This window comes from Zonotrichia leucophrys, chromosome 4A (genome assembly GCF_028769735.1).
Source record: "Zonotrichia leucophrys gambelii isolate GWCS_2022_RI chromosome 4A, RI_Zleu_2.0, whole genome shotgun sequence".
Classification (NCBI taxonomy): Eukaryota; Metazoa; Chordata; class Aves; order Passeriformes; family Passerellidae; genus Zonotrichia; species Zonotrichia leucophrys.
In genome coordinates this window covers 14,873,910-15,016,056 of record NC_088174.1, presented here as the reverse complement: position 1 = coordinate 15,016,056, position 142,147 = coordinate 14,873,910, and the positions used below count along the sequence as shown (strand labels likewise).

General features: G+C 46.4%; 5 protein-coding genes and 1 long non-coding RNA gene across 7 annotated transcripts in view; 2 read left to right on the top strand and 4 right to left on the bottom strand.

Moving 5' to 3' along the window:
• The window catches only part of LOC135447785 (uncharacterized), an 18,525-nt gene extending 187 nt beyond the window's left edge, over positions 1-18,338 (top strand). The window contains exons 1-2 of one of the 2 annotated variants that reach the window (XR_010440320.1): positions 14,799-14,913; positions 18,037-18,338. This is a non-coding gene — a long non-coding RNA (uncharacterized LOC135447785). Of the gene's footprint in view, positions 1-14,798; positions 14,914-18,036 lie in introns of those variants that run through there. The other variant, XR_010440319.1, reaches the window with a different exon arrangement.
• Positions 18,339-24,127: 5,789 nt separating this feature from the next.
• Positions 24,128-47,078, bottom strand: LOC135447764 (transmembrane protein 182-like). The gene is made up of 5 exons (XM_064712848.1): positions 46,680-47,078; positions 37,408-37,525; positions 35,438-35,536; positions 32,215-32,352; positions 24,128-25,338 (listed from the first exon to the last, which is right to left on the bottom strand). The coding sequence occupies exons 3-5, from the start codon at positions 35,508-35,510 to the stop codon at positions 25,109-25,111; spliced, it is 441 nt and encodes a 146-aa protein (XP_064568918.1). The 5' UTR covers positions 35,511-35,536; positions 37,408-37,525; positions 46,680-47,078; the 3' UTR covers positions 24,128-25,108.
• An 11-nt stretch (positions 47,079-47,089) lies between these two features.
• LOC135447765 (sodium/hydrogen exchanger 2-like) lies at positions 47,090-75,297 on the bottom strand. Its single transcript, XM_064712849.1, has 13 exons — positions 75,059-75,297; positions 73,265-74,079; positions 71,445-71,908; positions 70,431-70,681; positions 67,005-67,222; positions 63,278-63,474; positions 59,980-60,069; positions 57,732-57,802; positions 56,525-56,689; positions 55,988-56,102; positions 53,703-53,840; positions 48,658-48,730; positions 47,090-47,778 (listed from the first exon to the last, which is right to left on the bottom strand). The coding sequence occupies exons 2-13, from the start codon at positions 73,488-73,490 to the stop codon at positions 47,636-47,638; spliced, it is 2,151 nt and encodes a 716-aa protein (XP_064568919.1). The 5' UTR covers positions 73,491-74,079; positions 75,059-75,297; the 3' UTR covers positions 47,090-47,635.
• Positions 75,298-80,533: 5,236 nt separating this feature from the next.
• Positions 80,534-83,640, bottom strand: LOC135447763 (TLR adapter interacting with SLC15A4 on the lysosome-like). Its single transcript, XM_064712847.1, has 3 exons — positions 83,520-83,640; positions 82,200-82,325; positions 80,534-82,001 (listed from the first exon to the last, which is right to left on the bottom strand). Exon 3 carries the CDS (start codon positions 81,951-81,953, stop codon positions 81,030-81,032), a length of 924 nt encoding a protein of 307 aa, XP_064568917.1. The 5' UTR covers positions 81,954-82,001; positions 82,200-82,325; positions 83,520-83,640; the 3' UTR covers positions 80,534-81,029.
• Positions 83,641-87,554: 3,914 nt separating this feature from the next.
• On the bottom strand, positions 87,555-118,905 carry SH3BGRL (SH3 domain binding glutamate rich protein like). Its single transcript, XM_064712695.1, has 4 exons — positions 118,743-118,905; positions 95,926-96,111; positions 92,560-92,640; positions 87,555-89,640 (listed from the first exon to the last, which is right to left on the bottom strand). Exons 1-4 carry the CDS (start codon positions 118,785-118,787, stop codon positions 89,608-89,610), a joined length of 345 nt encoding a protein of 114 aa, XP_064568765.1. The 5' UTR covers positions 118,788-118,905; the 3' UTR covers positions 87,555-89,607.
• An 8,808-nt stretch (positions 118,906-127,713) lies between these two features.
• Positions 127,714-135,476, top strand: HMGN5 (high mobility group nucleosome binding domain 5). Its single transcript, XM_064712694.1, has 7 exons — positions 127,714-127,767; positions 127,987-128,030; positions 129,161-129,190; positions 129,873-129,902; positions 130,356-130,406; positions 133,522-133,665; positions 134,770-135,476. The coding sequence occupies exons 2-7, from the start codon at positions 128,016-128,018 to the stop codon at positions 134,815-134,817; spliced, it is 318 nt and encodes a 105-aa protein (XP_064568764.1). The 5' UTR covers positions 127,714-127,767; positions 127,987-128,015; the 3' UTR covers positions 134,818-135,476.
• Positions 135,477-142,147: the final 6,671 nt, after the last annotated feature.

Here is a 142,147-nt window from a genome sequence, read left to right as displayed (position 1 = left end):
GACAGCAGTGATGAATTTGGGCGCACAGATTCTAAAAAAGCGTGCGCATAATGCCTTCAAAAATTGACTTTACTCAGTTGGGAAACATCAGCGCCCAGCCCTGTCCTGTTTTCAGTAACTGTTGTTATGTCCCAGAAATTTCATTTTACATCTGGAAACTTCTGTGGTTTTATTGATACAAACAGTTCTTGATTTTCCATTTTGTCTGGAAGGAATGGAGAAATTTTTAAACTTTGTGTTCCCACGATTGCAGGTGTGTATTATGGCACTGGAAAGGAAATTACTGCCATGTATTTATGGCTGATGGAGACCATTCAGGGGTTGTGATGTGCAATGAGAAACTCCCAAAAACTTTTTCAGGGCATGAATTTAGTAACAAACATAAACCTGAGCTTGAAAATGAGCAGCTGGGTTGCTCCATTTGGTGAGATCACACAGTCAGCAGGAGTTGGGCTGAATTGGAGTGACTTTGGGTCATGTTTTTAGCAAAGCCTAAGACCCTGTACCAATATAAACTAATAGCTTAGAGTCAGTGGTTTCACTATTATTAGGTCATTGGGTAGAAGAAAATGCTAAATGGAAATAATTTGGAATATACTAGCAAGTCCCAGGAAAGTGGGAGAGCAGAAAGGTCCAGTGCAACTTCCCCAGGATTCCTGTAAATGAGGGGTTTCCAGCTCCCATTGATCATTCCTCTTTGCACCATGTGTATAAAATAGCAATTTGAGGTTTCAGGAGTGTCATGTCTGCATGATGAGTCCATCAATTTTCTTTGGCTGCAGGTTTCCCTTCAGTGGCTGGGAAGTAAATTATGAGAAGCTGAAGGAGAAAGCCGTAAATTATTGGGCTCTGCCAACTTCAATATCCGCAGCCTGACGGAGCCTTGATTTGACAACAATCTGCTTGTCAGTCTCTCTTGCAAAATATTAACACGCTCAATTATCAAATGTGTTATCCAACTGTTAAATCTCACGGATGGAGCAGTCCAAAGTCCAGGGTCAGGCTCCGTTTCTGCTCCTGCGGCAAAGCATCTGCTCAGGCTTGGGGGCTGCTCCTTCTTGGCCCCTGACAGCAGCTTTCTTTAGGGTTAGTTGTGTTTTTTTAGGGAGTTCAGGCTCTTTCTGTGAGAAAATTGGAAAGAAAGGCACAAGTGTTGTTGCTTGGTTGCCCCGGGTGCAGTTGGAGTTTCTGGGAACAGTGCTCCCCAAATCAGCCTCTTTGAAGAGGCAGAAAACAAATTATGTGCTTTTCAAAAGCCCCACGTTTTGAAGGAAGCACCAGCTTACCTTCATGTAAGAGCATTTTACTAAATCAAGTGTATTCTAATCACCAGCAAAAAAAATCTCTTCTTTCTCTGAAAGACCCTTTGGGAAAACCCTCTCACTTTAGTAGGATTTTATCCATCCTCCTGTACTTTTCCCAGGCAATGGGAATGAACATTAGTCTGTCTCCTCATGCTGTAAATTATGATGGGCCACTGTAGATAAGGGGTTTGTGCTAAACATTAAAAACAGTCACCTGGAAACAAATGAAAGCATGAGTAATAACCACATGCAAATTTCTCCCCCATTTATAACTTGCTAGTAAATGCTGACATTTGGAGAGAGGGAATGCAGTACAGGAGGAGGATGTTGGGTTTTGCAATTACAGTCCCAATCCATTCTCAAAAGATTAAAGTTTTACACAGTGGTTGTTCTCGGGAAATTTGCTGAATCCTAATATTTAAGATGAAAGCATAATGAAGGATGGCTTTTTTTTTTTAAATTGTCTGATAGGCTTGATTTGCCAGTTCCCACTGAAGCAAAACTTTCCTCTGACTTCAATTATCAGTAAATTGTGTTGACCTCAATAAGGGTTTTTGCAGAACTGGACCCGTAGCATGAATAGGCTGTTCTGTGCAGAAAAGTGACTGCATGAAAATGGCATCTTCTTACTCATCAGTTCTGCCTCCCGAGGGCACACGAGCTGCTGTGTCTGGCTTTAATGACAGAAATGAGGTTTTGCTGCTCTTTCCTCCTGTGAGACCTCCAGAGCTGGTGGAACAGGCTGGGAGTTGGTGCAAGAATGGCAGAATTTGGGTGGGAACAGCTGTGTCCCCTTGGTCCCCCACACCCAGAGGGGTCTGAGCCCCCAGGCTGCACCCCAAAAAGGTGTGAGCCCCAAGGCTGTCCCCCAAAAGGGTGACAAAACCCAAATCCCTGTCTGTACACGACAATGAATCAACCATCCTTTTCCCACTGGGCTACTCCAGACCGGGAGCTTTAAACGCTCCCTGTTGGACATCCTCCTGATTTATTGCATTTGTAAAGGTGACCTTAAATATTTTAATGGTAATAATTCTTTCAAGGGTTTAAATCAGTAAATGTGCTGTGTTCATATTTTGGCATTATATACTGTAGGCAATTTAATCCATATAAGCAGTTTCAGTGATATTAACACTGTAGGCAAACTGATACTAAAGTTTAAATGTCAGAGAGAGTTTCCATATTACATCTAGTGCAAACAAAGCATTTTTTCTCCAAGTACTGAGGCATAAAATACCAGGAGATAGTAAAGACAGAGAGTGCCAATGAGTCTGAAATAAATAGGAGGTGAAATTTATAGCATTTTCAAATATGTGCCCTATCCAAGGACTGCTGCAGCTGCACAGATCTATAAAATTAGAGATAAGAGAAAAACCTTGTAGCACTTCACAATAAATGCACCTCCACCAGGGTATCTATCAGGATTTCTGTAACTCCTTGGAGATTTACTATTTCACCTTGGATTTATTTCCCACTGTGCATGGCATGGTTGGTATTTCCTATTTCCTCCATTGCCCCACTCGTTATGCAGTGCCAGGTCCCAGCTGTAATCACTGGGCAGTGGCACCATGAGCCCACCCCGTGCAGGAGGGTGCAAACAGATCTGGGCTGGGATGACCCCACCAATATTTACCCAGTGGTGCTACAGGAGCTTGGGATCAGGCAGGTTTCCATCCCATGGCCCCCGAGATCTGGGTTTCTTCTCACACTCAATGGGTAGTGAAGACTTTAACTTTTTGGGGCAAAAAAAGCAAGGATTGGGTGAAAAGAGGTGCCTTCCATGATCTCCAGCTTGTGGTGAGGTGCTGAGTGCTGCCCATGTTGGGATAAATGATGCTGTGGCTCTCCAGGCCCTGGGAAGGTGCATCTGAGCCAGCCAAGCACGGCTCATAAAACCTGTGACAAATGGTCAAAAGGTTTATTGGCCATGTTCTGCTGTGCATGACCCCATAAACCAGCAAGGATGTGTGGAAACACGGGCTGTTTGTTAGGCTGTTTGCTTGTTAAATAACCTGACCTGCTCTGAAATCTCCTCTGGCATCACTGGGCTGAAAAGGGGGGCAACTCAGTAAAAATAAGTAAAGAAACCTGTGAATGATGTGTAGGAAGTCACAGGAGGAGGAAGCACAAGTGCTGTCAGGGAGGATGAGAGTGGAAGGGAATAACCACTGAGAAATAACATTTATGAGCTATTTATGCTCTTTTTTCCTAAGGATCCTTATCCTTGATTTAATCCCTCTGGAGGTCTGGCACAGCTTTGGTGACCATGACTCCTGGGAATGTTCATCACTATCACTTAGGTGGCAGGACTGTGGTACCAGGCCTGGCAGTGCATCTTTATCTCAAGGAATTTTGAAGGTGCTTCTGGCAAATTTAGGAAATTGGATATAAGAGAGAAAATCCTGCTCCTGTTGGGGTGGTGGAAATCTCCTCAGCCTCCATCCTCCCCTGTCAAGCTAAGCCCTGCCAGGCCTTGATGAGATGTCCCAGATCACAGACAAAAAGATCTCCAGACCCTATAGGAGGAAGGGACAGCCTCTGCCATGAGGAGTTTCTTTCACTATTCAGAAAACTCAAACACAAATAACACCTTCCCAGCTGTGTCATTGCAGCAAGGTGAACTTTTAGTGCTCCAGGCTGAAGGATTCCTCTGGAACAGCACTTCTTCCATCAGGAGCCCCTGGCAGCGTGATGTGACCATCACCTTCTCTGGCCACAGCTCCTGGGTGAACAAGTGACGCAATGCACGATTTGCAAACTCCAGAACCTGTCAAAGTGAGGAAAAAATGAATGTGCTCAAGATCTCATTGCAAATCTGCTGAAACAGAGCCAAGATCTTTAATTCATATTCACATCCCTAATCAATATTTCAAGAAAATCAAAGTGTAAAGCTCAACCTGTATAATCGTGGCTCTGCCTTCATCCTGATTGCACTTAATTTCATCAGGGTCACACTGAAGAGCTCAGGCTTGTTTAATTCTAAACTCCAATGACAGTCAGAGGAATCCAATTTTAGTTGTGGCTCTGTAAGATTTTTTTATTCAAAAGCAATTAAATGGCTTTCTCTGGCCTCCTTAAATTGACAAACTGTAAATAAGGGTTGTTTGTCCATAGGAAATGATACCACCATATTTAAAACATATATAGAATGACTTGTAATAACTGCTACTACCACAATAGATGATAAGCAAATAAATTAAAGTAACAGCACATAAAATGATGAATTTGGGTAGACTTAAGGTGATATAAAATAATTGGAGACTCCGCTGCTATTTCCATTTTTAATGGGGTTCTGTGGCAGCACGTTCTGGCAGAGGGGCTGGAAAGGTAAATTAATCTTTATGCATCATCATCAAGCAGTGTAAACACGGCCAAACTTAATTAGGACATAATAGATTGTTAAGAGTCTGCCCCTCAGAGGTGAGATTGCTCTGGCAAGTGAATACAGACTCTCAGGCAAGGTCTTCTTTAAAAGACTGGTGGTAGCTCTTCCATGCCTCTGACAACAAAGGCAAAGCCCTGCCAGAGAGGCAGCTTTCCACAGTGCCAGGGCAAAGCACGAATCTGCAGTGAAATATCAATGCAATGTGGCCTGAGGTTGTACTGCTTTGGCTGGAAAAATCCTTTACTGCAAAAATACCAACAGAAGTCACTGAAATCTCCACCAGGATGGATGTGCTGGGCATTCCCAGCTCTGATTCCCCCAGCCATGGGAACCCCATCCTGCTGGGCTGGACAAGCATGGAGAGGGAACTGGGCTTAAGTGGGTGCATAAAAATAGCAAAAATCTTACTTGGCATTCTGTCTTTTAGACATTATCGCACATTAAGTAGAGAAATGCAATGTAGTCTATTTTTCACTTCTGATAGTGGATTTTGTCATTAATCCATTCCTGTGTGATTTTCTGAGACTGTTGTACTGTGACCTCTCTTTCCATGGCAGCAGTTGAACTTACAGTTTTATATATCAGTATTTATTTATACTTTATACACATGCTCTTGCTTCTTAAATGGACTGAGTTCACTAATTGAACACAAGGTGATAATTTCTGGTTTAAAAGTAGCTGCAAAATGTAGTTGAGAAATCTCAAAGCTTTCTGTGAGAAATACTGGCAAACAAAATCTGAAAAGAAAGTACATTTTATTGAACAGTTTCAGTCTGGATTCAATGTCTGTACAGTGTGGACAGCAGAAAATTCAGGCAAGAAAACATATCGTAGACTCAGGGGAATTTTAGTTGTGTCTGCTTTAAAAGTCATTTTGTAGGATGGGTTTGGTGTGTCAAGGTCACGCTGCACAGTGGCATGAACTGGCCAGATGTGGAGATCTTTTTCACACTGCCAAATACCAAAAGGTGTCTTAATAGCTGGGAATCAAACTGCAGCATCATCTTGAATGCCTTGATTACTCCAAGGCTGCTTTTGGAGTTCAGCATTCTTGATTTTATTTCCTGATAATTGTGTTAAGAGTTTTCTGCTGCTCAATTGCCTCAGGAATTAGGAGATGGTTTTGAGAGCAGGGGAAGGACTCCCCTGCTATCACAACTCTCCAGGGCAGAAAACATTTCTCATTATGGAAATTATCATGGATATTGTATGAAAAGGGGAAAAAAACAATTTCAGAGCTGTAGGAAAGGTCTACTGCAGACCACCACACTGGACTCTTGTTAATCAGGATAAAAACAGCAGAGAAGACAAAAACTTTCAGTTCTCAGCTTTATTTGATCACTACCATCCTTGCAGAGGGGTTTTATGTACTTTAATTTCTATTTTAAGTCTTTAATTCACTTTTTAATTCCCTCTCTGCTAATTTAATATGTTTTGCTCTTTGTTTGCACCACCTAAAACTAAACCAACTTAATCCATGTATATCTCAGAGTCAGACTCCACCCCTGCATTTGCTTTTGCATTTCCACTCTTTGGTAATAGCTTTTACAAGCAGACCAGTTTAAATTCTTAATTTTGTCTAATTCCTCTAAATGCACAATGATTCTTCAACTGGAAAGGAAAGAGAGCAGCTCAGAATGATCCATATGTTGAAGTACTGTATTTTCATCATTTAAATGATAAACTTCCCATCAAATATCCACAAATGTACATTCATGACTCCCATCCAATGATCCATTGGCCAGAGGCACATACATTGTTTTAATTTATTTTGGAGTAAAGGTGCTTTCCTGCCGAGTTCGGATAAGCTTGCTATGCACCAAACAGATGTTCAATAAAAGAGACTTTACTGAATATGACAGAGAAACTCAGGGAAAGAGGATGAAGGAGGGAAAATTACAGGATGTATGGATTCCTGGTTCATCAAACAAGAGGCCACGCTTTTAATCGGGTCTCTTTTATGGATGGAGCAGAAATGGAAGAGCAGGAACGGGGATGTCTTGGAAGAAGGTGACACCAATGTGTTGCTCGTGGTGGATTAACTTTGGCAAACCCACTGCAAGACCACACCAAGTCTCCCCATCCTCTGATGGGTCCAGTTCCTCCCATCATGGGAAAAACACCTGCAAAAATTCAATTGCAGGATCTGGGAGAATTACAAGGTCTGGAGGTGGGCATGTGAGGGTTCCTTCCCACTGTGTGGAACAGTCAGTTTTGCTCTCGGAAGGAAAAAGTGATTCTTAAACCAACCAAGCCTTGCATCTATTCAGGCTTTTCCTGTCTGGAGAAAGGTGCTATGTGAGGAGGAGCTGAGGAGCACAAAGCCAGCCTGATTCATCCTGAGATCAAAGAGGGAATGCTGCCTTTGAGATAAAGATGGCTCTGCTTTGAAGGGTTTCTCCTTTGTTCAGGGATGTCCACCCACCACTGGCACAGCTCCTCCTCAGAGACACCCACCAGGAGAAAAGCACCTCCCCTGCCTGCTCCAGGGAGCTTCACCTCCAATTTTTGGATGTCTCCATCAAAGGGAAGGTTCATCCCGGACCTTCTCCCTGCCTTGGAGCCCAGTGGGGATGGGTCTCCATCTGGGACAGAGAATTGACTCCGCAATGCAATTTTTTAACCTGGAAAATTTTAACACCACACTGGAAACTTTCTTATTCACAAGATGTGAATCCCAATCTTGATTTGTCAGGGAAGGGGAATTGATATTTTCCACCCAGCAATCTGCTATGCTTGTCCAGGGGCAGTTCATAACCAGCTTTCCTCATTCTACCTTCCATTATGGATGCGTCAATGTGGTGAAAACTGGAAGTATTTAAATATTTTTGTGGGCCTTTTGGTAAAATCTGATGGTATAGAAGGGGGAACAGCTTCTGCAGGTGCAGCTCTTCCATCAGTGCTCTCCATCCAGATTATTTGATGTTTTCAAACTCAGTCTTAATAGTAGTGGAAATGCCTTGGAATGTGGTGTAGGGCAATCAACAAGTGACCTGATTTGGCTGCTGAGGCTTTCTCTTGGTGTAATGGAATGGAGAGAAAAGGTAACAAGGGGTTCCTGGAGAAGGGACCTTTATAATCGAATTTCATAAACTTTCATTCAGGAGATTCTCAGCTTGGCTTAACTCTCCTACATTCACTTCTTTAGAAGGAACTTCTTTTCTACAACCTACAAAATGTGTATTTTCCTGTAGACATGAGATAATAAAAGAAAAGTGAGTAGGATACATGGGAAAAGACAGCAAAAAATGGATGGCAAAAGAGGATCTGAGGGAAATAAAAGGTCTAAGTGGTAACTGGCATCAGACCTAGCTACTTATTTTTTCTAAGAAGCTGCTGAGATGCTGATCTGGATATTTACCAAGGTCTTCCTGGGCAGAACTTGCTGGTGTCATGGTTTGAGCCTGGCACAGAGCCAGTGCTCCCTATGAAAATGCCTCACTCTGGCGTCTGCTGTGAGATGTGGCTAGGAATAAGCAAAACAGGCTCTAACTTAAACATAAAGAACACTTTATTACTTAAAATTACAGGAAAAATAGGGAAAGACTATAAGGAAAAGAAAAAAAATTGAAAACTTTACAAAAACTACTTTTCTTCTTCTTCACTCTCTGACTTTCTCAATCTAATACATTCTCTCAAAAAAAAAAAAAATACTAACTGCTCAGCTCGGCACGACACTTTAGTATACTCAAACTGCAGTTCATGAAGAGGAAAGGAGTTTTTCTCGTTCTATAGGCTTCTCGTGGAGACACACTGAGAACTTCGTGTGCTTCTCTGTTACTTCGGCACTGCCCGGGGAAAAAAAGTCCTTTTGCCGCTTGTGACATGTTCCTTCCATGCTCAGTGCTTTCACCACTGAGACATGGCTAGAGCTGCTTTTAGGGTGGTCTTTCAAGGATGCTTTGTCTCACTCTAAAAAGGCACAGTCTCTGCTTTTGGGACAACTGTCCCCCCCATATTTTTCCAACCCCCTGGGGCCGGGGGGTCTTCACGAATGAACTTTCTTGGTTTTGAGGTACTGCCTCTCTTTAAATGCAGTCTGTGTCACAGGAACAACTGAGTCTATGGCTACAAGAAAAAGTTTAGCCAAAAGGCTACTCTAAATCATCTCTCCCCATCTAATTATTTCTACAATTTCTGGGCTAAGTCATCTCATCTCTCATCTCTTTTCTTATTCAGCTTCGAGGAGGATTAGCATTTTTGTAAGGCCCCAGTCATGCAAGAAAGGGTTAAAAGTTTTCAGTCTCTTTGCTGTCGGTCTCGGAGCGACTCCCACGCACGCTGCCTACACGCTGCTGCTCCGGCCGGACAGTCTTCTTCTTTCTCTTCTTAGCTAGCTGCTCTCCTGGGGGGGGGGGGAAGCTGGCTGCCCGATGTCTCGATGTCTCTTGGGGCTCCCCCACCCTTCTATCTTTGAGAGCCCCCTCAACTCTCACTTCTGTCCAGGCCCCAGGCCTACTGCATGGCTGGCCCCTCCCCGCCCAGCAGCAGCGGGCCGGGCGGGGGAGAGAGATCTGAACTCCTCGCCCGACGATGTCTAAAAGAGGAAGTGCCAGGGCAGTGCTTTGCTTTTAACCCCTGTGTATTCTCAGAGGTGTGTCCAAACTCTACTGGCTACACCAGGTGTCAGTATGAAACCCAAAACTTTCATTGGTTTGACCACAGCTTCCCAGAATTCCTACTTCTTCTTGGTCAAACCATGACAGCTGGTTACCAGCAAATTGAGATGAGAAATTACCTCAGCTGTGGGACTGTGATGGGCTTCTCCAAAATTGAGATTTGTGAATTTGCAACAGGGAAGCAACACTGTCCCTTTAATAATAAATTTTTGTATAATTTATTATTAAAACCACCAGCCATTCAGAACCAAGGATCAATAAACAGGAGTTTGCAACATGAAGTAGGACCCTGTGTAGACTTTCTGAGCCATTACTACGTGTGAGTACCTACAAGCGTTCAGGAGCACCAAGTCTCCACTGCTGCTGATGAATTCACACATGATGCTGAAGTTTCAAAACACTGAAGCCTGGACAATATTTTTCACAAGATGGATTGGCATTTTTAATAATTCCCAGATCCCAAACACATATGAAATGAGCCCTTGATGAGAAAGGTCTGATTACAAATAACCTGCAGAGAGATGAAAGTTTGTTTTTAATATCTGCCTTTGACTTTCAAGAGGCTTCAAAAGAAGGCAAAGACTAGAAAACAGTTTGATTTAATACTGTTAGATGTGTGAAATAAAATGCTGGACAATAAGAGATGTAAAACAAGCAACAAGTGCAAATGACTTAAATCAAATTAAAGAGCTAATTGAAAATAATGGAATTAAACCCTTTTTTTAGTTGTTTTTATTCATCTGGTTTTCAGCACTGTTTGCAACAGCATTTTTTTTTTTATCTTCTATGCTTTGAAGAACAAACTTTCTCTGCCATGAAAGACAATGATTTTAATCAGGCTGTGAAATGTCATTCTCTGGGGATGTGGCTGTTAAATGCCAGCGAGGAAGAGAAGCTCCATCAACACAAACCAGCAGGGCAGCCACGGAGTGAAGCAGCCTCGGTGTGTGGAGCTCTGATACAACATCCTGATACTGGGATCCTTCAGCTCCCATCTCAGTGATCCTCACCAACACAACCTTGCTTTCATTCTCTCTGTATCTCAAGGAATTATTTTGTAACACAGACACAGCTTCAACTGAGCAAACCTTTGGCTCCACGAGGAACCACGAGGTATCTGCTGGTAAATCTCTGTTTTCAGAACAGATCACCCAATGTGGAGTGAGCTTTTGTTGGTTTTGTTTAAGCAACTGAAGGGAAATGGTGTTTGCATGAGGGTATTTGGGTGTTTTTGTACACATTAAAGCAGAGGAGTGACCCCTCTGCAGTGGGGTTGGTGCAAACCTGCCTGTGCTGCTCCTGGTTCTCCTGGGAGAGGAGGAGTCCCAGCAGGAGCATGACTGTCCTCGTGATTCCTCACTGTCCCTGTGGTCCTTGCTGTCCTTGGGTCTCCTCAATGTCCTTGGGCTCCTCACTGTCCCTGTTGCCGCCGGCACTTATATACAATCACGAACAGGATTGTACTATTGTTATTTATCACGTCTACTGCTTAAAAAACTTTTTTGCTGTATATGCAATGCTAACAGAACTTCTACTTAAAGCCTACTTTTTTTAAACTCTCTCTTAAATTTTCTCAAAACTCTCTAACTTTATAAATCCCAGCACCTGTGACTCTTCACTATCCTTGGGGCTCCTCACTGTCCTTGGTGCTCCTGTCTGTCCTTGTGGTTCCTCACGGTCCTTGGGTCTCCTCAGTGTCCTTGAAGCTCCTCTCTGTCCTTGGGGCTCCTCAATGTCCCTGTGGCTCCTGTCTGTCCTTGTGGTTCCTGTCTGTCCCTGTGGCTCCTCTCTGTCCTTGTGGCTCCTCAATGTCCCTGTGGCTCCTGTCTGTCCTTGTGGTTCCTGTCTGTCCCTGTGGCTCCTCTCTGTCCCTGTGGCTCCTCACTGTCCCTGTGGCCCCTCGCTGTCCCCTTCTCTCACCCTGCCTTGCAGTGCCAGTTTGACTTCTCCTTCCTCTCCTCTGCCCCCTCCCAAGGCTCCTCCTCATCCTCCAGCTGGGTTGGAGCTCCAGGGCAGGGATGGCTCAGGTGCATTTGCCCAAAGGGCCCGGAGCTTTCAGTGCTTAGAAAAATCCTGCTGAGCAGAATCGAGGATTTTAAGGGTTTTATCAAACTTAAATGATGATTCTGTGATTGCAGAGCACATCTGCAGGGGGATGTTACCCACAGACCTCGAATGAGGCTTGGCTTTGCAGAGCAAAATTAAACCTGTTATAAGCATTTTGTACAGAAAATTCCCCCATAAAACCCTGTCATCAGCGTTCAGAAAGCTTCTCTCTTTTTTTGACTGCAGGCTCACAGAAATAACTTCCCTGTGGAGTTCAGAGCTGGGCAGCACAGCAGGCTCAGCTGCTCCTTGGCTTTAGAGGTTATTTTTGCTTCACCCCATCCTGCACAGCAGCAAACCACGCTTGGAGCAACCTGCTCTAGTGGAAGGTGTCCCCTGGAATGAGATGATATTTTAATTCCTTCCAACCCAACCCACTCTAAGATTCTGTGATTAACTTTTCTGCCTTTCTCATGGGCAGCTTAATTTTAAGACTTGCAGAAGAACAAGGGGAAAACCAACTGAGACAACACGAGGACAATTCCCCTGCATGTGGAAATGTGGGGTTTTTTAAATGAAATTATTTCCCCTGTGTACTGCTACACTGCCTCTTCATTAGAGGGACAGGAGAAGTGTGTGCTTGCTCAGTGCTGAGCTCTTATGGTGTGCAGGAATTGCATAGAAAAAATCATTCCTGGTGCTAAAAACCAACCTGACACTGCTCCTTGAGTTTGGTGAAATATCTAATCAGTCTCAGTGGGTTTTTCAGGAAAAGGAATAAATAAAATAACAGGAAGAAAAAAATAAAAAAAAGAAGGGGGGGAAATAGAGAAGAGAGAAAACCCACCAACCCTGGTGTGTTCCCATAATAAAGGGTCTAAAAATGCCCCACTCATTGATGCAAAATTACACTTATTGTTTATCCTCCTTCTACTTCACACAGCTTTATACAATACACACCACGAAAAATACAAGCAAACAACCGACACATTAGTTAAGAGACCTTCCATTTTACTTTGGCAGTTCACGATAATGGAATTTAATTGTGGAAAAAGCTGAATAATTTTAGCTGAATGTCATTTGGTTCATTCAAACTGGGAATCAGGGACATTTTTAACAAAGGTTTTCAAACTTCTTTTGAAATCAGGAAGCTGCTGTGCACAGATAAGGGGAGAGGTTTGAGGATTCTCTATCAGAAATTTCAAGGTTTTTTCCATCTGCTTTTTCACATTAACTGGTAATTATCCAGAAAGGCACATAATAGTGCAGAAATGACAGAAGCTGACAAAGGTTTTCCTAAGATATGTAAATTGTCAGTGATAGGCAAGGTGCAACAGAAAGGCTTTCTACAGCACAATTATTTATGCCAGTTTCATTTGCTTTTAGGTAGCACTGATGGTTCTACCCCACTGCCGCCTTTATCACAGGCACTGCACATTCCCTCACCACCAGCACACAGGGAAGGTGGCAAACACTGAGCTTGGAGCTTGGTGGTCTCCTCCAATGCCTCTATTTTCTATTAAATACGAGCACAAGGGGCTGTGTGTGGAGATATTTCTGAGGTGGTTATAACCTTCCCCTTCATTCCTCAGGCTGCTGAAATAAATTAAGGATGTGATCCTTCCCAGTGAAGCAGCTCCCTCATGGTGGTGGTCTCAGAGCCCACCTTCCTCACAGCAGCTGTTTGAGGCAGGAGGTGTTAGAAGGGACACTCAGCTGTTTGTCTCCGAGGTTCATTAGCCCTCTCTGCTAATTGCCTAATTGCAGCAGACAGATGAACCCCTCAGAGCCGCCCAGACAAAGCCCTTTCCTCCAGCTCTCTCTGTGCAGGGGTTCTCCTGATGCGGTTGGAAAGGTGGGTGGTCGGACCATCACTCCTTTTGCCTTTGGAAGATCATTCTGGGAATGTAGAACTGTGGAATAGTGTGAGCTGGAGGGGACCTTTTGAAGGTCATCCAGTTCAACCCCCTCAATGAGCAGGGAGGGCTGATTTGGGTACCCTTAGGTTATACTCCTCAAGGGAGGAAAAATCCCCTCTCCATTTTCCACTGAGGCTCAGGAATTATTACCCATGGCATTTCCAACATGCCATCCCCTTGCCCTGCCCCAGCAGGTCACCAAGCTGGGCTCCAGCTCCTGAGCAGGGTTTTACAAGGATATTTTAAGTCTCTGTTGTACATGCAGAGGGTTTTGAGAAATGCCCCTTTGCCAAAGGAAAAGTTGGGCTGGACTTCTCAGCCCTTTTTGGAACTTGATTCTTATTTAAGTAGAGAGTAAGGGGCTGTGCTGGGAGAGATTCCTGCCTGACCTCCCCCTCATCCAGCTCATATCAGAATTATAGGTTTTAATTAACTTTTCCTGGGAATAGGACTTCCCATGTAACTTCACATGTACCAAGAGTTTGTAGGATCTTTAATGGATGGAAAGACTTCACCTGCTGTAGAGGCACCAGAGGAGTTATGGTGGGATAATCACCTCCCATCAGCACCAAAATGATGTTAAAGTGCCCTGATGGGAGGAGTTTCCATGTGTTTGTGGGGGTGGAATTAATTTCCTTTATGGTAATAGTCCCTGAAGTTAATGGGTGCTGAGAGAAAGGAAACAAGATGCAACACAACAAATTTGTCTTTAAAAAAAAAACCAACAAGATTGCATTTGAAAGTCAATGGGCTTTGTTATTAACTCTAAGGACCTTTTCTCCTATCTGGTGCTTTGTTTTCCCAAATCAGGGAGGTCAAACTCGAGAGGAAGGATTTCACCACCAGAGCCTTTGGGCTGCAGCTGCTGCCCAAGCCTGGGTTCCTTCCCAGCCTGCAGGAACCAGCCTGGGGTTGCTTGTTCTCCTTATTTTATTTGATTTCTTTCAAGACAGATTTTATTCCAAGGGCTTTTATGCCATAAAGATTCAACAAAAACTTCCAAGAGCTTCTTGGTCAGTGCTGAACTCCACCAGGGTGTGCCAGCTCTGGGGGTTTGGATGAAACATTCAGGCAGCCGATTTTTGGGGGCTGCAGCCCCAAAATATCTCCTGTGCTTATGTTGTCCCCATTCCTGTTAATTTTCAGGACTCCTTCCTTTCCCTGTGCAGCCCCTGGTAGTGCTCCAGCTGCTGACACTGGGCTGTAGCTCCTCTGAATGCTGTGAAAGCAAAAAAAGCATCAAACGTGCCTGGGTTTAAGCAGAAGTTGATCAATTATTAATTGCAAAGGAAACCCCAGCTCGTGCTCAGGGGAGACCCCAGGACAAGATGAGGTGGGGAACCAGATCCCAAGCCCAGCTGGAAATGGATTTTGGGAATATGCAGGTGAATTAAAGGAGGTGTGTGGGCCAGCAGCATCCTGCTGATGCTCACACAGAACATTTAGCATATTAAAAAATTGCCTGAGTGGTAATTACATCCTTAAACTTTCTGGATTTCCTTTGGTTTTACTTTTTTTAGGTTTCTTTTTTAAAATAAAGTTTAAATTAGATCAAAAACCACCAGGCCTGTGAAGATGGTCCCGGGTGGTTTGTGCACAGCAGAGCTGAGGACTTTGGAGTTGTCATGCACAGACATCAGGTGAGAGCTGGCAAAAAGCACTTTGAAAAGGCACAAAGGCACTTAAGGACAGAAACCCCGAGGATGCTCAATAAACAATCACAGGAATGGTGCCTGTGCCGTGAATGTGACTTTGCCATTGTTGCACATTTCTGCTCCTGTTTGTAATGACAATTTGGCCACTGTCTAAATACACAGAAATGGCCTGAATGAATCATCTGGATTATCTGATGTTAGTTTGTGTTTTTGGAGGTTTTTTCTACAGCCTCTTGGTAGACTTTGAAAGAAGAAAAGGGGAAAAAAAATTAAACATATTTCAGAGTAATTGAACTGTGTTCACATTAACTTACACTAAAATTATTTTTAATTAAATGAACTTCCCCTGTTTGTAGCTGGAAGGTACTTGTGTGAGATAAAAACTCCATTCTAATAACGCTGAGACTCACCAGCACTTAATTAGCATCACAACTCAAGGCAGAGGGAGCAGGGAGGTGGATCTGGGTGGGATTTTGGGAAGGGATGTTCAGCCCCCATCCCAGAGCCCACCCAGCGCCTCGAGGAGCACCGGGAGGGGAAATCACACCTAGGATTTGACACAGTTTGTGGCAAAAGCAATTATAATTAACATTATATTAAATATTAAGTCAAGATCATAAAATGTTGATTGGTACTGATTAGCTGCATAATCCATAATTAGAAATCACTGCACCCTTCAGCAGGTACTGTAGTGCCTTGCCTGTGATTTCACTGCTAAATTAAGCGAGAGTGATTCAGCTTTTGCCCTGAGTTTGCTCCTGCATTTCATTTAGGGCAGAAGCACATCCAGGTAAAGAAAGGCACAGGATCTGTTTCCACTCTGTCTGCTCCCAAATCACCCATCCATCTGCTCCCCACCCTTCCCATGCCCATGGAGAAGCCATGGCCAAATTGCCCTTGACCACTCTCAGCTCTGCTTTGGATATCTCTAAAAGATCTAGGGAGAAGCTTTGGAACTGCCTGGGATTTGTTGGAGTCCCCATCCCTGGAGGAGTTCAAAATCCACGAGGATGTGGCTTTTGGGCACATGGGGTAGTGGTGGCCTTGGCAGTGCTGGGGGATGGTTGGTCACAGCGATCTTAGAGGGTTTTCCCAGCCTAAATGGTTCCATGACTGGATGGAATTCTGTATCCTCTGAAAATTCCTTGGGCATTTCCTCACCCCAAACAGGGACTGCAGAGGGCTGAGCTGAGGCTGTGCCCTCCTGGCTCAAGCCAAAGTGAAGCAGCATTAGGCAGCTCCAAGATAATGATTTCTTTTTGGCCCAAACTCAAAATACACCTCAGGACACCTCAGCAAGGAGGGAGCAAAAAGAGATTCTTTATTCTGATTTGATTTTAGAAGACCAAACCCATCTGTGCCTCACTCTTTAATGGGGTGGAAACAGGGACCCTGTGGGGAGGTTGGTGGCTCTGGGCTGAGGAGCTGCTGCAAGAATGTGAATTATTCGGGGTGTTTTCAAGGCTTGCTGCAGCAGCCCTGCTTTCCCCTAATTTTATGGGTCCATTTATCCTGGATATCCATTTGCAATGGATAATGTCATCATCACACACTGGGAAACGCTCGAGTTTTGTTGAAGTAAAGAACAAAGTCCCCTAAACCATGAGGTTTTATGTCTTTCCTGCTAATTTCAGTCACTGCCTTGGCTGGAGACCCAGCTGTGATTTTCCACAGTAGAGCTGGATAAAAATAATAAAATTTGGTGGATAAAATCCCAAGCCCATGGAGCTCCAGCAGCCTCCTTGCAGCCGAGCTGATCCAGAGGGACCCTCGGAGGCTGCGCCGGGCAAACCCAGGGCAGCAGAGAGAAAACACATTGTGGCAATTTCCTCTTTTCCAAAGGCACTTTGGAGTCGTAGGGATGAAATCTTTTCATTCCTTCTGCTGTTATCTTTGGCTCTGATTAGCAGCGCCTGGGAGTGGAGCTGAGGTTCTGGGCAGAGCCTCAATCAATTCAATCAATGCGGCCGTGACGCTCCAGCGATTCTCCCTGACCAGGGCTGGGTCTAAAGGAGGGCACAGGGAATCACAGGGAATGTGGGGCAGGAAAGCTGGGCTGAAATCCCTGTTCCCTGGGCTGGGTATCATGGAATGCAGCCCTGGACTGGCTCAGGGAGGCACTTGCACTCATACAATCATTCCCACAACATTTCAATTATTCTCCTTATTGTATTAATGACCATATTTTTATTTAAATATATTTTTAAATATATACAGTATATTTCGATATTATATATTTTAATATGCATTAATCTATTATATATGTGTGTGTATATATGTACATATATACATTTTTATTTTAAATTAATGAGATGGCACAGACCATATATATATAAAACATGTATTTCTATATAATAGGTATTAATATATACATTGATTTAATAACATAATATGATATGATACAATACGATAAAATATAATATAATATAATATAATATAATATAATGTGATATAATGTAATGTAATATAATATAATGTAATATAATTTATTTATTTATTTTGATATATTTTTATATATATATATATACACACGCATACATTTTTATTTTAAATTAATGAGATAGCACAGACCATCTCCATTTTGAGATCTATTTTTGGCTAGTCCAGGGAATCCTCACCCTGCCTGAGATCCTCGAGCAGCCATGTATCCTAAGAAGATCTTTGTCCCACTACAAAGCATCCAAACCCCACTGATATTCTTGCAACAACCTGGAGTCACCAGCAAGCACCAGAAAATGCTCCCAAACCTGGTGTGTTCTTTGCTGAAGCATTGAGAGTGTAGGGGTGACCTCTGAGTGAGCAGCTAAATAAATAAATTTAAAAATTTAAGAAGATTCCCATGCCATGACTATCAAAACCAAGGTATTTCCACTCTTTTGGCATTTTCATTTTAAAAAGTAAATATTGTAAAAAAAATAAAAGCAGAATGTCCTCTCTCTGTCACCCTGCCCTGGGCAGGAGTGCAGGAGGTGCTGGGCACAGGGTGCTGCATTCCCAGTATAAAACTGGATTTGCATCTCCTGCCTGGGATGTACAGCAAATCCCCCCATCCAGCAGACAGCATTTTGGCTTCTGGAATACTGAAAATGTCTCTTTTTCTGCCTGCAGAACCAATGCATTAACTCTGAGAAGGGGCAGCAGAAGGAAAGCCTGGAGCTGGAACATCCTTTGAGCAACAGCAAAGGAAGAGAAAGCAAAACCACCCCTCTAAGATGGCTGCAAACAGAAGGTCTCTGCAGCCCCTCCTTAAACACTGAAGATATTTTCATTTAAAATATCTACTTAAAGGCAGGTTTAATCTCAAAACGGCATTTTCCACTTAAAAAAAAAAAAATCACATGCACACAAAAAACCCCCACCTTCAAAAATGTCTTCAGTTATTTCTCCTTCAATTTTTTTTTCCAATTAAATTAATTTAAACAGAGTGAAAAATGCTTTATGCCCTGAGAGCCTGAAACCTCTGGTGTCAGCTGAAACGGGCACTTGTGCTCTCAGCTTCAGCCCTCGCTGCAGGCACCTCTGCTTTGAAGCCTTTGAAGTGTTTGTGGCACAGGAAGAGGCTCTCCTCAGAGAACACCAGTTATTTTACAGATATTTAATGTGTGAAGTGTGTGTGCCTGTGTTTGGGTTCGGATAACGGGGCTTTCACAAGGCAGGTGGGAAAACAGGGATGGGATCCTGACTTGCAGAGCAAAACCGAAGGAAAAACCACTTTGGAGCATCTCTTAAGCTGCTTCCAGCCTTCACCAGCACCGCCCTGAAGATGCGGGTGAAATTATGAAATTATCTGACCTTCAGAGGGACCAAAATATTTTTTTAGTATCTTTAGAACTCACTCAGTCTCCCAGCACCAGGATTTCCCTTAGAGGAAAAGATGCCACCAAAAAAAGCCTGGGGACACCAGGAGCAAGGCGCTGGGGTGCCCATGCCCACAGGGCAGCTGGAACCACTCCTGAGCTTATTCTGGGGCTGTGATGCAAAAGTCTTGCAAAAAATTTGATTAATGGCTGTATTTTTTAGTTAATTAATTAACTCACGTAATGACCTTGCTTGTGATTTGAGAGGTAAAACCTCTGCCTGAATTTCAGGGGGGCTGATGCAAAACCTCCACCTCAACACCCAGCAGGAACAATTTTGAGGCTGATTTGTTTAAATTGTTACATTTCCCTTCTTTTTGGGGGGGCAGGGTGCCCAAAGTGTCCCAGAACAAGCCACATTTATTCACTGTGCACTACAATTATTCCAGCTTGCAACCAATGAGGTTTCATTAATATTAAAATTTTAAATCAGCCAGCTCAGCCAATGTTATTTGAGCACTGATGGTCTGTTGAATATCTTCTCTCATGGACTGGTATTTAAATAGAAGAAAATAAAAAAAAAATTCTTATACCTGAAATGGAAAAATAATTATGTTCTGTGACTTTGCAGAGTTATTTTTGAAGACATGTAATATATTTTTGCAGAGTCCCTGTTCTAGGAGAGGCTCTTTCTTTTTGGTGTTTGTTACTTCTCTTAATGTAAACACAAGGAAATATTGGGCAATGGATAGGGAGATAATAGATAAGGAATATAGAATAAACCCTCTCTTTTTCAAACGATTTCCCTTCATGCTACTTTATTTTTAATGTTTCCAGCTTTGCTGCAGCTGTCCTTGACTCACCAAGGCCAGGTGAGATATTTTTCCTTCTTTGCAGATTCTGAGGTTTAGAAAGCTTCAATCTACTTTTCCATAACCAAATGTTTAGTACCTACCTATTGTTTTCCTTTGTATTTCTTTTTACCAGTAGTCCCACTCTTTAACCCACTGGTTCCTTTGAGTTGAACCAAGGGTTCATCTGATCCACCTGGAAATATCAATTTCCAGGAGATAAGAGTTTCAACTGCCCTCCTGACAATTTTCAAACTAAATACAACGCAGAATCTTGGCTATATCTAGAAAATAGTTGATTTTTATTTTTTTAATTTAAAGAGGAGGAGAGAATACTTGTAGGAAAAAAAAAACAAGATGAGAAGGAAGAGAGAAGATCAGTGAATGTCCAGCATTGATTTAGAAACAGGCTCTGCCAGGCAGGGGGAAAAGGAGCCTTTCCCAATCCATTCCATTTATGGTTATTAGTATTGATATTGTATTTCTCTTGGCTCCCAAAAGGAAAAGTGGGGAATGAATTAGGAAAAAAACCCCACTTTTCTGTAAATAATTTTTCCCAATTCAGATGTTTTTTGGGAAACAAGGGGGGGAAAAAATCTGCTTCTCAAATGTCAAGGACTTGAAAGACTAAAAATACATCACCGGAATAAATAAATTAACCCAGAAGACAGGACTGATGCTCTGCAGGCATCAGGGATTAAATAAATTCACTAAATTCAAAGTGGTACTGCAGATAAGAGCTCTTTGTGCTGCAGCATGTACAGCTTATTGATTCTGGGATTGAGGTGCTGTGCTCTCTTGTAAAGGGGGCTCTGCCTGATCTGGTGAGTCCTGCCCCAGTGCAGAGCGTGGAGCCCAAGCCCCTCTCCCCATTTGTTTTAATTTGGTCTCTGCCTTCATTTGCTGCTCCACATCTGTGCCTCCCCCCCAGCACTGCCTGCAGGTGCTGAGCCAGCAGGATGGGGCTGCTGCAGGAAAGGGGCCGTGGGCATCTTCCATAGGGATGGAACACCCAGCATGTCCTCTCTCCAGAGGGTTTTGGGGGCACTGAGAGGACAAAGAGTCCTTAAGGGAGCAGCTCCAGTGGGGATCCAGGTTCTGCACACTCACCTTTTGTTACGGGAGCCACCAAGGAATGTGCCTGACCAAGGTAAAAATATGACCTCCACAGATAAGATGAGCTTTTCTGGACAAAAATAGTGGGAAGGCTTGTAATAAATCCCAGAGAGGTTGTTGCACACCCAGCTGGAATGAAGCTGGGCAAGTTCCAATTTACCTGTTTTCCATGGCAGAGGGTGTTTTCACCTCCTTGGTCAGATGCTGAACTGTCAAAGTCTCTTCACACTAACACAGAAGGACATTTAATTCCTCCTTTGGAAGCTCACCTGGTGCTCAGCTCAGGTTTCCTCGACAGGTTGCTCTGAAGGGCCATCAGATCTCTCCAAACACAGAATTTCATCATCTCCCAAGGAAGAGAAAGACCTCCAGGCCTCTGGAGGGGTGAGGAAGCAGCTGGGCAGGGCAGTGATGCTCTCGGGGTGTGCTGGTCCCCTGTTCCATCTCTCCTTGGGTGAGGTGGAGCCAGCACCAGCCCCTTCCCAGCCCTGGGACATCCTTGGGTGCTGGCCTCCAGAATTATGGCAAAAACAGCTGATCTGACCAAGGGGAAAGACCTTAGCCTCAGGGCATCCCTGGGTGCTGGCCTCCAGAATCACAGCAAAAAGACCTGACCTGACCAAGGGGAAACACCTTCATTATTAATTGTTGTCTCTTAGGTACGAGGGAAATGCTCCATGGCATGAAAGAAGTTGCCACAGGGACTTTTGGGTGACCTCCCCAAATCCCTGCATCTCCCTCAGGTTTGGCAAATCTCCCAATATCTTTCACCAAAATCAAGCTCTTAATCTCAAGACACCTCTCCTACGTCAGGCTGCCTCCTGAGCACGATCCACAGGGCCCGTGTTTCAACACCCAGGATTCATTAATATTTCCTGCAGAGTGCTCAGTAAGTAGCAAATAAAGCAGGAAGTGTCCCAGATGTTGGAAAGAAAAAATGGAATTATTCATTGCTTACTAACATCAAATGCTAATGTGAGAAAAGCATCCTTGAAGAAATCCTTGACTAAAATTCATCAGAGTGATGTGAAATCACTGTTTTAATTATGCATTTTGAATGTATTTATTAGTCCCGGTTCTGATCTGACTTACAGATGTTTAGCAGTGATAAGGGTCTGCTGCAGCCTTCGGAATTACTCATGATTTATAATGACAAAACTTGGATCAGAATTAGGTCCTTGTCACTACTCTATAATATCCTTTCATCAAACTTCACATTCAACAGATGAAAGCGAACGTGGTTTCTGCAATTTCCAACTCTACCACTGAGCCCATGAGTTCCTTTTTTTAAAATTTCTCCTACAGAAGTGATGACTCTCACAGCAAATTTTGTCTGCTTGAGTTACACTAGCCATGAGAAACTTGAGAGCAAAGGAATTGGAATCTTTAATCCACCAAAATTATGTATCTGGCCTTGTGCTGGCCGTAAACATGGAGTTTTAATGAAAGAGTTAATTGCTTTAATTATGCAGCTCTACAATCTCACTCTTTCTTAGCGCTGTGACTATTAGATATATACCAAATATTGAGAGATTTTCCAAATCTTTGGGAAATCCAGGGATTTGATGAGGTTACCCAAAAGCTCAATACCAGACAACAATTGGATGTGCTCAATACCAGATATTTAAAATAAAACACCCTCTGTTCAAGAATGATTCAAAGGCATGTGGTTTATTTCCAAAGAATGATGGAATTTTAAACTATTGCTTGTTCTAGAGCTGATCCAGAAAGAGCAGGTCTCCAGGGATGCTTTACTCCCCAAGGCATGAATGCATGATTAAGCTAAATGTATTCCATAAATGCCTTGATGACATTAAACTAAATTTTTTAAAGAACAGATGGAGAAAGTTAATAAATATTTCATTCTATAATATAAAACTCACTTCTATATTCACAACTTCAGGGATCCTCAGCTTCACAGATATCAATAAGTCTGATGGATTTCTTGCTGCATTCTCATTCTTCTGCCCTGGTGTCTCTTATGGGATCATCATTTCTGCATGCTTGGATTGTTTTATGGGATCAGTGAAAGGCAAGTGACTGTAAATCTTGACCTCTTCTGCTCCTGGATTGTATACTTTTATTCTCTGTGACCATAAGTGTTCATCTCCACATTGAATAGATAATTAAATGACAAAAATTATTCAAAGGGAATTTGTAGTGAGAAATTATACCTTGAAGAACTGATGGGGAACAGAGTTAACCCAAGGAGAATCAGGAAAAAAGAAAACAGTTTAGAATGGCCAAATAAAAGACTAAAATCTCTGTGTTTTTGGGAATGTCATGAAACATCCATTCACTGGGAAAAAAAAAACATTATTTTTTTACCTGCACATCCCAATTCTATTCAAACAAAATTTCTATTAAGGGAAAACAGTGTGGATATTGCTAAAGAACTGTAGCCCAAGCCTGTTATTCATATGAAAGAACTAATCTTTACATGGGGGAATTACAATTCCTCACTCGGTGTATGCCATGAATCTTGTAAAAGAATAATTAGAACTTGCTCCGAAAGGAAAGAAACGCCAGACTTGAATAATATTTTAGGAAGAGCATTAACAAACATTTTTACACTGCCAACAATCTTCAGCGCTTCCTAGCAGAGATTTACATTCCATTATTAATTAACTGCACTGAGTCAATAGTGTGACATAAAGCTCAGGAGATGTGAGCTGAGCACAAACTCTGACATCCACGAGAACGGCGCGGTTTGAGAAGTTTGATTTAAAATTTATGCAAATGAGCTCAGCAAACAAGGACCCAACAAACTACTTCAAAGCACCACGCTCCAGCCCGAAAAAACACGACGAGATCAAATCTTTGTCATTTCTCAAGTGTCTTTACAAACCTCTGCCTATTCAGGACAAATTATTTCACCCCCAGTACCTGGATAGTTTGGTGGAGAATTAGGAGGTGATTGCTCTTCACAGGGTCACTGCCACATCAGCCTGGATGACTGCAAGAATTTAAATGTGCTTAAATGTTATATAATTTGTCATTTTAGATCTGACTCTTGTAGGTGTCCATAGAATACAACAAGGTCCCAGCTGAGCTGCCTGATAGGGCTGACAAAACAAAGGCAAAAAAATAGCAATTCTATTGTCCCCTCTCCCATTCCTCCAGCTCCCACCATCATTCAGTTTTTGGGTTGAGAAACCTCCCTAAACTTTGTCCAGGGAAAATATTAAATTCAGAGTAATGACAAAAACTATTCAAAACAAATTTATAGTGAGAAATTGGCATGTGAAGAACTGATGGGGCACTGGCACAGCCCAAGGTGATACCACAATATCATGCTATTGTCCCTCCTTTTCCCTCAACCAGGATCACCTCTCAGTTTTTGGGTTGGGAATCCCTACAAAACTGCATCCAGGGAAAATATTAAATGCAGAGTAAAGCATTGCTGTAAAGAAATACTAATTAATTCATGTTATATTTCAAGCCACAAAAGTTAGTTTATTCCCTTATTGAAGGTTAGGTTAGGTCCAGGTACATTTGTATCTTCAGGATCAGGGCTTTTAAGAAAGAAAAAAGTTTCTCATGTTTCCCGACATCCCATTAAAATGGTTGTCCTTTGACGTCAATTAGAGCTGGCCAAGGAAAAAAAATCATCCTTAATTGCTTTTTAGAAATAGACATTATTGCTTGCACCATCACAGCCAGATTCGATTTCCTTTTACAAGAAACCAGGATGCTGGGAATGCTGTAAAACTCCAGCTCTGCTGAATATGGATGTGGAGCTCTGCTGACAGAGAGCTGCTTTCCCTTGGGCTGTGGAAAAAACTGGTGCAAACCCCACCAACGTGCTGAAATATCTCCAAAGTGGAAAAAGGCTGGAGCTGGATCTCAGCTGGGGCTGGTTTGGGATGGGCAGTGGTCGGAGCCAGGCTGGGAGGGCTGGGGGTGCTCACCTGGAGAAGAGAAAGCTCCAGGGAAACCTTCCAGGGCCTAAAGGGGCTCCAGGAGAGCTGGAGAGGCACTTGGGACAAGGGATGAAGGGACAGGACACAGGGAATGGCTCCCACTGCCAGAGGGCAGGGATGGATGGATATTGGGAAGGAATTCCTGGCTGTTAGGGTGGGGAGGCCCTGGCAGAGGGTATCCAGAGAAGCTGTGGCTGTCCCATCTCTGAAAGCGTCCAAGGCCAGGTTGGTGGGGCTTGGAGCAACCTGGTCTAGTGGAAAGTGTCCCTGTCCATGGCAGGGGGTGGAACAGGATGGGTTTTAAGGTCCCTTCCAACCCAAACCACTGTGGGATTCTGTGGATGCTCAGTGCTCCATCCCTGCCTCCCCATGAGAGTGAGCGCAACCTATCCCCACAATCAGAGCTACAAAAACGATCAAACCCTCAAAACTTGGGTGTGTTTCTTTACCAGGAGCATCACCAAATTTTCTCAAAGCCTTTTCCACACTTGTCTTACTGCAGGGAATCCATAATGTCTCTGCCCACCAGGAAGAAGAGGAGTCCAGAGAGGAGCGCCAGGGGCACCCCCGCGGCGGCGAACATGAAGGACCAGCCGTAGTAGACGTGCACGGGGACACCATCCAGGCACCTCTCGCTCCTCTCCAGGAGGATGTACCTCTGGAAGTCCGCTGCAAACTCCTTCCACATCACAAAGAGAAACACGAGCAGGAGAAACAAACCTCCTGGGGAGAGAGAAAACTGAGTTATTGTGTGTGCAGGGAATACAGGAATAAAGGTGAGAAAAGATTGCTGCAGGTTCTCATCCGTGCTCGGCATCAAAGCTTTGTGTGGCAGAATTTCTGCTCCTGATGTTGCTCTGCAGGTTCCTGTGGGAGCTGAGGCCACTGGCCATGGACAGCCCCACACCAGAGTGATCAGTTCCTGCCTCTGACACCTCCTGCTTTGACCACCAGCTCTTCTGAAGGCTCTGCTTTAGCAGGATAAGGCTATGGAGAAATGACACAAGCAGGGCTGATGTTCCCAGCAGGGAGCTGCCTTCCTCTCTCCAAGGTGGGATGTTTCACCTTTTTCCTTTTTAATTTCTCAGAGATTAATGAGGAGACACCAAAACTTACTTCTTCCTTTTCTGTATCTACCTTTGCAAGCAGTGTCATAGCCAATCCCTACCAGGAACACAAAGATGCCACACTAAATCCTGCTGGTGGAAAAATTCTGGCACTGACACCCCCAGAGCCAGAAGAGCCAGCACATTATGGGGTGGGAAAGGCACACAGCCATGAGATATTAATCTTAGGTGGGCTACTAAATACCAGAATAATAACAAGAATTATTACAGGAGCTTATGCCACGAAGCTGGAAGCAGATGACAAAAATTAGAGTGGCCCAAATCTCACTTACTGTGTATCTTGAAAAAATATATATTTCTATGGTGCGTTTTAAACTCAACATCTATTAAAGCTAAATAGTGATGGTGTGTTGACAGGTCTGAAAGCAGTTCAGAAATATCTGATCTTGCTACTTCACAGGTAGAAGCTGCTATTTTTAAATGGTGCTGTATAACATATAGATATACACACACACACATATGAAAGAAATACATCACAGCTTATATTATTTTTATGGTTGAAGTGAACTGCTCGAAATTAATTTAGTTGACAAGTTACCACACAGTTCTGTGGATGTGTTGTGGCTTCTGCAAGATTTAATTTCTCCCCTTGCCATTTTTAAATCAAAGGTAGTTGTGGTGTATTTAATTATTCTTTCTGGCAGCTTATGCACTCCAAAATCCAGCTCTTGTGCTAAGGAAAGGAAAGGGGTAAAGATTGATGTTGATTTATCTGCTTAGGGAGGTTACTGAATCTTCAGTCAGAGAAAACACGTCTGTGTTTTACTGTGATTCTGTTTATAATGGTTATAAAAACATCTCAGAGACAAAAATAAGACTCACATGAAGGTAAGAGGCTTCAAAGTCCTCACTAGGAGGGAGATAGAAGTTGCAGTTCCTCACTCTAAGCTGTCACATTTACTAAACTGCCTCCCATGCCCTAAAAAGATGCAATCTTACCAATCAAAAATTGGTGCAGCCATAAAAATATTCTTTACATCACCCCACACTGAAATTCCAGCCATTCTCCCTGACGTGGAGGAGTCCTTGTTTTTCCTGGAGAGGCAGGCAAGGAGTTAAACAGCAGCTGCTGGAACATTTGCATGTTCATTGAGGTTTTGATACCACTTGAAATTAAGTGCACAAATAAATATTTTACACTTACCATGATAGTTGTATGCTTAAAATACCAATTATTCTACTATAAGAAAGCGATGGTGTGTTCAAATAGTCGCATGTCCTTTACAAAATACAATGTATTGATAAGAAGGCAATTAAGTCTTTATTACTGATGTAATTTAAAATTAAATTAATTAGATAGCAACTGAACCTTGAAAAGTGCTCCTTTAAAGATCAATTTCTATTTCATTAACTTATAATACCTACCGTAAGAGACGCAAATGAAAGCGCAGCCCCGGTGGGATGGAGGACGTGGGTATGGAAATGTACTTTGGAATTCTGCTTTAAATAACCAGGAATTCTGTGCTGATTTCTCCCAGGACAATTTATATGGCCTAAGTCTCGTTTTTTGAAGTAATCAGATCAAAACCTTTCAGTTCACACTGAGGAGGGTGTGGCAAGTCCCATGTGTGGGTGGCGCCATCCCCAACCTCTTCGGGAGATAAGGAATGGGAATTGGTCCCTCCTCTGGCCTCAGGAGAAGCTCCAGGTCTTGGCTTTATTATGGAAGGATTTATTATTAAACAGGTACTGGAGGTGATGGCATGGCCATGGCATCTAAATTAAGAATGTTTTCACACTCTGGGCAAATGACAAGATTATGTAGAGCAAGCAGCCTTCTTCCCTGGAATAATTACAGCTGAGTGATGAAGAATCCCTGGGATTTACACAATGTCCTCAGCGGGAAGAGAAAATCAGAAGGGCAGGTGCAGGAAAATGATGGTGGGAGCTCAGGAAAGCCAGCTCACCAAAATTTCCTCAGCCAGAAATGCTTGTTTGGAGCAATCACAAATATACCTGAACCTGTCTAAAATTTGTCACACTTACACTGATCAGCAGCCTCTTCATCATGAGAAAATCATAATGTTTCACTCCTATGTTACCAAAGTGTTTGGCATTTTTGTTTTAAAATGCTGTTGTATTTGGGATTTTTCACCTGTTGAAGAGGTTTCACTTTACTCCCTCCCTTATGGGGCTTTTGGACACAGCAGAAATCATCTTTGTTTCCTGACAGCTTTGGATGTAGAGACAGATTCCTTCCTGCTTTGGGCAGCAAAAGGAAAAACTGAAAAAATGTAATTTTCTGTCTGAAACAGGACACTGGCATTGGCACCCACACCCGAGACACAGGATAAGTATTGGATTTGGGTAAGTGAAGACCTCACCAAACCTCATCCCCTGTGCTTTCTCCACCAGAAAATTACCCGAGTGATTCCTCTCCTTGCCTCCTTCTCCTTCTTTTCCTCTGTTCATCAGGGTGGTACTGGGAAAAATTAACTGCGAAACTCCATCTCCAGACTGATGAGGTCAATGGCATCTTCTGGGGAGGGGCTAATTGCCAGAAAATTGCAGTGGGGCATTAAATCTGTCTCCTTTGTGCACTGCAGATCTGGGAGCCTGGAGCTCCATCCCCCTCTCCCAACGGAGCTGCTGTGTCTTCTGTGTGGGCAAATTGAAGTGGAGCTTTTCCTTTCTCTCACTTTATTTCCTTGTGACACCTTTATAGCTGCTAATTGTGGGGACAGGTGAGTGAACTCAATCTTTAACTCTTATTCTGGGGAAGCTACTGAATTTTTGTGTAATCTGCTAATTAGGAGAATAATGAACTTTGACTCGTTCTCTCTCCCGCTCGTTGCCTCTTAGGGATGTTAATAACAGCGAAATGGAGGGGTGACCTTCAGCTGCCCTTCCATAACTGTCAGCCTTCCCTGCACGTGGGGAGCCTGAGACTGCCAAAGTGGAGCTGCTCCATTTGGGAAGCAGAATCTGAGCAAAAAAATCCAGCCCTTTAACTCACAGGAGTGGGAAATCTGCCTTTTTTTCCATGCTGTTGGGTCATGCTGAAGAACAGGTTGGTCCCACCATGGGCAGGGATGTGTCCCATCATCCCAGGGTGCTCCAAACTCCATCCAACCTGGCCTGGAACACTTCCAGGGATGGGGCCTTCACAGCCTCTCTGGGCAACCTGTGCCAGTGCTGCACTTTTAAGTTTGGTCTCTAAAACACCCAAAGGAAAAGAAAACTGAGGAGCACAAGGCAGGAAAAAATGAAGGACCAAAAAGTAGGAAAGTTGTCTCAGCAACTCAAAGAGCTTCCAGAAGCTGCAGCACAGAGCTCACCCAGCCCTCCTGGTGACATTGTAGTGACAATTAACCAACCTCAGGCTACTGAAACAAAGGGACAATCAGGCACCAGGCAGGATCTGCACCCCTTGGAAGCACTGAAGCTCATTCCAAGATGGCAAAAGCTGGGAGGAAAGCACACACAGGCTACACTGACACTTGCCTCGTGTATTCCAGGTGCTTTTGGGAGAAGGCTGGCAGGGAAAACTGCTCAGAAAATGGCCTCAGCTGCAAAGGCAGCACCAGCAAATGTCAGATTGGTATTAGGTCTTTCCAGAGCCACCCAGGGGAGGAATTCCAGAGAAATGGCTCCAGTGCTTTGGAAGGGCTCTCAGAAACACCTCCAAGAGCAATCCATTGTTTATTGGAGCTGGCACAGTCAGGTTTGCCCTCTGGAATGTACAGTAAATAAAAGGCATCCCAGGGGGAAATCCAAAGGGATCCAGTTGAGCCATAACAATCCTCACCCTTAGGCGCTGGATTCCCCCAGGGACACATGGACACACCACCCTCCTCAGGCTGGTCATCCATAAATGTCTGGGAATGCATGTGTACCAGTGGTGTCTTTAGAGCCTTTTGGTGAGAAAAGTGACGTCATTTTGCAAAGAATAACCACGACTTCTCCCAAAAGCAGGGAGCTGGTGGGCAGAACAAAGCTGCTGGTGAAGGGTTCCCTGCCAGGCTGGGACATCCCGCAGTCCTGGTGCTCCATCTCCCATTCCTGCTGCCAGACCACATTCCCACTCTGCAGATTGCCAGCTTTTTCACACTTCCTCAAGGAGAGATCCTTTCTGCAGGGGAGGTTAATTAACACTGACCCGCAGGCCATGATGAGAAGACAAGAGGAGCTTTCTCCTGCATCATCCCTGCACATCCCAAAGGAAAGGGATGGGTTGGGGACTCGAGCCTCTGTTAAATCCATTGTTCCTACTGCTCAGTGCAATTATGCTAAATATTTTTAGAAGGGATAACGAGAAAATAACCATGGAGGGATGCAACACAAATCCATCCAGAAGCCAGGGCCAAGCAGGATCCAGAGGTCTGAGATCAGGATAAGCCCCCCGAATAAAAGGATCAGTTGAAACACTAAGGAAACTTTGCTGAAAAACACATTGAATCCTTCTGCTATCATTTGAGTGGAAAATATAGCAGGAAGTGTCTTCCAGCTGAACTCATTCTCCTGAACGACTGTTAATAACAATGATTGCTGTTCAGATTGAAGCTGCATTAATACAAACTTCAATTTTAACACCAGCATCTTTGTGTAATGCCAAGAGGTTTATGTGATGCATAATCAGCTCTTCCAAAAAGTGTCACATTCAAAGCCCCAGCCTTTTAATCAAGGAGTAGTCAAATAAAGTGGAAAAGCAATGAAGAAAAAGGAAAAGGAAAAAAAAAAAAAAAAAGGAAGACAGTTGAGTATTACTCGGCATCCTTTTCTGTGATATTTCTGCCCAATGTGCAGGCTGGACATACTCCTCAGGGACATCTGCTGCTCCTGGGAGCCTGGACTGCAGATGGGAAGGGAAAGCTTCCTGCCCTGGTACAGCCCTTGGATTATTATCCAATATGGGATCACAACTACCCCATGGAAAACTACAGCCTTGGGAATCTGTTTGTGGAAAAGGCCCAGGGGGTGCCAACAGCTGGACATGAGCCCAGGGTTCCCAGGTGGGCAGGAGGCCAGTGGCACCTGGCTTGGGTCAGGAATGGTGTCCAGGGGATCAGGGCACTGCTGTCCCCTGTGCTGGCACTGCTGGGGCACCTCCAGTGCTGGGGCAGCTCGGGGACATTGAGGGGCTGGAGAGAGTCCAGGGCAGGGAACGGAGCTGGGAAGGGAATGGAGCCCCAGGAGGGGCTGAGGGGGCTGGGAAGGGAATGGAGCCCCAGGAGGGGCTGAGGGGGCTGGGAAGGGAATGGAGCCCCAGGAGGGGCTGAGGGGGCTGGGGAGGGAATGGAGCCCCAGGAGGGGCTGAGAGAGCTGGGGGGGCTCAGCCTGGAGCAAAGGAGGCTCAGGAGGGACCTTGTGGCTCTGCACAGCCCCTGACAGGAGGGGACAGCCAGGGTCGGGCTGTGCTCCCAAGGAACAGGGGCAGGAGGAGAGGGAACAGCCTCAGGCTGGGCCAGGGGAGGCTCAAGTTGGACATCAGCAGGAATTTCTCCAAGGAAAGCATTGTCCACCTCTCTCACAGGTTGCCCAGGGCAGGGATAGAATGACCATCCTTGGAGGAATTTAAAAGTTGTGTAGATGTGGCAGCTGGAGACATGGATCAATATCAGAACCTTTCTTAAATATTTTCACTAATGTTTATTGTGGGGCAGCAGGAGCTGGTGAAGGATCTGCAATTAAGCAGTGGTTTTTCACAGAAAGATCTGATTCTATTACAAAGTTCTTCACTTGGCTCAGCTCAACTGAGCTCCAGCCTGTGGCTGCTTGAGTCATAAAAGAGCTTTTTTCTGAGTTTGAGTCACTGGTATAAATCAAGTATTTCTAATATTGAAGCCAGTTATAACTCTCAAATACAGAAAAGGAAAAAGCCCAAGTGATAATTCAGTGGAATCATTGGTAACAGCAGTGGGAAAATTGAATAAATGCCTATTTTTAATTCATTTTCCTGCAGTGCCATCGTTTCATCTTTTCAGGTTTCCTTAAGCCAGCCCTCCCATTTTGGATCATGGGGTTTGCCTTTCATCCCTCCATGGGTTTCCAGCTCTATCAAAGCTAACAGCAGAGGAGCAGCCCAAATGCAAAGCCTGACTTTGGGAAACTGAGTGGGGCTGATGCTGCCCTGACTTAACACATCTGCAGGCTTTGCTGAAATGAAAGGGTTGCATACAGGAGTAGTAAAAACAAAGTGATTTTCAAAAATCTCAGCCCTGCTAGAACTAAGGACTATCCTGCTAAAGCCTGGCTGAGCACAGAATGATGGGATCACAGAATGGTGTGGGTTGGAAGAGGACCATAAAGGAGGTCATAAGGACCATAAAGGCCACAGACAGGGACACATAAAGGCCCATAAAGGGACACCTTCCCCTGGACCAGGTTTCTCAGAGCTCCCAGGGGTTTAAATCCAGAGGGGAAGAGGGAAATAATCATTTGCTGCTCCCATCAGAGCCCCATCTCCCACGGCAGCGCTCCATCCCCACCTGCCCCCATTCCACAGCCACCCTGCCCCTGCCCTGTCCCTCACCTGAGAGCAGCAGGAATCCTCCTCCAACTTTGTAGGAGTGGGGGCTGGAGAAGGGAACCCCACAGACCAGCAGGAGCCCCCCCACGAGCCCAGCAGCCACGGCCAGCAGGATGAACGCCGTCCAAAATCCTCTGTACACTGCAACAGGAGCAAGGTCGGTCAGAAAGGAGAGGGAAAGAAGGAAATTACAACCTCAGAAATATTTTTTACTTAATGATGCCATGTTTAACTCCTGCTTTGGCAACAGTAAAAACAACAACAACAAAAAAACCAACGTTGCTGTGTCAGGCAAAGCTGAGGCTCCAGCCTTGCCAGGGCACCTGGAACAGCCACGGGTTCAGGGGGAATGTAATGCCCCACAGAATGGGACTGGAATGAGGCCAAAGGGTTGGGAGGGTTTGCCAGGGAGGCACACAAATAAAAAGGGTGGGAGGAAAGGACATTGCTCTTAGCTGTGCTGGGGAAGGTTGGAAAAGCTTGGCAAGAAAGGAAAGAAAATAGCAAAATTTGGAGAGGTGGATTCAGACCACAGCTTTGTTCCACTTTTAATTAACACTTCGGGAAGGTGCCAGGCTCCTGGTTTAAAATAAAAGCAGTGTTTGCTAGCAGGAGTGCAGGGAAAACAGGAGCTCATGAGTTCCCCCATTAATGGCCTTGTTAGGCTCTGGGAAAGAGAAGGGGCAGGAGAGCAGTTGCCTGTCCATCCCAGGAATTTGGGGCTATAACTTCATACAACACCCCAGGCAGAGCTGAGCAAGCTTGGTCCATCACATCCCACCAGCTGGAACAGGATGGGATGTAGCTCACTCATTCAAGTCTCCAGTAGCCAAGTGTCTTGCAGACACTGCCATAAACCTTATCCAAAGGGAGTGGTCCTCCAGCAGAGACCCCCTGATACCCTGCTCCCCATCCCCTGATCTATCTGATCCCTTGGAACACCCCATCTCACCCTGCCAGTTGTTTTCCAGAAGCTCCAGCTCGATTTAAGCCGAGCACAGGCAAGTGGGTAGTGCTGAAACGATTCACACTTGAAAGAAAAATGATACAGAGGAGATGCGTTTTCCTCATTTGAAACCATTTTGTCAGGAGAGCCACTTAGGGAGAGATAAGTATCTTGAACTCTCCAAAACCACAGAATTCATTTTCATGTTTAACCTCCCGTCACCCGTTTCTCTCAGGGAGCCTAAGAGGATGCAGATAAGGCAGAATTATCTCTGGAGCAGGTAATAGCTGCAGGACCCCTCTCCTTGGGCAGCCTCCTGCTTTGTCAGCCCTGGCAAATGAGGAAGGGCTGGTAGGAAAGAAAAGGTGTCAGCGGCAGGGTGTTATCCCAGGGAATTGCAGAGGATTGGGGCAGGAAGGAGCCCAGTGCTCTGTCAGAACTCAGCACATCCCTCCGGGTGTCCAGAGTTGCCAGGACCCCACAAGGGGGCTCAGAGACCCTGGCATGCAGCCCAGAGCACCTGGGGATTTGATTTTGACCCCTGGAGCAAAGTACCAGCTTTGTATGAGGACCTGAAAGTCACACAGGTTTGAATGGTGTAGTAATAAAATTATCACAGGGTGAAAATGTAGATTTTAGGATTTTTGGTATGGGGGTTATGGGGGCAAGATGGAGGAATTTGGGCGTGTCTAGCCTTTCTTCTTGTTGTTCTCCATTTTCTGCAGTGATACTGGCACTTTGGGATTGGTTTAGAGTAGAGGTGCACTGTCTAACATAGGTGATAGGTATTGGGAATTAAGAGTAAATATGATATACGTAGTTTGTCGTATAAAAGGACAACACAGGGAGTGCCTGTGGCTGCCCTGCTGAGCAGATCTCGGCTGGGCAGAAAGAAAATTTTATAGATAAGAATTAATAAACAACCTCAAGACCGAAGAGTGAAGAGTCCAGACTCGTTCTTCAGTTGTGCGGGTGAAAGCAGAAACACCCTATGGATCTTGGGGCTGCAATTAACAACCAAAACCCGAGAGTGCTCCAGCCCCCTGAGCCACCCCAGGCCCCCGAGGTGATGGGGACAGGCAGAGCCCCGGCTGCAGCCCCCACATCCCGGCACAGCCACGGAACCATTGGGGTGGGAAAAGAGCCCTGAGAATGCCGAGATGGTCCCGGGACTGTCCCAGGGGACACATCTGGGAGGGTTCCACAGCCGGGGCTGACAGGCAGGGACAGGTGCCCCCAGCGCCCCTTATTAGGATGGAAAAAGCAGTGTGTGTGTGTACGTGTGTGTTTATCAGCAGGATCATTCAGAACTGGGACGCTGTGCCCGTCTCTCCCCAGCAGAAACAATCCCACTGCTCATCCCGCACCAGCTCCTCCTCCTCCTCCCTCCACATCTCCTCCATCTCCATTCCACACCCCGGGGCAGGAATTCTGCACAGCCAAAGAAATGAGCTGCCCTTCCTCACATGCTCCTACTGACAATATTTTTTTTTTAATTAATTTCTCATAGAGAAGAAAAAAAATAAAATAAAACTAAAAAAAGGTACTACTAAAGGCTAAGGAAAAGGTCAAGATGTTTGTTTGTGCAGAATGCCTGCCCTGCATCCCCGGAGGCAAGGCAGACTGATGCACACTATTTAAAGAAATCAATTCATTTCAAAAAAGATCATTGAATTAATTCTAACTGCTGCCACCAATTTAGCAAATTAAAATTCCTAACAGCAACTGATTCATTAAAGAACTTGGAAAATATAGAGAAACATAAATAAAAAGGGACCCGGTTGAAAGGAAGCTCTCCAACTGTGTAGTGTTCATTGCTTTAAAAATAAGCCAGTCACTTATGTGGATTTTCTAACAATTTGGTTTTTAACCAATTTTCCTGTGCTTGTTTATTTTGTCTTGCAAAAATCAACACCTGAGCTACCCCAGAAAACCAATTCTGGGATGGAGTCAGCACTCAGGCTGGGTTTGGGTGGTTAGGCTCCATCTCTTCCCAATGAGAGAGGAGATGGGAGAGAATGGATTTATCCTCCTGGAGGAGCTGAGACCATTGGGAGGGAGCTCAGCCCATCCCAGCCCTCCAGGCTGGAGGAGAAAACGTGGGGGAACCTCTCAAGGTGGGCTGGGGCAGCCAAGCCAACAGGACTGGTGGTGAAGGAGCTTTCCAGAGGTCTTGGCCGTGTGAATTTACAACAGGAAAACCACAGCACTGACACACATCCCAAATGTCTGCCTGATCCCTTGGAAAAGGAGCTGCTGGGGAGAAGGAAAGAAACTCACCTGCAGTTGTGTCATAGGAGGGATGGGGGAAAGGTCCCACAGCAATGGGCATGGGGAAGAGGTAGCCATGCATGCAGAACTTGGGGTGGGCTTGGCTGGCTGGAAAAGATAAAGAAAAAGAAGAATTAAATCCCAGTTTGCTTTTATTTCCTGCAGAATCAGTTACAGTACTGACATGGTGATGTGCTGTCGTGCAAAACCCTCAGTGAAATCAGAAGGTTGGGGAGGAAAAAAATATAATAAGTCTTGGTTAGAGAGAAAAAATAAAAATAGAAATAATAATTATGAAAGAGGGGAGATATCAGAGAATCTGAGACTGCTTCTTGCACATCTTCTCATCTTCATAACCTGACTCTGAGGTGGACAAAATCATGAAAGATGGAACAACTGAAGTCCGTGTCAATATCCTTGCTGCTGTTTTCCTCTAGAGAATGTGCCTGACCACCTGGAAGGGTCAAAATGTTTGGGTACCAGAACAAGGCACTTCCAAGACCTCCAGCTGGTGAGAAGGAAAAGCACAATTAGAATGGAAGTGCCCCATCAATATTAATACCACTGAGGCTTATCATGATTAACAGTAATAGAATGAATGTTAAATGAATTAATTAATGGTTGGCCACTTATTTAAATATGTTCCCCAGCTCAAAGGAGCACTTTATAATAGGTGGACATTAGTTCATGCTAAATTGACTATGGAATACCTATTGAATTAATTATTACATCCACAAGACCAGCAAATTAATTTGCCATGATCAATCCTATTATAATAAATACCTAAAGAAGTAGCAAAAAATTTGCCAGTTATCAGAGTGACTCATTTTACTTCAGGTAAAATTATATTATGTATTTCCATATAATGTAATTCAGTAGCAAACTCCCTGTCCCAAGTCTGTCCTTTTTTACCACAAATTTCCTGTGTGAAAAACCTCCCATTGTTGAGTGGTGGCGGGAAGTATTCCTGCAAGATTTTACAGGAAACAGGTCAGGGGCTGGGGGACAGCGAAGTCATTTGAAATTTTAATCACTGCAGAGTAAATTTAGTGTAGGAACCTGCACTGTTTGCAGGGAAGTGCCCTCTGAGGGGATTGTGCTGCTCCACAAGCTCAGGAACATCTTCCGTCAAGGCCTTGGTGGGCACAGGGCCAAGGTTTGTGTGGTGTTTGAAGCCTTTGCAGAATTTATTTAAAATCTGGGGTGGTTTTATCACAAATCCTACGTTAGAGTTGTGGTCCCCAGCAGGGCTGGTGCCAGGTGTGTCCTGGTGTGGTCTCACTCCTTTCCTATTCCTGGTGGGAGCACCTGGTTCACTGGGCCAGCCCTTCACTGCATGAGGGACACCAGGGTGGCACCAACCAGGGTCCCTTCCTTCAATTTGTTTTTTAAGAGTGAATGTATTTCCAAAAAAATAAAGGATTTTGCATCCCTCTCTGTTTATTCTCGAGTGTAATTTCAATGATCTTAAACAGTAAAAGAGGTGAGAACTTAAAATAAAATGGCTTTCCACCACTGGTCCTGGCACCCAGTGCTGAAACCAGTGGGAGCTGGGAATGCTGAGCACCTGGAAGGCAGAAAACAGGGACAGAAGAGCAATGCCAGGAAGGGCATGGGCTCACATTTACAGAACTTTGCTGAACACAAACATCAAGAGGTATTGGGAGGAAGGGGGAGGAAGGATCTGCGTCTCCTTGCTGGTGGAAGCCACCATTTCATATAACCTTGTAGGTGATCAATTAAATGGCCTCATGAGGTTGCAACACTTCAGTGAACAACCCTCTGAGAGCAAAATCCAAGTCAAAAAATGAGCATAGAAAGGGCACAAAAAGAGTGAGCCAGCTTTGCTTTCGACAGAATATGAGAATGACAAAAATGAAATAAAAACTGTCTCCTCATCCCTCGGAGCTCTTCCTGCATTTGTTTCCCATTAAGCTGTGATGGAATGCTGTGGATAGGGAGTATGGCATTGTACTCACTGTACCAGAAGGTCCAGATGCTCTCGGGGTGGCCCTCACCAAAGAACCAGCACCGCCAGAAGAAACCCTCGTGGTGGAAAGTGAGGATCTCATTCCCAGCCTCTGTTGGAGTTTCAGCCTGGGGAGGAATGAAAGTCCAGGCTGAATCAGGGAACATCATGGTACAAGGGGTGTCAACTTGGCTTAGACAGACATTGATTTAATTTTTTATGGGGTTTTCTTTTGGTTTTTTGAGTCAGTTTTGGAGGGATTGGGGAACACAGAGGAGCTGCTGTCTTTGACTTTCTGCTGTGTCACAGCTACAAAATGTTCTGAAAACAAATCATCCTGCAGCCCTGCACAAACCATTTGCCTCCTTTTCTCCTGTTATTAAACCCCTGCTGGATGGGAATTTCAGGGAGCTGGGCCTCCTGAGTGTGTTCTACTCCACAAACACCTTCCTCCAACCTCCAGACCAGACCTGCCAGCACAAGATTTTGGTCTTTCTTGAAGGGACAATATTGCAAAGTCCAGCCATAGAAGATTTATCAAAGAACTTATTAAAATTATCCTCAAAACCAGCTTTATCTTCCCCACAGACAGTTTGGTAAAGGAGACAGGACTGTGACAAAATTAAGTTTTATGACAGATGGGGAATGTCCATAGAGGAATGGTGACAGAAAGGAGAAGGGAATCAGCAGGGAGTGCTAGAGGTACTTATTCTGTCACAGGTTAATAGGTTTGGGTGGGAGGGACCTTAAAGCCCATCCAGAGCCACCCCCTGCCATGGCAAGGACACCTTTCACTATCCCACACTGCTCCAGCCCTGTCCAGCCTGGCCTTGGTCACATCCAGGGGCAGCCACAGCTGCTCTGGGCGCCCTGTGCCAGGGCCTCACAGGGAAGAATTCCTCCCCAGTATCCCTCTGGCAGTGGGAAGCCATTCCCTGTGTCCTGTTCCCTCCATCCCTTGTCCCCAGTCCCTCTCCAGCTCTCCTGGAGCCCCTTTAGGCCCTGGAAGGGGCTCTGGGGTCTCCCTAGAGATCTGCTTCCCTCTCCTCGATGTTTTATGTACCACATTATAGCAGCTCCTGACCTGATTCTCCTTTTACTTTCAGGATAAAACCCTGACTATGACAAGGGGAACATTCAGCCCTGAAACCTCCTCAGCTGGTGGCTCTGACTTGGTGCATCCACATTTCACTGAGCGTGCCAGATACTCAGCCCATCCTTATCTGTAAGGGACAGGATTTGACAGTTTAAGAAAGGGCAGAGAAGGTAAAAACAGAGCCTGTTATTCACAACCAGTAACAGAAATAATAGAAACAGTCTCTGAAATAGAAATAAAATAGCTCAGAGGGAAGAGTAAGAGCAGTTCCTATTTGTGCCTGGTGCTTTTGAAGTCACTGCCTCAGCGTCAGGCTCCCCAACACTTGGCCAAGAGCATCTCTGAAATGTTTGAGATGCTTATTTGTGTTGTGCAGTGCATCACCTCTGCTCTCTCCACTTTTAAAAACAACTAAAATGTGAAACAATTAACACTGTCACTTCCCAAGTACACAAAAAACAAGCAGCACTTCTCTGTCTCTGCCATCCCCAGGCTTTACTGAGCTGCTTGAAACTAAAGACCTTGTTTTCTGTTTCACTTCTCCAGGCATTTTTCCATCATAATTTTTTTTTATTTTTTTTAGTTAGGAAAGTCATTTGGAACCATGACTCAAGCAAACAGTGCCCTACATTTGATTATGGGATTCTGAAATGAAAGAAAAAATATTTCTTGCTGGCATCATGATGCCTACCCAGGGTGACTCACTGCACCAGGAAAAAAAATCAAACCTAATTGGATTGAACTTTGAAGTAACAAAAAGTCTGCACACAACGAGGATCTTCCTGTCATTCTGTAATGGAAACCACACATTGATTGGCACAAAAACATTTCGGGGGAGTGGGTGGCTCGAGGAACTGATCTGGTTGTTATTTCATTGAAGAGTTAGACAACAGCAAGTGCAGCAAGAATCCAACTTGAGGGATCTATAAACGAGTGACACCAGCCCTTAGCACTAAAATATCAAGCTGTCCCTTGAAAATTACATTTCCTGCTAACTAAAATCCTATATAAACCTTACTTTGAGGATATCCAGGCCGCTGGTCGGATGGGCAGGAACCCGTCTGCTCTGCTCTGTGTCTGATGTTCTCTTTAGTTTGGTGTCTGTGCTGCAGCTGTGCCACTTCAGATGGAAGTGACTGCCAAGGCCCACACTTTTAAACGTGAACTAGTTTTAAATGAAAAAACTACAGAGGGAGAAATCTTCTAATGGCAAATATCAGGAGATATCTTTTGTCTTTATAGGGAAATGCTGTCAACAGCTAAAGCTCTTACATTTTTGCCTTTCATTCTCTAATGTTCGTACCTGCCAGATTACAGAGATCTCTTAATGCTTCCTAGACACAATTTACTCCAGTCAAAACGCTCAATATTATGGAAAAGCCGTGTTGGATTTTAAAGAATTTAAAGTTTTACCTCAGGCTGATGTTTTACATTAACAGGTCACTTTCATCGAGCATAAGCATTATCAGAGATTTCAAAATTTTAAGATCTGCAATCATTTAGGCAAGTTCTTTCAAAGCACAAGGATTCAGAGCTCACCCCGCCGGTGCTCAGAGTGCTGTTCCCATGCTCGAGGAGCCCGCAGGTGTCGGTGGCCAGCAGCCAATAATCCGTGCCAAAGGCGATGAGGAAGAGCAGCACCCCGGTGCCCCCGAGGATCCCGGCTGCCAGGGCAGCTGCTCCGGCCTTCATGGGGCAGCAGGGGGGAAACCAGCCCAGGGGAACTCAGAAAAGGAGGAAAAGCCCCGAGTTTCCCGGGGATCTGGGAGAGCAGGGCCAGGGAAATGCTATTTTTGGGTGTGGGTAATGATCTCCTGGCTGGTGTGGGTTTCAGTGGGTGGTGGGGCAGGGCTAATAAAAGCAGATGACCTGGTGTGAGCGAGCAGCTGTGGCATTAAGGATCATGACAAGCAGCTACAGAGCCATCCAAGGGGACGCACGGCTGCTGCTGCAGGAGGAGCAGAGCCAGGAGCCTCAGGACACAGCTCTGGGTCACAAGTGCAGAATTCCTGGGGCACCAGGGAGTTACTCCCATCCCTCCCTGCACACACGAGCAGAGGTGGGCTCAAAGGTCTCCCCCACACCCTGGAGCCCGTGGTGTCCTCAGCCACTGTGGTGACACCCCACAAACGGCAGTTCTGGGATTTGCATCTCCTCCGTCCTCTGAGCAAAACTCTGCTGTGGCTTTTACAGAAAGGAACTCCAGGGATGCAAGAAAAACATGAAAACACTGGGAGATCTCAAATATCCCAGTGCTCCTGGGAGGGGTGCAATCACCACCTTTGCACCAGGCAGGTCCACACAGAGCTGGACAAGGAGCATCCGGCCAGGTGCACACACGGACACACCAGGGATGTCCTGTAAGTTATGTTCTCCCTCCTGCCATGAAAAAGTGAATTATGTGGGTCCATACCCCTCCCACCCACCCAGTGTCTCCTGGGAGCAAGGACATTCCTGCATGGAATTTCACTGCCATTTGCTTCCCAAAGTTTTTGGCTTTTGCTGGAGCATCTGCTGTAGATCACTGCCAGGAATGGGATGCCAGACTAGGAAAATTATAATTTCTGTAGGGCAATAACAATATTCCTGTGGCATGCCAGGAGTTTGGGAGAAGAAATTTAAATTACAGTCAAAAATCAAGTTCTGATTTTCTGACCTTAGCCTTAGTCATGACCTGTTCTAAACATGGGGGTGATGATGTTGACTTCCCTATCCTATGGGAATTTGTGCTACCAAATTAATTTCCAAATCAATTTAGTATTTAAAATTACCTGTGAACATATGGGTATCTCAAAGCAACTGCACACTGGTTGGGGAACCTGGAGAGGGTTGGGAAAAATTTTGACTACACTTCTTATTGAGGCATACAGAGTGATGAATGTTCTCAGTCTTCTGTTGTGCTTCTATAAGCAGAACAGAATTTGAATTATAATAATTTATTTTATCCTCTGCATTGTCTTTCTTAAACATTGCAGGGGTAGCTGTTAAATAACACATCAGACCTCTCTCCCTCACTGTCCTGGGGCAGAGCTGCACCTGGTTTAACCTGACCATGTGAGGAATTCCACAGGATCCAGAGCAATCCCTTCACTGACACAGGGAAAAGGAGAGCAGGGACAGGGTGCAGATTTACCATCATGCAGGGTCAAACTCAGCCACAGAGCTGGGATTCTGCAGGAATAAACACACCCTGTCCATCCCATTGCCCTGCCATGCCACTGGAAACACTCCCAGCTCTGCCAGGGATTTCCATGTAGGTTCTTGTGATCAACCCTCCCTAAACCTCCATTCATCCCATTCCTACACAAATTACCCCTTCCCACCTCATCCCAGCATATTCACTCTTTTCCCATAGTTTTGAACACACCCATCTCCCAGTCACTGGTGCTTCACTGCTCTCTTTGTAGTGAACATAAAATGGCTGATTAAATACAAAATACAACTTATCTATCACCTAAATAATCAATTAGTGCAATTCCAATCAGCCATTTAATCACCTGTCTGAAGTAACAATGACAATTGGTTGCCATCTCTTCTTGTGATCTCCTCCTCAAAGCTGGGCACGACTGACAGGAGCTTTGGCAATGCCCAGAGCTGGATGAAAACAAGGATTTGCACACCAGGAGTGAGGAATTTTTTTGTAGCTCACGCTGCAATTACATAAAATTAAAATGCAAAGTGGGCACTTGTGTATTTTTGGTTTAAAAAAGGGATCAATGCACACTTCCACATTTCTGGGTGTGTTTTGAGCCAGCTGTATTTGGCACTGCTGTTTTTGTGCCACTGCACATCCCGAGTTAGTGCTGTTTGCCATTTGGAAGTGTCCTCTGGAATTCTGGGTCCCACTGGCAGCCAAACCTGCGTGGCTGAGGCAGAACATTGCTGGTGCCCAGCCTTGGCTCTCCACAGGATGCCCTGTGCCCAGCCAAACATCCTCCAGGTTCTGAGGCTGTGAACAGGAATTGAGTTCCCAAGGTTGAAATGTCTCTCCACGCACCGAAATCCCACTCCTGGCAGGTGTTTCTTCTCAAAGACAGGCTGGACAGGGATTGCAGCAACCTGGTCCAGTGCAAGGTGTCCTTGCCCATGGCAGGGTTTGGAACTGGATCATCTTTAAGGTCCCTTCCAACCCAAACCATCCTGTGACTCCAGGATGAATCTGTGACTCCTTGTCACAGCCCCAAGCACATCCTCATCACCTTCAGGATCCAAAATATTCCTGGGCAATGAGACCATGTGGTGTCTCCACAGCCTATAGAAAGTGGGAATGATGATGTTTGTCCTTTGGAACCCATGCTGGGATTTTGGGAAAGCCACACCAAAGCCAGGCAGGTGAATTCACCACCCAGCACCACATTCCATGCAAAGGCAGGCACAAACACCATTTAACTCCCAAGGAAAACAGCCCTTCCTTTCTTCCCTTCCCTCTCCTGGTGCCAGAAGGGACCTTGCCTTCAGCATCCTTTTATCCACAGGTCAAATAATGGTGCCAACCATGGGCAGCTCCAGGACTTCAGTGGTTGAAAAGGAAACTTGTATCCTGAGCATTTTATTAATTCCTAATTGACCCCAAAGATTTTTTTTTTGTTTTCCATTAAGCTTTTAAACCAAAATTGTGACTCTCCAAATATATATATATTCCAGCAAGAAGCTGGGGCAAGTCAGCTCAGATTTTTCACAGAATTGGGTGTTTTACCTTTGAATTGATCAAAGACACCATCAGCACAGTCTGTGTTGTTATTTCCTGTAGTTTGATCCGTGCTCACAGAAAAATTTACATTTTATGTAGATAGATCAAGATATTTTCAGTCTCTCATGCAGAAAGCAGAGGATTTCTTGGAATTTGAAAAAGAGATGAGTTTCCAGGGCTGCCTTTGGAGATTTCACGGAGTCCCTTTGGAGATCTTCAGACCTTTCCTCATTGGAGCTTGGCTTGATGATCCTGGGTGGTGAAATCCTGGAATAGATGGTTCAGGGCAGGGGGGAGTCCCCATTCCTGGGGGGATTTAAAAGCTCTGTGAATGTGGCACTTGGAAACACAGGTCAGCAGTGGGGGAATGGTCAGGCTCCATGGTTTTAAAGGGCTTTTCCAAAATAAATGATTCCATGGTTCTATGATCTGCCCTGCTCCAAAAGCATCCCATGTAGTGTTTCCTTAGGTAGGTCAGTGAATCTCTCTCAAGTCTCTTCTTTTACTCTTTTCTCCCCAAACCTCTGAACAACAAGACACCAAGCACAGCAAAGCCAACCAAACCACAACAAGAGCACCCCAGCACTGCCAACTTTACCTTGGAACAGCCACCAACATCCCCAATGGTTTCACAAAGAGCATTCCCCCAGGCTGAGCTGTGCTGGAAGCGAGAGCAATGATACCCATGCTGACATTTGCCCCTTTAATTCTGCATTAAAATGATAATCTCCAGTTCATCTCCATCACATGCTCCTTTTTCATCTCTCCCGTCTCCACGTCTCTTGGAAGAAGCACATAAGCCTGGATGTTGAAAGATCCTTAATGGTGCTTCTGAGGCTGAATCCCCTCCAGGACTTGATGTCAGTAGAGAAAAAAGCTCAAATTTGCCTCACCTGCTTCTCAAGAGCTGCCAGCCCTTTCCAGGATTAAGTCATTATAATCTCCTTAAGCAGTCATGAAATAAAATAAACACAAGTGTGGTTTTCTGCTCAAAATAAAAATACTAAAGTTCACATGAGGAAATGCTTTTGGAGTTGTGAGTACAGGGGAGATTTTGCCTGATTTTCAAATGCAGCTGACTGATGTCTCTGCAAAGAGTTTTCTGATGTGGTTCTTGGGCTCTTGCTTTACCATCGAGCTACTCCCCCTCATTAACAACTTTTGCCCATTTTAACCTGAACTTTCCACAGACTCCTGTAAACTTCCAGAGTAGGCACAGAGCAAAAACTCTCTGAACTCCTAAAGGAATCAAACTGATGCAATTTATTTCCACAGAACCATGCAATATTCAATGATACACTGAATCCGTGTTTTTAACACTTTTTAAAGGACTAAAACCCTGGAAAGAATTAATTAGGCATGCTCTGAAGCCTGAGCACTTAACAGTTTTCCACTCGGTTGTAGAATTTTAAGACCACCAACACTGGATACTGGTAAAGATTATGAAAGGTATTCTGGGCTGAAATACAAACTAGTCAGAGGGCTTGGCCACTGAGTGACTGGAAAATACTTCATGAAAGCTTTAGCCAGGCTATTATATTTTGTAAAGAAATTTTAAGAAAAAATCCGCAGTATCCAGAAGGTTAAATTTAGGGCAGAGTGACTCACTGGGAAAAAATGTCCTGCTGGGAATATTGTCTTTGCAGATCAAGCAAATTGTTCATGCAGCAGAGAGGTACTGAAGGACCCAGCACTCCAAGTGGGGCTGGAAGGGAATGATGGGCTGGGATCCATGAAGGATCTCGTGCCTGAGCATGGGAATGTGGAGCTGGAAGGGAATGATGGGCTGGGATCCATGAAGGATCCCATGCCTGAGCATGGGAATGCTGGGCTGGGGTGGAGCAGCCTCTGCACACCTGGAGCCAGAAACCTCTGGAAGTGCCAGGAGCTGGGAGATGTTGGCATGAAAATGTCCCTCGTGCTGATTTGAGATGAAAATGTACCATTTAAAAAAAATGCAAAGAATATATTTTTTTTACCTTTTTTTTTTCCACATCAGAAAAAATTTCCTTTCAATTTTCTGGCATTTTTCCAACCACTTCTGTTGCCTACAGCAGTATTGCAAAGAAATCTACCCCTGCCAAAACAACCACCATTAAATAAGGTCCTTGATAACCCACAATGATATTGCAAAGAACTGATGGGAGTCTCAGCTGGAAAAAGTTCCTTATTTAAGTGCCTGATACCCAGAAAAATGATGCATGCTGCACAAAGATGACAAGGATGGATGCAAGACAAAGATGGTACAGACACCCAGGTATTTCAAAAATAACACAGGTCAGATGCAAAAGCATAAAACCAAAATAAAAGAGCCAAAAAAACCCAAGCAAGAATTAGTCACTCACAGTTTCTATCCTTGAGTAAAAATTCCTAGACAAGCAAACTGATTTAATTTCCTTTTTGGTCGCCCTTTACAGAATAAAAACAACTCACCTTAGTAAACCCTCCTATGACTATTTACCATGCAGAATTTAAGGAGAAATTTAAAACACTGAGGACAAAACTGGAGGTGAACAGGGACATTCCAGCCCCAGAGAGCTGAGGACCTTCAGGTTCAGTATTTTTTTCTCTCTCCCTTGCATGCAATGGCTTTCACCAATGAACAACACCACCAATTTTATTTCCTTGTTACAATTGCTTTCCTCACTCGTGATCTTGGGATCACTGGCCAAGGGTCGAAGGAGCTGCTGGTCCAAGAGGATTGGCCTGGAGTGACACCCAGAGACACCCCTGAGTGTCCCCAGCAGCACGTTGAAGATGCAAGGAGAGAATAACTCAGAAATTATCCCATAACACAGCGAGTTTAATTGAAAGAGAAATGTAGAACACTGCAGCATATTCATAAATGTCTGAGATTGTATCATATATTACAACATATTCAGAGATGGGCTGTTTTCTAAACCAAGTGCAGCCAAACCCACATGGCTCCCATGCACATGGATTAAACTAGGAAACAAACCAAAACTGTAATCAATGGAAGATGACAATGAGCCTATATTAAAATCCATGCATATGTACATTTTGTATATACACATGTAAACCACACATCTATTGGCAAAAGCTCAAATTTTCCTTTGCAATGAAGTGAATTTCCAGTGATGGAATGACCTTCAAGTCAACAGGAACCACCTCAGCTTATGCCAGGACACCATAAAGGGGTTTTTTTCAGAAAAAATAAGATATTGGATTATTGCAAAGCAAATTTGCACAAATTTGTGCCTTGAATTTAAAAGGAAAGCCCCAATGTACCATGCAGGGGTCTCCTAAGGGAGTATTTCTGCACACAAGGAGTCTGGTTCTGCAAGGCCAAAAATATCATGGTGGGGAGTCTGTGAATTCCTACAGTTTCTTTCAATGCTGTTTCAAAAAGAGCCACTTGTTCAGATTAAACACTCTTGGATCAGAGGAAGGAGAAGAAAAAGAAAAATGTCAATGCAAAACTAAAACTTGTCCTGTCAGGTTCAGGAAGGACAAGAATTCAAAGGCTTGAACTTACCTGGAGTTTCAAAGAAAATTACCCAAATCTGGGGCTGCCTGTCTTCCTCAGGTCCTATCCCCAGAGTTTTCCTGCATCTGCTGTGCAAAGGGCTCACACCTTTCCTGGGAGAAGCCGCCAGGGTTTGGGTCACCCTCTTGGCACTCTCAAACCCCTCTAAACCCACAGCTCCCAGCTATGGCAGCATAGATCATCCCAAAATATCTTTACAGGATTAATGCCACCAACCAACCACGTCAGAAACCTTTTCCCATCTATTTAAGGGCTGTCCCCCTCATCTCCTGCTATCACCACTGGGTTTGGAGCCTCCTCATTTTAACTTTGAGGTGAATCATTCCTTACATAAATTTTCAAAAACCAGAAAGAACACATTTCTCCCTTTTAATTCAGCTGCAAAAATTTTTCATGAGCAGAATTGTGGCTGGGTGTGGGACAATCCCTCAGGTAAGACACAGCCCCTTACTGAACCATGTCATTTGACTTTGGACTTCATGAGATTAATGTTTACACTCAGGGTCCATCAATTCCTGAGGAGAAGTAGAAATCTGTTGCTGTTTCTGTTCTTTCCTCCACCCCTAATAAAACCTTTGAGATTATCAAGTTTTTCCCAGCCTATAATCCAAATGCTCCCTGCTGTTTAGCCTACCCCTGAAAACTAATGAGAAGATCCCATATCTCACCTTATTAAAACATCCTTCTTGCAGTAGTAGGCAGTTTCAGAAATTTTTCTGGACTGAACAGGCTAATTTTTCCTAGAAATTCCTTAGAAATGTCCCCTGGCATTGCTGGGCATCTTTTTCCTCAGTTCCCACAGAAAACCCAACACTGGGCAATAAGAGTGACTTTCCATGCAAACCACTCTGGATATTCCACCCTGTCCACGCTGTCCTTTCCAATGTGCATCTTATTTACATTATCTACACATCCAGCAGCCCTCCCTGAAGGAGTCAGAGCCCTCATGGGGAGCCAGAGCATCCCTTGTGTTTGTACATCTCCAGAGTCAGCTCCTTCAGCCCCGTGCCGGGCTGGCGCGGTGGGATGGCACACACGGACTTGGACCGGCTCTCCTTCCCCTCCCGGACCTTCTCCGTGTTCCCCACTGTGGGAAGAGAAACAGCACAAGAAACACCACGAGAAACACCCCAAGAAACACCCTTCTTTGTGGTTCAGCAGGAATGAAGGACACCGAGCTGGCCACGTGCTCTTTGGGGATGAGCTGTTCCACTCACTTCCCAGTTATAAAACAGGAGAAAAGAACAGTGTTTCCATGGAAGGAAAAGCCAAAGAAAGGTGATTTAAAACCAGGTTTACACTTCAAAATACATAAAGTATTTGGATCAGTATCATCATTCTTTTGTCAGTCCGCAACTGCAGCTTTGCAGAGCAAAAATTCACCTGGCTGAGTTCCTTAAAGCAGCTCTGGACAACACAGGTGTCCTGCTGGAGCACCTGGAATGTCCTGTTGTCACATTATGGGATTGCTTGACAGGGATGAACATGCAACCATGACAGAAGGGTTACAATCTCCTTCTGTTCTGACACCACTGTATGTCAGGGGCCATGGTGCTCATGTTTTCCTTGGGGCGTAAAAAAAAAAAAAACTACCCAGAAATAATGGGTTTTATCACTTTTCTCCGCTTACAGTCATGGTTTTCTTCAGGAAGAACATTACTGAAGTATTCCCAGTAAACTGTGGATTAAAACAGCCACATCCCAAGTTGGATGAGGCAATGACCTAGTTGGAGAAGTCCCTGTTTGTGGCAGAGGGGTTGGATTAGATGGCTTTGAAAGAGCCCAAACCATTCACACCAACCTCAGGTGGGCTGAGAGGCAGCACCAGGGCTCTTTCAGCTCTTCTTGCTCACCCATGAGGCTCATTTCAGGAGCCCAAATTTGTCCCACAGCCTCCCTGTCACCTGCTGGGCCATTCCACAGGGATGAGGGAGGGCAGGGAATGAGCCCCAGCTCCCCAACTTACCGGTGAGGGAGCGGCAGAGCTTGGGCTGCGGGCTGGGCTCGCCCTGCGCCGAGCACGAGTCCTCCTTCTGCGACTGAGGGAGAGAAAGACTTCAGTGCCCTGTGAAACCTGCCCACAACACTCCTGCCTCATAAACCTGCAATCCCTAAGGATTCCACTCCCTTTCGGTTCACTTTTGCCACATAAAAATCAACAACAACAACAAAAAAAAGGGTTGCTAAAAATAGGCTGAAGAGATGGCAGGAAGTATTTGCAGATGGTGATTTGCCACAACATAGAATCATGGAATGGCCTGGATTGGAAGGGCCTTAAAGATCATCCCATTCCAATCTCTCTGCTGTGGGTGGGGACACCTCTCACAGGACCAAGCTGCTCCATCCAAACTGGCCTAAAACCCTTCCAGAGATGGGGCATTCACAGCTCCTCTGAACAACACTGCAAGCTCTTTATGGAGCATCAAGAATTTAGAAATAAAACCGAGCCAGTGTCAAAGGCTTAAAGAATTAAAATGGCACAATACAGCAATTATGTTTTGAGTTCTGGAAGAGGTCTGAGCTCCCCAGGAATAGTTCAGCTGAGGATGGGAAGCCCTGGAGCTGAGAGAATGGGGCAGGGAGTGCAGAAGGCAAAGCTGTCCCCAGGATATGGATGTTTCTCACCTTGGCTGTTCCCCACGCTGGCTGCAGGCCAAGGAGGCAGGTAACGAGCTGGCACTAACGAGCTCCCTGTCCTTTCACTCCAGTGCTAATCTCCACCCTCCAGGACAAAAAAATCGGAATGAAAAAAAAATAAAAATCAGGTAGCACAATGCCGCCTGGATTGTTCGGCGCCTCTGCAAACTGGGAATAAGTCTCTCACACAGCTGCGATTTGGCACCTCGGTCCAGAAACCCAGACTGCCAAAATAACTCTGGACACCTCCCAGCCTGGTTTTCTGTTTTGTTTCGGTTCGTTCTCCTCCCTCCCCTAACGAGGACCGCTGCCCTGCATCCCTTGTTCTCCCTTTTATTGACCATTTTAATAACAATGCCTTCGCGGCTCCGGCAGCTCCCTGGAAAGCCATTCCCAGGGGCATTGAGCTGTTCTCAGAGCATGCTCCATGAAAGGGCTCTGACATAATTACCAAAGGCACTCTGTCATTTACGCACATGGCTCACAGGCAGCTCCAAATAAGCTCCTTCTGGGGGAGTGCACTCCTGTTTTGGCAGCAGAAAAGAGGACCAAGTTGCCTGGCTACAGGTGCAAGGATTTTCTGGGTGCTCCGTGGTAAATAAAAGCTGTCCTGGGTCTCAGAATCTGCCCTGCCAGCTCAGGCTGGGCTGGATCCCTGCCTAAAATAAGGCCAGCCCCAAAAGCAGCCGGTGCTGGAAGCCAGCAATGATGCACAGCTCCAGGAAGCAGCAGCCTTCGGCAGGAATTTTGTCCTTAGGCAGAGGAAGGAGAACTTTCTGCTGGAAATAGATAGTCTTGGAGTTAATCCTCTGGGCTGTGGTTCAGAGCTGAAGTCACCTCGTTCTCCTGCCAAGGTCCTTCTGCCTGGTGTAAATCATTTAACCTGCTCTGGAGGAAGGAAGATTGTTCTTTTCTTGCTGCTTCTCCCTGTTTGCTCTCCAAACTCTCCTTGGAGGAGGCTCCAAGAGCCCCCTCTCCATGCTGTAAAAGCCCCTGAAGTGAAGCCACCAACCCAAACAGGGATGTTCTCCCACACACCCCTGATTTTGTTTGGGGGAGAAAAAAACCAACCAGCCCCTAATAAAATATGATAAATAAAATATTTAACTGAGCTACAAGAGCTTCATATTTAACAGCAAAGCTCTCAGCACCTTCACTAAACAAGAAAAACAGGGTTTTCAAACACCCAACAGAAAAAAACAGGGTTTCTACTGAAGCAAATTTTTAAAATTATTCCCTCATCTCCTAACGCTCAAGGTCCCACCAAAGCTTTTTTTCCAGGACTGGCAGTGGAATTGCAGGAGTTTCACCAGCACCACAGGGGTTCCAGCGGCCCTTTGCTGGAAGTTTATTCCCCGTCCCTGGATTTCCAGCTGGGGTTACAAACACAGTTGTAATGCTTCCATCTCGTGGTGAGATGTAGAACAGAAAAACCTGGGGAGCAACAGCATCCAAGTTTTTCTTGCTGACTCAAAACCTGGAAGGCCAAACCCTTCCCTGTGGGACTACAAAAGATGGAATATCTGACAATCAGAAAAATCTCTAACACTATGGATATTTTTCATTAATAGCTTTTTTTGATCAGGAAAATATAATTTTCTTTTCAATTTGGCATGGAAGAAACATGAGTAGCTGCTTTTTTTCCCAAAAACTGGTAAGTACTGAGCTGCTTATAATAGGCTAAAATCTACTTTTTAGCACAGTGTTCCTTCTTTCTGGTGACAAATTCTGCAATCTGTCCTCCTACAGCACAAAGTAACAGCATTCACCCACCCTCCTTAATATTATGTAATATTATATATATAAAATTAATATGGTGTTAATATTTCAGGGCTCTATTAGAGCATTGTCCCATCACTTTTGGGCATCATTTTATTTCTTTTCACAGTAAATGAGGCAGCTATTCTTAAAAATTAGCTGGAAAGCTGCTGGTGACACAAAACAGGCCTGGCTTGTCCTTTTGGGCACTGAGGGATGGTTCTTGGGTTAGAACCACCCTTACTGGTGTCACTGGGATCAGCTCCTGGCATTTGCTACCATCTCCAGGTTGGACAGGACATCCTCATCTAGTGGAAGGTGTCTCTGCCCATGGCAGGGGGTGGAACTGGATGGTCTTTAAGGTTTCTCCCAGCCCAAACCATTCTGGGATTTACATCTGCTTCCCTTGGCCAGGCACAAAGCCAAGGTGGCTGCAGTGAAGAGCTGTGAGCAGCACCAACAAGCGGCTCCAGTGACACAACAGTCAGTATTCAGCATCAAATTGGCATTTCCCATAATCCACAGGGCATTTCCTACCCTCAGAGGGCATTTTCCATCATCCACGAGTCAGCACAGACACAGAGTGAATCCTACTGCTTTTGCAATTCCCCAAAAACCATTCTGTTCCCCCAAAGCCCAGCTGCAAGCACTCAAAGGAACAGGAGGAACAGCTTTCCCAAAGCTCCTGGATTTCCCATCAAATGCAGCAGAGAAGGGGAAAGCAGGAGCACAAGGGTTAACAATCAAATATCCTTAAAGGAGGGAACGTCGTGCTCAAAATCAGCCGGAGTTTGATGTTGCTCTTTTGAAGTTTAATTATACCAAATGTTCTACAGGAACATGCCATGTTCTTGCCTATCTATTCTGAATTGTAAGTACCAATCAGCATGTAAATGATCAAATTAAATCTTTTAAGTTGTTTGCAAGAGCCAGAACACCTTTCTGGGGAGGAAGGGCTGAGCACCAGCAGCGTTTGGTGCAGTGCTGCTGCTCTCGGTGGGCTCCTCCATGATTGGCATTTCCACAAAGAAACTGGAGTGGAAAAAAGTCCACAGCACTCCTGAGTTCTTGTGCTGTCATGGAAAATTACTATCTAAATAGGGAAGGGTGATTTGTTTCTTTCTAAAAGGTCATTTTGTTCTCATCAGTGATGGAGCTTGGCTGCTCAGATTAGCGATCACAGCTCACACTTGGACAGTGCTCCAGCTCAAGCCATCAAAACCTAAAATTCGGAGAAGTGAGTGAAATTCAGGGATGGCTCAGCAATTACTGCAAGCACCAGCCCTGCCAGAGCTCAAAGAGTGTTTGGACAACACTTTCAGGCACAGGGTAGGATTTCTTGGGGCTGTCCTGTGCAGGGCCAGGAGCTGGCTCAGTGATCCTCATGGATCCCTTCCAATTCTCAATGTTCTGTGGTTCTGCACTGCTGCTGACCTGGGCATTTGGGAGCAAAAGATGATAAGGGTTAAATGTTTTTCCTCTAAAGAGTTACAGAGGATGGGAGGAACTGAAAAAACCAAGCCTGCTCCTCATGCATCATTCCTGCAAACCTTTCTTTTCCATAGCTAAATGCTGGCCCAGCTTCTCTCACCAATCTCCAAAAAGCAGAAGTCTTCACCAGGCACAGACATTGTGTTAACCCTGTTTCTCCTCTGATTCAGAACATAAACCAACACAGAGCTATGCAAGCAGAATATTGGAAAAAATTTCATTTCTCGCAGGAATCTGGTAAGCAAAACTTCCTTCTATTTTACTTCTTTCAAGCCTGCTCAGAACTGTAGATGTGTTTAAAAACAAAGAACTCACCCCCAGAATGCACAAGAAAGATCACAAAATGCTTCTGTCCCTTCAAAAGAGTTGAGCTGGGGGGAGGGGGGGAACATTGAGCAGTTTCAAATATTTACACTCTGGACCACTGACAATGGGGGAGACAAATTCCTGTGTTCGATGAAATCTCCCAGAAAAGAAAACACGGGAAAACCAGACCTCAGGATCGACAGAATGAAGCCCAGTCAGTGACATTTGTTAATAGTAAAAGTAAAGAGCTTTCCTAGCACGGGTGGAAGTCACAAAGCACTGAACAGGGCTGTGCTTGGGATGGCTCCTTGCTTTGCCAGGAGCTGGGTTTGGGGCAGTTTTTCCCTTGGTATTTTTCCTATTCAATGGAATACGATTTGGGATTGAGAACCTTTTTTAAGTTAAAATAGCAAGATTTTTCTTCCAAAGGAAATAGCATCAGCAGTGAGCAGGCTGTGGGGAAAGCAGCCTGTGCTGTTGAGAGTGTAGCTAGGAACTGGAAAAGTACAAGGCCATGGCTAATTCCAAGTCCTGCACCTGCAAGATAGTGTGTCCTTGGGCCTAGCTGTAGTATGATAACAAATAGTGAAAGAGACATGAGAAAAGAGAGATGCAACCCCTAAAGAATAGAGAAGAGCTGATGTTGTGGTGTGGCCAATAGACAGTGTAAATTACACAATATTCATGAGCTTATTACTTGCTGTATAAGTGTCTGATGCTCTCTTCAATAAACGAAGCTTGCTGATCTCATATTGAGCATCTCAAGTTTTCCCTGCACCCTACAAATGACTCATTCTGCAACACTGGGCTCCCTCTCACCTCCTTCCTGGAGCTGCTGCAGGTGTCGCTCCCGCCCAGCTCCACCAGCAGGTTCTTGTGCCGCAGGATCAGGAGCTCCTTGGCGCGCTCCGCGGGCTCGCTGTCCCCGGGCAGGGTGTGCCTGTTGTACGCCGGGCCCTGCGGGTGACACAGGGGCTGCTGGACACGGGGACATCGCTGCCATCCTGCAGGAGCCTCCTGCTGCCCTGCAGCCATCCCACCCAGCTGTGCATGCACTGGTGTGGGAGAGGTGGGGATGGATCAGACACGGAAGGGAGATGGGACTCTGTAGGAGCATCGTGGGGTAGGACGGTCAGGACGGACAGAGACGAGAGATCTCTGGAGCCAGGTCGTGGAACTTGGGTTGATTGCAAAGGGCCTGGGTGCAGGGCCCTGCTGGGATTTGGGGTCTATTGCAAAGGGCCTGGGTGCAGGGCCCTGCTGGGATTTGGGGTTTATTGCAGAGGGCCTGGGTGCAGGGCCCTGCTAAGATTTGGGGTTGATTGCAAAGGGCCTGGGTGCAGGGCCCTGCTGGGATTTGGGGTCTATTGCAGAGGGCCTGGGTGCAGATCCCTGCTGGCATTTGGGGTTGATTGCAAAGGGCCTGGGTGCAGGGCCCTGCTGGGATTTGGGGTTCATTGCAAAGGGCCTGGGTGCAGGGCCCTGCTGGGATTTGGGGTTGATTGCAAAGGGCCTGGGTGCAGGGCCCTGCTGGGAGCTGCCAGGCACAGCTCAGAGCAGGCCCGAGAGAAGAGAGGGGCAGAGAGGATGAGAGGGTGAGAGAGTGAAAGGGAAAGAGAGTAAAACGGGGTAAGAGAGCCAGGTTCCCATTACAATACAATAAATCTTCTTCTGTGTTGAATATTCTGATTCTCACTAACCAATCTAGTACAAGCTACAAATCCTATAGCATTTACATACAGCCTATAAGAATCATTACATTACCATACTGTGTTACATTTTAAACCCTAAAAACTCCTCTTTGGGCCCCTTCTGCCAAGTGTAGGGTCTGCTCGGACCCTTGCACCTGCCTGCAAGAAGAGGGTCTTGTTCCATCAAAAGGGGATTACCTTCAGCCAGCCACACCATTGTTTTCCAGTTGTTTAGTAACTGAGGTATCTCAAAGCTTGCTTTCATTTCAATCTTGCTTATAGTTTCTATATTCTCAAAATCTTTTGCCAGACAATCATATTTATAAGGCCTTCCTGTTTCATCTTCTCCAACAGGACTCCAAACTTCTTTTTTTTTTTAGTTGAAATCACCCAAGAAATCCCTGAATGACAAGACTGAGTTACACCTGGCATCTAGGTGTCCACAGTGACTCAGCCCGAGGTGCCTTCACAGCTTCAGCCCCCAATGTTTTGTATTAACCTCACCTTCCATATAAATCATTGGGAATCATAAATCCTCCTTCAAAAGCCACCACCCAGCTAAATTGAAATATCCCACTAGCACCAGTGGGAGCTGGGATAATGCTGTCTCTACAAGGGGTTAGGCTGGATTAATGCAGGACTAAGCTCAAACTGGAGCTTTGCCTTCATCTTCATCCCTCCACCATGTCCATAGGTTTCTTCCCAGCCTTATCCCATTGTTTCCCTCAGCTCAGCAAAGGGACAGGAGGGGGATCAGGACAGGCTGATCCCTCTGTGCTGAGCTGCCCATACCAGCCCCACCCTTGAGAACTCTGCATTTTGTATGCAATCCATAAAACAAAGGCTTAGGTGGATTTTAAGGCTAAGTCTCCCTAGGAACAGCAATTCCAGGTGCTGTGTGAAATTCCAGACATGATCCATGACTCTGTAAAAGCAAGTGGGGTTTATGCCCTTTAACCATTGCCACCAGTTCCATGGCAAAACTGCTGGGTGGACTTAAAAGCTCTGCAGATTAATTCCTACTCACAGCTTTCTTCCATGGGGAAAAATGTACCATGAGGATCACCCCATCCCTGCTCTGCCCTAGAGCTGCTGCTGGATGTGCTAACCCAGTGCCTGAAGTTCCACATGCTCCTCCTTTCTCCTTTTCCCTGCCGGGTACCGATGCCGAAAATATTCCATGAAATTATAGGCTGACTGGGTGAACCTTTCAAAAGCTGTCAGGCAGCAAACAGAAATGTGCCACTGACTTGGAAACTGGATCTGGCTCCACACAGCCAACTATTCTCTCCTCACAAAGAGACATCCTGGGTAATTATGGAAATATTCATAACATCTGCTCAGGCTGTTCAGATAACCGAGGAAATTTGTGTCATTGGACACTTAAAATATGGATGGAGGGAGAAGTTGTACCGTCCTCCTGATCCGATACAGGTTCCTGGCCAATATTTCCTGCATGTTGTCCAGGACATCAGGATTTGGAGTGTCCTCCAGTTTTTGGTCTGTTATGACAGTCCTGTCGCTGCTGCTGCAAAGGAAAGCAGAACATCTTATTTTTGAAGTGTATCCCCAAATCTCAGTGCCCCTTTGGGATCCCACCACAGCCAATGTGGCCAGCAGCTCATCTCTGCAGATGGAGCTCATGGCAAAGCAGGAATTTGGCACTTGCATCAGAGCTGGGCTGTCCATATGCTCCCTGGTGGATAAAAGAGCCACGGGGAGCTGTGGCAGAGCAGAACCATCTGTGAGGTCTGAAGTGGCCATTCAGAACATTTAACAGTGCAAACCCATCCAAAACTGGGCAGAAGCCTGTTCCTCAGAGCGCCATTTATCCCTGTAACTCGTGGGGATACAGGCGGCCCTCCACGTGCCACCACCAGCGTCGGGTGCTGCTCACCCACCCCATCATTTTTAGCCCCAGCTGCTGGGTTGGAGGTGGTGTTTGCTCACAGGAAGGAGGGGTGGGCCAGGCCGTGGCCCAGCTGCCCAGCCTGGGCCAGCTCCATGGCGTGCTTGCGCTCCAGCTTCTCGTAGAGCAGCACGATGCTGGACTTGGGCTGGTCGTACTCCCTGAGCAGGATCTTCTGCAGGTATTTGCTGTTGAAATACTCCAGCCTGTTGGAGAACAAAATGAGATGGGTTTGGCCTCTCCCCTGGCTCCCCAGCACCAACAGACCTGAGCAAGGCAGCAGGGTCACAGCCCACGAGTGCCCCATATTCCATTAAATTCCATTATATCCCATTAACAACTCCTCAGAAATCGATGGTCCAAGAGGTCAGTCCCTAATTATTTCTGCATTACAGTACATGAGTCAAAATATTAAAACTTCACTAATTAAAATGAAAACTCCCCAAAAGTACCAGATATATCATGAACTCTTCTAGAAGTGCTACATCTGCAGTAGCCACAGATGTCAACACTTCCAGATTCCCTCTTGAGCCATTTCCTCTTCTTTTCTGCTCAAATTGTTGAATAATTTAGGTTGGAAAAGACCTCTGAGATCATCAATCTCTCTAAGATCTGCTCACAAGGAGTTAGGATGCTTCTCAGCAGCAGTGTCTCCCATACCCTCTAGTGGCACTTCCAAGCATGGGCATTCCTTAAAAATCTCTTCCAGCTGCATCTGTGTCAGGACCACCAAGGAATTAAACCTGGTAGATAGTCTTTTTTGTATATTTTATGGTATTTTTGTATTTTTCTTGTAAATTCTGATGCCTTTTATTTTTAATTTTAAAACGTGTAAACTCCCAGAATTTAATGAAAATTGAACACTTTGCTACAGAAATCTGTAGAGATCCTCTGTAATTTCAGTCCACAACAAGCAGTGCTGCAAACTCAGCTCTTTAATGTTAACTAGGCATAGGCTGCATGTCATGGCCATGGGCTTCCAGCAGATTTCTTTGGGCAAGAAGGGACAAACACAACAGGAAAGGAGAAAGAATCTTTTTAGGGTGATGCAAAAGAGGTGTCTGCAAGCAGGGAAGTGCCTGAAAACCTGGTGTCCTCTTGGACAAGGAAAAGCTGCCCCTCTGTCCCCTCCCTCATACCACGAGGATGAACAAGGCCCAGCTGCCCACAGCGGAAACTTTGGGAATAAAAACCAACCTCCTTTTTTTTCCTACACGTGTACACAGTTGTATTTTGGCAAATCCTTACTTGTCTTTCCAGTAATACTGTCCCCAGTGTCCAGATATATCTTCAATGCCAGCCAGCAAGTGATCCAGGAACTAAAGAGGAGAGAGAGAGGATTTCACTCTACGCCGGCTGCATACGCGATGAACGCGGCCAGCAAACAGCAAAAGCCACACACACAACAGGGCATGGGCTGCTTCCAGCTCGGGACATGGAGCTGGGAAACAAGGAGAGAAGGCACTGGGATAACTCTCCATCCCCTCATCCATTGGTGCTGGAGTATGAGTGGTTTGCTTTCAGGCATGGGCAAGCAGAGGATAAATGCAGAGGGCCGTGAATCTGCTCTCTGTGATGGGTACAGCAGGGCTGATGGCTCCCATCTTCTGGGCCTTGGCCAGCAGGAAAGGCTCATTTTTGGGGTTTTGAGGACAATTTGTCTCAGGAAATCAGTGTCTTCACGATATAAATGTAGGTAACACATAAATGTTAATCCTGAATAATAAATACTGCCCTCCCCCAGATACTTCCCACTAAATAAAATCATCATATCATACTGTATAATAATACATTACTATTTTTTTAAATTATTTTTGAAATCCCAGCCTGGTTGGGTTTTCCACCTCAAAGTTAAATCCCTGTAATTTCCCAAACTGCTTTCCCTCCTAATGGAATCTCTAAACTGGGAGAGGGCTCTGCTCTGCTGCCCTCCACACTCAGGTACTGATGATCCTGGAACTTTCTACAGCTCTGAATTTTTTAAAAACTATCTCTTTGGGGGGTCAGAGACAGAGAAGTTTCCGAGCAGCTGGCTCAGCCCTGCAGCCTGGTGTGGGTTTAGTGCCCTCACATGGCTGCTGGCAGCTGTGAGCTCCACAAACACAGCACTGGAGGGAAGCACTGAAGTGTCCCATCCCTGGGAATGTCCCATCCCTGGGAATGTCCCAGGCCAAGCTGGACAGGGCTTGGAGCAACCTGGGATAAGGGAAGGTGTCCCTGCCATGGCAAGGGGTGGAATGAGATGAGTTTTAAGATCCAACCCAAAATAATCTGATTCTTTGGAATTACACTCACGCACTCTGATCATCACTCCTACGAGCAAGAATATCCCAACTATCCAGATGGCAAAATAAATTTGAGGAAGAAAACTGCTTCTGGCTTCTGCATCCCTGATTTCCAACTATCTGCATTTTTACCTTCTCAACTTAATTGGTGCATGGCCATTTTCAGCTCACACCTCCTAATAAACACATTTCTGAGATGATTTACCATTCATATCCTAACAAAAGAACAAAATCTTCTCTGTTCATGACTGGAAAAGTCTGTGTTAACCTCAGACAAAGCCCCGCAGTCCAACCCCATTGTGAGGATGCCAAACAGGTTTTACAAATGTCCTCAGCCCCAATGGCTTTATTGCTAAAGAAACAATGACAATAATATTGCTGAAGGAGCCATACCCACAGAAACGTGGCTGGGATTGAACAATTAGATTCAGAAATATATTAATTTTCCATTGAATGCAGATGAAAATGCAAATGCTCAGGTGAGTGGGAGAGCAGCTGACCTCATGGAGCTGAGCCTCTCCTTGAAGTCCTCCGTGACTACAAATACCAACATTTGGGTGGTGAGAACAAGGGGAATGAAATCCCACCTTTGAGTTATGGATGTAGAATCACAGGTTGGATGGGAACTTACATCTCATCTCATTCCAGCTCCTGCCATGGGCAGGGACACCTCCCACTATCCCAGATAGCTCCAATCTCCACCCAACCTGGCATGAATAATTCCAGGGATGGTGCACTTCAGATGTTCCCTCCAATATAGCACCAAACTTATCTTCCCTTTCCTTATTTTTTGCAAAAATATCCAACCCAGTGGTGGTGATGAGACTGGAAATTCCTAATCCTAAAAGCAACATGGAAATTCCTAATCCTAAAAGCAATCAAACCTCATTTTCTTTCTCTTGTTCCAGAGACCAGAGAAATTGGAGTTAGGTCAGAGCTTAAAGTTTTGGATAAGAAATCATCTTTTTCTCTCATGTTTGTGCACTACCCGATGTTACCTCACCCTGACTGGTGGCTGCTCTTCCAATGCAAAAAAATAAAAACCCCATGGTTAGGAAGCTGAACAGGACTTCCAACATGGAAAGGGGCTGGTACAACTGCAGATTTTGCAAATTTGGGTAAAACTGCAGATCTGCAGGGTCCCTGGAGACACACACATTGCAGGAGGTACCAGAAAGCTCTGGTCATGTTTTGATGGATGCTCCACTTACCCTGATGTGGATCTGCTCGCCCACAGTGGGAGCACTCTCCCTTTTCCTCTTGACAGCCAACAGGTCAACGAGGGGGCGAATGGTCATTCCCTGCAGAGTAACCACAGACAGAAATCAGCCTTTCCTCACACCCAATTTTCCTGCACTGGAACAAAAGCCATCAGCGTGGGGCTGAGCCACAGTGACCCTGTTCTGGTGTTTGAGCAGCCTCCCTCACCTGCCCTGCTTTCCTGGCAGGATAAAACCTGCAAAGCTTCAACAGGACTAGAAATTGTTCTCCCAGATGTACCCCAAACACTTTGTTTGCTCCTGGTAGGAACCTATCAATGGAGAGGAACTCACAGGGAGGCTTCAGGATGGAGGGAAGAAACTTTCACTCGCCTCCTTCGGCCTCTCTGAGACCACAAAAAGCCAACCAAGAATTCCAAGGTCAAGCCTGTGGTTTGCTGTTGCTGTGTTTGTGGTTTGCTGCTGCTGCTCGTGGCCTCCCAGATGGAAAGGGGCTCGAAACAATCCAAGTTCAAATGCCTGAAATGGGGATAATCCCTGAGATTTCTCAGCATGGAGCCTCCACCAGCAATTGTCTGCTCACCCCTTCAGCACTGTGTGTCACACACCACTACTCCAGAGATCTCTGATGGCCAGACAGTGGCTGAGCTTCCTCATCAAAGCATCCACCTGGTGGGAAGGGTCAAGGAAAAATTTTAATATCCTTTAAGCCTCGTGAGAGAGCTAAAATGCTGCTGTGGTGTGTTTCTTAGTCCGGCTTCCGCATGAAATGACTTTTCTAGGACATGTTTACAGCAAAAATGATGGAGTAGTTGATGTTTATGACTTCTGAATGTCACAAATGCTGGCACGGAGAAGAGTTGAACACATTTTTAATTGCAGAAACAATTAATGTGTCATTTTAATAGCTAATAGCAATAAAAAATGTGTCGCTATTGAGTCAATAACACAGAACGCACAAATTCCAGAATAACAGATATTACAAAAATTAAGCAGAGACTCTGCAATTTGGCCTCTTGCCTTCCTGGATAATCAGCTGCAGTTGTTTCCATTTTAAAGCAGTATTTGGGACTGTTATGGGAATCCCACGTGTCATTCCAGCCACACATCATTTCCCTGCACACCTGCAGGTCCCCTGTGCTGCTCCTCCATCCACCAGGGAAAACTCATCCCAGGGAGTGTCTGACAGCTCCATCACAGCTCACACATTTTCCACCTCCAGAAATCCAGTGGGACAGTGCAGGCATCAAACAACCTGCCCCTTTCACAATTATTCATGCACAGAATTTCATGGCAGAGGTCAGGGGCCAGTAAGGTGAGGGAGTGAACTTCCAGCAGTATTTGATTTTAAAACCACACCAAGAGGCAGAACAATGAGGGGAGGTTTGTGACATTCCAGACAAGCCCAGAGAGCTCCCTGGAGAAGTTCCTGGTCTGCGTGGCACACAGCCAGCCTGCTTGGAAGCACTGAGGAGCTGACAATGGCTCAGGCAACCTCCTCAAAATGATTAAGCAGGCTTGTTGTGGGAAGAGCCTCATGCAACTGGGTTAGGAGGACCAAAAGAGAGAAGTTTCCTGGCTTGTGGAATGCTCTGATAGAGCCACGGGTGGCCAAGCCCAGCAGCTCACAGTGTGGTCATTCCTCTGTGGCAGGAGGGTTTCCAGCCAGCAGGGCCAGGATTTCCAAAGGAATCATAGATGTGGAGGGTTTGAGCGCTGACAAGATGGCCCAAGCCAGCCCAGAAGGGCCCAAATCACCTCTGCCTTGGTTTCTGTCCTATTTTAACACAGACACTCCCCAACAAGTCTATATTGAGATAATTGTGAATATAAAGAAAACATTCCACATAAAACAAGAACAGAAATGTCCTCTATGCACACAAGTTGTTTCACAGCCAATATTTATCTTGCCCTTTTCACACAGAGTGACGACAAAATACTCTGGGATGGTAAAATTACTTCCTCCCCAATAATCCATCGATGTGTCTGGCAGCAGCACCACAAACTTGATTTGCAAACCCAGGTTTTTGAAGGGTCTGTTACACTTACCCACCTTTTCCTGTGCTGAGCTCATTCTGCCTCAGGTTTTATATAATTTTCCTCTTTTTCCCTGCCCTGTTGTGGTGGTGCCCTGGCAGTGCAGGTCCCTGCAGCCCAGCTCAGCCCTCTGCAGACACAGAGCTCCTGAAAGGCTGAGGGTCAGGGGGGCTCCCCAGCGACACAGGGACCCTGTTTAACTCTCACCCTTTTGCACGGGGCTGACTTCACCAGCTGAGCTTCGAGGTTACACAAAAGCCCTTGGATTTCCCGAAGCCTGGAGATGCAGCCTTGGAACAACCTTTGTGTGAGGCTCGGGAGCGGCCTGCACAAGCGGGCATGCCTGGGGACCCGGGCTTTTCAATGTCTCACCCACATTTGCATCTTAAAACTTGTCAAGCTCCACCTAAGCACATCCCCCATGCTGGTGGCCCCTGCTCTCTCCTTTCAGGCTGAGGCTGTGCCCTGTCCCACTGCCCTGCAGCGCCCAGCTCTGATCCCATTGGCACAACACGCTCTGATCCATCCTCCAGCTCAGGATGAGGATTTGGGTGGATGTGGGGAAGCAAAGCCAACCCCAACACTCCACATTGTCCCAGTGCTTGACACCCACCAGAGGGGTTCAGTCAGTAAAAGCAGAAGGAGTTTGCTCTGAGGGTGATGCTCGGCCATGGGGCCCCTCTGCAGCTGCCACCACGAGCCACCATCTCCCAAAGGCACAGAAACTCCTCTGTTCCTGGGCAGCAGCTCCTCTTGGATCTCATCTCCTTGACCAGGAGCTCACAGGGAGTTTTTCTAAATGAGATCTTTCCCAAACATCAACATCCCACTCACTTCAGTCCTGTGGAGAACCACTCTTTACTTGTTGGGATAAACAGCAGGTGGACATCGGCCTAGCTCACTCCAGCACCAGACAACCCCAACTTTTCCACCACAGCCTCCTTCAAATGTGGCTGTGTTTGCCAGAGGAACCAAGAGCTGTACTTTAGAGAAGCCCTTAGAGACCTGCTGCTGGTCAGAGAAGAGCAGGGACACATCCGAGATCCCACAGAAAGCTGCAGGAAAGGTTTTACCACTAGATGTCACAGCAATGCTGAGAGCTGCTGCTCCTCCGAGTCCTGGAACACCACAATTCCTTAAAACTCAGTGTTGGAGCACCAGAAGTTACAGCCCCAGCGAGAGGGAGAGGAACCTTCTCCACCAGACCCTGGAGGGGACCCAATCCCGAATCTGAGCCCAACAGTGGCTTTACCTGCACGAACACGGTGAAGAGGATGACAACAGTTGTTGCTGCAATGAAGAGCTTTTTCCTGTGGAAGTCGGGCAGCAGGAAAACCAGCGAGAAGCAAATGGCCCCTCGGAGCCCCCCGTAGGCAATGATGAACTGGTCCTTACTGGTGATGGTGTTCACGTGAAATCTGTTCACAAAGAAAGTCAGCACAAGAACCCCTGGAAAGCAGGAAGGTAGATTAAGGCACATCAGTTAAACAGAACAATTAGAGAAAACTCATGATCTTACATCTTCCAGTAAAACATCACAAAATTGGGAAACACCAACTACAAGGGACAAGCCAGGGCACAAGGGGGTATATTCCCAATACACCACTGGGGAACTTTTCTCCCAGTCTGATTCAACAGGTTGAACTTTGCTTTGTGCTGATAAAACTTAATCCTCAACATATTTCTAATTGGAGAGATTACAAATATTGACTGGCTACAGTCCTGAAATATTAATTGATTTATTCTAATTGGTGCTAACAAATGACTGAATTGCTGAGGTTACAAATGCTTTTGAGGCAAATCATCAGCAACAACTTAACCACAAATTGCCCTCCTATTTGCCAAGCAGTAGCTTGGATAAGTAGCTATATTCGACCTGTGTTAATGTTATTTCTTTCCCTCAGATTTATACTACACAAATTGAAGGCCAGGTGAGGTGGCACAGCAATTGCTGTGATTTACAGCCATTTGCAAATGCACAAACAGATGCAGAAAGGTACAAAAAGTCAGGCCTTAAATCAGTAGGCCGTGATTTTAATCCCAATGGATGTGATAAACATCCCATTTCCCAAAGATTAACAGCCATTTTGAGAACTGATGGCACCTCCTGTCACTGACTTTTGTTAGGAATTCGCTGGAGCCACAGCACTGTTGCTTTTCTAGAGGGTGTTTGCAAAAGAAATAAAACCAGTGCATTTATTATGTACATATCAAACATCTTCCCACACACCTCCAGCTAAAAATAGCTGAACTTTCACTGTACATTGGAGGAGTGTGAGGAAAACAAAAAGCTGGGCATGTTTGGGAATAGGGAACTCAGTAAACTGAACCCTGTGGCACCTTCCCCATCTCTGGAGCTCTGCAGAACTGGTGCCCAGACCAGCAGACAGGAAGCACTTGGGTGTCAAGGTTCTTTGCAACTTAAAAAATAAATAAAACAAAGCCTCCTTCAGATCACATCCACCCCTACTCTACAGCTCAGGCAGCGCCGATGATTTAAAGGAACAAAATTTACTTGAGCTGATATCCTGGCCTTTGTCTTAATTTAATCCTTCCTCATAAATTATTATTAGCATTCCCTAAACTAATTCAAGGCCAGTTTGCTCCAAGAGATGACATACAATTAATCACTCTGAGCAGAATGTATTTTCTCCTGCAGATACCTTGGGAAAGAGCAGGAGGAAATCTCCCCAGGGCTTGGATATCAGCAGAGCCCCAGTGCTGCCATGCAAGGCTCTACTTTCCTTTTTAGATGATCTTCCTCATACCAAAGGAATTCCCCAGTTTCAGCAGAATCATTTCTCAAACATTTAAAGCACTGAGAGTGTTCCATGAAGGACTGGGGTACAGTTTACACACCAATCCCAGCACTGCTCACCCAAAAATCCCCAATTCCTGCAGGGAAATGTGGGGACACCTCCATTTTCTGGATCAGTGCCTTAAGCACCTCCAGAATCCTGGAATTAAGATTGGAAAAACCCTTGGAGATTATCAGGTTCAACCATTCCTCCAGCACTGCCAAGGCCACCACTAACCCATGTCCCCAAGTGTCACAACCACACGTTTTTTGAACATGTCCAGGGCTGTTGTCTCCATCACTGCCTTGGGCAGCCCATTCCAATGTTGGGCACCCCTTCCCACAAAGAAATCTTCCCAACTATCCAATTATTAATGAATTAATATTAATTAATTAATCCAGAGCTGCTGGATGGCTCAGAGCAGGCCAAGGTCTAATCTCAACCACTCCAAGGAGGAGTTTCCCAGTCTGGCTTGGTGCAGCCCCTTCCCAGTTCTCACCCTCCCAGCTTCCCAGGAAGGTGCTGCAGGACAGAACACCCTGCTCAGGAACACCCAGACAATCTCTAACCCTGGTTTGTGTGTTCTTATTTAATTCCAGGAAGATTTTCACTGGAGAAGCGTGGCTGCAGCCTGAGCCCTTCCCTAATAATGTGCTGCATAATTGAAGCTGCTCTCAGAAGGGCTGTGCTTAGGGGGGATTTTTGGGGTACTTTTGTAGCATTGCTATATTCTTGTATCTTGCAATGAAGAATTTTTTAACTAAAAATAAAAAATTCACTGAGAACTCCTTTTATCTGAGCAAATAATTTAAGAGAAATCACTTAATGGAAATAAAACACATGAATGTATAAAAAACTGACTAATGAGCACATTTCCAAGTATGGTGCACAGTTATTAAAACAAACTTTGGCATGTCCTAACAGCCAATAAACCCCATTCTGCTCTGCCTTGCTAATCATGCCCTAACCTATTTAAACAATTTCTTGAAGTGTCTGTCAAATTTGAGTTCACTGCTTGACTTACTGGTTTGTAAACATAAATCCTGTCGAACGTTTTTAAGCGCTCGAATTCTTTGCCAAAAATGTGTGCTGTTATTTTCACAAATATTGTTAAGATATAAAAATACCCATAACTGAGGCACTCGTTAGGTGCCAAGCACCATAAGAGGAATGGAGGTCCAGCCTTTCCCAGCATGGAACCAGCACAAGATGCAACTGAGGAGAATGGAAACAAAGCACATCTATTTTTTTCTGGTCATTTTCAATGCGTGAAAATGGGATCCCAGGGAATCCTGGAACCAGGATTTGGGTTTGCATTGTAATTGTGGCCAAAGAAACTGCAGAGATGAGTTACCAGGAGAGTATTTTCTTGCCTTGCCCCTCGTAATCACCAAGCCTTTGTCTCTTTATTGTTGTGAGATTGGTCACACTCCCTGATGGGTTTTCCAGGGATGCTGTAGATTCTCCATCCATGGAGATAACCAAAAGCCACCTGGAACATTCTTGCCTGTCTGACCCTGCTCGAGCAGGGGGTTGGAGCAGATGATCTCCACAGGCCCCTGCCAACCTCAGCAATTCCCCAATTCTGCCACTCTCAACCCTGACCTGAAATTCTCGAGCAGGAGCATCCTCACAGTTTAGGTCCCAAATCTCATCTGGAGTGAGAGCTACTGGAATGTTCCTCCAGCTTCCCAGTGAAGGATGCTGCTGTACACCAGCTTGTTATGAATTAAATCCCTTAAATTCAGAGGATTTTCATGGATCTCTCACCCCAAGGTAGGTACCTACAAATTCCCTCCTGCTGGGAGAATACCAAGGGATTAAAAAACACTGAAATGGAAAAGGAGATGGTGGCAATGAAGGAGGGTAAAGGAACACCATGGCAAAAAAGGGACATTGATAAAACAGATCTCATGAGAGCTTCTATCCAGCACCAATGAGTGCAAGAGCAGGGAACTGCAGCAAAATGCAAGATTTGGAACTGAGTGAGATGGAGGAGCAGGAAGCATTGGCTGGATGTCCCAGTCCAGTCTGAGCATTCCCATCTGGAATAATCACACTGCAGAGTGAGCAGGAAAGGAGGATGGAGGGGCAGAGCACCCTCTCAGCTAATGGAACCTCATTCCTCACTCCCATAAAAAACAACACACATGAAAACCCAAGATCCACAATTTCCCCTACCGAGAGCCCTCCAAACGAGGCAGAAAATGACCGTGAAGCAAATGTAGGGCCAGTTCCACTCGTGGTTTTCTCCAATGGTGGAAACTCCGAGGAAGATGAAGATGAGGGTGTCGCTCACACTGCTCCACATCTTCATGAAGTACTTGACTGTGGTGTGGGACTTGAGGGAGATGTTGGCCTCCACGTAACGCTTCATGCCCATGGCACAGGAAATGATGCTGAGGAAGTGAAAAATAAACAACAGAAAATAAATATGTTTGAAATATGAGAAGAAAAATATGTTTTTCTACTTTAACACAGAAAATCAACACATCAATTATAAAAAAATGGAGTTTCATCAAGTCTTGGATGTTTGCAGACATTTCACTGAGCGCTGATTCACTTCCTGCATCAGGCCAAGAGTATCAGGACCACTAGGACAATAAAATACTTCATAGGTTGCCCAAACTGTCCAAATCTGGATTTTAACAGGTGAACAATTCATCACCTGTTGCATTTCATCAGAGCACAAAGCAACACCTCCAACTAACACCCAACTCTTCCCATCCCCACACGCAGTTTCCAGTTCTTTAACTTTGCCAAACTCTGACCTTGCAATTGCCTGGCAATTTTTCATGGATAATTGGTTCTTCAACTTCCAGGGAACATGGCATTAGCCTAATTCATCAGCTTTTCAAATCAATGTATTTTCAGGCCAGCAATCCTAGGAGGTCAAAAATCAATACATTTGCAAGCCAGCAATCCTAGGAGGTCAAAACAATTGAGCGCTCAAAGTGCTGAAACTCCATTTTTTTATATTTTAATCCGGACCAAACATTTTTGTTCTAAATATTGCAGCAGGAATAGAAAAAGGGGTTTAAATTTCCAAGATCTGGCTTGTAGTGCCGTTTGGTAAAGCCATCCATATTTTTATTGCACTGAAAACTGATTCCACAGGGAACATCACAATGTTGGATCACAGAAAAGCCAACAGAGAAGCAGATCCTTGGCTTCTGGCTGTGACCAGGACAGGTAAGTGACCCAAACAAAGGTGTTGAGAGAGGTGGTGGCTCATCCAGAACTATCAATTAAGAGATGCTCAGAGAACTGCCAGGCAATTATTGCTTTGCACTGAAAATGCCCTGTTTAACCCCAGAATTTCACTAACATTTTGCATTATTTTGAAGAGAAACATTTGGGTCTGTTTGAATTTAAAATTGGGCTTTAGGGAGAGGATTTGTGGCAAAAGCAGAGGATAGGAAAGGCCAGAATTGGGAAAGTCACAATGCTTTTGCTGAGGAATGGGATCCTCTGTTTTCCAGCAGCAGGAAACCAAGATTCAAGTCCCTTTTTCACCAAATTTTGAATTCACATCTTTTCTCTCCTAAGAAAATGTACCAGTACATAAAAATACTCTAACACAGGTCTGGTTTGATTTATCCTTTTTAGGTCTGGCTTGCTTTGCCAGAAAGAGCAACAGGGACTGAACCACTGAACCACAGACTGGAAAAAAAAATAAATTCTTCTGTTACTGTGTCTGCCTCAATAAATAGTGGGGAATATAGTCCAGTTAAAAACTAAGAAATCCAAGTACTTATGGGCAAGTGACTTCCAGAGCTGTGGTTTTGGGGAATGCTTATTGGAGAATGGACAGGGGATCACAGCACAGTCACAGAAAGAGAATAAACTTGTCTAAAGATGAACACTGACACCAAGGCAAGGGGCAGGGAAAAAGAGAATAAGAAAGGAAAAAATCCAACTAAAACCCATTTGCAGAACAGTTTCACAGACTGAGCTGTATTCAGATTTTTTTATATTTTTCTGGAGTAAAATATAAAAATGTAGAATTGATTTTTTTGGCAATCAAATTATTTTTCAAAGACACAAACTGCCAAAAGCTGCTTCTTATAATACAGTATTCCCTGGCCACAACAGAATGAATTGTTTGAACTCCAGATCTATAAGACAGGCATTTATAATTTGGCAATTAGAAGGGCACAGTGCAGGAATCAGCTGCCTTTGCCATTGTTTTGCTTTAGAAAAAAATGCATTATTCAAAAGAACAGCAAATGGGTTCCATAATGGGTACAGCAGATTGTGATTGATAGAAGGAGACACCATTAGGATTGAATGTTTTCTGCTCCATGACGATTATGCAGCATATTTATTTCACTGTTCTGTCTTGCACTCCTATAAATAGGCTTTTCCTACCTATTCCCAGAGCTGGAATTGTTTTCAGTAACACTCAAATATTGCTCCTATTAACCAGCCGAGGAAACAAAATCTGCAAGACACAGGGATGGTTGCTTTATATCCAAAGCAACATCATTAGTTTTAAAATAGAAAATAGATCTCCCAGATACCTCTGTGCTGAGTTGGGAGCCCACTTCACTTTTTATTTTCTTTTTATCTTCCTTCTCATCAGCTGCACAGTTGTTTACACTGCAGCCACTGATGCAGGGTAGGTGCATTTTGGTGTCTTTGGGGGAATATTAAATGGTTGTGATCCTCAGCACCAGCTGACTCAGTTTGGGCAGGAGAACCACACTCAATACAACACAGGGCTGGATCCCTCTGGTTTTCCTCTCTCTCTGCTTTCCAAGGTGAGATTTTGGTGAACATTGGGGTCTTTCTGGCTATTTTTGTCTCAGCATCTGCTCTGACAGTGAGATGTCCAACGAGGTAAGCACAAAGCTTAATTAGTCCCTTAAATCTGAATGATCTGGCTCAAAATTATTCATTTTATTAAAAGATCTACCCAGGTAAAAGAAAATTAAATGAGCTGAATGAATTTCTGACAGCTTTGGCTGAAATTGGCCAGCAGATTCCCAATGTTGCTGGAGACAGAGGTGTTGGTTGACACCTGAGGCCAGACATGAGCTGTGTCTGAGCTTCTGGAGCCAAGTCACAATCTCCAAAGCAGAGGTTTCCATTAGAATCCTCTGCTCCCAAAAAGCAGGAATATTTCAGGCTTCAGTTCCTGTCCCATCACTCACTGCTGTCACACCAAGGCTGCCAGGCAGGACATGCAGATGGGGAAGGGGATGTGAGAACAGAAGTGCTGCAAACCAAGATCAGACCTTTCCAAGGAGCTGACTAAATTCTCCTTGTAACTCTTCCCATGTTGGTTTTGACTGGGCCATGTGGAAAATAACAAAATAAACTAAGAAACTTCTTCTGGCTCTGCCAAACCTGCCAGACCTCTCACTGTTGGAACATCCAGCCTTTCCAAACAAAAACCATGGAGCTCAAACAAACATTCCTCAATAACCTACATAAATCCACCATCAGCCATCATTGTGCAATTTGGGAAACAGAATGACACTTGGAGAGGGGCCTGCTCTTCGTTATACACAGATTTCCAAATTTTCAAGTGTTTTTGGGTATTTTTCAGTGAATATAGGCAGGGAGTTTTCCTGGAGAGAGGAGCTGCAGGGCCTCACTTACGCCACGATGCCGGAGAGGTGGAACATCTCTGCAGTGAGGTAGGACAGGTAGCTGTACAGGAACACAAAGAGGGGCTCGATGACACGGATGTCCTTGGTGAAACGCGTGGTGAAGGCAGCAGTGAACCCAAAACTCAGCCCCACTAAAACTCCTCCCAGCCCAACCACGAAGAATTTTCCAATTCCAGCAAAAACATCCACGCTTTTGATGGTGGGCATTTCACAGAAAGAGCGAAAGAGTTTGTAGAGCACCTGGGGGGAAGGAAAGAGGGAAACAGCTGTTAACTGGATGTTCACCAGATATGCTCATGACACCAAATACACATTACACCAAATGCACCAAATGCACTGCCGGGATTTCTGCCAGTGCAGCGTCACCTCCTGCCCAGGAGCTCTGGCTCCCACCAGGGGACTGCTGTGGCCCTCATGGACATTTCTGTCCCCAGACACAGAGTCAAAGAGAAACCTGAAAACTTCTAAATTCACCCAAATGCTGCCCAGGACCTCATTGCCAGAGAATTGGACCAGGAGTCCTCTGCTAGAAGGGGGTGTTGATGACTTTTCCCTCAACAAATCACAGAATCATTGAGATTGAAAAAACCCTCCAAAATCATCCAGTCCAACCAATAACCCAGCACTGCCATGTTCACCACTAAACCATGTCCCCAGGTGCCACATCCACACAGTTTTTAAACACTTTCAGGTGTGGTGACTCCACCACTTCCTTGGGCAGCCTGTGCCAATGCTTGACTGCCTTTTCCACGAAGAAATTTTTCCCAATGGCCAATCTAAGCCTCTCCTGGTGACACTTGAGACCATTTCATCTCATCCTGCCATTTGTTCCCTGGGAGAAAAGATCAACCCCCACCTGGCTACAGCCTCAGCTCAAGGAGCTGCAAACGGAAATTAAAGGGAAATTAAGTCTTCCCTGAACCTCCTTTTCTGCAGCTCTTGCATCCCCTCACTCAGCACCATCCTCTGCAGGTTAAACACCCCAGCTCAGGCTGGTCCTTACCACGGTCACGGCATCATTGAGGAGCGATTCCCCAAAAACCAGGATGTGCAGCTTCTCGTTGACGTGGATCTCCTCAAAGACAGCCAGCACGGCCACGGGGTCCACGGCGGCGATGAGGCTGCCGAACAGGAGGTTGTGCAGCAGGGACACGTCCTGCAGCCGGAAGGATTTCACCTGGCAGATGCCATACAGGGAAAAGCCGATCCCAAACACGTTCCAGATGGTGCCCACCACGGCGTAGAGCAGGATGGTGCCGATGTTCTCGAAAAAGGGGCGGCTGGGCATGAAGTAGCCGGCGTCCAGCACGATGGGGGGCAGGAGGTAGAGGAAAAAGATGTCGCTGTCCATCACTGGTGGGGATCTGTCGTTTAACCCATAGATGATTCCCCCCATGATGAGCCCCACAAAGATCAGCAAACAGCTCTCGGGAACGACGGAGGGCAGCTTGTTGTAGAGATGGAACCCTGCAGGGCAGGGAAGGGTAAAAGCGGTGTTATCTCACCAAGGTCCCCACACTCCCACTGTCAGCAGGTTACACCTCGGAGCAGCACAAATAAATTCACACAGTGAGGGTGAAGTTGCTCAGAAATTGGTTAGAAAATCTGAAAGTTACTGAGAATACCAAACTTTCTCAAATTACTGTCTGTTCAGACCTCATTTCATCATAGCATAAGGTTAGAGATATATATTGAGGTAATAAACAAAAAGTAATAAACTGCATAAATAAAACAGTATTTGGAATTATTAATTATGTAATCTAGTCAGCAGCCCATCTTCAGCACTAACAGAAATAGCAATTTCTAATTTTAAAGACAATACAGTTTCTATACATTTAAAAAAAATCACAAAAACCCTTCCCATTAATTATAAACAGGTCCACTTTTAATAGCATTTAATCATTAGCATTTAAAGCTAAAAAATGTCCAATCAAGCCTCTCTTGTGCAATGCCCAACATTAGAAAAACCACCACAAGTACAAGGTGAGTTATTAAAAGAAAAAGTCATTGAAACAAACCTAATTAGAACAAAAATAACAATTTTTAAAAATCTCTGATCATTATTATGCCTTCATGCATGTGACTAGAATTAGGGTCTCATTATGCAGCATGAAATTAGACAGACAAAAAGACTCTTTCCATCTGAAAAATTCTAATCAAACCCAATCTTAGAAACTTCTCCATTCTGAGGAAAAGAAATACAAGGCAAAAAAATGCCTTAAGATAACTTTTATAGCAGTAATTTAACAGAATTTAAGACAATTCCTGGAGAAAAATATTTTTATATAATTTTCACTTGCCTGTGCCCAGTTTTTCAGAGGAAAATAAATCTTTCTTAGATGACCTTGCATGGACAACCAACGCACTGAGATTTTATTTTAGGCAGCCTGGACACGGATGGAATTATTCCTTGACCAGACACATGGCACTTTTCTAAGAATAAGGAATCTTCATTTTAAGATGAAAATGTCAGTGGACCACCTGCACAGAGCGTGGCTGGCAAGGAAATCAAGGGGAACACACACCGTGGTGCGTCCTGCAGTTAAATCAAATTCCTCCTCCTGGAAACCCAGTATTTTCCCTCCTAACAGGAACAGCACTCCCAGGTGTGAATTTCTAGATGGAAAATCACCATTTCCAGATGGAAAACCACATTTCCCTAAAATGCAACTTGTTTTCCACCTGTGCAGTGTCTCTGGCACACAGCATGCGAATTCCGAGTTTTGGCACATTACCTCAGGTTCTAAAGCAGAGCAGAAATGGAGCAAGGCCACACCACCACAGAGACTCCCCATCCCTCCTCATCCTCTCAGGAGGCCTCACCTATTTTGGCCAGGGATGCCAGCATGATCCAGAGGGTGATTTCAAAGGGCACCTGGACGTGCTGATAATCCAGAGAGAAGAAGGCGTGCTCCGAGGATTCGTTGCCCGGCGCGTCCTCGGCAGCCCAGCTGACGTTCTCCAGCCCCACGTCCTCCAGGGCTCCCACCATGCAGGAGAGCCAGGAGCCAGCCAGGACAGCTGCAGCTCTGCACCCCTGGCTCTCCATGGCCCTGGAAGCCGCAGCTGCTCCTGCTCTGGTGGGTCAGCGGTTGGAAGCGCTGTTTGAAGCACCAGAGCTCGTGGGGGAGGATGCAAAGGGAGGAGCAAATGTTCCACCTCAGGCTGGTTTCCCTCCCTGGTCCATCAGCTTCCAGCTGGGAGATCCCACTGCAGAGTGGTGCTTTTTGGTGCCACGAGCCCAAATAGGGGCTCCTCCTGTGGATGCTTCGTTGAGGAAATGCCTCGTGTGCCCTCAGACCAATGGCACAACTCACGTTTTACTCCCAGCTCTTGATGTGTTTTGGCTCCCAGTCCCTCATAAACCACTCTTGGAGGGGAAAAAAAATAATCTTCACTGCTGTTAGAACAGACCCACATACCATAAAAATCCCCATCCTGAAACAGCTCCATCACACAGGGGGCTTCCCTGGATGTCTGCAGTGCCCACACAAAGAACACAACACAAACATCACTGGAAATCAGTTTTCATTTGGTGAAACAAGCAAATCACCCAGTTTGTTGGGCTAAATACAGAGCTGCAGGAACAGAGGGCACCTGTGTGGGACAAATAAGGCTCCACAATTGCTTAAAGCTTCCTGTAAAAAAGATGAACAGGAAAAGTTATCTTCATCTCTCTTGAAAACATCAAAAACTGAGTTGCTCAGAATCATTGGAAAAATATAGGTAGTTGCAACAGTGTTTAACAAAACAGTGGAGAAAGAATGTATTGGGTCAAATTCCTCCATTGTGAAGCTTCATGTAGGCTGGTGATGCTTCAAGAGGCACAGATTTAGCCCAGAGAACACTGGTAATTAAAATCTGGGGCTGCTGCCAGACGGATCGATGGCCTATTTGCTCCCTAAGTGACACCACAAGGGAGTGCCAGTGACAGGCTGGTGACTGACCCACTTCTGAGCTGTGGGGCCCAGGACACAGGCCCTCAGCACCACCCCCTGCTCCTCATCCCTTTGCAAAGCAAGAGGAGGATGCATTCTGGAAGGCAGGAGGGATGCAGTGACACCCTCAAGGAGCAACTTCTTTCTGCTTTACCAGGGTTCACTTGGATTTCATTGAATCTGACAATGGTTTGGGTTGGAAGGAACCCTAAAGCTCATCTCATTCCAATCCCCCATCTTTGGGACATCTCCCACTACCCCAGGTTGCTCTGAGCTCCATCCCTTGGCACTTCCAGGGCAGCCACAGTTTCTCTGGAAAACCTGTGCCAGGGCCACACCACCCTCACAGGGAGGGAATTCTTCCTAATATCGAACAAGAAATCACTCATTACTCTGAAGAAGGGAGGACAATGCTCTTGACAGCAATTAAGAAGTAATTAAGGAATTATTTAGCCAGAGGAAGAGCCATGGAAGCATTTCTGAGCCTGGGCTCACGTCCCAAGCCATCATATTTTCCTCTTTCTGTTGAAATATTGGGTGTTAAAGTTAAGGGTTTGAGGACTTGTTCCATTTGGCAGCATGGGAAAGGAGTTCTGCCAAGCTCCCATTCCCCTCCATCCCCAAATGAACCATTTTGTCTTTTGCTATTCTTACTAAAAAACAAACAGTTAATGCTCACCTACACTTTCCTTAAGCCAAGTTTGCATCTTGGAGGGGGGAAAAGCCTTGCAGTCCAACAGCATCCTGGAAACTGCTTTTGTGTGTAGAATCTATATTTATTTAATGATGGAATCAGAAAAAAACCCAGCAGAGCTGGGACAGAATTTCAGGAAGGTCAGCAGGGAGGATAATTTTAAAATATGCTCCATTTTTCAAAGAAAGCTGCCTTATAAAATCATTAAGGCTGGAAAAGACCTATAAGACCACCAAATTCATTATATATTACCTACAAAACAAGCCAAAAGCCAAAGACAAAATGTTTTTCCAAAGTTCTATGATAACAGAATTCGTGCTGTTCCTCTGGTAATGGCTATTGATATTATTGATCCACTTTTTCATGTGAGCACCATTTGATCCAATGTTTATGGACAGGCTTTCATTTTTCCCCTAATGTAATGCTCTTCCCTGCATTTTTCAGTCTCCAGGCTGGATTTTGATCCTCACAACTGTGCTGATGGGCACCTTGCTCCTGGTGGAATGAGAGAAGAACAGAGTTATTGTGGGATGTGATATCAGTGACCAAAATTGGGGCTCCAGATCCTCTGGGACAGATATTTGGGAGCACCCAGGAGATGTTTAAGTATTACCACCTTTTTTTTTTCCCCCTTTTTTAGAAATAAACCTTTTTTTTATTTTTTTTTTTTTTTCTGCTTACCCTATAAAGCTCCAAGCCACCCATCCCACTTCCCCTTCTGGGAAGGATCCCACGCACAGCTTTGGGGGCAGCAGGAAGAGGAAACCCTGGAAACCCCCGAGCCACCACGTGGGGCCCGCCAGCACATCACAAGCCATGGGGACACTGAGCAGTGACCTGGGGCTGCAGACAGTGGGGAGCCCTGCGGGCACCCAGGCAGGCTGAGGTTCAACAGAGCATCAGCGATCCCAGCCAAAAATCTGGGTTTAAGGAGGATTCAAACAGAGGGACATCGAGCAGCTGGAATATTGATAAGGAACAAGTTAAAAGAATGCATCTCAGCAGAGCTGTGAGCACATTCTGCCTCCTTAATAATGAGATCTGGAATATTTAATTAAAGGATTTCACCTCAGGGTAGAGATCAGTTCCCATTTATTGGCTGCCCCCAGGACACCACACCCTGGTCCCACACATGGTCAGGAGAAATCCAAACGTTCCCTGTTTCTCTTACTGGAACAAACATAAGCAGGTGATTATTTCCAAGGATGCTTTTGTTATATAAAAATATTCAATAAAACTGTCCCCAAGCCATTTGCCTGTGATCAGTGACCTGTCCTTGCTGTTTTATGGCTGAGCTGGAGCAGAGCTGTGCAAACACCAGCACCAATATCCACACAGAGCATTTCACACTCTTGATTTGTATAAATTTAACGTGGGCAACATGGATGTTTTGCTTTCTATTCTAGGAAAGAGTTTTTTATAATTCAATTACCAAGAAAGAGGAACAAAATTTGGTAGTTTAAAACTTCAAGGCAAGATTTTTAAGAAATTAATTTGCAGTTCTGTTCCCTATTCTATTACACTCATAAATCTCACCCATTTGAAACAAAGAACCAACACAGTTTAATAATAAAAAAAAGTGACAGCAGGTCTGGGTGTTCTCTCACTCATCTTTGTTAACTTTTGTTACCTCTCAGATTAGTAATTAATTATTGAAATATTAAGTTTGTACAGTTGAGCTACAAAGAGAAAGGGAATAAATGGTCCATGGGTCTTGGAAATTTGGCAATGGAAAGCAGAAGTGTGTAATCCCTGCAGTTGGGGAATGAGAACAAGAAACAGCAACACAGCAGATTAGGAAATTGTATTATTGCACAAAATTAGAAACTTTTTTGAGGAGGATGAAGGATCCCAAAATAGCAAACCAGAGCCCAGGAAAGCAAAGCCCCAACACAGGAGTGAGAGACAGGAAAACCCTTCCTGTACCAGTGTGGGGAGAAAGAGAGGAAAGATAAAAAAATCCTGGGATGGCATACTGGTTTGGGTTGGAAGGGACCTCAAAAATCATCCAGCTCCGCAGAGCCCATATTTCAGCTTTACCCAGCCAGAACCACATTTAGGAAAGATGCTGCTCCCACTTACCCTCAAGGAGGAGCAGCAGTGGTGGGACACAGAAAACCCCGGCAAGCCCCAGCTCTTCTTCTGGGGCTGGGTTTAGCCCCAGCTCATCACTCACCTTTCTTTCAGAAACACCAACAAAAAAAGCCCCAGGAAAAGTGCTGGGATGCCACATTGTTCCCAAGGCATTGCAGTTTAAAGGGCTGTAAAAAATAGCAACAAATTTCCTGCTCCAAAGAGAGCCCCAAACAAACAAAGGAGGAAAACAAAGGAAAACAAAGGAGGAAAACAAAGTCTTGATGGACACAGATCACACAGAACTCCCCACAAGTTTCAATAACTCAGCTCCACACACAAATCTCCTTCCACTTTGCTCCAGTACATCAAATATTCCTCCAGATTTTTTGCCTTCCCAAGAGCACAGCCCGCAAGTGAAGCGGAATATCCACAACCCCTACATGGAACAGGATAGAAAAGGGAAGGTCTTCAACCTCCTGGGATTCACAGCTCCACACTAAATCCTTTTATTTCCCCCTCATAATGGTGAATATGGGAGTGAAAGGTTCATTAGCACCTGGGCACTCATTTACCAAACCACCACTGACCCTCACAAGTGATTTATATTCCCAACAGATTTATGGGATTGTCACAAATAAATGAACTCAAAGGAAAAGCAGGCAAGGATTAAGTGGTGAGGATATTCTGGTAAAGAAAAGAAAATGAGGGTAATAACAATCAAATATCTGGATTTTTGAAATCTGTATTTAAAACAGGAAAAAAACAGAGAGGAAAAAAATCAGTTTTGCCATGCCATGTATAAACTAGTGGAGAGCAAGAAAGAACACTGCTAAAAAGCAGATTTCAGCCCACTAAAAGTAGTGAAAAGAAAAGCCACTCAGATTTAGTTTCATTTGTTTAACAAGCAAATGGATTTTTCCTGAATAAAAGAGAGATGAATGAAAAATACAAATATTTGGTGTTTGAGATTTTTCTGACAGTCAGCATTTTTAGTCCCAAAGTGAAGGGTTTGGCCTTGCAGGTTTTAAATCCTTCTTGATTTTTCCTGGAATAGAACATTAATTGATGGGAGTTGTTGTTCTGCACACCTGGGCATCCTTTTTATGGGAAATAATCCTCCCTCCAGAGAAAGACACACTTTGAGATTTCATTGCAAAATGGTCGTAAAGCCCTGGAAATCCTGACCTGGAAGGTACTAAAGGAAACCACCACTAGATATCACCATTTGACTATTTAATAACTCTCAGAAAAATTGGTAATGTATAAAAATCCTAATTATCCTCCAGGTTGACGAAGTCACTTTCTAGAGGGGTTTAATTCCCGCAGTTGAGGCAGGCTGGGGAACATCCTGTCTGCAGGATTAATTGGGGAAATGTAAATAAAGAGTCCAGCTTTCTACAGGGGCTGGCTCCCAGGACCTGGTGAATAATCTTCTGTGGGAACACAGAATGAGAGCTGGATAGGAAGGTAAAAATTCCCTGCCAGTATTTCTCCTCCAACATCAGATTTTCTGGCATGGGGATAAAAATCAACTCCAGGCAGAATCTGGCCGTGGATGTCTGCCCTGTAAAATATGGCACTGCTTTCCTTGGTAATGGATTCCAGCTGCTGCCCTTCAGCAGGCTGGAAAAGCACCTTTCCAGGGATTTTCCCCATGGAATTGGAGTTCACTGAGGCATTTTTCCTCCTAGTGAAAATGGGCACAGCTCCAGTGCAGCTGATGGAGTTTTACTCAAAGTCATAATGGGACTTAGCGTCTTCCAAATATAAATAAATCCAAAGCAGGTCATGGATTGCAACATGTCAATTAAAATAATATTAAATAATATTGAATTAAAGTAGTGTTTAAGTTAGTAATAACTGTACTTGTCTCATCTTTTTAGAAATTAACAGATTTTGCTCCTAAAATGTATTCTGCAGCAACACCTTTCTTCCTACAGAGAGAAATTAATTTTGAGAAATTACTTAAATTGTGGGTTAAACCAGTTTAACAAATGCTGGGGGGAAAGCACATGGACAATATTTTTCCATGGGCAAAACAACATAAAAATGAGTAACAAAATACAATGTGTTTTACATTAACCATGTGCATTTACCTGCACCTCAATTTGCGCTGTAAAAACAGAGGTCATTGAGGTGGTCTAAATTACCTGTTTTTCTCAAAACATTGCTGTCATGTGGTTTTATTTTCATTCCAGCTAAAATTACCCACGTATTTAATAAAATTAATTTAAAAACAAGCTCTGAAACCAGTCCTAAGAAGGGATGGGATGAACACAACTTCCCAGTGACCTCAGGTTTTGGTGAACTGTCATTATTTATGTGTTTTCTCCTGTGCCACTCCATTCCTGTCCCGGGGATGGAGCAGCAGATCCATCGGGGATTGTCCCAGAGCAGCGGCTGCTGCTGATCCATGGGTTTGGATCCCTGGGCTGGGGAGAGCAGCAGAGCAGAGAGGGCTCCTCCAACGCATTCCTCAGCGCTGGCAAGGGCAGAAAACCACCCCAGCCTGGAGCTCAGGTTTAACCTCCGACTTCCTCATTTCCTGAGGAAGAACCTCGCGCAATTAACTCCTTTCCAGACTTGGGCTTGCACTATAAACAGATCCCAGGGGGAAGCAAGGGCTGGGGCACGGCAGCACAAATGGCACCGAGCACTTCTTGCCGTGGTAATTGCAAAGCCTTTGGCTGCTGCTGCCCTCTGGAACATTTCCCATCTCAGCCTCAGGGAAATTGTTCTCTGCGCCTCCACCAAGGAAATCTGGAGAGCTCTGCCCACCCTGCGCCCCTCTGAAATTTAATGAAGTCATTTGGCCCCTTCCAAAGGACTCCTGGCCTGATTTTGAACGCTGAGGAGGAGATTAATGAGACACACATGGAATTGGGGCAATGCATAGGGAAGCAAATCATCCTTTTCCTGCCATGCTCCTAGAAAGCAAGGATGAGATTCAGTTCTGCTCACACTCCTTGCACCAAGGTCAGTGGGAATTTTGGATCAGGCAATGACCAGTCATGTCTTGGATGTGTATGAGTCTGATTTTATTAATTTGTTTCCTTATCAGGAATTATCTTCCCCTGTCATTTTAATAAAGAGAGAGAAGTCCTTTAACTGCCCACTCAGATCACTTTTCCCTCAGGAGCAGTTTTTTCTCAATCCTGCTGATATTTTCTTTGAGTTCACAGATGATTTTAAGAAATGCCCAAGAAATAAAGATTAAAACAAGCAAACAAAAAAACCCCAACCACAAGCAAAAAAACCAACAAGAAACTTTATTAGGAAAAAAAAAAATTCTGCAGAGCAGGTAATAGTCCAATTCATCTATCATTTTACAGTGGTGACATAATGAATAATTTCCAGCTGAAATATTTGCTGAGAAGCCAGAGCAAAGGGAGAAAATGTGTTTCAGTGCTAAACAGCAGTATTTCCATATGAAAATCTGCATTTAAATTTCCAAATGAAGATGCAGGAATCTTGCACTATTTTTTCAGGAATGCTGCAGTCATCTTTGCTTGCTGATTTTGCAGAAAATGAATGCTTTTATGTGTGGATGTGGCACTTGAGGACATGATTTAGTGGTGCTGGGTTGATGGTTGGACTTGATCTTAGCGGTCATTTCCAACTTCAACAGTTCTATGATTCTATATATATCATAAAAACAATTATTATGATTAACCAGCATTTTGGAGAGAAATTAATTTCAAATTCTCCATTAAAAAACAGAAAACAATGACCTTTACTTGTCCTGCTACCAAAGGGGTTTAAAACCTAAAATATTAACTAGAACAAGTGTAGTGTGCAAATGTTTCCATTTCCCAACCTAATCCTTGCAGTGAATCACTCATACCTGAATCCCATCCCTCTCCTGAGCTGAGCAGCTCAGTCAGGATGTGAATTCCATCCTGCAGCTCCATTTTGCAGCCCCTGTGTTGGAGATTTGGAGGTTTGGGGTGCTGAACTCGGAGCTGTTCCTGTTGGGAGCGTTGCGGGAGCTGAACAAAGCCAACGAGTGCAGGAGGGCTCCCCTGGCTCTGGAGGTTTCTATGTTCTGCTCCTGGGAGATCTGAACACTTATCTGGTCCAGGCTGTTCCTTATCCAGCTGCAGGTCAGCAGGTTTGTTATGGAACCACACCTGGCCAGGCTTTCTTCAAAAAACTGTTTGTAGAGCTCTGCCACTTTGGCCTCCATGTACTTGTTGAGCGTGGAGTTGGACAGGGGCTCCTCGCTGAGCAGGAGGCTCCTTTCTCCAGCTTCATCTGCAGGCAGGGACATCCCAGTGGGCTTTTTGGGATGCTCGCACAGAGGGGACTGACCCAGGGGAATGTCTATGGAGAGCAGCACAGGCCCATCGGGGAGCTCATCACACCCGCGGTCCAGGACACAGCCCGAGTCACACGTGGGGCCCCCCACGCGGTCCCCCCCGATCTGCAGGTCAGGGTAGTTCTGGTAAATGCTGTTGCAAGGCCAGGATCTGTACAAATCCACCTGGTCCAGGCTCCCTCCTCTCCTGGGGATGTGTACAGCTGGGGATGCAGTGCCTTTAAGCAGCATTCCCTGATCCTTTGCAGGCTCCTTCCCTATGGATCCCCATCGGGGGCTGCTCCCGGCTTCCCCTTGGCTGCTTCTGGCAGAGAGCTCCTCCCGCTTCTCACATCCATCAGCAAAGCCTTTAATTCTTGGGATGTCTACAAGTTTCTGTCTCCAGATTCCCTCTTTGGCCTTTTGGGATGCAGGGGATTTGCGAGGCTTATCTTGATGACAGCTTTCTCTGTAGATGAGCCTCGTTAGGATGCCTTCTGCCAGCATGGTGACAAGAAGTGTGAGCAGCAGGGATCACCAGAGTTCCATGGAGCCCTGGGATGGAGAGACAGGCACAACACAACAGCAACAACTATTATTCAACAACTATTACATAATAATTATATTCTTATTCTTATTATTATTCTTATTATTACTAGTGAACAGTGCACTTCTCACAAAGACAGTGACTTTTCTTTCCCTCTCAAGCATTTATTTTTAGCAAACATTAAGCTGCATGCTTTTCCTCTTTACCATGTCCACAAAAATCATTCTGAAGGTACAGGACGGGCTTTAATCAGCTGCTTCATCTGTAACATCCCTTCTGCTGCCAGGTCTCTTCCTCATCGTGGCTACTTCAGACAGATTGTACTTCATAAGCTGTAAAAATCAGCAGAATCATTTTACTTGTCTGTATCAATACCATCAGTAATTCATCAATGTTTTCCATTACAAGACAACCATTTCCAAGAGCTAAAGAGGTGACATAAAAGGAAGTAAAGATTATATTCATATTTAGAGGCATTTCTGACTTGAGCACTTCTGTGAGGTGCCAAGGAGCTTCAAAAAAACTGGAGAGTTCTGCAAATAGAACAAAACTGTATTCAAAATGCAGATCAAATGTGTTTGGAGTTCCTCTTAATGATGAACTTAAAAGATATAAATAGTTAATTGCCTTCCTCAATAGTGATAATAGTGAAAAGATAAGTATCTAAAAATAATTTACTATAGTTAATGGTTCCTTATCATCCTTTTCCAATTCACCTACTGTTAAAATCAATGGGAATCTTCATATAAAGAGTCTGACCTGAACCACTGCTCTTATACAGGAATGGGAAACATGAACATAAGAAAATCATTCCGTTCTTCAAATATCCTTTAAATCTCTGCATAATTGAAGTATCCACAGACCCAAAGTGTGCTTGTGGCTCAACACTTTTCACCATGCCCCTACACCCTGGTATATTTGAAACTCCTCACTACACTGGGTCACTTTTCAATCCCAGTGCTCCTTCCAGGAGCTATTCTAAAACTTCAGTTATTTGAGAGATGGAAATTTTCACCTTTCCCCCAAAATTTACACACTGGCACAGCACAACTGTTTGTTTTTTTTATTTTTGTGGGATTCTTTATTTTTGTGACACAGAAGCTGAAAGGAACACTGGAATTTCAGGCCAAAGCAGGCAGGAAAGGCAGCAGACCTGGTGATCAACTGAGTCATTTACGTATGCATAAAGCAGGGCAGCATTTTCTTAAGCACTTATGGGAACTTGATAAACCAATTTCCAAAGAAAGAAGAATTGGCAGTCTAAATCTTGCTAAAGATCCATGGAATTTGGAATGCTCTGTGCCTTGTAGGACATGGGTAACCAGGTCCTTACCCTAGTCTGTAGGACCTCAGGGTACCCAGCTCCTTACCTGCTGATAATTTTGGTTTATTGCTTTGAAAGTGCTCATGAAGAGCTAAAACTTGGTAATCTTGGAAAAACCAGTCTCCTCCAAATGAAATAAGTGGTTCCTGTGTTCTGGAACGAAGCATAAGGGAAAGAAAAAGGCACAAAAAGCCCAACTCACCAAGCCCAGCCAGGTCCAAGATGGATTTCCCCGAGCCCAGAGCCGTCCTGCAGAGCTGCTGGGAGGGGGCAGACGGTTCCCCAGCCTTTCCTCACTGCTGCCTGTGCACAAGAAGCCTGACGTGCTCATGATGCAACTCCCCAGCATTTTGAACTCATAAAACAGAAGTGATCCCGCTGGGAGAGGGCGCGGTTTTTGAACACAAAGAGAGGGCTACAGCTAAAAGAGGATGTTTGAAAATGAATTGAGATGTTCCTGACCACGGTGTGATGCTGAGGAGCTGCCGACAGCCAGAACGGGGCACGAGGAAGGAGCAGAGAGTCGGGGCTGAAATCGGAACCGAATTCCACCAACACTTCCACTGGCAGGAGCTCGGTGCTGCTCAGCTGACTCGTGGACTTGCACCACTTCCCCTTTGGAAACAGGCAGCCAAATTTAGAGTCTGGTGATGTGCCACTCATGGGGAGGAAGTTGGCAACTTCCTTTCCCCCGGATTTTGATGAAATACCCTGTGTCTGTGACTGGCAAACAGGACAACGTGCCAACCTGAAGGCAGCAGCCAAGGGACAGCTCTGCACAGTCGTGATGCTCCTTGACCAAACCTGCTCTTTAGGGGTTAAAAAATTCCCTCTGGCTCTTCCCATGGTGGTTTTAGGTGTCCTCTTCAAGCTGAAGCCAAGCTCAGGCACTGGGCCCTCCCCTCTGCACAGGATCCAGCCCACAGACGCTCTGAAGAGTTTTCTGCTGGTGACTTTTCTAAATTTCCTTTTTCTCAGAATTTAAAAAAAACCCAACCAAGCAGAAGCTGAATCTCGTCTAAGTACAAGACAAAAGATTCTAAAAATACACTGTTTAATGACAGGAGCAGGACACAAATTATCATCAATGCCATGGGCAGGGCCACCTTCCACCATCCCAGGTTGCTTCAAGCCCAGTCCAACCTGGCCTTGGACACATCCAGGCATGGAGCAGCCACAGCTTCCCTGGGCAATCTGTGCCAGGGCCTGCCCATCCTCACAGGGATGAATTTCTTCCTAATATCCAATCTAACCCTGCCCCCCGTCAGTAGGAAATCATGTTGTGCCTTGGAAATTAGGTTTGGAGTAATTCCGGCCACACAGGTTCAATGAAGTCTGTAAAGTTATCTCTCTTCCTTCATTTTCTCCTGTATTTCATTAAAAATTTCAAGTTTTTATGGAGGCAAAATGAAAGCTATTTTTACTCCCACCAAATTGCTATAAAACTCATTTAATATTTAAAAGCTGTTCAAAATTAGCTGATTTTTAATCATGTTACATGAGCAATTTCTGCACAGAAGGTGTGGCTGGGACTCCAGCAGAGTCACTGCCCGCAGCCCTTGGGGGCAGGAACCAGGGTGGATCAAATTCCAACCAGTTTTAAAGCTCACCAAGCTTGCAATTAGTGCCAGCTGCAGCTGGAATTTTTGTGCAGCTGTTTCAACAAGACACAAAAGTAACAGAGAGGAAGAAATCAAGTCAGGTAATTTGTGTGGGGTGATTAAAAGCAAATCAACTTCCATTTCATAGCCAGCAACCTGATCTATGGAATGTGTCCCTGCCCATGGTGGGGGTGGAATGAGATGAGCTTTACCATCCCTTCCAACCCAAACCAGTCTGGGATTCAGGTGGTAAATGCATCAAAATCCAAGGAAATCAATGTATTCTCTCAATTAGATCTCACCAAAAAGAAATTCCCTTTTATTTACAAAAATAAAGTCAGAATGAGGTAGAACCAAAGTCAGTTCAGAAGCTGAGCACAGATTGCAGTTAGGATAAACAGCAAGGCAAGGATGTTAGAATTTAGAGCTGACTATACATTGAAAAAGAATAAAAAATTACTCTTATATCATTCATATATGGAGAAAACAAATACCTCACTGTATGATACTATATGAACTATGGCTGCATGTAAACCCAGAAGTCCCTTCTTTCAGCACAGGCTGTGCACTTTGCATGCGCATAAACATGACACAGATATTGACTGGTTAGAAAGGTTTTATGTCAGAAATCGTGTTCTGTGTTGTGGGTTTTCTCCTAAGCACAGCGGCTGCGGCCCTTTATTTCCCATTCCAAAGGAATTTCACTCTAACACCGCCCCACCCCACTCAGAGAAACCTCGCACACACACGCCCACGGCGGCTTAAGTAGAAGAGGGGCGGGGTTTAGTGCTGACTGACAGCTGTAATACCCAATAGGAAGGCTGGACGGGTCCGCCTCGGCCGCTGAGTGGCCGCTGGTTGCCGCAGCAACGGCGCGCGCGGTGGCGCTGCGGGCCCGGGCGCCATTGCGGCCCCTCAGAGCGGGGCGGGCGGGACTCGGGCAGCTCCTGGCTGGGAAATGTGTGTGAGATCCACTTCGCTCCGTGTAACCAAAATAACCTTCTCTGCCTGCTGGGAAAGGGTTTCGGAAAGAACTGAGGCCATGTGGGAATTACAGTGATGCTGACATTGGATTAATGATGTGCTGGTTTCCTTTTATTAAGGATTTTGAAATAGTGAGCAAATTAAAATGAAGAAATGGACAAGTTCCTGATGATATTTACAATAAACTTACCTTTAAGAGAAGGAATCACAGCATAAGAATTATATATTACTTACTATATTCTGTATGTGTATAAATATTTATAAATATATATATAATAATATACATAATGAATTACTGTCTGTTCATGTTATGAGATATACTGGGCCAAGTCTGATACTTCATGAATACAACACTTATATTTTGTACTAAATATGTGTGTTTTCCACTAAATATATATATTTTGCATACTCAGTACTCACTATTGTGCTTACCTGTATTAATCCAGCAATTTCTACTTCATCACCTAAACTTTAAAAATTCTTTTTAATTTCTGCAAGTTTACCAATACAGTCGAAAATTTTTAATAATAAACTTCAAAACTGTCATAACGAACCCTTCAATCTAAAACATTCTACCAAGATCCCAGAATATGGATAAATCACAGAATATTTCTGCAGGAAACTCAGTAAATGGTAACGATTGGGAATGATTTATTTGTGCCATGGGATCAGGATCTGAGCAGTCTGGTGTAGGGAAAGTTGTCACACATTGCATGCACATGTGTAGCTTGGTTTTTAAAGATTTTGGGAAACTATTTTCATTGAACTTTACATTAATGAATAACAACTGGGTTTTTAGGATTTTTTTAATTAAAAAAAAAGCAAAGCAGCGATTTTTCTGAGTTGCATGAGTGGAGTGGATACGCGGGGGGTAAATGGGATTCATTACAACTTAGAAATGGCATTGCTGGCCCTTTTCCCCTGTGCCTGATGGTGCTTGGCTGTGCTTCAGCTGCTCACACAGAAGCTGATCCTGCACAAATTACCAACCACTCTGGAAAAAATCAGGTTACTAGTTTTCACCAGACAATGCAAACTGAAGTCTGGAGTTTGGGCAAACCCCAGGGCAGGTCAGAGGCAGCGAATGTCGTTTCTGTAACTCTGCAGATCTTGCAGGTGGTGCAGAACTTCAGTGAAGGAAGAAGGAGGTACCTGCTGATCTACCTGGCAAACAGGAAAGGTGTAAGTGAAGTTTTAGTTTAAAATTTATCCTGCACTGCCCTATGGCAACACAAATAGAAAACAGCACAGCTCCCTGCTGGGAGCAGCACAAAGCTAATGAATTACAGTTTGTGAATGAGCAGGGGAGGGCTGGGTGAGCCCTGAGTGTGGGAGCAGCTGCTGTGTCCCAGCCACTTCCGACTGGCCCTGCCCTGGGGAAGGAGTGGGAAAGCAGGAGAATGAGGAATAACCCAAACTTGACACAGTTTGGACAGGTGCATCCTAAATTCAATCCCATTTAGTAATTAAATCCCATTAGCTGCAACAGGTGAGAGATCCAAGCCAGCAGACTTCATCTGCAGCAGCAGATCCCTGATGTTCACCTTGTATAAATCCTGAGCTTTTAAAAGGCAGTATTTCCATCTGAAAAATTCACTTCTTTCAGCTTCAAACTTCAAACTGTGAACAAAACATGCAAACAAGTCATGGAGTGAGAAAGTGTTCTAAACCAACTTTATTGGAATGATACAGGAATGGTTAACATACAGGTTAAATCCTCAAGGCCTGCTTTCTACAGAGGAAAAAATAAGAAAGAAAATAACAAATTCAGTTTTTGCACCCATGGAAACAGAAAACCAGCACAGAGGTAACAGATTCCTGGCACTCCTAAAGTCATGCAAGAGATCTGCATCCAAAAACTCAAGTTTTACACACACAACAAAGAGATTTTGGGTATTTTCAGTTTGTGTTGGTGCCTTGTTCCCCGGACAAAGGAATAATTCAGCCTGGCTCGCCAGAGCTGCCTTAGGAATGCTGATACAGTTTGAATGCTCCCATATGGCAAGGGGGGGACAGACGAGGGCAGTGACTTTGCTTTCTTAAACTTGGCAATTTTCTTGACCGTTGAGACAGGGATTGACCTCGTTTCAGAATGTTTTGGGTCGCTGAACTGACAGAATTTGGCAGCTACTTTTAATTACAGCTTCTCCAAAATAATGGCTGGAATTCACCAAACGTGCACAGGAAGCACAGCAAACTGCTGTGGGTACAGAGACTTGTGTGTCAAATCCCACTTTCCTCACCACACTTCACTCAGTATTCCACAGTTCCCAAAAACTTGAGCAGGAATTTAGACACAGAGAAAGATTTTGGCCAATATTAAGAAAGAAAAACAACCTCGTTCAGAAAGATGAAATCATAGTGAACAACAAAAATCTGATGCTGGATTTAAAACATAACCAAACTTCCATCCCCAAAAGATCTCAAATTTCACAGAACTGCAGTAACTCCTGACAAAAGGTGTTAATAAAAAGCACAGTTTTGTGTGTGTTAATCTTTAAGGTAAGGCAGCATCCATCCATCCATCCATCCATCCATCCCTCTGCCTTGTGATTCTGTGCTGCTTTTGTAAGCACAAGCTTCCAACTGCTTCCCAGGCTCCCAAAATGATAAATCAGGAATTAAAATATGGCCAGGAATTACAGGCTCCCTCATGAGCACTGGGAGAACACACAGGTTAATATTGCACGTGGTAAATTCATCCACACAAGACACTGAGAGATTTGAAATTCCTATTATAGTTTTGTGATATGGCAATAAGAATGGAAATTAAGTTTTTATACCTTAAAAAAAAGAAGTCTTGCTTAATTACAATAACTTTTGCTATTCAAACATTTATTTCCTCATTTGAAAAAATACTATATGAACCTAATGGCTACTTGAACATGCAGTGAGATGTTTAATGCTCTAAGCAGTGTGAACTGGTATTTTTGTAGAGAAATACATTAAAGGCTTTCACCCTTACACAGGTAAGGAAAGGCCATTTCTGGCTGTTTTGGCTTGTTTGCAACATTGAATCTTGCCCCAGATGTGTCATTGCTCGTGCTTAGGCAGCTGTGAGGGACCGTGTCCATTGCCCTTTCTGTCCAAAGAGCCCACACAGATCCCTTCAATGAGAGTACATGGGGTTTGTTGGGGGTTTATCACCTGTACAACTGTGTAACAATACAAACCTTAAATATCCATTCTACAGAAGACAAACACGACTTTCCAAAGTGACTACAATGGTTAAACTACACAGTACCACCTACAAATTCATCTGAAACCAGGAAAGACACTGAAAATTTACTGTGTAACTCAGTAACATTTTTGAGGCAACTCAGGCACTAAATTAGTATCTGACGAGGTTTTAGATGCTGTTTTCCATAGTTTAAATACTTGGATCTCTAGGTAAAACCCATCTGCATTTTTAGTACTAAAATAGTTTCTTTAAGTTTACACAAAATGGATGAATTGCCAGGACAGTTTAAACTAAATGTAACTCATTCATGTCTGATTGCTTCAGCTTCCATCAGAACCCACTCCTGCTCCTACCCTGAAATTCCCATTTCCATCCTGTGTTCAGTTTGTGTTATGGACAGTGAATGCTGCAAGCACCAATCAAATGTTAGAAATCACATCTACATTTCTTGAAGCAGAGACAGTTGGACTATTTTATAAAAAGCTGTGGAAATTCCCTTTACAGACATTTAAGGCAGTTGAAATTCACGCTTGCTGCTTGGCCAGTGCTTCAGCTTCCTGAAACAGCAAAGAACAATTACATGTTAGTGGTTTCTCAGTATGTTTCCAAAGGAACACTATAAAACAATAACCTGCATTTTTCAATCTTCTTTCAGCCTTTGTAAGGTGATCAAAAATGGGAACAGAATGACAACAGAAGAAATGCAAAAGGAATTTCCCTTTGGTTTCTCCAAGTGTACTTTTGACTGCAGATTAATTTAATTACCTGCCAGCAGCACCATGACCTAGAAAGAGATGAATCAGAAATGAATTCCCAGTGCCCTCAGTGCAGCACCTCAGTAGGGACAGCTTGGTTTATTTGAAAGGACAAAGTTCAACATCTGCCAAGATGTGCTGGAGCCATTTGCTTTTATGACTGCACACAAATACTCAAGATAACAGATTCAATATCATTGTTCCATGACCCAGCATTGCTAAATAAACAAAACACATGAGGAAGAAGGACTAAGAGGGGAATTTCCAAGAAGTCTGTATGATTTTTTTAGGAGGAGACACAGTGGGTGACCCCAGCCTGCAGGGCAGGAAGTCCCACGTGTATCTCTGTATCTTGGATGTGTGGCTCACTCTGGCTGTCCTGGCTCACTGCCCTCATCCTGCCTTTGAACCCAGGGCGTGGGAAGAGCCTGGCTGGAGCTGCTGTGCTCTGCTGTGCTGGCCTGTGCTCTGCTGTGCTGGCCTGTCACAGCTCAGAGAGCAGGGCCAGGATGTCACCAGGGCTCGGATGTCACCGTGCACCCACAGGCCTCGTGTGAGGACATCCCGGCCACCCGTGGTACAAAAGGCAGGTGAGCAATGAAAGGAAGATCAAAATGAGATACAGAGCTGGAAAAAAGCAGTGTGTTTGATATTCTCTAAAAGACAAGTGGTTCTTTGAATGGTGAGAAAGAGGAGAACGTTCCCTTGGCTTTGTAACAACTCCCTTAACCAGCCCAGGGCACTGCAATGGTGGCACCTCACTGGTTGGGGTTTTTTTTCAATACAAAGTACATTTCTTCAGAACAGGCACTGGAAAGCTGGAGAGCATTCCTGGTATTTCCCTCATGCTCAGGAAGGTTGGTACAGGTAACCTGCTAACCTATTTTTCTTGGATGTCAAATTCCATTTCCTTGGGCGTAGGCCTCCAGGTTATCTGGGAGAGGCTCAGTTTTCCAGGCCTGACACTGTCCCTCTTTCATACTTTTCCTTAGTTCTCCCTCAAGGCCTCTCACTGAGCATCCTCTCAGTCCTGAAATCCATAATAAATAAATAATTAAACATAGCTTTTAACTCACAAAACCCTCTCCCTTTAAAATCCACTCATATTGCTTGAAGTAGAGATGTTTAAGAAAAACTGAAGGCCAGCCTTTTCCAGAGTTTGTAGATCCAAAGGACAAACCAAACCACCAGGGCTCAGAAAATAGTTACCTGAATTTACCATGCTCATTTCTGAGCCAGTCCTGTTTAGCATTGATATCAAACCTTTGTGTTCAGAGTCAAATGACTTCCCAAATCTCTCCTGATGGCATCCAATGGAGGTTTCCTGCCAAGGCTGCTCCCAGTCTCCTGCCATTTTCTGCAGTTGCCACGTCATTCCCTATAGCATTATATCTAGGCTGCACACAGCTATGCTGGAAACATCATTTTCAGAGATTTGTACCCTCCTCAGCAGCCTGCAACCAACTTGACTGGACATCCTAATTGTGGGAGGGATTCCCAAAGTCAGCCCCAGAGCAGGACACACGGGGGACAAGGTCACTGCTGCAAAGGTTATTTACTGTCATCAACTCAACACAACATGGAAATTCAGCAGGGTACAGCTGTGTTCTATCTCTCCTGTTTAAAATTCACCTTTTCCTTAGGTGAGGACAGAATTGGAGCATCCCTTAGGACAGAGGCAGAGCTCCTGCCAGCCAGCAGGTCTGGAAGCAGCGACGTTCCCAACGTTACTGAGACAGGTGACCTGATTTGTTATGGCAGCAGCTGCTCTCTGGTACCACTGCACTTCCCAGGGGAAAGGCACGAGCTTCCCTGCATCCCACAGTCTCAGGATTGCTCCCTGGTTCCTTGGCTCCATCCTGCACACTCTGCTGAGCAGTAAGTGCAGATGTTCCAAGGAACTTCACAGGACTGTGGCGCTGTGTGCAGCTGGTCTGATGCCAGCAGCGGGTAACGCTGGGGTGCAGACCCCAGCTGCTCTGGGCAGCTCTGCACAAGGCAGTTTTTCCTCATCACACCATCCCCAGTGGAGCTACTGCTGGAAATCTGGCTCCCAAAACTGCTTCAGTCAGCCCCACAACCTGCAGTGCTCCCTGCTCATGGGTCACCATCCACCTTTAAAATTAGGTCTCTTAGTGATGTGCCCAGCACGACCTTCGGCTCGTACACGAGTAAAGCTGAAAGGGAGCGGCGTGTTTATCCACTGGAACAGGAGAGCTGGAAGTGACCTGGAGGATCCTGCTGCTGTCAAGTGAAACGTATAAAGCAGGCTTGTCTTATCCTATCAAAATCAAAAGGAGAATTCCAGCCCATTGCATCCACAAAGCAGTAACCCAGTTCATAATTGGCAAAGGAAAATAAGCTTTGGATAACAAGCCAGAGGAAAAAATTACTCTGAAGCAAGACCATGTTATTTCAGAAACAGTGACTCTGGTTTCAAGGGATTTTCTAGTAGAAAAATCTCATCAAAATTTCACATTAATTAATTTTTTTTTTACTGAATTGAAAACATTCTTTGATTTTGGGGTAATTTTTTTCATCTAGGTTTCTTATGCATTCTTCAGTGCAAATATTAACTACTCTTTTGAAACTGAAAAGCCTCTGGAGATTGAGTATCTCCCAGGGAGATTGAAGGGGGCAATGACAGCACACAGATCCTATTGTGAGCAGAGGAGGAGGAGGAGAAAGCCACAGGCTCCGTGTGAGGAGGTGCTCACCCACCTTTGAGCCAGGAGGGGCAGTCAAGCCCAGGAACGCGTACACGGCGTTGTTCTCCCGCGCCTCGAAGAAAGCATCGTAGTCCTTCAGCATGGCAGGAGGGAGGGGGAATAAAAGACAGAGGAGTGAATTGTCAGAAATAATCTCAACTCAGTTCAGGGTGTCACCCAACCCACACTGAGCAAACTGCTTCCTGTGCCCGAATGCAGAATCCAGCATCAGCTCAGGTGCGTGGCATTAGCACTAACAGCACACAAACTGGTCAGGCTGGAAAGGACAAGCTGGGAATTCTTTCTGTGTCCCAACAAGATGCTGCTGTGAGGTGCTCCAGCCTCTCCCAAAGGGACAGACTCCACACAAGGCAGGTGCTGTCAGTGGCCTGGTGTGGACATTCCCCTAACAGGAGCAGCTGAGCCTGGACCTTGGCATCAGAAACCCTGCCATTCCTAGATGTCATTGCTGACTCCTGATAGGGATGGCAATTGTGCAACTGTGACTCCAGCTCTCAATCTGTCAGAAGTTCAACTGGAACTTTGACAAAGAGTGCACCTTTTACACTGAGAGTGCACCTTTCCCATCACATTTCCCACTAAGGATTAGTCTGTGCAAGTGAAGGCAATGGGGTGGCACTGTTTGCTCACAGAGCACTACAAATGCCCTGAACACACACAGCCACTTCCCAGGAAAACGAAGGTAATAAATAAAAAGAAATATCAGTTGCCAAACTCCCACAAGTTTTGTGCAAGCTCACTGTTGTCCAAGTTACCACACAATTCCCTCACTCTGACTTCTGAACTCAGCAGGGATCAGTCCCAATGACTTTCCTGCTCTCCATTTTTAACTGACTGTAACTTCACCAGCTCCCCCAGCTTCCCTGGGCAATGTTTGGATGCAGAGTCCTGGCTGGGAAGCCCAGGGCAGGCAGCAGCTCTGGCCCAGGCTGGAGTCAGGGAGAGCTGTTTAGGGCATGGTGCTCTGGGAGACAAAGGCCTAAGGAGCAGCAGCTGAAGGGGCAGCTCTAAGGAGAGGCTGCTGCAGCTAGAACAGAACAAAGTACAGGGACCAGAAGATTCCAGCTGCCTGGACTTCAGGGATATCAAATTATTGCTCCATTTGCACATGCAGCACTTGCAGGCTGGTTTGATAAAAATGTGTGTGATTACAGTAAATCCTCCCTGAAGCCCTTCTGTTGACAGGACTGGGGCTGCTTGATAACAAAGGGATTGTTTATCTGGCTGGTGCACAGGCCATGAGCCTGCTCCCCAGCATCTCCCAGCACAGGAATGCTGGGCCTGAGCAGCAGGGCTCATGCCAGCCCACACAGCATCTCCAGCTCAGCCTCTCTGCTGTGCACGGGCCAGGAAGGCCAATTTGCTCTTTGCTCTGCCACTTGTGCTGCATCAGATGGAACAAACAGGGAACTTCATGCTTGAGAGGCATCAGATAAAGACAGAAAGAGGTTCAAATTCTGGGCACAGAATTAACTTTTACTTTCCTGAAAGCTGAACTGTAGCAACTTGAATCCAGCAAGAGAAACTGACCAAATTTAAAGAGTTCAACATGACATCAATCAAAATTTTGGGGATGAAATAAAATCATAGCAACCTTGCAACCAACCCCTTCTCAGATAACTACTGATCCTCATGTCTGTCACTCCAAACCATCCTTTTTCCTTATCACAACCAGTCAGTAAAATTTTGAGAGTCAAGTGGCACAACAGTTCATTGTGGATATTATTTCAAGTTCTGCTTCTATTACAAGCAAGAAAAATTCTTGGCACATTGAGAATAATTTCTTTCAGTAGGCACAGATTTGTCTCACAAAGGTCCAAAAGAGCTGGCAGGTCCTGACTTACAGACTGTGCAGGTCAGAAACAGACTTCAAAAGGACCAGAGGAATGCACACTGTGAGCTCTGTTCAGAAGATACTCAGTTTTAAAAATAAAACTAACAGTTAATCTAATAATCATTCAAGCATGGCCTGCTGAGTACAAGTACTGCAGGGCAGCTTACTTTTGATCAAGCATTAAAATAATTACATAGGATTTTTGTTTGCAACACGAGTTTCAATCTGTCCAAGGCACTGGAGTTAGTGAACCACAGCAGCACACAGAGCTCATCCCAAGAAGGATCAGAAAACTGATTTATGTTCATGGCAGACATCAATTAATGAGATCTGGGATTCAGATATGGCAAACCCCACATGGGCAGAACAGATCTCTGAACCTGCTGCAGAATGTAAGCTTGGTGTAAAAGGGCCAGATTTCTCTGAGGTGTTAGTTCACAATCATGGGGAAGATGAGGAGTAAAAAAACCTTGCAACTTTCAGAGCCATAAGATGGGAAAAAACCCACAGGACAAGAAAATTAAGTATGTACTGCAAGGGAAGATCCAAATCAAGAGGTCTACATTTTAATCTTTCCTATGGTGTGACTGGAAAACTCAAGAATCAATTATTACTAAAAGCCAAGATGGGAGGAAATGTCCAACACCTCCTACAGCCTTGCCAGTTTGGGCAACTGCAGCTGGGCAAGGCCTGCGTGGCTGCTCACTGCAGTGAGGCACAGGAGGTGGCAGTGAGGAAGAGGAGTGGGATGAGCACAGGAGGCTGGAGCTGAGGGGATGAGCAGAGGAGGCTGCAGCTGAGGGGATGAGCAGAGGAGGCTGGAGCTGAGGGATGAGAGGAGGCTGGAGCTGAGGGATGGGCACAGGAGTCTGGAGGGGAGGGAGGCTGGAGGTGAGGGGACAGGCACAGGAGGCTGGAGGTGAGGGGATGAGAGGAGGCTGGAGCTGAGGATGAGAGGAGCTGGAGCTGATGGGATGGCACAGGAGGCTGGAGGTGAGGGGATGAGAGGAGGCTGGAGCTCAGGGGACAGACACAGGAGGCTGGAGCTGAGGGGACAGGCACAGGAGGCTGGAGCTCAGGGGACAGGCACAGGAGGCTGCAGCTGAGGGGACAGGCACAGGAGGCTGGAGCTGAGGGACAGGCACAGGAGGCTGGAGCTGAGGGATGGGCACAGGAGGCTGGAGCTGAGGGGACAGGCACAGGAGGCTGGAGCTGAGGGGACAGGCACAGGAGGCTGGAGCTGAGGGGACAGACACAGGAGGCTGGAGCTGAGGGGATGAGAGGAGGCTGCAGCTGATGGGATGGGCACAGGAGGCTGCAGCTGAGGGGACAGGCACAGGAGGTACAGCTCAGGGGACAGGCACAGGAGGCTGGAGCTGAGGGGATGGGCACAGGAGGCTGGAGCTGAGGGGATGGGCACAGGAGGCTGCAGCTGAGGGGACAGGCACAGGAGGCTGGAGCTGAGGGATGAGCACAGGAGGCTGGAGCTGAGGGGACAGGCACAGGAGGCTGCAGCAGCCTCACCCCCAGGTAGCGGCTGTCGTTGAAGAGCCGGGGGGGCAGGGGGTTCCCGCTCGCTGGCCGACTGTCCTCGGGGACGTTCTCCCGCATCCATTTCCGGTTCTCCTCGTTAGCTGCGATGTCCTTCTCCTCAAATTCAATTTTGTTGGCTTCCAAGAAGCCTAACACATCTTGCTGCTGCTTTTTAATCTGTCACAAAAGAAGAAGGAAGGGAGATAAGGTAAACAAAATCAGTGAAATAATTTTTGATGCTGCTCTGGGGTTCGATGCAGAAATCAGGGGGTGAAAATCAGGTTGAAAATGGGAGTGGTAAGAAAATTCTTAGAACCAAAAAGTATCTTCTGAAGAGTCAGAGCTGGAACAGGCTGAAGCTTAAAGATGCTGTCCCTACACAAATGTGAGTGTTGTGTACCTTAAAGGCGCCCACCCAAAAGCAGAGGTGTGAGCAGGGCCCTTGTGCTGGCCAGATTTTACATTTAACTACTCAGGGGAACGTTGTTTTTTCAGGTGCAGTGGAGTTTGTTGGAGGCACATTTGAGGTACAAACTGCTTCCTTGTGCTCTTGGAAGCACAGGCTGAACCTCCCCATTCCTTCCCAGAGTCCAGACTTTTGTCCACCTCGGTGACAAAAGAGAAGTGGCTCAAACTTCTTTGCACAGACACCGCTCTCCCGCTGTGTCCTGGGTGTCTGCAGGGCAGGCACAGTCTCTGGAGAGCTGTGACCCCACATCCCCATCCCAACTTCTGTCAAGGAAGCTGGGTGAGGTCCCAACCTGATGCCATCCATCTTGTGCACTCACACAGCATCCAAGGGAAAAGCAGGATCTGTGTGGCAAGCACGGTGCTGGCTCTGCACAGGGAAGGAGTTTTTTATTATTGTCATTATGAATTACTGACTTATTGACACAGAGATGTTCTGCTTATGCTCTGCTCTCCCTCTGCATAACTTCAGCACCACAAAGGAGATTATAACCATGCACATCCTAGCAAACAATAAAAAAATGGAATTTAATGGGAAATTTGTTTTCTTCAAATTACCCCCTTCGCTGCAAAGCCGATCCAAGGGCTGGCTTTACCCCAATGAGCCGGGTGCCGCAGGAGCAGCGTTTCACACAGATGTTGCTGGTGCTAACTCAGGTCAGCCGCAGCTCCCGGAGCAGCCGCTCCATATACGGCCACAGGCAAACCCGGAGCTGCCGGGGTCAGGGACAGCCAGCCCGGAGCCAAATATGGAGCCCGGGCCCCGGCTCACACAACCCCGCAGCCACGGGCACCGGGCCGGGCCCCGGCTCACACAGCCCCGCACCCTCGGGCACCGGGCCGGGCCCCGGCTCGCACAACCCCGCATCCACGGGCACCGGGCCGGGCCCCGGCTCACACAACCCCGCATCCACGGGCACCGGGCCGGGCCCCAGCCTGCAGAGCCCCGCAGCCACGGGCACCGGGCCGGGCCCCGGCTCACACAGCCCCGCACCCACGGGCACCGGGCCGGGCCCCAGCCTGCAGAGCCCCACATCCACGGGCACCGGGCCGGGCCCCGGCTCACACAGCCCCGCACCCTCGGGCACCGGGCCGGGCCCCGGCTCACACAGCCCCGCACCCTCGGGCACCGGGCCCGCACCCTCGGGCAGCCGGGAGCAGCAGGAGCAGCAGGAGCAGCAGGGAGCGCGATGGAGAGCGCTGCCCTGAAGGATGTGGGCTGGGGAACAGAGCCCAGCACATCCCAAAGAGAATCTTCAGGCACTCCCTGAGGCCTGGAGCTGCTCAATCCATGGCAGGGTCCGTCAGAGCTCGGGAGGGGCGCACCCAGCTCAGAGGGACCCATCCTGCTCTCCCGACACAGGGAATGCGCTCCCGGCTCCAGCAGGAAGCTCCTGCTGAGAAGCCAGGGTGGGTGATTCCTCCCACCACGTCAGCACAGGAGCCGCTGGACTCTGCTGGACTCGCTGTGTGAGCACCCTGAAACACGAGGATATTGCTAATTTTCATCATGGCTAAAAATAAATCAAACTGGAGGAGTTAATATCGCCCCGAGGAAATAATTTGTGTAGAGGCTGTATAAAAACATTCTCAGCAGACTCAAAGCTCTGGGTAAGAGGTTTCCTTGCCTGCCTCTATCAGCAGCAGGAGGGGAAGCTTTTTCTGTTGTGCTCTACAGAGGGGAAAAAAGGGAGCACTCCCTTCACGGACTGTTTTGTAGGGTAAAATAAGGGAAGGTCTTTGGAATTGTAAACTCTTTAGTCAGTATGACCCAGTAGGAAATGTAATTTTCTTTCCCTGAACCAGTTACATGTTTAATTAACCATTTCCTACAATCTCTAAATTTCAGATCCAAATAGGTTTTATTACTCTTAGGTCCTTAACTTGTCCAAAATCCATTGCTTAGTGAAAACATTTTGAGATGCTCCAGAATGATTAAGGAATTAGAGAAAACCAAGCTTTTACTCACTCTACCATTAACCTGTACACTGTCACGTAAAACAAGAGCTCTGAGTTGGACAGGAGTCAGCATTTTGATCCCCTGAGAAATCACTTCATTTTTTAAATAATCCTTTTGCCTATGAGATTGTTTTAGCCACACACACATCCTCACACCCTCCCAGCATCTCACAGTCTCTGGGCTGTTTTTTTCAGCTCCAGGAGGTACAACCACATCCCAAACTGTTGACTGTAGCTCCAAAGGGTGATCACAACCCTCTCTGCTTGTTTTTGAAGAGCTGGCAAAACTGGAAATGAATTTATTTCTGCTATAAAAGGCACCATTGAAAGGCAAGCATGAAGTTTGGTCTCTGTTGCTCTCGGGCCATCTGTAGTCAAGGGAGGTAATTCTCTAGAGAAATCTAGAGAAAAGCAAGGATGGTGTTGATGCATGAGGAATATTAGTCTGGAACCCTTGTTTTCTGGCCAGACAAAAGAAGTTGGGAGATGAAGCAGCACTGTTTGCTCCCAGCTCCTCAGACAAATCCTCCGGCCACGGTGGTGAGCACTTCCACAAGAGCAGTAAATGCTCCAGAGAAACAGGGCACCAACTGCTGGGCAGCAGGGACAGCGAGCTGCCAGATCCTGTTATTTTATGGGATTTTATTTAGAAAACTTCCATTAATCACTGGGAGGGAAGGGCTGAAAATAGAGCAAGAGACGTCTGCTGCTGCTTCAGGGTGTTTTGTCTTACTTGAAAGGGCACACGTTCTCCTCGGGACAGAGCTGGAGACGGTTCCTGCTGCCCATGTTTGGGAAGGAGCGAGGAGCCCCCTCAGGATGCGCCTGTCAGCAGCAGCGCTCGCTCCCCCAGAGCCTCCCCCGCGTGGAGAGCGGCCAGCGCCTCCCAGAGCCCGCACCTCGGCCTCAGCATAAACAACCGGCATGGCTGAGACCGCCCTGGCCGCGAAGGGCGGCTCACTGCAGTTGGCAAACACGAAAATCCTTGTTTATCCCGAGTGCTCCTGACACACTGTGAGAGCCGAGAGCAGCAGGAGAGCCGGGAACGTGCCTGGAGTCAGAGCAGGAGCTGGGGAGCCCAGCAGGGCCCCGCGGCTCGGGACCAGCACTGCTGGGGCAGGAGCACTTATGGGGAGCACAGGAACACAGAAATGAAAGTAGGGATGGACAGACAGCTGTGAGGGAAGAGGCTGGGGGCAAAAAGGGGAAAATCCCTGTGGGATGGAGGCAGAGGGATGGAAGGAGAAAGGGTGGGAGCAGGTGAAACCAGGGCTGCATCCTCTGGAGTCCCCACCGCCCTCAGAACAGCCCATTGGGCTTCACCCAACCCCAGAAACAGAAACACACCCTGCCTCAACACACACTTGGGAGAAAAACAATTCCTAAGGTGAGCGGAGATATTTTACTTCTTGCTGATGTTCCCAATACTGAAAGGAACATTTAATGAAATAAATCTATTTTCTCTTTGGTTTGGATTTCAGGGTCTGGTTCCAGGACAGAAACAGCTTTCTGGCAAGTGATTGGTGGTTGAGCAAAGTCTCACCACACACTGTGACCTTGTGCTACAAAATCCACTGGGTATCAACATTCCCATCTCTTGCAGTTACAAGCCAATCAGAAACATTAGGCTTTCACCAGAGCATGGGCACAAAATAACATTATAAAAATGAGTGTAGAATTGTGAACAAGTATCACCCCTCACTTGAGTACACATCAGAAATTCAATTTACTGTTCTTAATCTAACTCCCATCAGTGATGTCAGTAACACAAGAGAAACCACATCAAAGCTGCCAAGAGTACAAACAGGTGATGTTTGCCAACAAATCAATCCATCAAAAATAAGATTGTAACCCCAAAGTGGGAATAAACTTTCTAGAAAATGCTGCAACATTTTAGATTCTCTTCCAAATCTTTAATAATTTAGAAAAAAGTTTAAAAAAAGAACTCAGCTAAAAGATAATAAGCATTAAGGAGGCAGGGATGATGCTGCAGAACCTTGGTCCAGTGAGCAGGCAGCACTCCAGCCTCAGCTCCAGCCAGGATTGTGCTGGCTGTTCAAGAGCCAGCTTCTCCCAGCACCACCCACTGCAGGGAAACACTAATTTTAAACACTTTTTGGAACTGAACTTCACAGAGGGTCTATCTCATTTGGTGTACACAGGCACACACACAGAGCACAGTCCAGTCCACACTGCTGGCCAAGAAGGGGTTTGGGTTGGTTTTTTTCAGTCTTGTTATTTTTTCAGTTTATAAATAAATCCCTGGTTGGACAATAGACATGTTTTGGAAATCTATTTATGGACCACTGGAACTCAAATTAAGTTTACAGTCTGAGTGCTGCTGTTTTGATCCAACACAAACTCACTGACTGCAGCTCTGCCATCCTGGCCCTTGGCAGGGGCTCCTCCAGCACTTCTGTGGCTCCTGTGTCCCAACCTCCATGCAGGGGAAAAACATAGATTTTATTAATTTGTTTCCCAATGATGGGATTAAATGGCTCATGCTTTATTGTGAGGATTTAGAAGAATTATAAATGGATTTCTTATGATGTTCCCAGCCACCACTGTATCATCAGTTATAACATCAGGACAAAAGGAATGGCCTCAAGGTGCGCCAGGGAAGGGTCAGATTAGGAATCAGGAGAAAGTTTTTCATGGAAATGGAAATGAAGCATTAGAACAGGCTGCCCAGAGGAGTGGTGGGGTCACCATTCCCTGGAAGTGTTAAAAACGTGTGGATGTGGCACCTGAGGACATGATTTAGTGATGAACAGGGGGCTGGTTCATGGTTGAACTCGATGATCTCAAAGGTCTTTTCAACCATAACAATCCCACGATGCTGTGATTCTCTCCAGCTCCTGCTGGGTGTCCTGAGCTGCCTCTCCCACCTCACAGCTGGGATCCAGCACCAGGACAGCAGAGAAGCAACACCTCAGAGCAGATCTTACATTTCATCTTACAGATTTCTCAATTTGGTTTCAAGACAACAACACATTCAAAAGGGGAATTTTTTTCCATTTCCAATTCCAACTCCAGCCTTCAGGGTTCCAGATAACCAAAATCAAGTACAGCTTTAAAGCAGTTGTATTGTGTGCCAATGATGGTTTTAAAGATGCTGCTCCTTCCTTAGTGGGAGCAAATCTTTAACTCCCAGCAGCAGCTGCTTTGTGCAGGAAGGTGAACTCCAAACTCCAGGTGATGCTACTGGTTGTGGCCAGACTTGCAGCCATCAGTTCTCCAGAAGCTTCAGAGTCTCCTGAAGATGGACAAGCTGAAATGCAAGCAGTGAATGGGAAAGTGCAGTGCAAGAAACGTTGAGCAAACTCCACTGACAGCCAGGTGGGAAGCCCAGGCAGGGATTTTCCTGGCAGCATGAGGAATGCCAAGTGCTGCCATGACAAACTGACTTGTCACAGGGTGGGACCTGGGGCCACACTGCCACAATCCACCACCACTTTTTGGAATTAGAGTAAAACTTGTTGGGGGTTTTGGTTTGGTTTTTATGTGTCTCACCTAATTTCTCAAATGACCTTGCCTTCCTCACCCAGAGTCCCTAATGCAGAAGCTCATCCTCGCAAATGAGCTGCAGAATGCTCAGAATTTCTGCTCCCACTACAAATCTAATTTGTAGGAGTTGAACAGCCCAGCAGCTCAGCCGTGGATTTAAATGTCACAGATTCCTGTCGGCCCCCTAAGCTCATTCCCACCCCAGCACATGGCAGGGCTCCCTTCCCAGCAGCCTCAGTCCTGCCCTCCATCACACTTTTCCTTGCTTTTACTCTAATATTCCAGAAGATTTTTTTTTTGTTTAGAGTCGTTTTGTTGGTTTTATTTATATGAATAAACCATTTTTTCTCCCCTATATTAGCTTAAAAATCCAATGTGCCAGTTCTGGTGGTGCCACTGTAAATGTGGTCAGAGGGTGGGAAAGCTGCAGGCAACTCCAGCCATGACCTGGCTTGATCAGAGCTTTGCCAGGTGTCTCCCAGCAATTCCTGTCTCACTTTTATTTCTCCCTCTCTGGTACAATGTCTGCTTATTTTTAGGTCTGGGTAATTATCATCACAGAGCTGAAAGCACTGCTTTGTTCTGGTTATTTTAGGCAGAGCATTACACGAGTGGTGCCATCGTTGTCTCTCCCGATGGATTCTGGTCTGCAGGGAATGAGACTGAGGACAAACACAGCAAAACCACCAGGAACTTACAGGACCTGGATCAAACATAGGAGGCTGGAAAAGTTCATGCTGGACTTGTGCTGCTCTTTTTTTACATCTTCCAGAAATTCAGCAGTGTCCAGATGGACTCCACATGTCCAGACTCTCTCCCTGCAGGGTCCTTTGGGAAAGCCCATGGCAATATCCACATGAATCCTGCACAGCAGCACTGGTTTGATGTGGTCAGACCCCAACAGCTTAAAATTGGTTTATTTGGAAATGGTTTTTACCACCAGGCACCCACTGACCCTGGGCTGTGTCAGCATCACCAGGCCAAGACCTGGGGCAGGAGGAGAGAGGCTCCAGCTCCCACTGAGAGCAACACCCACACTCCTGCTGCTCACCTGTGGCTTTGGAAAACACCACCTAAAAGCAAGAAAAGGTGAGAGGATGCAAAGTGACCACCACTCAAGAGGGAGGCCAGGGGAAAATCCAGGCTACCAAGAGGGTTTTGCAATTTAACCTGGAGGTTACATCATGTCTGGCAGCACACATGGGCTGTCTGCAAAAGGGCTTTAGCCTGGCATAAGGTACCACCCCATAGAGCAGATTTTGGAACACAAGCCAAAAATATAGCTGGAACAAAGGACAAAGTCTGCACTTCCCAAAACAAGACCACAACTTGCTCCAGAAACCATAGAAAGTTACATAAATGAAAAAGCTGATTCATGAGAACAAAAATAAAAGCTTCTCTCATGGATTATAATGCCATTGTAACTGCATTCATTCAATAACCCAAAGCCTAAAAACTTGTTAAATCCCACACCAGCAACACCCAGGTCCAAAGATCCTTGTGCACAGAACAAGTTTTTTCCTAGCAGAACCAAACAGAAAAGTTCACATCACCTCCATGTGCTAAAGTCCTGGGGAATCAGGATTCTCAAGGGAGCCAAGAGTGCTTAGAGACCAAACTCCCTCTCACTTTTATTTACTCTGACACAGACTGCAAAGAGAATAGGGGATTTGGCATTTAGTTCCCTTGGGCTGCTTTGGGAAGCTCAGCCAGCAACACCAGCCTGGCCCCTCTGGCTGGCAGAGCCCAGCACAGTGAGCAGGTCCCTAAGGGCCACTCTGCCAACCTGCTCTCAGAGTTCAAGGAATTAGTTAAGAAAAAATCAGAAACATTTTCTCTCTTGCTGCAGCAAGGAGGGTTTGGGTTCAGTGTTGCAGCAAAGTTGTTCGGTGTCACTAATTTAGTGTCAGACAGCACAGGCAGCTCCACCACACCTCGACTACAGTCAAATTCTAACAAGATCCTAAAAGGCCCCAGATAAGTCAGAACTGTCTTGCTGCAACATCCAGGGTCTGTTCAGCTGCTTTCCTCCTGCAGTGGCCAAAAGCAGATTCCTCTACCCATTAGTCAAGTAGGAGGACAAGTAACAATTCCTTATTTATATCTGCCCAGCTCCTGGCACACAGCAGCAGTGCCTAACGAAGCCCTGATGGCTTTTTAATGTGTTTTAGGTCTGCTTTCCATGAAGGCACCTTAAGGATTAACATTATTGTCACAGCTTAAGGCAAATTCTGCTTTTAACAAATGATACCCAAGCACTGGGCAGATGAGTGGGGGTGAATCCATTCATCCTTCAGCACCTGCCTGTCAGGGACTATTGTGGTGTCACCAGGATTCTAACAGAACATCTTATCAACAACACCTGAAGCCCATGGTTAAAAGTACATTTAATAAACTTCACATTTTGTTCCAGTACATGAAAATGGTTCTGTCAGCTGAAACCCCACCTCTTTTCCTACTGAAGCATCAAATTCAGAAGAAATTTTTCTTTGTTTTTGGCTGCAAGGAAAAGGTGGTGGGGCACTGAGATGGCTTCCAGGGAATGGTCACAGCCCAGCACTGCCAGAGCTCCAGGAGCAATTGGAGAACGCTCCCAGGGATTGTTGGGGTGTCTGTGCAGGGCCAGGAGCTGGACTTGATCCTTGTGGGTCCCTTCAATGAGGATATTCCATGATTCCATGAAAAGAAGGGTGACACAGGGCACTCTCCTCAACTCTCCTCCTTCCTGCCTGCTCCCCAACACATTTCAGTTGCTCACTCAGCATCTCCTGGCCTGTCCAGGCTCCTGACTGCACTGGCAGCATCCAGCTGTTCTGCCCAAGAGCCCAGCTCAGTCTCACACCCACCAGAGATGCACAAAGTGCTGGGAGTGCTCTGGGGCTGTGCAGATCAGAGCACCCTCCTTTGGTGAGAGAATCTGTGTTCTGACCACAGCCAGAAATGACACATCCCTCTGCTCTCTGCTTAGATGCTTCTGTTCATTCTGTAAAAGGCTTACAGAGGTCACTACTGCCAAGTCAAAGTCATTCACAAGTCAGGATATGCCAAAGCTCCTCCCCACAGCAATCATGGCCTGCTCAGAGACTGCCTCCCCACACACAGACTGTGTGCATCCAGAGACTGACTTGCTGTTTCTCTGGGATTTTTCCTTCCTTTTTTCCTTTTTTTTTTAAGTTCTGTGAAAAGTGGCAGCAATACCCAATGGGATTATTTGCCTGGATTTCAAAACCAAACAAACCCCACGCAGCCAAAACTTCCATTTGCAGGGATTTTAATACAAGATTTTAACATTTAAAACCTCATTCCATCATCAACCAAAAAACAGAGATGTTTGCTCAGGGGCAGACAGTGAGCCTTTATACACTGTACTTCCATGCACATGGAACACAAGATCCCCAGCAGCTGGGCAAGGGAGAAGGTAAAACCCAAAAGTCCAAGAAGTTTTGGCAGCCCTTGAGCTGGTACCAGCAGAGGCACCAAACCTCCCTGCCTGTGGCAGAAAGAGGTTTTAGTTGGGGATGAGCCATTTGTCAGTGAGGGGAGACTCGGACACTCAATATGAGTGATAAGCAAGTTCTGTTTATTGAAGAGAGCATCAGACACTTATACAGCGAGCAATGAGCTTATGAATATTCTGTAAGCTAAGCAATCTATTGGTTAAACTATGCTATGAACTCTTTTTCATTTTTTAGGGGTTACATCTCTCTTTTCTCATGTCTCTTTCACTGTTTGTTATCTTACTACAGCTAGGCCCAAGGACATGCTATTTTGCAGGTGCAGGACTTGGAATTAGTCACGGTTTTGTACTTTTCTAGTCTTTAGTTAGCCAAACTCCCAACACCTGCCTACTTTTTGCAGACAACCCAAGAGCCTGAACACAGTAAAACAGTGAATGCAACTGAAGCTTCCAGCTGCTGAACACTGGAGGTGTCCCAGGTCAGGAGAGGTGTCAGACTGTCACTTGTCCCCTCAGACAAGGAAGGTTTGATCAGCATGGAGGGTGCCTGACTGCTCATGCTGGGCTCCAGCCCCAGGGACAGCAGCAGGAGTCTCCCCTCCCTCCACGTGCCCTCTGCAAACAGCCCCAGCAGGAGCTGTGTTTGATTAGGGATGGACTTTGCACAGAAAGCAGCCTGAGTCTCTGGGGAGTCTCTGGGCACTGCCTGGCAGCAGCTCCAAACTCCACCAGCCTGACCCCTCCAACATCCAGAGCTGCCCATCCTCCTGCAGGGGCTCTCCTGCCCTCATCCAGCCGGGTCTGGGCAGGGAGCTCAGCTCCTGTCCAGGACCAACACACTCAACCTGCATAGACCAGGGATATGGAGAGAGGCTTTCTCCACCAACTCACAGACTCACAGAATTCCCTGAGTTGGAAGAGACCCTCAGGGATCCCTGAGTGCAGCTCCTGGCCCTGCACAGGACGTGCCAACAATCCCATGCTGTGCCTGAGAGCTCTGTCCAGGCTGTTCTGGGGCTCTGGGTCCGTGACCATTCCCTGGGGTGCTGTTCTAGGGCCTGAGCTCCCTGTGGGTGAGGAATCTCTTTCTGACATCCATGTGACCCCTCCCTGACACAGCTCCGGCCGTTCCCTGGGGCCCTGTCCCTGCTCAGAGGGCAGAGGTCAGTGCCAGGCTGTGCCCTGGCCGGGCTCCATGGAGCTCTGGGCTGGGGATCTCCCCCAGCTGCTCTGGGGCCAGCCCAGCTCACAGCTCAGGGGGATTCTTGTGCCATCACAAGCAAAGGGAAGAGATGAGCCAGGGGAGGCAGGACTGCCTCTCCCAGCAGCAGAAAGGACTGAAAGCAGGGATCAAACCATGGCCTTGGGTCATTCCTGCTGCAGGCTTTTGCTTCACTCACCAGCAGGAAGGACTTGCAAATGCAAATATTCACATATCAGGATTATTTTTTTTTTTTACTTTTTTAAATGACTGTTTTAGTTATCCAGAATAAACATCTTGCAAAATCAAGCTTCCAAACCTAGGCTTTCTCTTACTTTCCTTTAGGTGAGGATGTAAAGAAACATTGATGAATGGCAAACTATAGCTGTAACCACTGCTGACACTGCAGCACCCAGAATTGTCATCATCCAAAGGAAAACACCAGCATTGCAATACTAAATAAATTGACCCTTGGCAATTTTCTAAGTCAGTCTTGTGGCATTTGACTTTTATAAGCCTGAAAACTGCTTGTCTGGTCCAAAACCAACAGAGAGCAAGCTTCCTACTGTGGAATACAGGCTCCATTATCTCAGTTATGCACTGACAAAGCATAAGCAGCAGCAGAATCTGAGCTCTTCATTTATTACACACAGTTGTTTTGTGCAGCAGACGTGGAGCTTGGCAGGCTGAGTTTCCCTGGAAGTCTCCATGGGCCTTGTCATTTAACTCAGGGCTGGGTTAAATAAAAACAAACAGATCATCCCTCCCAAAGGCCAGTACAAAGCACCAGCTCCTGAACAGCACAGAGAGTGGCAGGGATGGGAGCATCCCACCACCAGCCAGCTGTTCTGCTATTCCTGGGGTCCCCACAGCCTCAGCATCTCACTGGACTCTCTGACCTGAGTCACAAAACAGGGAAAGGGGAACTTTTGTTATGTGGAAGGAAAAAAAAGTCCGTAAGTCCAAGCCACCTCTGTCACAAACTCCTTGAACAATTTTCTCTTCACCTCTCAGAGCTCCCTTTCCTGAGTCATCAGGAGTAATTATTTTTCAAATCATTGCTTATTTACTTTCAGGGATCATTTCTGGCTCATTCTACAAATGGCATCAATACACCACAGCCCAGCCCCAGACAGGCTTTGCACACTGTAAAGCAATTTACCACACAGAAAACTGATCTCCAACAAGATAGTGAGGCTCAGTATCACAAGATGCAGACAACTCTCTGACACATGACATATTCCTCAATACTCAAACATTTACCACGTGGCTGAGAAAAGCAGGGAAAGGCCCTGAAGGTGCTGCTTGGTCACCTGAGTGCTTGCTCTGCAAGCTTTAAAAAGTCATGACAGTCTGGACCTCACCTCTGTTGTCAGGTTCTGAACCTTTTTTTTTCTGAAAGCCAGAAGAATCATTTCTCCTCCATCTTCAGCTTCATGGAGATCCCAGGACGGGTCTGTGCAACGCTGGCAGCAGCTCCATCCACCCTGCAAGCACTGCCACAAACTGCCAGGTCCCACCTCAGTGCCCCCAGACCTCACCCCCCCACAGCCCAGCACTCCAGAATGTTCCAGGGAAGCAGCCTGAGGTGACAGCACAGCCAGGGCTGCACTCTGGGGCTTTATTGAAACAGCTGCTCCTGGAATTATTGTTCAGAAGCTGAGGATTTCTGCTGGTGATGAGGAGCCCTGCACAGCAGAGGGGAAACAGGTTTGGTTGTGCTTGTGTGAGGGAAGGAGTTAAAAGCACCGAGAGTTCTGCACGAGGCCCCTGTGGTTTACAATAACAGCAAAGTTTATTTCCTGTATGGTTTAGCACACAGAGCCGAAATTAACCGACAGGAGTAAAAGTTTACAGCATTAATTGCTGTTTCACTGCCTTTATATTGCCAGGCATTTATTCTTTAAATAAAAGACTACTTTAAGAAGAAATACAACATGGCCTCAGGGATCCAGGTGCCTCTGATGTGTATTACTTTTTATCTTTGAAGAATTCATACACCACAAATCTCAGTTAACAAAGAGTCTTTTTGCTGACTGCTGTTCTAAAACTAAACCAAGTAATTCTTTAAGAGAGAACAAAGCTTTTTTCTTCAACTAAAATACCTAAATATCATAATACAAAGGAAGAGAAAAAGCTATGGATTAAATACAAATATTCCTCCTCTTTGCAAGAAGAGCCTTGAGATAGAACAGCATCCAAAAAGCTTCCTGGAGAGGAAAGATTCAGCAGAGCCCAGCCTGTATGGGCAGCAGTTTTCTGACCAAGTAATTAATTGCCCTGGGTAACATTTCAAGTGTGAATAATCCTGAAGGCCCCAGATCCTTCTCTATGTTACTTGGACAAAATATTGTCTAAAAACTGTGTCTCTAAGTGGGAGAGATAAATTGTTCTCACAAGACCTGGCCACGCTGCAGTTTCCAACACTCTGGGCAGCTGAAACAACACAGGAGTTGCCAAGCTCTGCCTGCCATGGCCAGGAGGGCCAGAGCTGGGCTGTGCTCAGCTCAGGAGACACCCGGCAGTGACTCTTTCAGGAATGAACAAATGGAGCATTTCCCAACACACTGAGGTTGTTCCATCACCAGCTGCTCTCACCCTCTGCATCCCCACAGCCCCCAGGGCAGTGCCACCTTCACCCAGAGCAGGAGCACTCATCTGGATGCTGCCCGTGCCTTGGAGCCACCACCTGGAGCCACTTTGCAACTCCCCATTGTCTTTTAAAAGTTTTATAGATCCCTTTTGTCACCATGGTATCTGCTTTTTTTTTTTTTCGTAAACCACAAGCTTCCTTCTGCCTCAGTGCAAGCCAGCATCTGCTTACCCCAATCAGAAACCAAGATAAATACACACAGCATTTTATTTTTTCAAAGTTGAAGTCCCCAGCTGTTTATTTGCTGTAGGATGGAGTTCTCCAGGCCTGGGCAAGCAGCCAAAAAGGCTTCATTCCCCTGCTGTTCCTCAGCTCAGCCCAACGCTGATGGCTGCCAGTGGGAGGTGGTGGATCCCAGTGCCCTCCAAGCTGCCAGCCTGGGTCCCCAGTCATTCCATGGAAGGTGGAGCTGTGTGTCCACAGCTCCTCAGTTCCTCCAGGTGGGAATTCCTGAGGGGAACATTTCCCAGGTCAGCGTTAGGGATTTCCTTTCATCTTTCCACAGCAGGCACAACAGAGGCCAGACCTGTGCAGGTGGAGGGAGCTCTCCCAGGGACCTCCTGGCACACTTTAATGGGCTGGAAGGGAACAGAAAATTGGAAAGATTGCTCAGGCACAAAGGTTCCATGGACTGAGCTACCAGAACCAAGGGACTTGTTTGTCTGCATTACAGGGTGGAATTTCCAGTTCTTAATCAGGATTACCGGGGCACTAACAAGGAAATTTGCAAACCTGCTCCTTTATATTTCCATTCACATATATTGTGTTTCTTGCCTGGGGAAATCAAAAACCACCAAACATCTACTAGCCATAAATCAGCTTCACTTGAACTTCATTTCTATCCATATCCAGTGCAATGTTTTGGGATACATTTTAATTCAGTCACGGAGTTATTCTGCTCCTTTCCTGCTCTGCCAGTTGTTCTGCAGCTGCTGCTCTGGCCAAATACATTTGCAACATGTGCACAGGAATGTCTTGGATAAGCAGCATTAAGTATTTCCTAAGGAATCAAATCTTGTCCTGCTGTAGTCCATGGCAGAATTCCCAGTGATATAAGCACAGCCAGAGGTTGCTCCCATGAGGTGAATACAGATGTGCTGTTTAAACCTGCCTGGCAACAAGTACTCCATAAAAACCTGGGTAGATGTGAAAACTGCCTGGATTGTTCCCAGAGGCTTCGTGTTTGCTGTTTCCATCAGGCTTTTCCAGTTGACTTTGATCTATGCCTAAGGCAGGAGAGGTGTCTGATCACCTACCCTGAACATGGGCTGATCATGCAGTGTGTCAGCATCTGCACAATGCTGCTGGCCTTGGAATCCCCAAATGCTTTTTGTATGTAAGAAATGCTGAGACACCAACCCAACACATCCCAAACACACACACGTGTTTCTTTTCCACCAAACATTTTCCTGGACAACATGGTCTTAATTTTTTTAATGCAAACTGTTAACATAATTTTGGGAGCAGAGCCAATTTCGTTGAAGAAGAGAAGAAAGCTTTACTGGGTTGGATCCAGCACTTGTCCAGCCCAGTGTGATGCTGCACTGGTCACATCCCAGGGAAGAGCACACACCATCAGGCTGAGCACAAAGAGCTGCCCCACACCCAGCTCCCTTCCCAGGCTGCTGTAACTCAGGTTTGAGTCAGAGGTGCAGTAGTAATGTTTAATATCCCTTAATAGACTTTTCCTTTTCATTTGGCTCACTGCTTCCCAAGCCCATGCACCTTCTGCTGCACACCAGGTCCTGTGGCAGGGAGCTCCTCCCTGAAATCTGTGCTGTCAAACAAAGCATTTCATTTACTCTGAACCTGCCACTTCCACTCGCTCTCCCTGAGTCGTTCCAATAGGGAAAATTATTAATAATCCCTTCCTGTTTGTTCTCCCATGCCTGACGTGGTGTTAGCACATTTCAGACTTTTTCACTCTTTCTTTCTCACCTGCAGAATTTCCAGAATCATGGAATGGTTTGGGTGAGAAGGAACCTTACAGACCATGGGCAGGGACACCTCCCACTGGCCCAGGCTGCTCCAAGCCCTGTCCAGCCTGGCCCTGAACACTCCCAGGGATGGGGCAGCCACAGCTTCCACCTTATCATCCACAAACTCTGCCTTATTTGGTTGTTCCTCCTACAGTGGTCATCTCACCCTACTTTCTTCTCTTTTCTCACCTTCCTATATCATTTAAAGACAACAATTCCAATCTACTAAAGACAGACTCACCACATATTTATACAGTGATTTTTTTTCTTTTGCCCTTTCCCATCCTAAACATTCCTGACATTCTGTTTGCTTTTCATGGCCAGGAATAAGGTATTTTTGTAAAATTACCTAGTATGGCTCCAAGACCTCTCTGCTAAACAGTATTTTAGCAGAGTTGAAACCTCATTCTTGCACAGGACAACTATTGTGGCTTCCCAGTTTTCCAGCTGGGACAGCAACAGCAGGCTGTTCTTGCAGTGTTTGCTTAGAGACCAGCATAGATCTCTGTGAGAATCTTCTGGTAATTTCTGCACATTGTAAAAGACTGAAAAAAAATATTTTTAACCTGGCTAACACTTGTCCAAAACTTTCCAGAAATCCAGGGTGTCGGGTTTTCGGCTGTTTGAAGGGCCTGGAAAGGCCCGAGGTGGCTTGGGGCAGCCCGCGTATCGAAGGACGAGAAGAGGCTTCAGTTCTTCTTTCGGTCTTTATAGTTTATAAATTGGTTTATCCTAAAAAGTTTCTTTCAGCCCGACAGACCCCCACTTCAGCTTCAGCCATGGGCACACTGGCCGCCTCCGTACAGCCACCTATCTTCATACCCCATGGTTATGTACAATTATTTTCATTTTCCCCAATACCCTTTTTTCTTATTGCCCGTTTCACTTTAGTAAGAAACCAATCCAAAGAAGACCATCACCAATGAAGATGAGGAGAGAAGATGATTGAAGACAGGACCCGCCCCAAATTCCTACATCTTTACTTTCTAACCCCTGTACAGAAATCCTTAAACCTTGTTTCACTCCTAATTAACCATCCCTATCACCATTCACCAGAGTGAAACCCTCCTGTCCTCATACAGGTGTGTCTCCTGTGTAGGATCAAAGTCCAGCACCAACACTTCTGGAATTTCCAGGACTACCCCGAGCCCCACAAGGTGGTCTCAGTGGCTCTGCACCTCAAGACTGAGATCCCTGAATCCGACATCAGGGATTCAGTACTGTGGATGCCCTCCCTGCTATGCTGCAGGCAGCTCAGGTGTGAGGCACAGCTCTGCCCTCTGACCCTGCACTGATTCTCCTCCTGCTCTGTCTCTGTCCATGCGTTTGCTGGGAGAGAGCCCAGTGAACAATAACTCCCATTTGTGCAGCACTGGAAGATGCTCCCAGCTCCCACATCTCCCTGAGATCCTTTTTCAAACCACAGCTGCCTCTGGCTCCTCTCCCCACTCCAACTCTCCAGCAATCCAACACAGGTAGTAGTTAAAATTTTACACTCGAGCGCCTTTAGAATTTCCAGAGAGGCTGATTCATGCACGGAAACAGCCCCAGAAAAACTGAACTCCAGATCATTAATTAAAGAAATAAATCACCACATCTCATAGGGGAAACCATGGCCAGGAAGGAGCTGTAAGTCAGGATGTGAAAAGAACTTCAGCTGTATCCTGAGAGCACAAACCTCAGCCAGGCCAGTTGGATGCTGACCTTTCACATTTTTTCCTGGTGCTTTAAAGCTCAGTCTCACCCTGCTGCCTTTGCAGTGTTAGGAAATGGCCTTAACACTGAGCTGGAGGTGCTGTCCCAGGAAGGACGTGCTCCTGCATGGAGGCTTTTATTCTGGGACAAACAACAGTAGATAAGAATTACAATCAAAGCTCTTTCAGGCTCGATTAAATATCTGACCAACAAAAGCATTTAAATTTAATCATAAACTGAAAGTCTCCCCTGTGTAGGGCCAGGGTTAAACAAATGGCATTAACACCAAATGTTCATGTTTGAGCAGAGACATTCCTGAACAGCAGAATGTTGATATAAGATGAGGGTTTGGTTCAGGTTTCCAGCTCTCCAGTCAGAGCCAAGAACTGAGATTGGTGCTTCCAAGGCTGGGGAGCACAAGGAACAGGGAGAGCTCCCTTTGGCTATGGCAGTGATGCATCCTCAGCGCTTGTTTTCCTCTTAGAGGGGAATATTTCAATTCTGTTTTGACCTTGAACAGCTGAATTCTGCCAATGCTGGTGTAGTTCCCTTTGTTTCCCCTCTCCCCAATTCCTCCTTTCCTGGAAGGAGTCAGAGTAACCTTGCAGAGACAAAAGTCTTGGCACCCTCTGCTCATTAACACAGATGCCAATTCACTGACTTCTATAGGAATTTTGTGAGAGTAACTTTAATGCCCCTGGACAAGGAAAGTTCCGTGCTCAGCTCTATAAATATTTATTTAAAACCCACAAGTGCTCAGCCCTGCCATGATGCTGTGTGCATCCTGTCTCAGAACGTGCTGTGGTTCAGGGTTAGAGGGAAAGCCAGCACAGGCTGACAGCATCCAGCCTCTCCCCAGAATCTGCCTCTTCTCCCCAAGCACAGACATAATCCTGATGCACCACCTCAGAATAAACACTGTCCTATCTGCATATACAACCTAGAAAAATTCGCAGCAAAAAGCCTTTCCTGGCTTTTAACTGTGAAGTAGAATTTTCCATCATTCTCCTGCTGTCAGAAACTGGTTTTAGTTAAGCACAGTAGAATGTTTTTTATTTTGATATATTAAAACTACTGCAACAACTGCAGCCAACTTAATCTCTGGCTCCATTAAAAATTTGAATGCAATATTTTAAGCAAAATATTTGACTTATCTTGAGTTTGGAACAATGACTGTACAGAAAACAACCAGGAAGCAGATGGAACACATCCGAGCTTGAGCTGCATTACGGGTTTTGTCTTCCATCCCAGGAGCTCTAACTCAGACCAACTCCTTCCATTTTATTGAGAGAAACTCTGTTTGATGAACACTGGGTATCCAAAAAGTCCTTCACACATATTATGTTTCCACAAAAGAGGGGTTTAAAAATCAATACCTAGCTTAACAAGTCAGTTTTCACCCATGGCATATAAACTGCATGAACTGAGTATCATGAAAACATACATACACCGTGAGATTGTTTTTAACTACAGATGCAGCTTATTTCCCCATAATACGTGAGTTTACCTCAACTTGCATCACAGTACCAGACTATTTACCAGAGATTTGTATCAGCGTTTTCTTCCCACAGCCGCTGCCCTGCCAGGCAGCCCAAGAAGTTCCCGAGCTGCTCTGCCCGTCTGTGCCGCCGCTCGGGGTTTCCGCAGCACAAACGCGGCCGCAGCATCCGGGCGGGGACAGCACAGAGCCCCGACGGGGCAGCGCCACAAGGGACCCTTGTGATCCGCGCTGATACGGCTGCGTGCACAGAGCCACCCTGCTGGGGCTGCATTTCCCTCTGAGCCACCTCCTGCCACAGCAAAGCCCTTGGACTCCGTGAGCTCTGAGGCCTTTCCCAACCTGAACGGTTCTCTGACTGCACGAAAGCTCAGAGCAGCCAAACAACACAAACACAAACACACAGACTCGGCTCATTCTCTGTAAGGGTGGCAGTATTTGTATTTATTGTGACCTTCTGAGAGAATAGGCCCTTGGGGGATTTAAATGCAAAATAACATTTTTTATACAATCTCCATCTCTCCATGTGTTACCTCCCTGGGATTCACACTTCAGAAGGACGAAGCAGCCTCACCAGCACTCCCAAAGCACTGAGCTGTTGAACAGGGACAAGAGCTGGTGTTACACATGCTCTCGTCATTTCCAACAGCTCTCCTCCCCTGGAATGCTCCAGGAAGCCCTTGGCACTGGTTATAAGTCTCCAGTAGCACCAGCAAGTTCTCTGGTGCCTTACTGGGAAAAGAAAGAGTAATTGCAAGCAAATGTTCTCCAGACCATGGGCAACTCTCATCTTCACTTCCTGGGAGAAGACCTAGAACCTTTCCCAAGCAAGAAGACAATACAAGAAAAATACAAACTCCCCCAGATGCTTAATTTTGTGAATGAAAAAGAAGTTATAATTTCCTTTCCTCTCTAAAACCATCCATAAACAGCAGCAGGTCTGTGTCACACAGGACTCTGACTCTGGAGATCATCTCTTCTTTCTGTTGTGTCTGCAGTCGCAGTAGGAGGCAAGGAAAGAAAACCACTCACACTGCCATCAAAACAAGGGAGGAGAGCAGAGCTGGGAGAGATGGAAATGTGGCTGTAGATCACACAGATGAAGCAATTGGCTCCATGGAGCATCTGGACAGCAGACATTTGATGTGGCAGTTTTCACAGCCCACAGCTCTGGCAGTGCACTGGGCAGAGCTCAGCCCAGCACATCCAGGGCTGGCACTTCAGTTCACAGCCACAGCCTCCAGTGTCAGCCACCCCCTGAACTGCAGGGTGCTGCTGGATGAACAAACACTCTCAAAGTCCATACTCAAGACCTGTGCAGTTGTTGGCAACAAATGCACCCTTGTGAGACCAAGAAGAATTTAAGCAGCTGGCTCCCTTCCACATGAGATCAATAAAATGGGCAATGCAGCTGCCTCCAGGAAGAAAGGGATTCTGGTGCTGGGCAATCTCTTGCCCCAAAATCAACAAAATACCAAAATCTTGTGGAGAAAATCACACACTGGATTTGTGCCATTCAGCATTTTCCCTCCTGATATCCTTTTCTACCAAAAGCAAGAGTTTAATGACTCTTAGGCCCCTCTCCCTTTCACCTCCTGGAGGATTTGAATGGGAGGTTGCAGTGAGACCCCTGACAGCCAGCACAGTCCCTGTTCCTGTTCCCATTTGTGTCTCATCTCTGTCTGCAGCCTCCAGCACTGGCCCAGGCTGAGGAACGCTGCTCACTCCCCCTGTGTGCCATGCAGGAAGGCTCCTGACAGCAGCTCCAGGCTCTCCATGATCTCCATTCCCACGTGGGTGTCCTCACCTCATCTTCATCATTACAATCCCCGTGCATCCCTGCCCAGCCCACAGCTCAGCACAGCATCCGTCCATGGTGAGGAAGATTAAATACAAGGGGCCACTTCCCAAGCAAGACTTTCAAACATTGCAGGAAACTGGTGCTGGAACTATCACAATATGGAGTGAAATTCAAGTAGGAGGCCAGACAAGATGTCAATCATCATCTTTCCAGAAATCCCTTGAAACACACTCATAAAATGTCTTTGCTTAGACATGAGCTTCACACAGTGGTTTTTTCCTCACAGATACATCATACTGAATATAAACATTGTAGAGAACAGTGCCTTGGGGAAACATTTTATACACTGTGATGTGGCAAATTATACCTTATAGCAAAGCAGGACTTTGCCAATAAGAGACCACAAAATTTGGGCACCCTCCAAGACTCACAGCCCCAGGGCATGAGGTGTGAAGCAACCTCAACCCTTTTCCGTTCAGTGGGAGACACTTCCAGTTTCACAAAAGCTTCTCCAGCTTACAGAAATGGGGCAGGAAGGAGGAGATCTGATACTTACTTCTGGTTTGCTTCTACTCAAGCAAATTAGCCTTTCAAAACCCAAAATAACACAGTGCTGAGTGTCACTACAGTACAAGGATGACTTAGCAGGAGTGAGAGCCCTTCCAGGCTGATGTTACCCAGTTCAGTCACTTTGTTGCAAACAGCCTTGTCTCTGTTCCATCTCGCTGTAGCAATCTTCTCTGATGTGGATTTTCCATTCCTGGAGTGGGTTATTTCAAATTCAGCACCCAGAAAGGCTTCTCTGCTCCTCTAAGCAAAGCCTGTCTCACCAAGAGTTTTAAGAGCCACAGAAACAACCCATTCCCATTCCCTCCAAAGAGGTGCCTCTCTGTCTTACTTTAGGTTGAAACATCAATTAAAATTCTTATACTGGAAAGAAAACATCACCCAGTGAGGTGCTGGGCTGGTCCTGCCAACAGAAACACCCTCAGTGTACGCAGGAACCTAAGAATGTGCAAGTCTTGCTCATTACCACAAGATCCCTTGAGCTGCTCCAGCTTTAGACACAGGCATGAGTGTATGTGCATGTGTGTATATATATATAAATGTACACGTCATAAAACTGGCAATCATGTGCACATTACACTCGAATTCCCCAAAAAACAGATTACACCAACGCTACATTCAAAATTCCACAGGCAGGGATGCACAAAGGAGCCTGAAAGGCAGCACTTAGTCAGACTGGAGCTTTGTAATGTGTACAACCCACACAAGGACCAGGCAGCACTGTAGAAAACACTAACCTAATAATTAAAAACTTAACTTAAAACCATAAAAACACAATTGGGATTGAGAGCTGTGCTTGCACCCCTGGAGCTCAGTATCACCAGACAGACAGAAATCAATAGGTGCCATGAAGAGGGCGCTGATAAAAATCTATAGCAACTGAAGCAGTCAACTTGAAACCTATTAACAGCTGCATTAGAAAGAAAGGATTACTTTTCCAATCTGCTGTTTTCCTTACAGATGATCATTCTTGTAGAACCCAGCAGAAATCCCTTTGGATCCCTTTTATGAATGAACTACTCAGGATTTCAAGATCCTCCTCGGTCAGCATGAAATAAATCCTCTGCTTTTCACCACCAGCACCAGCACTGTCAGCGCTGGCATCAAGTTTACTAAAAATGACCTGGGAAGGGAGGGACAGCAGGGACACCTGAGGCACAGGCTCCTGTGCCATCTGCAGCCCTTCACCCCAAGCTTACCAACTGCTATGTGATCTGCTGAAGCCCACAGACCAGTGGCTGCACTCAAGCAAAGAAGGAGAATGCAGTGAGGGCTTGTTATTATCTTCTGTACATCACTGTCCTCCCAAAGTTTAGGGACCTGAAGCACGAACAGTGACAGGAAAAGGTCATCAAACAGCCACAGCTCAGACTCTTTATCTCCTCGCAGTAAAAGTCACTGATCATTAACTGCAATAGCTGGCATTTTCTGAGTCCCTGGCATTTTGTAGTTCTCCAGCACATCCATACCAAGTACAACCAAATCCCTCGGATTTCAGTCTCGGAGCATCTCCCACACAGATCAAAGAGAAACCAGATGATCCTGAGGACATAGAGCTACACCTGAATCTAGGCACAAATCCCGCTATTTCTGTGTATCTCTTTATTTTCCCTTTGAAAAACACAGTCCGAGCTCTGCCTGTAATACACTGTGGCCACGAAAAGCGAAATCCAGTATTCCCAACAGGGAAAGAACCAGAGGCTACTGGGACAGCGGCCACACACGCCTGCCACAACCAACAAGGAATAAACTCATTAAAACCAAACGACGGACGACACATTCAGAATTGAACTTCAAGAATAACAAAAAAACCCCCAAATAGTGGTGGCTCTGCGTTCCCAGCACAGGCTGAGGGGTGCGGGATCACCGAGGAAACGCCGCTTTCCGTCGGCGGCAGCCGCAGCACCGCCCGCACAGCGCCGTGCGCCGCGAGGGGACCGCGGCTGCCCCAGCCTCTCCCCACCCTGCCCGGCCGCCCCCCGCGTCCCCCGCCCGGCACAAGTTTCCCCCGGGGGCCGCTTACCGCCGTGGAGCCGGAGGAAGAAGCGATGTAGACCTTGATGACCATGCTGGGAGCGGCGGGATGCGGAGCCGGGCGGGCGGTGGGTGTGTGAGGTTGGCTCGGGCGCGGGCTGGGGCTCAGGCGGGAGGGCGGGCGCGGGGAGGCGGCGGGAGCGCTCGCCCCGCCTCGCTCCGCAGCTGCCACCGCCCGAGCCCGGAAGGGCGGAAAAATGGTTTTTTAAAAATTAATTAAATAATTAAATAGTAAAAAAGGAAAGGAAAAAAAAAAGAAGAAGGAAGAAAGGGGAGAGGAGGAGCGTTCTCGACGAGCTGCGCGAGACGTGCGGGGGAGGTGGGGCGGGGGAGCCATGGCGGCGCGGCCGTGCTGAGGGGACGCGGGGGCTCGGGCGGGGCGGCCGCGTCAGGGCGGGGGTGACAGCGGCGGGGGGAACCGGGGAACACCGGGGCGGGAGACAGAGAGAGGGAGGAAGCCAAGCGTGGGGGGTCGCCATGGTAGCGGCTGGTTCCCCTCAGTGCTGGCTCCCCTCAGCACCATGTCTCCTCATGGCGGCTTCCCTCACGGCCGGGTCCCCTCATGGCCGCTCCCCTCACGGCCGGGTCTCCGGGACCGCTGGCCCCGTGCTGGGCTCCATCCTTACCGGCTGCCCTCCAGCTGCCATGGCCATGCCCCGCTCCCGTGCCAGGGCAGCGGCGGCACCGCCAGCCCCGTGCCTTGGCCGCTCACCCCGTCTGGGGCACAAGAACTCGGGGGTGGGTGGCTGTTTCTGGGAAATGGTGTTTAGAATTAAGAATTTCCCTTTAAAATCTATTCCAGCGTGCCCATGTGATGTGCCAGCCCATGCCAAAGGACAGGTGGCGTCCACTGGAGTTCTCCACGTTCCTGTGTTTATTGTAAAGTATCGCCCACACACAAAAAACTCCATCAAATCCCCCACATTTTTAATGGCTATAGTCATGGTGACATGTTATTGAAGGAAATTTATATCCAGCACCTGTCTCTCACTTGCCTCTGGTACTCCAACTATTACCTCATATATATTTTATTATCTGTTCCGATAGCAGGTTCACAACAAATGGAAAATATGTACAGTGATAAGCACAGGAAGCTGCAATTTTACACCTACAAGCTATGATGAAAGCAAGATGTTTGTTCTGTTCTTGGCAAAAAACAAGGAGGTATTTCTGAAATGAGTTTTCCAAACAAGCTTTCCTGTTTCAAATTATTAGTTTTTCTAACAAAAAAAAATCTTTTAAAAACACATTTAATAAAAAAGTATTGAATTAAGTAATCTATATTTGCTTTATTAATTTGCCAATAGTAAAAGAAATTGTTTTGAGGAGGATATGCCTCAATTTGATATTACTTATGATACTTATCTGAATATTTGAGGCAGTCATGAGTTCTAAGCATGTTTGAAAAAGCAATAAACCAAAACTGATTGAGGATGATGGTACGCCATAAAAATTCCCTGGTTCAAGGAATTTCAAAATTTAAAATAATAGATGGTGTACTTTTCAATCTGTTTAAAACAAACTGACTTAAGTCCAGGAGATTAAAATTCTTCAAGGAATGTTTCTTCAGTTGTGTTTGTGCAGCCCCTTCCCAGCTGTTTGAGAAATACCCTGGGAATTCCTGTTGGCTCCAGCGTGTAACCTGATTCACAGCAAGGAACGCAGCAGGGAGAAACCCCAGCTTATCAGAAAGAAGGAAAAAGTGCAGGTGGAGAACGGGAGAGGGAGGGTCACTTGAACTTTGGGCTCCCCTGTCACATCCCTGGCTGGCTGCCAGCTCTCCTTTCCTTGGAGAACTGGAATCAGCCCCTCCAAGGTGAGATTCACCTGGAGTGAGCTGCACCTCGTCCTCCTGCCTCCTCAAAACGCTGCTATCATCATTACTCTCAAAAGTGCTCTCTAGGAGGCATTTGATCTTCATGAAATGAGATTTATTAAGTTAAGAGCAATACACGAATCAGGTATTGTTGACACAACTTGGTTTTCTTGACTCATAAAAGTAAATTTTCTACTTTATTGATGGGAAAGCGTGATGTTTTCTATTCCCACGCTACTCCAGTAAAATTCATGGTGTTGTTTTTGTTTTCACTATTAAACACTGGGAAAGCTATGAAATATCCTTCTCAATGTAGACCAAAACCTAAAGCAAAATGATCTAATTTTAGGTGCTCCCCAAAGGGGAGCCCAATGGATTGGCCATGGCAGAATCATCCTGGGATTCCACAGTAAAACACTGCCAGTGATGGCAAGAAGCCCCTTGCTTTTTCCTTAGAGCACAGGCAAGGATGGAGCCTTCCTAGTGCTGGCAAATTAAGCTGTTTTAAAAAAGAACTGTAGGAGAATCTCACAATGAAAGATACATCAGTAATCATCTGCAAATCCCCTCTCGTCCAAAAGGTCAGGAAGAACACACTCCACATGCTCCACAGCTGCTTTGTAACCACTGAGAGAAATGAATCCAGAATCCACCTGCGAGTAACGTGAGGCTGTGCCAGGGCCTGCTCTTGGACCTTGTGCCAGAGGAGATGATGTGGATCTGTGTGAAATGGAGAAGGTGTGATGGGCCAGGGATGTCAGCTCAGTGCTCTGAACAGGAAATCAGAAATCCCTGCTTCATTCCCGGCCCAGCCTGGCAGTGACTGAGCCAAAGGGCAAACCTGACTCAGAGCCGTGCCCTGCTGCATCCCATACCACGGAGATGGCAACTGCTACCTGCTCCAAAGACTTCGTGGGAGCAGGGGGGGAAGTCCAAGAGATCTTCCTCATCTGGAAACTCAGCAAGGCCGGGTTTCCTTGATTTACGAGTGATTGTGGCAGGCACACGGCAGAGGAGACACAGAGAGGGGACTGTGAGTGCAGTCTCACCAGAGCAGTGGCAGCAGTGAGTGACATTTCAGTGCTGCTGCCTTAAAACCGCCCGTCCCGCTCAGCACTCACAGACTCGGCTCAGCACCCCAGACCTGCCAGTTCCAGCTCAGCCCCCCAGAGCGGGTTCAGCTGCCCCAGGCCCGGCTCAGCCCCCCCAGACCCAGCTCAGCCCCTCAGACCCGGCTCAGCCCCTCAGACCCGGCTCAGCCCCTCCAGGCCCAGCTCAGCCCCTCAGACCCGGCTCAGCCCCCCAGGCCCAGCTCAGCCCCTCAGACCCGGCTCAGCCCCCCAGACCCGGCTCAGCCCCCCAGACCAGGATCAGCCCCCCAGTCCCGGCTCAGCCCCCCAGTCCCGGCTCAGCCCCTCAGGCCCAGCTCAGCCCCCCAGACCCGGCTCAGCCCCCCAGACCAGGATCAGCCCCCCAGACCCGGCTCAGCCCCTCAGGCCCAGCTCAGCCCCCCCAGTCCCGGCTCAGCCCCTCCAGGCCCAGCTCAGCCCCCCCAGTCCCGGCTCAGCCCCCCCAGGCCCGGCTCAGCCCCCCAGGCCCAGCTCCGCGCTGGCTGCCGGGGCGCGCCCCCTGCTGGCGCTCGGCGGGACCGCGGCCAGGGCCCAGCCCGCTCCCCTCGGCCCGAGAGGAGGAGGAGGCGGAGGAAGAAAAGGAGGAGGAGGAAGAAAAAGAGGAGGAGGAAGAAAAGGAGGAGGAGGAAGAAGAGGAAGAGGGAGTTGCCTGGGGCCCTGTGACACGCTGGAGGCCTGGAGACGTCCGCATTGTTGCCTTGGCGGGTGGGGTCAGCAGTGCTTTCAAAGAGCCATTTAGGTTGGAAAAACCCTCTGAGACTCTGTACCCTACCGTTCAGCAGCACTGCCAAGGCCACCACTAACCCATTTCCCCGAGTGTCACATGTACACAATCCTAAGCCCTTTCAGGGATGGTGACTCCACCACTTCCCTGTTTTGAAGACAATCTCCCATCCACTGGGGCTGGCCACACACAACTCCTTGCTTAGCCTTGCTTTAGTCCCTGCTTTTCCATGTGCTCCAGACTGGCCATCCACCCTCCCAGCCCTGAGCCAGCAGCCAGCCTGGGCTCTGGCGAGAGCTGTGCCTGCTCCTGAAGGCACCGAGTTACCCTGGAGTACCCAAGGATGTACATGGAAGGGAATACTAGAGCTGCAAGACTACAGAAACACCCAGGGAGTGACAGCTTCCCACTGACAGAGCGTGATCTAGACTGGGTACTAGGGAGAAACTGTGCCCTGTGAGGGTGGTGAGGCCCTGGCACAGGTGCCCAGAGAAGCTGTGGCTGCCCGATCCCTGAAAGTGTCTGAGGCCAGGCTGGACAGGGCCTGGAGCAACCTGGGATAGCGGAAGGTGTCCCTGCCATGGCAGGGGGTGGAATGAGATGAGCTTTAACGTCCCTTCCTGGGATTCTGTGATTCTATGAAGTGGAACATATAGATAATTGTGTAAAAAAACAGAGTTTGACAAACAACTTACAAAAACTTCAAACCCACAATAAGTAATTTTTCAGCCTTGGCAGGAGTGGGAGGCCTGAAACATGATTTCTAATACCGGTCTGCCATGGAGGGCTAACAGGAACATGCAGAAAAGACAAAATTGGGGCAGAAAACCCCAGTGAATTTTTTTGCATGTGTTTGTGGAGGAGGAGGAGGAGGGTGGGGAGTTCCCAGACAGGAACTCACGAGCTCGCCTGAGGATCTGTCTCAGGCTGGGGTAGAATCAATGGACACAGCGAATAACAACAACCTAACCATTGCCAGATGGTCCTGCCTGCACCCCTGGAGTGGCTAAAACTGCTCCCACACAGCCCCAGGACATGGCTGGTGCTCCCAGCTTTTACAATCCATTCCCAGGGAGACCCAGAACTGACAGGGTTGTGACCAAGAAAGTTTCACAAACCATCCTACCCTTAGCACTGATTTTGAATTTATTTTACTAGAAGTCTTCCCAGAAGCCATTTGAAGATTCCCAGAGAATTTGAGGGCGATCAAGTCTGTGAGCAGACCCTTTGAGCAGAGCTGACTCAGCCCTAGGAGACCCCGAGGCCTCTGCAAAGTCCAAGTCTGTGAATGCAAGGGGCCATCTCCAAGCGTGTAAAAAGCCCCAACACCTTCTGGCAGGCAGCAGACACTGATTTGCAGCCCCATTTCCTCCCTTCCGGCTGGCTCCAAGCTCACAGCCAGTGGGAACTGCAGGTTTCTCACAGGATGGGCTTGAGAAAGGCAGGATTTAGTGTTCAGAGCACAAAATGTGTTCTGTGCAGCCCAGTGCTGGGCCACAGGGAGCCAGGGCCGGGCCAGGCTGTTGGCAGATTTTGGGGTTGTGTGTTCTGCCTTCCAGGCAGCCACCCAGGTAGGCCCAGCTGAGCAAAGTGTCCTAAAACAGCATTAACAGAATGGCTATCCCTGTTATTTGTACTGAAAACCTGGTGTCTCACAGAATCTCAGGATGGTTTGGGTTGAAAGAGACCTTCAAGCCCATCCAGTTCCATCCCCTGCCATGGGCAGGGACACCTCCCACTGTCCCAGGGAGCTCCAAGCCCTGTCCAGGCTGGCCTTGGACACTCCCAGGGATGGGGAGTCCACAGCATCTCTGGGCAACCTGTGCCAGTGGGTTGTAAGTGGAAATAGACATTTCCATTTATTTTAAGCACCAAATCTGTGAATAATCTCCTTTGTGTTAGATGAGGAAATACATTTTCTGGCTTAGAACACCTGACTGAACATCTGTCCTAGAATGGAGTGCACCAGCTCCCAGAGGTGCCAGCATTTTTCTGTTGGCTATCAAGGGAGTCCAGACAACTCCAGTGTGAGCTCTGCTTTGGGACAGATGCCTGAAGCTCCCTGGCAGTCATTCCTGTGTCCTGTTATTTGTGTTTTGTGTTTAATACAATTCTGGAACATGCAGTCACCCCCTTCACCCTCAGGGACCAGGTAAGAAGCTGTAGCTAAGCCAAAGGTTTTACTGAAGCACAGATAAACAGACTCAATGAGAATCCTAAATTCCTCATCCTCATCTTCCCAAATTAATAAGCTCTAAATGTTTTATTGCAATCAATACTGAATTTGACACATAAATCAATTTTTACCCAGGACAAACCACAGAATCACCCAGGACAAACTATAAAATTAACCAAGCACAAACCTCTTCTGTAGATCAATAATCCACTCATCCCAAAAGTTACATAAAATAAGGCAGAAGGACACTTCAAACACCAGGTACAGAACACAAAAATGTGTTTTGTAGTATTTTGCCACAAAAATAAGTATTACTATTACTGGTCATATGCGCCATGATACAACACACACAGAATCCTAATTTCCCTTCCTCAGAAATTGTGACTTTTAAATAGTGGGGCTGTTGCACAGGAAAATGAACCAGGCTGAGAGCAAAATGTGTGGAAAGGAATCTCCAACATTCCAACCCCATTATTTTAGCACAAAGGAATGAGAAAGGAACATGTATCTGATTGCCTGTTCCAGGAAGGTGAGAAGTCAATCAACAAGAGTTACTTAGGTGTGTTCTGCCTTTATTCAGGAATTCCTGATCTACTTCAGCTCTGATCTCTGATAGCAGGAGCAGGCCCCCCTCCTCTGCAGGACATTCCCGATTTTCAAACCATTCCTCATTATTTGAGCATCACTCTCTGAGTTCAGTGCGGGCTGCTCAGACTGACCATCCTGTGCTGCTCACTTCTGGTTTGATGTAGGCCCATGTTTCTGTCTGGATGGTTTTGCCTCTGGAGTCAGTGACGCCTTATAGAAGGAGAATTCACATTTCAGCATGGAATTTTGCTCATTGAAACGGTGGCACACAAAAAGGAGATTAATTTCTGATTCGTTGCTTTGATTCGAGATAGCTCATAAATTCAGTTTTAGAGGATTTTGTACTGAATAAAAAATGCCAGTTTGGGTTAAAAAATAAAAAAGTCACATTAGTTACAAACTAATGCTCCAGAATAAACTTATGCTCTTGGCTGCAACCAGTTCTGTAATTTCCTGCATAGTTACAGCCATTTATACTTGCAGCATAGCAGCATCTCACAGCAGCTTATCTTGTCTCTTTAGAAGGAAATAATCTTCTCACTAGTCATTATTTAGGTCAGTTTGTGGTTTAATGAATTTTCTTTTTCTAAATAAAAGTGTTTGAGAAAATGTAAAGGTGAAAAAGAAGGCAGAGAAAATATAATGCAAAAATCAGTTGTGAATTTTAAATCTGTGCTTCACTTGCACATTTTGATCCAAACTGTTCGTTGTGCAAGTTGTTCAGAAGGTGTTCACAGACCCTTCAATAAATTCCCATTTCTCTTCCACAAAAACTTTTCCCAGAATATAGAAAGGATGAAAGAGAAACTGCAGGGAGAGAGGAGAAACCTCCTGAGGGAAGTCAAGCACAAACCTTGATGGTAATGGAGAGCTCAGAGACCAAGAGCTCTAAATGTGTTTTTGGCCTGTTTAATTCAGAAAATGGACAAAACTACTGAAACATTATTTAAAATCTTGATTAACGCAGGAGAACTCGAAGGAGGTGTGATTGCATGTGGTTACATGTTTACACTGAGGCTGGAAAATGCATTTCCCATGATACAGGAGGCCAGTCAGAGCCATCCTTAAATAATTGGTGTGTTTTAACAAAATAATCATGGCATTGATGGATCAACATTGACTGGAAGAAGGGGGAGAGGGGTGGCTCCGTGGACAGAAAATTGCTGAGCTTAACTGCAAAGTGCAGGAAGATAATAAACTATTGACATCCCGGCCCTTGGAGAGGGAGGTGACGTAAAAAGTGACAAATCAAAAAGTCACCATGAATTTGTCAAGAACGGGGGAACAGCTGTTCAGGGAGCAGCACTGAAAGGGATCTGGGGATTACAGGGGATCAGGAGGAGTCTGAACCAACATGGTGATGCTGTTGCTGACTCTGCAAATGCCACGCTCAGATCTGTTACCTAATTAACCTGATTACTGGATACAGACCTGGGCAGGAATGTGGAGTCCAGAGGAGCCTAAGAATGACAAAAGGTTTAGAAAATATGGCCTATGAGATCATGAGGCCTACAAGAATTTGTTTAGTCTATAAAAGTAAAGTTTTAGGGAGAAAATGATAATATTATGTGAAAGGACACAGTCTGTAAAATGTTATTGGAATTTGATGCTCAGTAATCGTTCTTTGGATCTGCTGGGGAAAAGCAGATGGCACAAAGAAGCTGAAATTCACAACCCAAGTACAGTTTAGATGCTGGGGAAAACTTTGGGGGGTTAAGGCCAGTTGGGTGCTGGAGGTGGCTTTCTAGGAAGATGGCAGAATCGAGTTTAATGTAGGTTTTAGAAAGGGTTGTCCGGGCCTTGGGCAGGAACCATGGCACCTCAGAGCAGCAGCTGCTGCTTCAAGTCTTAGTGCAAAGCGCCAAGTCCTGAGGGTGGTATTAATTAATACACCTTGTGCTTTCCCTATGGAAATACACAAAATAGGTGGCGGAGGCACTGCCAGACATTGCAGCTATGATGGAAACGAGAGCTGATTTTCCTTAATCCACGCCGAAATCTGAGACTTCACCTTGTGAGCAACCTCAGGCTCGCAGGCCCCGCTCCGGGGCCAACCTCACCAGCGTCACCGAGGTGCAAGACCCCAAGAGGCCAAGCCAGAGCCCGAAGTGCTCGGACAATACCGGGGCGCTTAAACCGCCCGCTCACCCCGCTCGGGGCCGGGCCGGACAAAGGCCGCAGCCCCCTCCCTCCGCCGGTCGAGGCCACGGGCGGGCCACGGCCCTTTCCAACAGGTACCGCAGGGCCGGGAGGCGGCTCTGGCAGGCCGCGGGGCCGAGGCGGCCATGTTGTGGTCCTGCGGCCTGCGGGAACTTTGGGGGAAGTTTGTGGGGCGGCCGGCGGGGGGCAGGGGCCCGGGGGCGGCGGGCGGCGCGAGGCCCCGCGGCGGGCGGGCGGAGGCGGCGGCGCCGGGGCCGCGCTCCGGGCCGCGCACACGCGGAAAGCGCGCGGCGCTCGCGCTACGACGGCCCCGCCCACGCCCCGCCCCCGCGCCGCTCCCCGCGCTCCCATTGGCCGTTGCGGCCGTCAGTCAGCGGCCGGGCCCATCTCGCGCTCCCCATTCATGCAGTTTGGTTGCGTGTTGGTGTATTTTACTGTTTGCAATAAAGAGGGGGGGATTTTTTTTTTTTTGTTCAGTTTCTGCCGCAATTAACTCTTGGTCCCTTAAACATCTTCCTTTTTATTTTTGGGGTTTTTTTCCTGTCTATTTTTTTCTTTTTTTTTTTTTTTTTTTTTGCAGGACGGTCGGAACAGTTTTTCGCCGCTTCCATTTATTTTTCGATATCTTATCTCTATTAGGTTTTGCAATCAACTATTAAGGTGCAACTATGCCCAAAAGAAAGGTAAGTACGAAAAAAAAATAATTCAAAAACGAGGGAAGGCAGATGGGGAGCGAAGGGGGAGAGATTAAAGCGGCAATCGCGGAAATTTAGCCGTAAAAAAAAAAAATTTAGCGCGCGCGCGCGTGTGTGTGGAGTTTTTTGGGTTTTTTGGTTGGTTTCTCTTTTTTTGCATTTTTAATTTTTGGTGTATGTCCTAGAGCGGAGCGGGGAGCGGAGGGAGAGGGCTCGGGGCGGGCAGGGCAGCGCGGCGAGTTCACTTTTGGGCTGTTTTGTTTGGGAAGGAGGAGAAGGCTGGAGCAGCAGTGTCTCCATGCTGGATTACAAACAGCCATAGTGCTGTGCTGCCCCTGTGGAGAACGCGGGGCAGCAAAACCCCCCCAAAACCTGCGCCACGACCCCCTCAGGCCCCCCCACCCACCTCCGCCAGCGTTTTAATCCCCATCGCGCCATTCCCGGCTGGATTCGCCTTTAAACGTCGCCTCTTTCTCCTGCGTTTGCCTTTGTTCTCCTTTTTTTTTTTTTTGCCTCCCACTTCTTGTCATACCAGATGGTTGTGCAATGGTAATTTGGGGCCATTAGGCGGCGCAGAATTTGAAACTGGCCTTCAAGGAAAGCGGGGAAAAGGGATTTATCGCCGTAGTCGGGAACTTTGGGGCCGCGGGACTATGGGGCGCCCCCCTCTCCCCTCATGGCGCGGGCTGGGGGGGCGGGGCGGAGACGCGGTGGCCCCTCAATCACCGAGGAGCCCGCCCGAGGGGTTTCGACCCGGTCAGGGCGCCTCACGGCCCCGGACTGGTCCGCCTGGGGCCCGGACTCAGTGGAAACGCTTCGGGCGGGCGCGATCGCCGCGTTCCCGGCTGTCCCTCATTGTCCTTGCGAGGCCCGCGGCGACCTTGTTGTGTGAGGGGAAATTGGCGGGAACTTTTCGAACTCGACGTGATGACGTAGCGGCGGCGGCCGCGGGGCATTGTGGGAGTTGTAGTCCGTGAGGCGGTAGGGATGGGGGGAGGCCGCCATTGCTGCGGGTGGTGTTGGGGGGCCCTGTGGGCCCCCCCGGCTCCCCTCAGGGCTCAGGGGAGTCACAGGGGACGGTGCTGCCTTCTCACCTCAGTGTCTCGCTTTCTTTACAGGCTCCAGCTGAAGGCGAGGCAAAGGAGGAGGTAGGAGTTGTGTGTGGTCCCCACTCCAAGAATTCCCGTGGGGTTCTGCAGAAATGAGGAAGCCCACGCAGCTCATGAGGGGTTCAGCCCCTGGGGGTGGCCCATGCCTGGTTTTGGGGTGCTCGGGGCCATCACTGTCCTCTGAGGTGGCAGGTGACCCCCCCGAGGTGGCACTGGGTGTGCAGCAGCTGCCCTGGGCTGAGGTCAGGGGCAGGTTCCAGTGGGGCCATGTCCCTTTTAGCCTCACAACTGCTGCAAGTACAGAACATTCATCCCTTACCATGTCAGCAGAGTAAAGTGGCGGCAGCAGAGACCCACTGAGCAAAGGTGCACTTGTGGGAAATCATAGAATACCCTGAGCTGTGTGTGCAGGGATCATGGAATCACAGCATGGTTTGGGTTGGAACAGACCTCAAATATCCTCTAGTTCTGCCCCCTGCAGTGGGCAGGGACACCTTCCACCATGCCAGGGTGCTCCAAGCCCTGTCCAGCCTGGCCTTGGACACTTGCTGGGATGGGGAGTTATCAAGGTCTTCACCATAACCTCCATAATTTCATAAATCCTAGGATTTCCATGGGGCCATGGATTTTTCAGGATGCCATGTTATTTTGGGTGGCAGTTAGGAGAAAGCTGTGCTTTATGTGCTGTCTGAATTTTACTGACATATCTTTCCTTATGCAGCCAAAGAGAAGGTCAGCCAGACTATCTGCTGTGAGTATTTCCATTTATCCTTTAATATTTTATCACTTGGGATGGGGACAATTAAAAATAAACTATTTGGGGTTTTTCCCCCAGAATTGGAAAAGGCACACTTAGAGTATTGCAATATTTAAAATTCCCATTCCATGTTTCTGTTCCCTGAACATCCCCACATCCCAGGCTTCTCACATGAGATCCAAGGACTGTGTTAGTGCACATTCCACCTGGGCACAAGTATCCAGAGTTAAGGAATATTGATTTCAGGATGGATTTGTTCCCTGTAGGACTTCTCCATATAAATGCTCGTGGCTCTGTAAATCACCTGCTCTCTCTTTAGCCTGGTAATTTGCCCATTGATTTTTTGCAGGGCCAACAAATAATTTTCAAAAGCTACCAAGATAATGCTCATAAAAATAAGTATTTATTTCTGGTATTCACCTGAGTTGTTTCTTGTGTTTTTTGCAGAAACCTGCTCCACCCAAACCGGAGCCAAAGCCCAAAAAGGCAGCACCTAAGGTAAGGCTCCTGAATTCAAGTGCTATTTTCCTTCTCAAGGTATTTACAGGGATAAACTCCCCACAATCAACCACTTTGCTTATTCATGATTATCTTGGAAGTTTTAAGATGGAATTATGTGAGCTAAAAGAATGAGAAAAACATAATTTTATCCAATTTCTCCTGAAGGAATGTGGTAAACTGAGCAGATTTGAAATCCCTTGTGGTGAGGCTTTGCTGCTGCTTCACAAGGCCATTCTGAAGTTTCATATAATGCATTGTTGGGAAAATGATGCTTGGAGTAGAGATCAGAGACTCAATTAGAGGAGGCATTGAAAATTGTGCTTTTAATTACAGTTTCTTACTACATTTCCATTCTGAGGCCCTCTCTGCAGTTAGTTATCAGTTTATCACATTTTAATCACTCAGAGTTCTAGAGACCTCTTCAGCTGGATATTTTTGGAAATGTCAGAAACATTGGCATGTCTGATTTAAAAATAAACTGTTTAAAGCTCTTTTTTAGTTTGGAGCAACAGTTTGAAATTTCAAAGGGGCAGTTCTGCAGTCCATGGGGGATTTCTTTCTATCCCCTTCTTACCAGCCTTCCCAGCCATCAGTTTGCAGTGCCTTTTTGTTACAATTTTCTGTAAACATTTAGGATTTTGTAGCTAAAAATAAAATTTAAAAAAAAACCAGAAACAAACAACATGAACACTCTAGCACCAAAACTTCAGTGATTGTTTTTAACCTGTTCCCATCTCACATTTTCGTTGTGGTTTGGGATGATGAGGAGGGCAAAGCACAAGGGGGACACACTGTGGTTGCACAGGGGGATGATGATCTATGAACCAGGAGCTTTTCCCTTTTCCTTTGAAAGGAATTTGCCATTGCCTATGGCCCAGCAGGCCTCCAGGTGAGGGAAGTGTTTCCCTCCACATGCTGTGTGTGGAGCAGCAGGGATGCTGTGGGGAACAGAGTGGGCTCACTCTGTAATCTCAGTGCTGTGCAGAGCGAGCTTTTCCCCTTCCATCTTGGCTGCAGCTGAATCCCAGACCACATTCCTGCCTGGATGCAGCACTGGACACTCTGGGCTGCACTTCCCTCTGGTGGCTGGTGCCCCAGGCAGAGCAGGGCCAGCTGCTGCTGGCACCCAGGACAGGGCAGCACTGATGATCCACGTTGTTGTATCTGGGTTTTTTCCCAAATTTCCTTATTTATTTTCATGGAAACATTGTGGGATTTAAACACTAAAGCTGCCTTAACTGAATGTGAAGAGTTGCAGGAATGGGGTGCAGGAGTTGAGGTCTGTAGGGGACTGACAGAGCTTTGTTTGGGCCCCAGAGCACAGCTGGGTGCTGTGGTCTCCCTTTGGGATCATGCAGGGATCCCCTGGGTGCTGTGCCTTGGGAATTGCCCCCAGATGGACTTGGGAAGTGTTGGTCCTCCTGCTCCTGAGGTGCTGTTTGAAGCCAGGACACCTGAGCTGTGGTTTTGGCTCTCCAGAGCTCCCCAAATTCCATCAACACCTGTGCAAAGGGTGCTGGAGTAAGAATTGTGGAGGCATTTTTAATTTGTGTCTGCCCCAAGAGCGTTCCTTGTCAGCCTTTAGGATCTTGGAATGGTTTCCATGTGTCAGAATAGATTTCACCCAGTAAACTTTGCCATATTGAAAAACATGGAGCTGGCAAAGGAGTTTTGTCACTGCTAAAATGCAGAACCTGAATTTTGAACTGCTGTTGCCATCTCTAGAGCAAATTATTGAGGAAAATGAGCACAGTGCTGTAGTTGAGGACCTGTTGTGTCCTCTGGGACCCTTTCCAGTCAGGGAAGTTTTCCCTGGGTTCTCCTTCACTTTTCCAGCACAGAGAATTGGTTTTAGCTCTGTTAACACTTTTTTGTGGGTTTTTTTGGTGGGATAAGGGAACAGGTAAGCAGTGCCATAGTACAGTTGTAATTCTCACTGCCAGGCAGCACCAGGATATTGGGTATTCCCCAGACAGGGACTCCTGACATCACACTGGAGTTTTTAGGGTGGGATGAAATCCCTCAGACTGAGGAGTGAGAGGTTGGAGAGGAAAGAGACCCTCACTCTCTGAATGCACTGACCCCACCTTAAATTTTCTGCATTATTGGAGGATTTGCTGTTAATTTTGGTGAATTTATAATAATTGAAGAATTAGGTGACTTCACCCCTTAACACTCTTGAGTTTGCCCTTAGCAGCTCATTCTTAAGGTGAATTAACTGCATGCATTAATAACTGAGGGATTGAAATAAAAAAATAAACTTTTTGTAACCTTTTAGTAACTTGCAGTCACTGAGACAAATCTCCTGAGCAGATAAATGTGTATGCAGTAATTTTCATTTATCCTATTGAGCTGTGAGCAGATCTTGCAGGGTTTCTGGTTCCTCTGTGGGAAGTAGGTTAATCAAGCAAGGGGCTGAGCCAGTGCTGTCACTTACTGGCAGCAAGAGGCACATCCTTGGAAGTGAAACTAATGAGGGTCAGGTATTTGGGTCAGGATCTGACCTTGCCTATGGAAAATTATTACTACAGAAGCATCAGGTTTTGGGTTTTGTTTTGATTTAGCCTGATCCACATATAAGAAACTGCACTTAAATAATAAATGCAGCTCTCTTGTGGTTAGCAGAGTGATGCTGTTGAGTCCCCAGTTTTTCTGGCATGGAAATAGTTTATTATCACAAGGAATATTTCTGGCAGGGAAGGGGGAAAGTCCTTTGCCTACAGCTTTGTTACAGTTTTCTAAATAGGCATTAACAGCACATCTGAAGTATTCTGGTGTTTGCACATGTTGGTTTTCTTCTGTGGCTGCCTTTCAGCAGCAGGGCAGAAGTACAGGCCAGGCCAACATTTTTTAGCTAATTTAATTGAATGCCTATTTAAAATGAGAATTCTTTTAACCCCAGCCATGGCTGCTTTTATATTCTGCACTTCCCTGTAGCACATTCAGGACAGACAGAAGGAAAACATTTCTCCTGTGAAACTTCAATCTCACCTTGGTCAGTAGGAAGTTTGGGGGTGGAAGGAGATTGTGCAGAGAGTTTTGGAGTTGAGAACATGCTGATGTACAAGGTGGAAGCCAGGATTTAATATATCACTGTCTGTTTTCTTAACAGAAAGAAAAAGCAGCAAATGATAAAAAGGAGGACAAAAAGGCAGCAACAAAAGGGAAGAAAGGAGCCAAAGGCAAAGAGGAAACTAAACAAGAGGATGCTAAAGAAGAAAACCACTCTGAAAACGGAGATACCAAAACTAATGAGGTACTTGAGCTCCACTAAAGCTGGGAACAGAGCCAGATGTGCAGGAAGCACAGCTGCAGGAGCCGTGCTGGGCTCCAGGGGCTGGGGGGTCACTGCCACACTGAGCACAGGGCAGCTCCAGGAGAGCCTGCAGGAATGGCCTGCTCCTTGCAGCTCCTTCCTGCCCTGTGCTGGAGCCCTTCACAGGTGCTGCCTGCTGGCCCTGCTCCCTCTCAGGCTGGTCAGCAATGCCCAGGCTTTGGGGCACAGGGACATCACCACCCTCCTGCCCTGAGCTGGCTCTGCACATCCCCTCTGCACTGCTGGGCTCCTCTGCTGCTCAGCACGGCTTGGTGCTGGGCCAGAAGTCTGGTTTGGAGTTCTACACAATTCTTTAAAACAATTCTTTGGCTCAGAACAATTCAACAAGAGATTTGCAAAGTAGACTCAGCCTTGCCTCTTATCTGCAGCCCCTTCTCACAGCTCCTTACCTCAGCTGGGTCCAGCTGCTGAGGATGGGCCCAGCAGAGTCCTTGCTGATGGTGAAGCAGTGTCTGCCCAGGGCTCTCTTTGCCCTTGTGCTCTGTCACTGACACTGGTGTCTCTTCATGGGTTGAGTGTCACCATCCAGCCAAGGGATATATTCTTTTATATCTAAAACAAGATCTGCTTGGTTAGAGCACTGATGTGCTTCAGAGGGGCTTTGAGGGAGCTTAGCAGGTTTGACTTGGGAAGTAAAAGCACATTTTGTAGAGAAAGGTGAGAAATGATTCCCCAAAGTTCAGACAGAGAAGGATTGTGGTTGATGTGCAATTCTTCCACTGCCCCATGATGGGGCCTTGAACTTCCTCTAATATTCTTTGATCCTAATTAAAATAGATTGCAAACCTCTGCCTATCTGCAGGTACTTACTCCAAAGTTACCTCACTAATTGATACTCCTGTGTTTTTATTTTAAGAATTGCCAGCCCATTGTTATATCGATATTTTCTGTGCATTCCTGTGTATCCACACTAAGCCTTATCCATGCCTGTGTTAACAAACTGGTTTCTTTTTGATGCTGCTTAGATTGGAATCCAATTAGCATTACCAATAATATTTCTGTTCTTCCCAACCCCTTTTCTAGGCACCAGCTGCTGAAGCATCTGATGACAAGGAAGCCAAGTCCGAGTAATGTTAACCCTGCCCTATATCTCCATCATTTGGTATCCGTACCTCCATGCTGTATTGTTAACAGAGAGGAATATTTTTATCAACTATTTTATAAATGCAGGTTTTTTTAGCATGAATTTAATTATGGAACATCTTCATCTCGGTTACTTGGGAATTAAATCCCTAACAAACAAAACAAAACAACAAAAAAAAAAGTCATTGTTTTTAAATTTTGTGATTGTAATAGTTTGTATGGTACATGGAAAGAATAAGTGGTGGTAGCTTTTGACTTCTGTCAGTGTGTCCCTTTTTGTGTAAGTCATGCTTACAGACTTCAGATTTTAATTTTTCCCTTGTATGTGTTGTATGGTTTCTTAAAGTGGGGAGGTCTCAAAACAAATAACCGTGTGAAACATTCCAGTGGTTCTGTGGGTTGCTTTTATAAAGAAGGTGAGCTATTTTCATGAAAAAACCTAAGAGCTGGAAATCTGTTGTTTCCCAAATGTAATTTTATTTTGTCAGTTTTGAAAAAAAAAAAAAGAAAAATAAATAAATAAAAGTGTAATCCTGTTTTTAAATGAAATACAAACATTTCTTTTCAAAAAGGGCAGGTTGGTTGTATGTACCCACTGTTAGGAATTTTGCTGGATTTATCTTAATAAAAAAGACTCCTCAAAAGCTGATTGTGGTTTGTTGCTTGTGCTGCTGGAAAGGTCCCAAATTCCAGGGGAGCTGCAGTGGGAGAGGGAGAGCCCATGGAGCTGGAGAGCTTTGGGCTGAAGCCCCATTTGTGATTTCCCATTAATCCAGGACTCCTCATTCTGGGAAAGAACTGGACCAGAGCAGTGACCTGGGGTGAAGTCCCAGTTCTGTTACAGCTTTTTTGTGCAACTTTATCAACTCCTCTAAAAGCTGCTTTTATAGAAAGTCCCTTCACATCCAGGATACATCTACAGGATAAATTTAATAAGAAGAAAAATGTCTGCAATGCAGAAACCTCTCTCCCATTAAATTGCTCCTCAGCCCAGCAATGGGAAATTCCAAGAACTCGAATATTTTGTGTCCAAACCCCAAAGAGCCCTCTCAGTGAGAGCATCCTGGATGCAGTGGGGTTCAGGATGAGTCCCCCAGGGCCACTGGAGGATGTGTAAATGTGGATTTCATGTTCCAGGCCTGAGGCACTGGGGATTGTTATTCCTGCTGCTGCCCCTGTTCTGTACAAACACCTGGGGTTAACTGGGCTCCAGTTTCCTCAGCAGTGAAGGTGAGGGAGTTCTGGGGGGCCTTTGGCACTGCATTCCCTCAATCCAGCAGAGATTTTGGGCCATGCTTTGGTCTCCAGGGAGAACTGATGGAGCAGGAACTGCATTCCCTGTGCCTGGTGCTGAGATGTGGGTAAAACCAGGGACACTGAACATCCCAGCTGGAACATGGTCCAGCAATAGTTCAAATGTCATCCTGACTGACATCTAAAAATGATTCACCGAATTTGCACTCCACAAAGGCAGGCTGGGAGAGCTGGGGGTGTTCAGCCTGGAAAAGAGTTGGCTCTGGAGACCTTGGAGCCCCTTCCAGTGCCTAAGGAGGGAGAGGGACCTTTCATACATGCACACAGTGACAGGACAAGGGGAAATGGTTTCAAACAGAAGCCAGGCTTAGATGGGATATTGGGAAGGAATTCTTCCCTGTGGGGTGGGGAGGCCCTGGCACAGAGAGCCCAGAGAAGCTGTGGCTGCCCCAGGATCCCTGGAAGTGCCCAAGGCCAGGCTGGATGGGGCTTGGAGCAACCTGGGATAGGGGAAGGTGCCCCTGCCCATGGCAAGAGGTGGATTAGATGATCTTGAAGTTCCCACCCAAATCATTCCAGGATTCCATAAGTTTAGCCAGCAGTCAGTGAGAAATCCCAATGGGCCTCTCCAGGGAGAGAATGCACATTGGAAATATTTTGGATTTGTGTTACTTCCTACCCCAGTGGTTTATATAAAAGGGCTTTGAGCAGGAATCCAGTCCTGCAGGAAGGTGGAGCCCCTTCCCAGCCCTGGTGCTGTGGGACCATCTCTCTTTGGCTCCAGCCTCCAGTCAGCGTGTCTCAAGCACTGTGATTTAAGCAGGCACTGAGTACAGTTGATATTTCCTTAGCACAGGATCCATCCATCTGCCAAGGTACAAACACCCTGTGGAATGAGCTCACTCTGATCCCAAGTCCTGTCTCTCCATCTGAGTCCAGAGGTTGTTACTCAGAGCATACAACTGAGTGTTTGGTTTTGGTTATTTCTTTTTTCAGTGCCAGGGTGGGAGTTGTTCTTAATTCTATAACTATTGTTCTAATCAAATTGCTCTTTCAAATAAGTACAGAAAATTGCCCAAGAACATTTTGCTCAAATTCATAACTTTTCGGAGCCATGGGGTATTGAGAGAGTTGCACAACTGAATGGATTGTCTGGTTTATGCCAAACCCTCCTCCAGGCTCTCCTGGTGTCTAGACACTGAATCCAAAGGCAGCTCCATGGCAGCTCCCAAGCTTGGCTTATTTTGTTTGAAAAGGAGAGGTTTCAAACTTTCAGGTTTATTTGGAATTTGTGGAGAAAGTGCCTTCCCCAGGGTCCTTGGCTGTTCCCTGTGTTCCAGGTGTTACTGAGTCTGATGCTGGTTAGGAAACATCCACAGATTGCTGTGGATCTGGTTATCATTGTTCATCAAAACAACTGGGGACCTTGAAGATGCCAAGGTGAAGAGATTCATGGCTGGGAAGGTAGGGATGGTTCTGAGGTGATGTCATGGGAAGAGATTTGAGTGGTGTTGGCAACACCCTGCCATGGTGAGCTGGTCAGGATGAGAGGGCACAGCCTCAGGGTGCACCAGACAAGGTTTAGGTTGGATATTAGGAAAAAAAAGGGTTGTGCAGCCCTGGCACAGGCTGGAGTCACCTTCCTGTGGGGATTTCACTGTGGATGTGGCACTTGGGGACATGGCCAGTGGTGGCCTTGCCAGTGCTGGGGGAACAGTTGGAATCAATGGGTTTGGAGGGCTTTTCCACCCTAAATGTTCCTGTAATTCCATGATCCAGCTTTTGGTGCAGGCTCCCAGAGCAGCACAGTGTCCTCACACAGTGTCCTCACAGGATCTTCAACAGAACTGGGCAAGCATTTGCTTTTGTTTGCTCAGAACAATAAACCCACTGAAAACCACTTTGAAAACACTGGTCACTGTCCTGGGAGGGACAGGGAATCAGAGGAGGCACCTCCAGACTTCATCCTGGCCTCCACCATCAGCAACGTGCTGGAGCAGCACAGAGGGAAAAGGCACTGCTGCAAGGAATGGCAAACACAGTGAGGTCCTTGGGATGTAAAAAAAAAGGAGAAATGGGGGAAAATGAAATAAAACAACCCCTCCAAGCACATAAAAGTAAGGGTTGTGCAGGTTAATCCCACATTTACCTTTGTTCCTTTGAGTGAAGTGACTGTACATGAAAAAAAAGAAAACCCCTCTGCTCTGGAGCCAGGCTGGGAGAGCTGGGGGTGTTCACCCGGGGAAGAAAAGCTCTGGGGAGAGCTTAGAGTCCCCTTCCAGTGCCTGAAGAGGCTCTAGGAGAGCTGGAGAGGGCCTTTGAACAAAGGATGGAGGGACAGGACAAAGAAAAAGGGCTTTAAGATGAAGGAGGATAGATTTAGTTTGGATATTGGGAAGAAATGCTTCCCCATGAGGGTGGGCAGGCCCTGGCACAGGGGGCACAGAGAAGCTGTGGCTGCCCCTGGATCCCTGGAAGTGTCCAAGGCCAGGCTGGATGGGGCTCGGATCAATCTGGGACAGTGGGAGGTGTCCCTGCCCATGGAAGGGGGCAGAACCAGAGGATATTTGAGGTCTCTTCCAACCCAAACCAATCTGGGATTCTGTGACACTCAGCCAGGTCTGATTTTCAGATCAAGAGCAGCTCGCTGGCAGTTAATGGAGTAACACCGGTGTTAATCTGATGGAGGAGGAAGAGAATTGAATCTCGGCAATGGCAGCGACGGCTCCTCCCTCTGGCTGTCTCAGCGGGGCTGCTCCTTTCCCCTGCAGCTGCCGGGAGCCCGCTCTGAAACTCGATGCCCTGGACGGGCTCCAGGAGCCGGGAACACCCCGGGCCGGCGCTGGGCGGCTTTCGAGGAGCTCTGTCCTTTGAGAGAACAATGTCAACGTGGCTTCCACACTGTCCCAGTGCCCGGAGGAGCGGGAGGCGGTCACAAGTGAGCATGGACGAGGGAACAGATGTCACTGGTGACTCGTGTGGCCATTGTCCCCTGCTTTGGAAGGGGTGTGATTGGGATTGGGCTAGGGTGAGTCAAGGAGGGGATGGGGAGAGGATCAGAACTGCTCCTACCCCCTGCACCCACACCTTTCATCTGTTTTCAGAGAAGCTGTGGCTGCCCCATCCCTGGAAGTGTCCAAGGCCAGGCTGGATGGGCTTGGAGCAACCTGGTCTCATGAAAGGTGTCCCTGCCCATGGCAGGGAATGAGATGGGCTCTAAGGTCCCTTCCCACCCAAACCACTCTGTGATTCCATGATTCCGTGATCTGCCCTGATTTATCCACCTCTGCTGGAAGAGGGGCCAGTGGGACAGGACCCCAGAGGAATGGCACTCCCTCCTGCAGCAGCAACCAGGGAATCACTGGAACAGAGTCAAATGGAAGTGATGTCCAGGGGTTAGTGTGAACTTCAGGCTGAGGTAACACCTGAAAGCACTGACTGAAAGGAAGCTGGTGCTGATGTGATAGAAAAAGGAAAACCAGCAAATTGGAAAGCTCTGTTCCTAAGAGCGGGAATCCAATTGACACCATAAAACTCTCAAAGGCAACTTAATACAATTGGACACATCTTAAACAATTCCAGACGTTCTTAAAAGGGGGAGAGGAAGCATAAATTACACAGGGAAAAATGCTGGATTGAAACCTAAACAGAGTGGTCAAGAGCACTCTCCCCTCCCACTCCCAGCAGCATTCCCAGCAAGGGGGTTCCAGGGCATGGCTGCTCCCCTTTGGAAGTGCCTCCCTCCCAGTGAGCGAGGTGTGCTGCTCCACTGGGGATGAAGTGCAGCACAAGCCTGGAATTCTCAGTAAAAGCTGCTCCAAAGTTATCCCAGAGCCAAAATCTCACAAAATCGCTGGGGTTTTGTTTGTTTAACATGAACAATTCGGGGAGGGGGTGGAGGTGCATTTCTTGGAGCTCAAACCAGATGTGCGACATCCCAGCCACAAAGCTCCGGCTTCTGCGCTGTTTGTTTTCCCCCCAGGAAGATAAAAGGAGCTGTGGAGAAGGTTTGGATTGCGGCAGCTCTCGGGTTTCACCCTGGCTCCAGGGGCGCTGGCACAGGCTGCTCTGTGGGACCACAAACAAGTTTTGCTGTTTCACGGATCCGGGGCCGCCGCTCCCCTCAGAACACGGCTGGAGTTGGAGGTGAGCTGTTCCTAAGCCTCAGGCTGAGACTCAGCTTTCCAGCAAGATGGAATTTTGCTTGGTTTGGTTTCTTCCTTCCTATAAATCCACCATTATGGAGGTGCTGACCAGAAGTACTTCCCCGAGTCACGGTTCCATTTTGTGCTGGCTCTGCCAGGAGAGAAAGGCTGGAGTCGCCTCTCTGGGCCTCATCTGAGGGCAATCCTGCAGGATCTGCCTTCTCTTCCTATAAATCCTTCCAACAGAAAGTTCCAAATCCAGGCCAAATGTTCCCTGCTGTGGTTACACCACCCATGTGGTTACAGCCTGGTTATCAACAGAGATCTTGGAGTAAACTCTGACTTCCCTGCTCCGTGTTTACTCCTATGCTACTCTATACCTACAGAATTACCCTGGGAATAATTAAAATAATTAACAAGTGTAATTAACTGTTGGAGGGGAAAGGAGACTTTTAGGACATTATATCAGCAACAATTAAATAAATTACCCTTTTTGTCTTGCAAAGAATTGACAGACAGGGGGGAAAAGGATGCGGGATTTGTATTCCCTGGTGCAGCGGCACAGGGACAGTGAATAGGGGTCGGTGGCTCTTGTGTGGGGACACAAAGCAAACAAAGAGGCCCCAAATGAAATTACAGAGTGGCAGATGCAAAACGAGCATATTTCACACAATGAGTAATTAAACCATGTAACTCATTGCCCAAATGGAGCCCAGGAATCATAATGGCTTAGGAAGTGATTACACAAATTCTTGGAAGATGATCCGGTGGGGCTGTGGGACACAAAGACATGTCACACTGCAGGACCAGCAACCCACGTGGGTGTGGAGAGGACCTGGAGCTGTCCCTGGCTCTGGACCTCTGGAAGGAGCTGGGGGGTGAGGGGACACAGGTTTGTACTTCCCCTTTGGTCTGCGCCCTCCAGTGAAAGGAGGCAGACATCCCTGCTGTTCGCTGCATGTGGCTGTTGGTGGGACAGACACACGGCTTGGATGTACCCAAAGTAGCACCTGTGTCCCTGCCAAGCCCTGTGCCATTGACCTGGGCTGTGCACATCCCCCCGTGCTCCTGGAAATATTCTCCACTGGAGCTGGATTTTTCCCAGGAGGAAAAGGGCACCACATCCTGCTGTTCTTGGCAAAACTCCCTCCCCACATGGCACCCTAGGGCCCAGGTTTGTTGGGTGCTGCTGGTGCTGAAGGTGAGGTGATGGTCACCCCTGGGCTGGAGAAGAGGTCCAGATTCCCAGTGCTGCTCCATTTGGGCTTGGGAATTATTTCCATCCCCTTTGTGGCCCATCTTGGCAATAAATCTTCTTGGCTTCACTTGGTGCTGTAGCCTCTAGGTGGTCCTGGCTGGGGGTTCCTGCACAGCTGCTCTGCACACACAGAGAGGTCATCCCTGGGAATTTGGGGTTATCCAGCTGCTGGGGTGATGGCACAGGGACCAGGAGCAGGTACCACAGCTCTCAGGGTGTCACTGATGTGGCACAATGCTGGTGGCTCCACAGGGCTGGGAATGGTGCAGCAGCTCTGTCCCAGCTCCTGCTGCAGGGATGCCCAGCAAGGATGCACAAGCAGGGACCAGAGAGCAGCCAAGGCAAAATGTATCCATGATTCTCCTCCATCACCTGGAAGTGTGATGTCCCAGCAAGAGCTGGAACCTTCTGGAATGCCAGGAGCTCTCCCTGCCTGCCCCGCAGGCTCTTCACTGCAGGAATCTGGGGTGACAGGAACAGTGCAGTGTGTCCTATGAGGACAGGCTGGGAGAGCTGGGGGTGCTCTGGAGAAAGCTCTGGGAAACCTTAGAGCCTCTTTCAGTGCCTAAAGGGCCCCAAAGAAAGCTAGACAGAGACTTGGGATCAGTCACAGAGAGATGGGAGAGATCTCCTGAACTCAGCAGCCCACAACATCCTTGGG

Coding starts and splice junctions, on each gene's coding strand:
- LOC135447763 (XM_064712847.1), bottom strand. CDS start 81,953: ATGCTGGCAGAAGGCATCCTAACGAGGCTCATCTACAGAGAAAGCTGT.
- LOC135447765 (XM_064712849.1), bottom strand. CDS start 73,490: ATGGAGAGCCAGGGGTGCAGAGCTGCAGCTGTCCTGGCTGGCTCCTGG. Junction 71,909..73,264: donor GGCATCCCTGGCCAAAATAG/GTGAGGCCTCCT, acceptor CCTGCCCTGCAG/GGTTCCATCTCTACAACAAG. Junction 48,731..53,702: donor GCAGCAGCTCCAGGAAGGAG/GTGAGAGGGAGC, acceptor TCTCTCCCTCAG/TCGCAGAAGGAGGACTCGTG.
- HMGN5 (XM_064712694.1), top strand. Junction 130,407..133,521: donor CCAAAAAGGCAGCACCTAAG/GTAAGGCTCCTG, acceptor TTTTCTTAACAG/AAAGAAAAAGCAGCAAATGA. Junction 133,666..134,769: donor GAGATACCAAAACTAATGAG/GTACTTGAGCTC, acceptor CCCCTTTTCTAG/GCACCAGCTGCTGAAGCATC.
- SH3BGRL (XM_064712695.1), bottom strand. CDS start 118,787: ATGGTCATCAAGGTCTACATCGCTTCTTCCTCCGGCTCCACGGCG. Junction 96,112..118,742: donor CTTCCTCCGGCTCCACGGCG/GTAAGCGGCCCC, acceptor CTTTTGTGACAG/ATTAAAAAGCAGCAGCAAGA. Junction 92,641..95,925: donor ACGACAGCCGCTACCTGGGG/GTGAGGCTGCTG, acceptor GCCATGCTGAAG/GACTACGATGCTTTCTTCGA.
- LOC135447764 (XM_064712848.1), bottom strand. CDS start 35,510: ATGCATGGCTACCTCTTCCCCATGCCCATTGCTGTGGGACCTTTCCCC. Junction 32,353..35,437: donor CTCCTATGACACAACTGCAG/GTGAGTTTCTTT, acceptor CTCCTGTTGCAG/TGTACAGAGGATTTTGGACG. Junction 25,339..32,214: donor AGGATTCCTGCTGCTCTCAG/GTGAGGGACAGG, acceptor CTCTCTCCCCAG/GAGGTTTGTTTCTCCTGCTC.